Source organism: Sceloporus occidentalis, unplaced genomic scaffold (assembly GCF_023333645.1).
Source record: "Sceloporus occidentalis isolate IW3139 unplaced genomic scaffold, rSceOcc1.0.p SCAF_11, whole genome shotgun sequence".
NCBI lineage: Eukaryota > Metazoa > Chordata > Lepidosauria > Squamata > Phrynosomatidae > Sceloporus > Sceloporus occidentalis.
Window position 1 is genome coordinate 12,142,454 of NW_028316991.1, and position 112,147 is coordinate 12,254,600.

Below are 112,147 nucleotides of genomic sequence, written 5' to 3' on the forward strand. Positions count from 1 at the left end.
CTAAAGCAATTATTCGTAAGGCTTAAATCTTAATTGAGGGCACCTCTGTAGATTAATGTAGTTTTTTGGCAATATTCTGGCCAGATCCTTATCGTGGGCCAGTGTTTACCTTTTCTTAGTATTTCATGATGTATGAAAAAATCAACAACTAAAGGTACTTCTACTATATACTTAGTTTTGGTCTTCCTCCTCTTATCAGATAGGTGATTTTGATCTATACTCTTTACCCCTTTCATTGCTTGAGTCAGCACTTCAGATGGGGACCCATTTCTTGGAAATCCCCTATAACTTTCTGGGCCTGTGTTTTAAAGATTTCATTACAGTTTCATTACAGTTTTTCTTGATTCTCGAGAATGGGGGATGTTGTAAAGCCACGGACTAATATAAAACATTGATATTCACATCCACATTCTTGAAGTGTGACTTCGTTTTTATTCTTCATAACAAGTCTAAAATGGAAATAAATGCATATATTGATTTCACTTATTTCTATAAAATAACCTCTTAAAAAATAATCTATTCCACTAAAAGCTGAGGAATTCCTTTAAAACCAATATGACCGTATTCTGGGTATCAATTTGGTGTAAAATGATGCCTGTCTGGCAGAATGATTAGCCTGACTCTGCATTCCACAATCCGGCGCTCCGAATCACAGACAGAACCTCAGACTTTATGGCGGTTGTACTACAATGATAGTTAAGCTACTAACCCACAGCAAAACACGACATAATTAACATAAAAACAGTCCGTAAATGTTTATCCTCAATTTGCAATATCAATACATAGATTTTATCCTGCTTGGAGCGGCAGCCAGGGAAAAAATCACTGTTAATGTATTAACATATTTGTTATATGAGCAGGAGAAGGTTGGCGCTATTGGGCGTGTGGAAAGCAGGTAAAGTAGTGTGACCCCCCAGCCACCCCTCCAGTTAACTTATATATGTACTAGCATACATGCACACAGACACACACACACACACACACACACCTGCACACAGACACACACACTAGCACACAGACACACACACAGGAGTAAATCAACAGAAGAAAATATACCTTCTGGAGTGGCCCAGTCACAGTCCTGACCTCAAAAAGAATGAGATGCTGCGGCCAAGGGGGGCCTAGGTTTTGTGGCGCCTAGGTGCAGTATTTCTTGGGCTCACACCATACTCTTATATACATGCACACACTATCTAACTCACACTAACACTATATATATATATATATATATATATATATATATATATATATATACTGACTCCTGACTGACTCTAACAACATACATATCCACACATTAACTATATATATATATATATAGATATACATATATAAAATACACACTCACTCTAAATCTGTACATTGTACATACACACACTTACTCCAACAACTACAGGAAACATTGCTGCCAAAGGATGGTGAACAAGTCCAAGAGTTGACATACTTTTTCCGCCCTGCATGTTAATGCGGTGTGTTCAATAAAGACAGGAAAATGTGGACTTGCATTGTATTTGTTGAATCAAACTGTGTTTGTGTATTATTGTGACTTATATATATTGTGACCAATATATACAGAACTTCACGTAATTCCAAAGGGTTCCATACTTTTCTGCAAATGTAAATAGTACCCAAGTGTCCCCTGTCCTCTCCTGCACATGATCTACGGTAATAAATTTAAAGTTGACAATTAATGGCTACCAGGCGCAAAATATTTGGCAAGGGGTTTATCTGTTTTGTTATCGCATTCAGGCCAGGACTGGCTATCTGGCCCGGTGGGCCGGTGGCTGATAGGGCTGTATACTTAATGATACTTCTGCTCCAGTGCCAGATCAGGATTTTTGTTGCTGCAAAGTGCGAATATATAGAGTATATGTAATAAAGTTGTGGATGGCCTCTTGATCAGCCCTAAATAACATGGATGACGTAACATTCTCATCAGCCCACCCGGTATACAAGGTCACATGACCCTGACCCAGCAGTCACTCGCATCCTTCCTTCATTTCTGGAATGGACACTTTGTATAAGGTTCTGTTTGTCCTCTATTGCAATCGTGTAGCATAATAAAAAAAAACTTTGGAACGCCAGCTGTTGGGACTGCAACTCCCACTATGCTTAGCCATATTTAACACCGGGATTCCAAACCGGGCCAATCCCCATTACCAGTCCCGATGGATCACGAACACCGTTTACTTTCTATACAGGTTTGCGCTTTTGTTTTGTGTTCTTTATTCACAGAACGTTAAATGTCTTCAGCCCAAAACACAAAATAATGGAAGAACATGGAAACTCTCAAAGTAACGCGCAAACTCTCCCCGGTACCGGGGCTTTCCGTAATAACGGATGCGGTATAATAGTAATTACTAATACATGCTGCAGTGATGGCTGGGAGTAGTGATGTTCCAGGGGTGGGCTTAACCCTTTCAGCGGATGGGATTCTCAGGTGTGACACTCGCCCACCGGTCACAGCAGCCTCCGTATCCCACCCAGCAGCCTTGGCAGGGTCGGCGCTGTTAGTGGCCGGTTACTGGTCCTAACGGGGAGGAGGGGCGGGTCTTCCCACGCAGGGACCTTCCCGAGGGGGGCAATCTTCCTTCTTCTCTGGGTTATGCGTGCTGTGGATCTGTGGCTCTTTGGAACTCCTTCCTCGCAGTCGGCGTGATTCCTTCACCCGCAGGTAAGTGTGTGTGTCTGTGTGTATGTGTGTGGTGTGTGTGTGTCTGTGTATGTGTGGGGTGTGTGTCTGTGTGTGGTGTGAGTGTTTGCCTCTGTGTGTGTGCGGTGTGTCTCCGATGTTTCGGGTCTGGGCACAGCGTCCCATGGATCAGGATGGATAGGACTCTGCTTTACAAGTAACTGATAAACTTTGCAAACTTTCTGCGTGAATAGGAACTCTCATCATGCGCAGCCAACCCGATCAGACTCCCCTCTTGCGCGGAGTTTGATGAGAGTTGTAGCCAGAGGCATGACTTTCACCATCATAATGTTATTAACATAAGTGCAGTTACATTACGTGCATCTTAAGAAGCCCCCTGTTAATATCTACGGGGTCTTCAGCTCTGAAGGTGCCATACTCACTTGATAGAATGTTGCAGTTGTAAGGGGGATTTAAAACAAACGCGTGGATTCAGCTGCTTGTTCTTGCATTAGTTGCAGAGTCCCCATTAACCCTTTGGATAGGGGCCATCTCTGCTTAACACAGTAATTGTGGTTACAGCATCACTCCTCACTCACAGGGGTTAATAATTTCTGTTTCCAAAAGTACTCACTGGCATCGAAATAGGCTAAAAAAATAAGGAGCCCTACCCAACCAAAACCTAGTGCATTAACTAGTACAATGCCGCATAAAAACCTCATCGCACACACTGCATGTTATAAGTTGTTGTTGCTAGTGAATACTTGTGGGGTTAAGTGATTAGAACCCAACCATTAACTCTCTATCTCTGAGCTGCCCCTTTGTTTAGTAAATTTGTGCGCTAATAATTTTACTCACTGATAATAATAAATAGTTTAAAATAATATAGCCTGTTGCACAATTTAACCCTATTTTTGCTTTATCTGTAATACATTTCTCATCCTTTTTTGGGACGCTGACCTTGTACCTTGAAACACGTGTTTAGTCTGTATTTATTTCTTGGTAATTACATGCCCCATCTTTTCTTATTCTCAATATCAATATAATAATATTTAGTTGCCCGGATCAATTTAAAGTCATGGAAGCTCAACATCTGGCTTAGTGCGGCTCTTAAAATGCCACAAGCCAGACCTGACCTCCTCTGCCACTTCCATCCCTTGGTCCTCGCTTACATGCATTCCTTATGCGGTGGGCAGGTCAGCTCAGCCCATGAGAGTCCATGGTTTGGCCATAATTTAACCCGTGGCATGCCATTGGCTGGCTTGCTGACCTCTAGGACCATTGCGAAGAGGGAATGGAGAGACATCTCTTTGATCTTGGCTATGTCTTCTTGGGATCCTGCTGTATGTGTGTGTTAAATAGCTAAAACACTCCAAGGGTTAAAAGCTGGTGTATTCTAGATGGCATGATCTCTCACTTCACGAAAAGGCACTAAATGAGTTAATCTTTGTTTTCTCATAAACATTCGTTTCTATACGTTGGCTATTCAGTGAACATCATTAGACGGCAGAGTTTCCTGGTCTGGTCCCCTTGGCTTTGGATGGGATGTGTCCGGATCTGATGTGAGAAAACTTTGCCAACATCCTAGAGCTGCCTTCAGATCCAGCGTTGAGCTTCTGGCTACGGTTTAGTAAATGGGGAGTGTTGGGGAAGGAGAAGCTTTGGATGTGATCCACCCAATTCCGCCTACAGGAAGAAAGATTTCCATTACTCCTTCATACACAGAGCACTGGTGGGGCGAAACAAACAGCTTGCGTTATTAGGCTGAGCTTTCCTGCCTTCTATGTAGTGAGATCACAGAAACCGCATGAAATTTACAATTATCGTTATTATTTTTAATAAAGCCCTCATTTTCAGTTCAGGTGTTTTAGTGTATTTTATTACTTCTAGTGTTGCAGTCATTCTAGTTTAAGTTTCGAGTAACCTTTTGAGGTCTGTAAGGCCAGCTTTGTTGGACTGGACTAAGCAGAGTATTGGCCATCGGGGTCTGCAATAGCGCACCGTGTGTCAGGGCTCATGCTCAGAAATCTTCTTCCTCTCATTTTTTTTGAAGAAGGACAATAGTATGAGAAGTGTAGGGTGTCTTAAAAACATTTCCGCGCAGGTTAAGAGATTGGGCGACATTGTACATACATGTACCTCATAACATGCCATCACGTGAAATAGGGACACCTTTTGTTTTAGGGGGTATAGCTAGAGCTGTGGCTGGGGGACTCTACTGAGACTCTTTATGGAACCAAGTAAGAGACTTAGAAAAGGAATAATTTATTTATACACTATTTAATTTTATAAACACGTAACGATTTGCTGTTTCTACACACGTTTCAGGGCTGTAGACCACTGTGATACACTCGCACCCACCAAGCATTTTGAGATGACAGAAAATAGGGACATCAGGGTAGGAAAGAGGGATGGGAGATTTAAGGCCAAAATAAGGACTCTTGGTAGCTATTTAGCATTTATGTTTCATGACGGTTAAGAGTAGTCAGATCTCCTCGTAGCTGGACGCCTGACTGAGAGAATAGTACTTATATTATAGCTGTAGAGAAACATTTCCAGTAAGCCCGTGTAGTTGTTTCTTCTCCGCACATACTTCTGTCAGAATAAAATGATGCAGTCCAGAGCCAGACTCTGAGTGTCACTGCCTTTCCCCTTTATCTTCCTAACCCCTAACCCACTGAGTAAAAATCACATGTGGATAGTTATGAGGACCAGAACTTTACATCTGGAGCTGAACATAACAATGGAGGTTCTGCACTGTTTAGCGAACATCATCCATGATGGCTGATAGGTCAGAGGAAGCCAACTAATAAAAGGTCATCTTTCACTATGGATGGCTTATTGTACAGAATAATATCTACACCGACCATATGTATAAAGCACATAACTACGTGTAAGTGCTTACATACTTTATTAAACTATATTAAAAACATCTTTTTCTTGGTTCTTGAAACCAAAGATTTCAGCGTGGGTAGATATCTGAGTCTTGAGATGTTGATCTCTTTAGGTAGAAGGTAAAGTTGAGTGAGATTTTTTTCCAGAAAATATGTTGTAAAAGCTTTCAAATTGAATAGATTTACCCTTTTTTACTGTATTGATTAATTTTTATTGATTTGTATTGACTGTACTTAATAATTGTTTGGTGCTAAAATTTCGATTAGCAGGCCTGTCTTTAATTAAGAAAAAAGACAACATGGCACCCACGGAGGTATAGCATAATTGCTCAGCTGTGATAGTTGGGGATGGCGGTGGGGTTGAGATGTACAATGTGGAGGAAAAGGGTGAATGACATAAGAGACTATGAAGACTGGGGAGAGAAGAAGGAACGTTGGAATAAGGGAGCTGCGGGAGGCCCACAAAATGTTTGCCAGGTGCTCCTTAACATGAAAGGTGGTCATGGTGATTGGTGCTTATTCTCTGTATCCTTTACATTTCAGTGTACTTTAAGGTTGCTGATAAAGTACCCAAAGTGCCATAGACCTAATGAAGCTTACATTGTTAATGGTAAGCAGCAGATGCAACAAAGAGTCACTGATATAATCATATTCTAATTAAAAAAGTACTGACGCATTTTTCTGGAAGGAGATTGGTTGTGGCTGCTTTTGTAAGGGTTGAAGGGGCAATATCTTGGATAGATGTCGCACATCTCAGCTTTATCATGCAGCATAGTTCCTATTAGACTTGTGCATTCGTCTTCCGGCGAACATGAAAACGAACACGAAGAGTGCGTTTTCGTGTTCGTTCCGAAGACACGCCGAAGAGAAGACAGCGGCGGTAAAACGTAGGCGAAGACGAAGACACACACCACGAAGATCTTCGTGATTGTCTTCGTCTACCATTCCCCCGCCCCCCCTTCTAACTTACCTTGTCTTCGCGGCATCGCGGCAGTTCCCGGAAGTGGAAATCCGCAGGTTCGCCGTCACGGGTTATAGGGCAGTGCGAATGAGCCTATTGGTCGCCTACAGGGACCTCCTCTGGCATCAACCAATTGGTTGATGCCAGAGGAAGACCCTGCAGGTGACCAATAGGCTCATCCCACTGGTCTCCCTCCCTGTTTAATTAGTTAAATGTCCGTACGAGCGACTTTATTGGTCGCTCGTACGGACATTTAACTAAATGAACAGGGAGGGAGACCAGTGGCATCTGCAGGGTAAGTTGCAGCATTGGGGTTTTAAAACCTCAATGCTGCAACTTACCCGGCACATCCCACTGGTCTCCCTCCCTGTTCAATTAGTTAGTCTGTGCCGGGTTAAATGTCCGTACGAGCGACCAATAAAGTCGCTCGTACGGACATTTAACTAATTGTTGAACAGGGAGGGAGACCAGTGGGATGTGCCGGGTAAGTTACGGCACCAGGAGTTAACAGTCTGTACGAGTGACCCTATTGGTCGCCAGCAGGGGGCTCGTCTGCCATCAACCAATGGCAGACGAGCCCCCTGCTGACGACCAATAGAGTTGCTCATATGTACATTTAAACTCCTGGCGCCAGAGCTGCGTTAACCCCGTATTAACCCCTTAACCGGGGAAACGAAGAAAAACCGAACACGAAGAATGTCCACGAATATTCGCCCGAAGAGAAGACAGGAACAGGCAAATATTCCCGGAATACGAAGATTTCCCCCCCCCCCCGAAGACGAGCACGAAGACGAACACGAAGAGCCCCCTGGTGCCCAAGTCTAGTTCCTATAGGTTCAAACTAGATATCTCCAAAACAGTTACACTGATAGCAACAAGCAAAAGGCACAAACGTAAAGTAGTTATAATAAATGGAATAAGTTATGCCGGGTCTGTATATCCAGTCTTGGTTTGCCATGCAACATCTGATTCTAAACCTAGGCAATGACTAGACTCCTACATCTAGACAAATCTGGTCTCCTGGGTCTTGGTTCTATTATTATTGTCGGCACAAATTCAGCAAGTCTCCTGTGCGTATTTTAAGGTATGTGTATCTTAACTAGCTTTACATGGTTTATTTTTAAGAGTACTGCTTCTTGTGCATCACATTCATGAGCCTCTGTACTTCTCAAATCCCCTTTCTCCATGGTGCCCTAGTGTCCAATACTTTCAGTGTTAAAGACCTGCAGGCCCCGTCGGTGCAGACGGAGATTGTTAACGGAATACTTAACCTGTTTTTACTTTGCGCTCTCCAAATATCATAGGGTGATAAATAAATAGCAGAAATGATGAGTATACTTGTAGAACAAGGCCAAGTGCCAGTTCATAATGAAGAAACCAGGCCATGGAGGTCAATACCTGCCAGCTGGGATGTATAATTAGCACAGCATCATCTTTATGGTGAAAGGGTGCCATGGCGCAAGTGAACGACTTAACTCTTTACTATTAAATACATGTTCTGAGTGTGGCTTATTAAATCTTATAAATATATTTATATTGTTTTATTGTCTGGTGTTTGCTTATTCCATTAAATGTGTGCTGAGTACCATAAGTTGTTCATGCTCAATCCGCACAGACAGTGGTTTGAAATTATGCTGAGTAGGGTGCCGCTCCGTGACATTTTATTAAAGTTATTTGGAAAATAATATTGCCAAGAAATTCAAGAAAGGTTGCTGTAAATTATGCATGCTGCAGAGAAATCTGTGATGGCCAAGTAATATAATAAATATTAGCCTCTTCACATTGTAACTATACAATGTTTCCTGAAAGGTGCGGTTACACTAACACAAACCATTACCTGCTCTCTACATTTAGTAGATCTGCGATTGTAATCAGCAAAATATTTATCTTTGCCTAGGGCAATGCCCCCAGTCTCTTCTTCTTCGGAACACACTATGGAGGCTGTGGGGGCTTATCGCTGTCCTTAGGGTAAATGGGCTAATTAGGGAATCAGAGCTCTCCCTTGTAACCAGCCCAGTGGTGCAGCTGAATGTCCTAAGGTGTTAATTTTGTATATTGCCAATTTTTATTTTATTGTTCAATTTACTCTCCTCTATTGTAATAGCGCTACAGAATCTGCTTCTGTGCTATGTGTAAAATTTAGAATATAGTAATTGTTAATATGTAAATATTATTCTTCATGGAAAGTACGTGTGTTCATTTAAGTTTTTTTTTTAAATTTATTTCCAGCCATGAATTTTAGAATTTTTTCGGTCTTCCTCTCCTTTCTACTGCTTGTGGCTATAGAGGCAAGAGAAAAACGTCAGTCTGCTGAGAGGAATGAGATTGAAGCACAGGCTGTCCTGTTAAGTGAGTCCTTCAATTTTTGGTCCATTTGTTTTCATACAAAAACTTTTGTTTCCTGTCCTCTTGGTTCAGAAGACATTCAGATTGCTTTTTTTTTTCATTCCAAAACAAAATTTGTTGTCTTTCACTCTCGCTCACACTCTGTCATTCTCTCACTGTCTAACAATGTCTCCCTACCTTCTCCTCCAACCGCTGCTTCTGCAGTGATCCACGTCTCGCTGTGATCTGCTGTGTTACTCTGGCATTTCTGCTGCAGGGTCTTTGGGGGAATGGAGGAGAGGCTCTCACTATGGCGCACGCCGAGGCTCCCCTCTGTTGCAGAAGTGCTCCATGGGGCCAGAATAATGCAGACGGATCCATGGAGAAAGAGAAGTGCAGAAAACCTTCTCTTTCCCCGCGGTTGTCCCTGTGCAAATCCATCTGTATTGTTCCAGCCTCCTGGAGCACTTCCAGAGACTTGGTGTGCACCATGAGAAAACCTCCAATTGGGGGAGACATGTGTCTATGGTTTACGCCGAGGGTCCTCCCCAATCAAAAAGTGCTTTAGGAGGCCAGGACAATGCTGCGGATCACAAGAGAAGAAAGAAAAATGAAACGGAGAAAAGGAAAAAGAAATAGAAGTGGAGACCAAGAAGAAGAAGAGGGTAGAGAGACATTCAGAGAGTGTGACAGCAGGAGACAGAGAGTGAGTGAGTGAGAAAAACTAAATCCAAATAACATTTTAGAGCTTCCCTATTTGTTTTCATGCTGTAATGACCATGTTAGTTCATGTAAGTTTTGGTTTTATGATGTTTATAAAATTTTAGCGTGGTTTACAGGGGCTAATGCTGGTTTTATTTTTTATATTTTATGGTTTTCATGTTTCTGCCTCTTTAGTTTGTTGCGTTTGAAGGTGAGATAATTCTCAGTTATATTTGGATGATCATTAAGTTCTTCAGGCCCAGGGATTTTGGTCACTTATGGCCCAGAGCTTTAAAGCATAGGTGGGTTTCATTAAGGTTCTCCTTTTCCGTTTTTGATGAACCCACACAAGTTACACATCCTTTTTTCATAATAAATAAGGCTTTAATTTGAAACCATTAAAACATGATTTTTATGCCAGTTAGGTCACAATTACATCACTTAGCTCACTTTTTAGTGATTTTTTTATATCATGATTTTTTTTTTTTACATTATTTCTCACTCTCTCCCCTGCAATTCCCCTGCTCTGATCACACTGTAATCAACAAGCAGGTCTCCACAGACTTTCATTGGGGATTGCAATGTGTGTGTGATCAGCTAGTAGACAGACGCTGGAGGGGATATCCTGTCCTCTGCTGACCTTCCGGTTGACGTCAGCAGTGACATCTCATGGAATAAAATACTCGATCACGCGATTGGGTATTCATTATGTTATGGCTTACCAGCGCTTGTACCGGCAGCCGTTACAAACGTCAAATGACACCCTGATGCTGCACAATAGTCAGGACGTACATGTATGTCCTAAAGGGCTTTATTGAATGCATTTTAGGACATATATGAACATCCATAGGGGACTGAAGCCACCTAACTCAGTAACTCATAACCCAAGCTAGACGGATTCTTTACCATGCTTAAATACAGGTTTGTTTAATAATAGACATAGAAATACACTCTATGACCAAAAAATTGAGTTCAGGTGTTTGAGCCATACTCATTGCTAAAAGGTGTATAACATCAAGCATATAGGCATGACATCTCCATAGACAAACATTGGCGGTACAATAGGTCATAGGATGCCACCTATGTAAAATTTGTGCCTTACTAGATCTGTAACAACAGCACTGCCATGAAGTGGTAGACCACACACACTCACAGAGTGCTGAAGTAAGTATCACAAAAAATCTCCTGTCCTCTGTAGAATCAGTCACTACAGAGTTCCACACTGGCTCTGGAAGCAACATCAGCACAAGCACTGTGTGTCAGGAGCTTCATGAAATGAGTTTCCAGGGTCCTTTCCTGTTCCCCAGTGCACACAAAACAAGGTCCCATAAAGACATGAGGAACTCGATTGTCCACGCAGAACCATGACCTTAACCCCAGTGTACACCTTTGGGATGAATTGGAACGGTGATTTCGACCTGATCTCACAAATCTTCTTTTAGTTGATTAAACACAAATTTGTGCAGACATACTCCAAAATCTTATGGAACGTATTTCCAGAAGAATATAGGCTGTTATGGCTGCAAAGCAGAGACCAACTCCATATTAATTCCATTGGTTTTGGAATTGGGTGTCCAACCCAAGTCTAGGTGAATACTGGAATTCAATTCCAGTTTGGTTTTAGTGAGTCATGTGGAATTCAGCTTAAGAGCCAATTTAGAAACATAGAACTTGACGTTATATATAACAAACCTAGTCTGCCTGTTTTTTTCTGAGGTAAAAGCTTAAACCTTAATAGGTCCTTGGGTCTCATCTTAGATTCAGGATAGCCATGCATGTTTAAATTCCTTCGCGGTATTAGCCTCTACCACTTTTATTGGGAGTCTTTTCCACTTACCTCCCACCCCCCGTCTGTAAAATAAAACTTCCTTACATTACATTTATGTTTCTCATTTAAGGGATAGTGACTCAACTCAGGAGATCTATGAAATCTCCTGAAACTTAGACGTTTGCCTACTGCCATTAACCAAGATCTTATTTCCCTTTCGGGTGTAACAAGTTATTTTTAATATCTATATAATAAAAGCCCTATCTTGCTCAGCTTTTCTACTCAATAAGCTTCACTTGTTATGATTATGAAGGACCAACCCCAGGGAGCTTGTATAATTAATATTATCAGGGATTTCTTGAAACAGTCCTTACACATTGAATTATACCTTATGGAAAGCCAGCTCACTCCTTGCAGGAGAAGCTTGGCCTCTCATAATGTATTATTAAGTTGATGCGGAACTCGTTTTTAACCCAGTAAGTAAAACTAATCTGAACTCCAATTCTAAGAGGCAATCAGATGTAAATGCTGATTCTTGGTCAGCAGACACATCTGTTCCATGAAAGATCTGTGTTTAGATAATGTGTCTACTCAAAGCCCACCATGCAACCAAGCCAAGGGATTCCTTACATCCTATTGATTTCAAATGTGCCTTCCAGTCCTGGAAAGTTCTTATGTCAGAAGATTGTTTGCTGCGAACATTTTTCCAACATGACATCAACAGGGTTAACAAGTTTAGAAATAATTTAACATATGAATATGTGAAAGAAGGTCTGAATGAATGCACCAGTTTATTCTTGTTTTAAGACTAAAATGCAATAGAGCAGGGATGGTGGAATTTGATATTTTTAGGCGTCAGAAAGGAGTTCTTTAATAATGATCAATGTAAAACAACAAGAAAATTAGGAGCCGTGGCTACCTTATTCCTGGGATTTCTGAAACGCTGCAACAAGGTTCTCCCATGTCTAATGCTTAAAGGACCACACGGTGGATACAGTGGGCACAGGATAGACAGGTAATGGAGATTATTCAGTATTATTTCGTAACTCAGAATAGTGAGAGTTGTAATTCAACATAAGGTAAAAAGCAGCTTGCCTACTACAAGCTCTCTTTATACATAGCTACTTTTTATCCCAGGTATCAAAGAGGTAAAGGCTTCCTATTTATCTTTAACAAAAAAAAAATGTTTCCAGTGGAAGTGAAAAGTCCATCTTGTTATTATTCTCATTTCCTATTGTTCCATGTAAGTCAGAAACGAAAACTGGTTTGATGGGCCAGCATGCTCGGAAAAAATCATACAACGCTGACAACTGGCCAAGGTCTTTCTACCAACGCACTCATCATGCTAATTGAATTAGTCGTGAGCCCCTCTGCTTCAGTAACTGACCCCTCACTAAATACACGGTGGCTTTCCTTTGTACAAAGTAGACAGCATAGTGGGAAGCTTTGGTTGAACTTGTGTTTACTCTACATTAGGGGGTGCGATTAGATTCATGATTTAGTGGATGTACAAACAGACAATACTAATGTTTATTAATAATCTTGTATTTTATTAACACAGTTGAATTTATGACCCATTTTCTGTACACGTTTTTATATATATAGTATACAGTGATGCTCTCATAACATTCTGCGCTCCTAGGAAAGAGGGACATCAGGGGAGGCAAGAGGGACAGAGGGATTCGGTCCCAAATAGGGATACATAGAAGGCACACGTGTCCGTATGGACAAAAATACCAAAGAGTCTGAAACAGTTTTTGCTGAGCTGGGCTTAAATATATCAGCCTGGCAATATCTGCATAACTCAAACCTCAGCATGTCCTATATAAATGTATTGTGAATTTCCACAAGTTCCCCAACTCTTGTGGCAATCTAGGCGCTGTGAGTTTACCATAAATTGTCCTCACCAAGCACTCACACTCTGAGGACCCCAGAGTGTGGTGTAATTTACAGAATTAGTTTTTCCATCATATTGCTTGCATTGAAAAAAAAAACTTAGCTGTGTATTCACTAAATCAGGAGTTTGAAAATGAGTTTAGCCACTAACTTCGTTATGTATTATGAAGCGAGCTTTTCTTATATAAATTGTTGAACTGGTTCTGCAAAGTCCTTCCCAGTCCCAACAGAAGGTGTCCTACATTTACCCATTCTATGCATATTTTAGAAACCATTAGCCACTTACTTTATGCCTATTTATACTCATGCATTGAACTCTTATGCTTATTTTCACATCCAGTCTGTGGGGTAAGCCCAACCCATACCTACTTATGCCTCCCAGATGGGACCCAAATCCCATTGTCCCATTTCCCTCCCTTGATGTCCCTCTTTTTCTGTGAGTTCAGAATTTCTGTTCGGTAAGAGTGTATCATGTGTTCTACAACCCTGAAAAGTCACATTTACGACAACATTTTTCAAATTAACTTCCGCACACAAGACACACAATTCTTCTTCCTAATGTTTCCTCAATTACAGAAAAAGCTTTACCTTCTAGCCGCAGCTCTGGCTACACAACCTAAAGCAGATGTGTATCTCTCTGTGTCTTTAAACTACTGGACAGTATGCTGCCTTAATGGCTTCATTGTCATAAATATTACCCCAACATACCACTACTAGATTGACATACATTGAACTGTCCTTATAGCCTGTGGATAAGAGCGAAGGATGGCCAAAAATGTTAGCCAGTCTGTCCTTTCCACAATGCATGTGTGTCCAGGACTCATTTCATATGGCTTTTGGCAGATACGTAGTGTAACGCATAAAAGTAAGAGCTATTCTGATGTGCTAAATAGTTTAGCAGTATGTATTAAAATGCAATACAGAGTGTTCTTCGCACCATACCATGAATACTTGTCTTCCTGAGTTAACTCTTGTGCATATATTTGGCTTTAAATTTCTGCAAATGTCATCAAGGTGATCCTGATGATCCAGAAATAAGAAAGCTCAGACCAGGTTTAATAATCGCCTACTAAAAGTACACGTTTATATCAATGGGAGTACTCACCAACCTAGTTTTCTTAGGAATGTAAGCGGTATTTGACTCATCCATTTAACGGGAAGAAACTCTTGGAAACCAGATATTTTGGGCGTTTTCACAAAACTCTTTTTCGCAGCCATACACCTTGAAAAGTCATCTGTTACAGTTACAATATCTGCCCAAACATTAAAATGACTGTATGTACAGCCAGCATGGTCATGTGGGTCTTGGAACAGAAATTTAAGGAAAAAAAATGAGGGATGGAAAGTTGACCAAGTTGATCCTTGGATTTGTGTATGTAAAATCAAACGCTTATTTCTGTTTTTAGTACTTGTGCTGTAAAGCCAGGACTTTGCATGAAATGAGATGGTGCATACTCTGTTGTACACTAATTAATTAAATCAAAAGCATCCTTGGGGTTTAAAATTGCTGAAAGCAAAGTGATCAACACTAAAAAAGCTGTTATTCATTTTCCTTAAATGTGGAAACAAAAGTAAAGCTGAACAAATTCTGGAGTAGATTTTTTTTTTTTACAAAACAAGTCCATTTTTGTAATGCCAAAAAATCATCTGATCCATTTCCTCCAGATTATGTTTTCAGCTCCACACGGTTTCAATTTTACGTGGAATATGAGAATGCATGCTCTTCACACAAAAAAACCCCTTTGCGCAGAGAATTTTCAAGGAACAGAAAAATAGGATGTTTACCTAAAAGTACAAGCTTTTTATTTTTGTGTTATATTGGCAATGCAATATTGAAATTTCTGTACAAAGGACCTTACATTTTTGTTGGATTATTACCTAATTTTCATGTTATTTATTATGTTAATTTACAAGCATTAGCAGAGTCAACTAAATCCCATCACATCTGAGTCTGATCCGGGGCATTGCCACCAGGCCAGAGTAATATGTCACAATATATTAGTAGAAGATAAACATTTTCATAGACGGTCAAGAAAATGAATGCATTAAAATAATTCAGTATCTTATTTATGAGGACATAACTGGAGAATTATTCTATTCTATTCCTGACAAAAGGTTGTAATGAATGCATTAATCTGTTCCCTGTAGTTTTGTTTCTATTTTCTAACAATTTCAATTGTCCTATTTATAATGCTAAGTGATTTTTTTTTTCTGGCAGAGGCTGCTTGCCATAATAAGCCACTCGACCTCGTCTTCATAATCGATAGCTCACGCAGTGTACGACCACATGACTTTCAAAAAGTAAAAGAATTCCTTATCACCATTTTGAAGTTCCTTGACATTAGCCCAGAAGCCACCAGGGTTGGCCTTCTTCAGTACGGCAGCACGGTGAAAAATGAATTCTCCTTAAAGACATTTAAAAGGAAATCTGACATTGAGAGGGCAGTCAAAAGAATGATGCACCTCGCCACGGGCACAATGACTGGATTGGCTCTTCAGTATACAATGAACATTGCCTTTTCGGAAGCGGAAGGTGCTCGTCCTTCTGACCAGTATGTCCCAAGAATCGCCATGATTGTGACTGATGGAAGGCCACAGGATCCAGTTGCTGAAATTGCAGCCAAAGCCAGGAACTCTGGAATATTAATTTTTGCCATTGGGGTGGGTCGGGTGGATATGACCACCTTGATCTCTATCGGAAGTGAACCTCACGATGAACATGTCTTCTTGGTGGCAAATTTTAGCCAGATTGAGACGTTGACTTCAGTGTTTCAGAACAAATTATGCGGTAAGATTTCCTTTAATGTCTTTTTGGTTCTGGTTTCTTGATTTCATTAACTGTTCTGTACATTTTAAAGTATTAAGTCAGCAAAACAGTACTGGCTGCCGTCCAGTGTGAATATGTATATGCCACCCACCACAGAATAGTACTTGTAGTTGGAATATTTGCAACTCCAAAATAGTTTTAAAACACCAAAGAATTATAATGTTACCCATCACTAAATGGAAAAAATGCTGAAATAGAAATGCTATGGGCATTAAATAACAGCTCTACAAGTACATCTACAAAAAAAGAACGGTTACGTTGACATCCTTATACACAGGATAAATGTAGGTTTTTGGAGCAAGTTACACATGTATCGCTCTTAACGTTACAGCAAACCAGAGAAAGGATGGGCTAGAACAAGGGTTTCTAAGTTGTTGTTTTTTTTGCAATGGGCCACTTTATTTGGAATTTACGTGTGTTTCGGCCGCACTCATTTTTCATTGAGAGAAGAAGTATGACAGGCTCCACGACAATAACAGAGATCAACTGAATATCACATGCAAACCCTGCATTGCGAGTGTAGATCAACTGAGAAACACACAAAGGTACATAGTTATATAGTTATATAGGCTGAAAAAAGACATGCGTCCATCAAGTTCAGCCTTTCCTATATCTGTTCATTTGTTGCCGTTGATCCAAAAGAAGGCAAAAAACCCAAGTTTGGCTCTTTCCAATTTTGCACTAACCAGGGAAAAAATTCCTTCTTGACCCCAAAATGGCAGTCAGATTGCTCCTTGAATCCAGATCTGGATCTGAATACCTATTCATTTTTTTAAAATAAATATGCTATTAAGATCTACAAATATAATATAAAAATATTTGCATGTGTATAGTGTTTAGAGAGGGTGTTGTATATGTGTACATGTATGTATATATGTGTATGGTGCTGGACTGCCTGTGTGTGTATGTATGTGTGAGCGTATGGTGTGGTATGGTGTGGTTGTGCGTGTGTTTATGTATGTATGTGTAAGGTATGCGATTGTGTGTATGTAGTTGTGTATGTATTTGTGTATGTATACAAAAATCAAAATACTGTCTGCGCTTCTCACCCTAATAAAGTTGGCAACAAATATATAAACACAATATAAATGAGAGGTGTTGGTTATATGAATTGGCCAAAGCATAATTAAGCTCACCCGCCACGTCAAGGCACACTCTCAATAGGGTGAGAACCTACTCTCACCTCCTACATAGTGGGCACACAAAGCAGTTTATACTGCTACCAAAACCTTATTAATGTGTTGGGGGAGGTGCAATTAAACCTCTTCCCTATTAACCCCTGGACAGCAAGCTGCAACCAGACTGATGAGGAGCCAACAACCTCACATATGTGCAAACAGGGAAAAGAAAAAATAGGAGGTGCGCTAAGCTAGTCTCAGGCTCAAATAATACAAATGTATAATATAAGGCCTACCAAACAGTGTGAGCATGCTGCAAATACAGTGTGTTGGCTGTACAATGTATACAAAAAACAAAATACTGTCTGCGCTTCTCACCCTAATAAAGTTGGCAACAAATATATAAACATAATATAAATGAGAGGTTTTGGTTATATGAATTGGCCAAAGCATAATTAAGAGGTGTAGGAGGTGAGAGTAGGATCTCACCCTATTGAGAGTGTGCCTTGACGAGGCGGGTGAGCTTAATTATGCTTTGGCCAATTCATATAACCAACACCTCTCATTTATATTATGTTTATATATTTGTTGCCAACTTTATTAGGGTGAGAAGCGCAGACAGTATTTTGTTTTTTGTATACATTGTACAGCCAATACACTGTATTTGCAGCATGCCCACACTGTTTGGTAGGCCTCATATTATACATTTGTATTATTTGAGCCTGAGACTAGCTTAGCGCACCGACATTTTTTCTTTTCCCTATTTGTGTATGTATGTGTAATAGTAGAGCTGCCCCGGATCATCATCACACGCACCCACATTATAATTCATATACAGTAATTTATGTCCCCCCAATCACCATACTCATACCTCCCAACAACATCACCATATTCCTCCCTACTACCACTTCCATCCCCTATCATTATCACCCCTTATTGCACCAAAATTAAACCCCATCCATTATTTCCCCTTCATGACCTCCCTCAGCATGCCCCGACTGATATTTTTTGATGTATGCATGAATCCCCTTACCTCCCTATTCCCAGCCTCTAAGTCTGTTAGTCTGCCGTGCTCTGTATGTCTCCCCGACTGCAGACCTGTGGGCCGCATGTTGGATGCCCTGGGCTGGAGAGTTTGTATCGCCTAGGATGGTAATGACTGCGAATGTAAGAATGCTACTTCCCTGCAGTATCGGTGAAAAACTATTGATAGATTGCAAAAACACATTTTTAAAATGAAAATTGCGGTTGAAGTTGATAATACTGACCTTAAATAATGGAAGGTAAAGTAATTGGCTTTTCAGCTGATTGTGAAAAGTAATGTACAGTACTAATGGCTGAAAACAATGTCATTTTTTCTTGAAGGACACATGCGTTAGACAAACTAAAAAAAACATATGATGTAAGCCCACTCTGCACTAAATTTAATTGGTATTTTGATGCATTTTTGGCAAAGAGGTATGATTTCATGGTCTGTGGGAATTAAAATATGGGCCAATGCACATGCAGTATATTAAGCGAATAAACATTTGCAACCAACTCATTTTATTCTAGACTACAATCCACTTTTAGTAATTAATCTCTTTATGTCTGATTTCCGTTTGTATTCTCACAATGTGTAGTAATGATCTCCCATACGGAAAAAAAGAACTTAAAGGCCTCTTGGTTATTTGAAATTGACGGGGAAAGAAACTTGGCATTTAATATACTGTAATGTGCTTCTCTAGCGGAAATATTGTTCCTAGCGCTCGACATTGCTAACCCCTTACTTTAGCTTGGGAGGTCTACCAGAAATCTGTGGCCAAATCCAGACCACAGGCACAGAAGCATAACAAAAGACAACGGAAACACTTTGTGTTAAAGACAGTTACATCAATAAATGGGAATTGATCCTTGGGGACATGTGGTTGGTTTACGCATTGGGTTAAACGTTCCTCCTGGCATTTGTCCAAACATATATAAAGATATAAACCTGAAATAATGAGAAGATTTTCAAATTCTGATATGGAATAGTGAACACAATATAATGTTGTATAAATTGCTTGTGAATAACTGATAACTTTGTCATCATATGTTTAGCTGAAAAAAGAAGTGCCGCTATAGGCTGTCAAACTGGCATATCCAGACATCCTGACCTCTTAGAGGTCCTTAGCGTTGGCCTAGAGGACTTTGACCTTCTATGTCCTGTTGTTAGTACCACTGTCTGATGGAACTTCAAATTTTAGTTCTAGATTGGACACACAATGCGTCAGACAGGACTACCATGAAATGCTTCGACCACCAAGGGGAAGTTCTATATCCCACGGGTTAAATTCAGAGGGTCAAACAGAGGGTGTCTGCAACACAACTGGCTAACAGGTCAGGTTTGACTGCACAATAAATAAGGCGTACGGACATCATCGTTAACTAAGGTTAACTGAGGATAAAGGCAAATTCAGAGAAGATCACTATATAGGATATTAAGTGGAACAGGTAAACATGAACCCTAGGGGCGCAGAGGTAATGCATTCTACAAGAAGAGGAACAAGGAAGCTGCGTCTTTGACCCCTTTGCACCAGAACAGAACTTTAAACGTAACCCTCTTTGTCTTTGACCTGTATATCTAGTTCCCTCGACTCATTCAATGATTTGAGTGCAGATCACCAGCCCCATTTTCTCTCTTACAGCTCCCCATCTCTGTGCCACCACCAGTCACGGCTGCGATCACTTCTGCATCAATACTCCCGGCTCCTATTTATGTCGCTGTAAACAAGGATACATCCTGAACCCAGATGAAAAGACCTGCAAAAGTAAACAGAAATATTTTAACCTTCAAAGTGCTTGAGGAGAATGTAGCAGCCCGAACAGGGAAATGCGGATATGTGTGTCGTGCATGGGCATGTGTTACTGATGTGTACATAAAAATACAATGCATCTGTTGAGTACAAAATAAGTCATGTGTTTTAAAACTAATGAGACATTTAAATAAGAATATAAGCATTTTCAACTAACTATTGCAAGCAAAGGCGAGCTGGTTGGGTGGAGAGTCCTGTGGCAGATAACTTTCAGGATCTTCTCCTGCCGAGGCTTGAATCTTCACTATGGATAGCAATGTTCCTCAAGCAGAATACTGACAAATATTAGTATGCTGAAATACATCAGATGGTAAAACAAAATACATAGCCTTTCAGGTTAAAATGTATCAGACGCAATGGGGGACTTAGAGGTGGGTCATAGGTAGGGTTTATTATTATTATTATTATTATTATTTTATTTTGTAATGCAAAAGTGTTACTTGTGTGCTGCACACTTGCAATTTTAGTCTACTTACATGCACTTTCAGCTAAGTGAATATGTCCCCTATCTATACAGAAACATAGAATGTTCTAATTTTAATAGATCCTTTAAACAGAATATAGATTTCCTTAGCTACTTATACATATGATTGGATTTCGGCAAAACAAATTAAAGTAATAAGGTGGTGAATGTTTTATTAATGTGTTTTGACAATATACACATTTTTATACATTATTAAATTGGCAAAACCTACAATATGTCATCAGACAGCCACTGGCCTTAAAGTGCCGGGCCGCCTCATCATGGCCAATCCGACCTTGTTGACTGTAGTCTGTTTATGTTATTTATTTAATTTAGTGCAGATATTTGTTCTGTTGTGCTTAATCCTTTGTGGTCTTTCATAGCTCAGGACCTTTGCGCCACAGAAAAACATGGATGCGAACAAATTTGTGTCAATACCCCGGGATCATTTATGTGCCAATGTTACGAAGCATATGAACTAAACCGTGACGGGAAGACCTGTAAAAGTAATTAATTTCTTCTACAGCACTTTCAGTATTGCTCATGTGTTGCAGATCAGGTAAAGGTTTGTAGTGACCAAAACAAATTGTGCTTCAAAATGAGTCTTGGGATTTATCTGCTATTCATAATTAGTCATATAATTAATAATTAATAATATAACCCAACTAAATGTTATACCTTTAAGTATATTTAGAAGGGTCTACTTTTATTTGGACTATCTTTGGGACCAACATGGCTATGTCTATCTCTTCTTTGGCAAACTTTATGAATAAAATTCACACTTTTCTCACATTTTGGCTAGTATCATAAATGTAAAAATTGGCTACTGGCTTATCAGTTAATTAATTTATAAACAAATTGAAATATTTCATTCGATTATACAAAATGTATATGGCTCAGCATATTCTGATGCCCCTTCATACTTTGAATTAAGTAGAATCACTTAAAAATATAATGAATATTTCATGATTTTAGTTTATTTATTGAATAATACTGCAATTGACAGCAATTTAGATTGTAACAAGTTTTATTTTTGTTCACAGTTGTTGATTATTGCGCTTTGGGCACTCACGGTTGTCAGCATGATTGCCTTAGTGTTAACGACTCTTACATCTGTCAGTGCCGCCCTGGATTTATCCTCAGTCCAGATCAGAAAACCTGTCGAAGTAAGCACTTTACTCCCATTTTCGTCTCAACTCTAAATCTGGCATGCTGCGCTCTCAGCATGTCCCTTTTCTTTTGTGCTGAATGTCACCTTGGACGGGACACCTAACACATTTGCTGTGCTATTTTGCTGGAAGTGTTACAAACTAGAAAAGTATGCATCAAATCTTAGGGCCTGCAATATTTGTAACTCATTTGTGATTTTAAAACAAAACAATTCTGTAGAAATATTATATATTGTATATGTAAATAAAAATAATTTTTATTTTTTATTTTTATTAAAATACAGTGTTTACTGACAAATAGTCATATGATATGGATCCCTACATGTATACTAAGAGATATATTTATTCTTTGTAAGTATATGTATTGGCCCTTTAGACTGAAATGTATTTTGTGATGGTTTTGCATAGGGCCTGATTATTGTGCACTGTCCAGGCATGGCTGCCAACATGAGTGCGTTAATACAGAAGATTCTTACTACTGCAAATGTCGAAATGGATTTTCTCTCAATGCGGACAAAAAAACATGCAAAAGTAAGTTCTGCTAATTAAGTTTAGCATTTTATAAGAGTAACTTAATTATGTTTAATAAGTTTATTTTATAATTTAATATAGTATGACTTATCGGCATGTATTATACAATATACATTATGAAATAATAAGTGCTTGTGTATTTAAAAACTAAAAACCTCCATATAAGATCGCTTATCAGCTATACATTTAATAATATATGGTCTAGTTTAATGTACTATGTACAGGGTGCTGTGTCCATGCTGATGTCCGGTGCACTTTAATTTTGCGTTGTTCAGGGCAAACATGATCCTCTCTCCATTTCATTGTTATTACAGAGATTGACCACTGTGCATTGGGCAGTCATGGATGTGAACACGAATGCATGAACACCGACAGCTCGTTTGTGTGCAAGTGTCGAAAGGGCTACAGTCTGAACCGCAACGGGAAAACCTGCAGAAGTGAGTTTTTCTAGAGATTATGTGTATCCTATGTACATAGATCCTCGTGACGTCACCCGTATAATATGCGCAGATCCACAGCTCCCAAGATATTCAGTCAGCACCATAAAAGACGAATAATGCTTCCAGGATTACTTATAGGAGTTTACATTCGTTAAAGGAGTTTAAATTAAACAAAATCTGATTGATACATTTTGGCTATTACCCAAACTATAATGATATAATGATAGACTCTGTAAATACTAATTCATGCAGCATTCCCTTTTATGCATGTCAACCTGCTTAAAGGGGTGGCCTTATATCCTGGAATAATGCATATTTAAGTACTCAGGAAGTCCTTAAAAATGGATTCTCCCAGTGATGGCTATACTGTCCCTTTAATGAATACTGTTTTGCTGAGATGCATGTTATCTCAGTGTGGTCAGTCCCGGTTGGAAAACCTACTTACTCCTACCGTCTTACCTTCTTGTTTCTTACCTTGTTGTACACACTTGTTGATGGACTATTGATACTATCTTTTGTACTATTGATATATTTTACTAAGCCTTTTTTTCAGCCATGTTGATATTTTGACTTTAGACTAGTTAGACTTCTATCATTTTGGGTTTTGGAAAAGCCTTCACTTTTCTTTAATATGTATGACTAATGCCTTAAATACAGATATAGAATTATATTAATATATTTTTCTCCTACTATCACACATATACTTTCTTTCCTTTTATAAACTGATTTTTTAACATTAAATAAAAGTTATGTTTTATTTATTGATATGATACTTGTGGCTGAGGGTCTACCAATAATAGTCCCTTGAATGTTTGGCCTTGTTGTAAACACACAAGGTAATACACAGGTTAAAATGGCAATTAAAGGTTCATTTCCCACACCTGTGGCTTTTTAAATTGCAATTAGTGTCTGTGTATAAATATTCAATGAGTTTGTTTGGCTCTCACGTGGATGCACTGAGCAGGCGAGATACTGAGCCATGGGGAGCAGAAAAGAACTGTCAAAAGACCTGCGTAACGAGGTAATGGGACTTCATAAAGATGGAAAAGGATATAAAAAAGATATCCCAAGCCTTGGAAATACCAGTCAGTACTGTTCTATCGCTTATTAAGAAGTGAGGAATTCGGGGATTTCCTGATACCAAGCCAAGGTCAGGAAGAGCAAGAAAGATTTCAGCCATAACTGGCCGAAGAATTGTTCGGTATACAAAGAAAAACCTCAGGTAACCTCAGGAAAAATACAGGTGACTCCGGAAAAACGTGGTTGTTTCAAGGAGTACAATACGGCAAAAATGAGCTGCATAAGTTGCCAGAAAGAAGCCTTTACTAACACCACAAAAAAGCCCAGTTACAAAATGCCCGACAACACCTTGACACACCTCACAGCTTCTGACACACTGTAATTTGGAGAGACAAGACCAAAATAGAGATTTATGGTTACAACCATAAGTGCTATGTTTGAAGGCCTATAGATAAAAGAATACCATCCCCACTGTGAAGCATGGTGGTGGCTCACTGGTGTTTTGGGGGTTTGTGAGCTCTAAAGGCACAGGGAGTCTTGTGAAAATTGATGGCAAGATGAATGCAGCATGTTATCAGAAAATACTGGCAGGCAATTTGCATTCTTCCGCAAGAAAGCTGCGCATGGGAAGCTCTTGGACTTTCCAGAACAACGATGACCCTAAGCGCAAGGCCAAGCTGACCCTTCGGTGGTTACAGCAGAAAAAGGTGAAGGTTCTGGAGCGGCCATCACAGTCTCCTGACCTTAATATCATCGAGCCACTCTGGGGAGATCTCAAACGTGCAATTAATGCAAGACGACCAAAGACTTTGCATGACCTGGAGGCATTCTGCCATGACTAATGAGCAGCTATACCACCTGCCAGAATTTAGTCACAGACAACTATTACGAAAGACTGCATGCTGTCATTGATGCTAAAGGGCCAATACACAGTATTACAAACTAAGGGTATGCAGACTTTTGAACAGGGGTCTTTTTATTTTCTTTGTTTCCGTGTTTTGTTTTATGATTGTGCCGTTCTGTTATGATCTACAGTGGAATATGAATCCCAGAAGAAATAAAAGAATTGTATTTTGCGTACTCACTCATGTTTTCTTTAAAAATTGCACATATATCTTCATAGCGCACAGAGGCCCTTTATCACTCCCATCACTCCTGTGTTACAATGGCTAAGTATAAAAGGTTAATTGATCATTAGGAAAAACTTTGGCAATTATGTTACAGCTAGAAATGTACTTGTTTTCCATGAAAGCAGTTAAGTGACCCCAAACTTTTGAACTGCAGTTTAATAGTAATATCCAAATCTTAAGTCCATTCTGCTTGTCGTTCTGCACAGAACCTGGCTGTTGGATCATTACCAGGGTGGGTCTTTCCTTTAAAGTCTTTTACTGGAGTCACACAGACACTGACCGGTGCCAAATCTAAACAGACGGATTCTAGCACAAACAGATTCTAGTATAAAGAGATACTTCACTCTCAAGGAGAACATAAGCTTCCTACCAACAGATGTTAGTAGTGTTTACATGCGGTGGGGCATTTCCAGATAACACAGCAAGAGATTTTACCTAAAGTTGCTGGAATGGAAAGAGTTCACAGTTTATTTATGATTTTGTTTTGCTAGCATCTTCAATAACCGGAGCAAAATCCTGTTACAAATTAGATCACATGAAACCACTCCAAACTCTGCCGTAAGGATGGCTCGAAAACAAATTGCGAACAAAGTCATCACAAATAGAAACAGCTGGAAAGTCAGCTTTAAGTTTTCAATATTCCTTAAAAACATGGAATCTGAGAACAGATAAGAACCATTCGGCAAGGTTAATTTCCCACACCTGTGGCTTTTTAAATTGCAATTAGTGTCTGTGTATAAATATTCAATGAGTTTGTTTGGCTCTCACGTGGATTCACTGAGCAGGAGAGATACTGAGCCATGGGGAGCAGAAAAGAGCAGTCAAAAGACCTGCGTAACGAGGTAATGGAACTTCATAAAGATGGAAAAGGATATAAAAAAGATATCCCAAGCCTCGGAAATACTGTTTTATCGCTTATTAAGAAGTGGAGAATTCGAGGATCTCCTGATACCAAGCCAAGGTCAGGCTGACCAAGAAAGATTTCAGCCACAACTGGCCAAAGAATTGTTCGGGAGACAAAAAAAACATGAAATTTGAGAACAGATAAGAACCATTCGACCCACGTAGTCTGCCCATTTTTCCTGATATAGAGACTCGGAAGTAGAGTTAATCAGTCCTTGGAACCATTATTTGAGCTATCATATTTACTTTGCTGCATGCGCTAGCTGTGTCCCTCTTCAATTATTTTTCACCCATTCAGAATCCTCCCAATTCCTTTGTACCCCTCCCCCAGATCCATGGTTTGCAGAAGATGGACTTGGCAAACAAGCTTGGTATCAATATGTAATGGCAGACCAAGCAGCAAAGGGAGGCTTGGGGTACCACGGAAACAGTCCTGTAAAAAAATGACTAGTCCTTTAAACCTGGGACCAATGGAAATGAATATATATGAGTAGCGGCAAGCAATAAAACTAACGTGAAGTAGTGGGCAGATGACCACCAAGAAGAGGTCAGGGCACACAGCAATAATGGAGGCCTTCGGCTTGTGGAGGGACAGCGAATCCCTGCCAAACCACTTCACATCACGGCCATGTACACTGCAGGTCTGGAGTTCAGTGCTCTCTCTGGCCCCGCACGCTGAGCCATGGCTCAATAAAGACTGTAAGGTCGAAACGTTGCCTGTGTTGCTGAATTAAATATACCTCACTGAACTACTGGAGTGCTGAGCGACTTTTTTTTGTTAATTAAAAAGATGGCATATTGTTTGTTGTTACTCTAATCCACTCCTTGGATAAGTGTTTCAGTGCTTGTATGGACACATGTAGGCTGTTAGAAAAAGAAATCACTATGTTGAAAGAAATTGTATATTTTCTATCTCATTCTTTTCTCTCTTGGAAACAGAGGTTGACCATTGTGCTGAAAACAATCATGGATGTGATCACATTTGTGTTAATACTGATGATTCATATGTCTGCCAATGCTATGAAGGCTTTTTAATAAATGAGGACCTGAAGACGTGCAGTGGTGAGTATGAGGATGTTTATGCATTTCTTTCCTTTCGTGTCCATCCACCTTGCAACGTATTACAGCAGAAAGCTGGGATATGATGTCATATTGCAGAGTTCTGCTTTAATATCTTGTGAGGTGGCAATGTGGGAGCTTCCACTGATGTATACAGCCACCACTTAATTTTACATGTCAGCAGGAACTTAGGGGGGATCTTCAGTTCTCCATAACCAGCCTATGATGGTTTGGGGGAAATGCTGTCTAAATAAGGTACAGTGTAAACAGTACATGGGAAGCAATATACAGTTAGTTACACACATTGTTTTCTAATGCTTAGGCCAGTTTGGGGATTTTTAAGTGTATAGATTGGCTACAGGTCTTTGTGTATGACAAAACTGTTCCATGACATGTTAAATTGGAACCACCAGGTCACACTTAGTATAACACAGGTAAATTGTGCTGCTGCCTCCCTGGTTTCCTGATATTACGTTTCTGTTCTAGCTGTGGATCATTGTGTCCTGAATGAACATGGCTGTGAGCACTTATGTGTGAATGCTGAGGGTTCATTCACTTGCCAGTGTTTTGAAGGATATGCTCTGCGCGATGATAAGAAGACTTGTCGAAGTAAGAGTTTAGCAGATTATCAGATCCTATCATACACATATTATCACTTCTCTAGTTGTAGGTTTTTATAAGCCGATTTAATGACAAGGCTCTCACAGTATGTGACCGATTCCCATCTGTGGTCAACAAAACTACTTGCACATATAATATGGGAAAAACAAGAACAGTTTACCAAAATTGACGTTATGGGAGAATAAGAGGCTGGGGCAATTGATACCAAGAAGTCATCAGAGATTTTTTCCCCAGTGGGGAGTCCAGTTTTGTTAAAGGGACACTCCAGCCATTGTTTGCACTTTAATGCATGCTATGGCTGAGATGTCCCTTTAAATTGGGGTGGGGACAAGGCTTGTCCAGTCCTTAAAAGGGAAATCTGTGGGTGTGGCTCCCCTGACCAGAGAATAAGGAGAATGATCTGGAGGCTCCGAGTCAAACCCAGGGAGTTCCCAGGTTTAAAAATAACACGGAAACCTTTTTAACAGTTTTTTGTAGTTTCTATGGAAATTGTCTATCAAATATGGCCTATAATAAGAACACAAACGTGAAACTGCATCAGATGACTAAAAAGTTGATTCATGTTCATAGGTAAAGATCTCTGTAAATCAGTCGACCATGGCTGTGAGCATACCTGTGTGAATAACGAGGAGTCCTATATCTGCAAATGTTTTGAAGGATACCATTTAGGAGAAGACGGCAAAAGCTGTAAAAGTAAGTAATCTGGTACGTTAACGTTGTCATTGCTATTTCGTGACGGTATTAAATGGGTTGCTAAACGATTCTTAAATGTTGGAGGCCACGGGGTTGCTCATGTTTAGCATATGATATAAGAAGATATATATCTATAGAAAAAAACATGCTCTTGTAGCATTGAAATAGTTAAATCACAAAGACAAATTGCACAACAGGATTTGTCTGTGTAAGCAAAGCGCTCGCCAAGAAGGATACAAATCAGAGCGGAACAGTTGGTGGGAAAATTCAGACGTATAATCGTTTTGTCCAGTCTCTGCAGCCGTTAGTGTTCTGTTTGATTGGCTGATATAATGCGCACATTGCATATAATCACACTGGAAACGGCAGAATGCTTTGATTGCCATGGAGATTTACCAGCATCCTGTATAAACTATGAACTATGAATAGCGTCTGCAATAAAGCAGGAATTGGTCTTTCACATTATTTGGTATATATATTTTGGTCATTTATGTCACGCACCAAAACTTCAACCGTTTTTATTCAAAGATTGAGGTTTCTGCGGCCGCACATTGATTGGATGATTGTTACCCCATTTTCTTTATATACTATATCACAATAGCTTGTGTGACAATCTTTCCTTTATCTCTGAAAATACTTGTTATTGCGAACCATGACATTTATGATTGAGTTTAGTGGCTTAAAATAGTTGTAGCTGCGAATTGTTCCAAAATTCTGCAAAATATACTGTAAATAATCAAATAATTATTGTGTGTTTGTAAGACACAACCACAGGCAGGGTTAAGAGACTATTACTAACCTGAACGAGTATAAAATGTGATAAACGTAGTATTGTTACCATAGCAATCCATGACAAATTTCTTGGTTGCCAAGCTAATCAGCACATAGAAAAAAGCCTATAGAAATAAATAACTTGGTTCCAAGGGTTAACTCCACAACGGCTTCAAGGTCTGTTAATAATAGTTCAAAATTCACATGAATACTCCCAATGTGGGGACCAATGATCCGATGTTGGGATATTGTAAAAATTCTAAAATGAAAAAAAATAAAAAAAATTGGACTCACTTTTCCTATCAAACATGCTAGATGACCCGCCAACGTTTAGACCAGAATCACCGACATCTCCTTTAGTCCGTGTGGCATAATTTCTCCTTATTCCTGCACTGCAAAAAACAATAGAGCTTTATATGACAGTTTGATATATAAGGGGGCATTCAATAACCCAAGAGTATTCTGAAGTTTGTAGGAGAAAAGAACTTTTCAGTATCTATCTATAAATATATCAGTTTTCTCTCACGAATGTTGTTACATACCCTAATGTCGTCTTTGTAGGATGCGGTGAAGGCCCAGTGGACTTGGTATTTATTATTGATGGATCAAAGAGCCTTGGAGAAGATAATTTTGAACTTGTGAAGCAGTTTGTGATTGGGATTCTAGATTCACTCGAAATTTCTCAGAAAGCCGCCCGAGTTGGATTGATACAGTATTCCACACATGTGCGCACAGAATTTACGATGGCACAGTACAGCACAGCTAAAGACGTGAAGAAAGCGGTTTCTCAGATAAAGTACATGGGCAGGGGGTCCATGACCGGACTCGCCTTAAAGCTTATGTATGAAAAAAGCTTTTCAGAAGCTCAGGGCTCAAGACCACGTTCCATGGGTGTGCCACGAGTGGCAATTGTGTTTACTGATGGCCGAGCGCAAGATGAGGTTTCGGACTGGGCAAGCAGAGCAAGAGACGGGGGTATTGTATCACATGTCAAAATTCTACAAAATATAGTCAGATGTCATAGAGGAAAATAAATAGTTTCTCGTCGATGGGGAGGGAAAATCTTGTTATGAAGAAAAGGATGATGGAGATATTTTCATATCCTCTTCTCCAAAATAAAATGCTCTATCTAATCTCGGCCTATCCGTCCATATAACCCTAGTGTGGTTTTGCCATTTTACCTCAATGTTGAATTACGATTAGTAGATTTACGAGAGCTCCAATTGATGGAACTCCAGTATGTGTTTTTTTTAATATGGTTACATTTATTTGACCAGCTGAAGCAATAGTTCATAGCTGCTGACAACATAAACAGTTTATCCAGCCCATGCTGCATGTGGCCAGACATTGGCAGTGTACTGAAGGGTAGAGCTGATTTAGTACCCAGTGCTGTGCATATTTTTACCTTCCGTGCTAATTAATGAGTCAGTTGAATTCTTGAATTGAATTGCTTTTTCTCCAGCTACATTACTGGGCTAAATTAAGTCTAGCCCTTTGGGATAAATACATGCTTCTGGAATGTATTATTTATTTACATATATATTTATTTTTTCCATTAAAATAAGATCAAATGGATCAGAAAGACAGCAAATACAGATATTGTTAATGACTATTATAGCTGGAAACGGCTAATTCTTAATGGAATATAGTCATAGGTGTACAGAGGTCTTTTATTACTCCCAATGGCATGTTGTTTTAGCTAATCTAAGTTTAAAGGGCTAGTTGATCATTAGTAAAACCCTTTGCAATTGTTACAGCTTGTTTTCCATGAAAAGTGACCCCAAACTTTTGAACAGTAGTATGTATAAGCTATTCCAAACCCCCAGAGCAGGAAGAATTTACAAAATAACAAAATATGATACTGTGTAAGGGGACCATGGTGGGCAACTAGAACATCAAAACCTATATCCAGTACAGTCGTGTGAAAAAGAAAGTATATCAATGACAATCATCTGTTCCTTAGATGAACAACAACACATGACATATTACACTGTCTAATATTTTATTCCACAAATATAAAGCCAAAATGGAGAAGCTGTGTGTGAAAAACTAAGTACACCTTATGATTCAATAGCTTGTAGAACCACCTTTAGCAGCAATAACTTGGAGTAATTGTTTTCTGTATGACTTTATCAGTCTCTCACATCATTGCGGAGGAATTTTGGCCCACTCTTCTTTACAGCGTTACTTCAGTTCATTGAGGTTTGCAGGCATTTGTTTATTTCCAGCTCTCTTAAGGTCCTGCCACAGCATTTCAATCACGTTGAGGTCTGGACTTTGACTGGGTCATTGCAACACCTTGATTCTTTACTTCACTACTATAATCATGGGGTGTTGCTGAACTAAAGTTGTACCTGCTCTATAGAAAATGTAAAATTGGAAATGTTTTATTTCTATTTTACTATAGTTTTTTTTTTGGTTTTTTTTTACAGATGATTGTGTTATATGTATTTCTATGATTTCAGATGAAGGTCATTCTTGTCCTTAACAACACAATGTATAAAATAGCAAGAAAAGCTATTTAGGTTAGGAAAAACCCTTGGTCATATAGGGGTTAATTAAAATCAGTTAAGTCAGATATTAAGGAAATACCAGTTAAAATATTTTTTGGTATTTATGATTAGCTTTCCTAGATTTATTTCCTGTAACGTCTAAACTAGAAGACATCACCAGCATAACACATGCCTCCCAGGAGCCCAGAGGCTTGGCAGAGCATCCAACAAACACAAAGAAAACCCCGCTTAGCTATTTTCTATAAAACCCATTGACTGAATGATTGGTGTCACGCCAGCTTCACACTTCCTATTACCGTCAGAGTCATTCAAGAGTGAAAACCAGCACATCGGTTAGTTTTAGTGAAATATATAACATCTTACATCCTTAAGTGTACATAAAAAAGACATGGACGGGGAAAGGTCCCTCGTGGTAATGAAAAAGACCAATTAATATGATGTAGTTTATTTATGAAAAACAAAGCGCCAGGAATATCCAAATATTCCCAAATGCAGTGCAAATGAGGATGTATTCCTAGACAGGACACACTGCATAAATCACGCCGGACGGCTGGAAATAACTGTACATTCCATGAGTCAATTTACTGACTCTTTAAAGCAACACTACTTTTTAAAATGGGCGTTTTGTTCATGTAAACCTCACGTAATATAGAGTAGCTAGCAGTGCTTTTATTATTTATGTCATTATTTATGTCATGCGGCTCCCTGTTGTTTGTCTCCGGATTATTATATAACCTGCCTGGATCTCGTTGATGGTCTCTTTTCTTTGGCCGTTTTACACAGAGGTTTGTCTTAGACCAGGAAGATATTCTTGATAGACTCAACCCTATGGTAAACAGAAAACGTACATCTTAGACAAAAAACTGATAATAAGACCAGAATTCCATCAGTAATAGTTAGAACTTTAGCATCTATATTGAGATAACATTTTGAGACAATAATGTAGTTCTTGGAATATCTTAAAGGTGTTTTTCTAACCTTTTTTGGCTAATAGATGTTTCAGGTCACTAAAATGTTACAGCCTAGAGCACTAACGTCATTATAGGCTTCGGAACTTATAGCCAGTCTGCCAACACGGGCACATCAGCTTTATTTCTGAGCGTAAATATGGCACTATTTATCGCTAGCCACCTACCCATCAAAGTGTAAATGGGGGGGGGGTGTGAATTTTAGGATGCTGATATTTAGAGAAACAGGAGAATGGGTCTATCCACAAAAGAAGGAGTTTGCAGAGAGTCTCCTCACCCACTAAATCATACATTATGCAGGGCCAGCTCAGTCCACCCTGCTAAAGAAATGTGCCCTTTGTATAATTAATAGTTAAGTGGGGGGGTTGAAACCACGACTGATTTTAAAAACTGCATTCTAGTGAAATTAAGTCCATTTAGAAGTAAAAAAAAAAAAAAGGACAATGAGACAGTAAGATGTTAGGCTTGTTCAGATAAATCGAGATGCTGGATCCTGTAAAGATCATTACAGTAATGACAAAAAATGGAGTTATGGCTTGAATGCAGATAGAGAAAATACTGCTGGATATGGTATGGAGACTGAAGAGATATTAAAGGACATATGGCTGATCTATGGGAAGTGTAGAGTGTTCCCAGTTGCCCTGTCCTTTTTTCCATATCTTGGGACTGATTAACATTTATAAGGTCAGTGGAGTTTAATAGGAAAATGACGTAATACTTAAAATGCCCAGCAAATAACGCGCCACGTGTGAAGAGATCAGAAAGCTGGAAGGAAGGGGTCCCTTGGAACTAGGAGGGGTTCCATCAATCTTCCATTAACATACCAATTTCATTATAAAGAGTGTTTCATTAAAACCGTAGACGATGTTAATTAAAATAAATGGGTTGCTGTGGTTCAATTAACCTATATTGCAGCAAAGAGCATTTTCGCTTCCAGCTTTGGTCAGCGGAAAAGGTTTTGTGGGTAATAAATATATCGCAGCGGCCAAATATATTGAATATTACTTTGTGTCTCCCATTAAGGCGTCACTATTTATGCTGTTGGAGTTGGAAAAGCAATTGATGAAGAGCTGCAAGAAATCGCTTCTGCTCCACAAGAAAAGCATGTTATACACGCCGATGACTTCAGCTCCATGGGATACATCACTGAAAAATTAAAAAGCAGCATCTGTGAAGGTAAAGCTTGTGTAATATACAATCTATCTCCTGCGAGGAAACACAGAATCAGAGGTAGACAGTTCATCGGCACAGTGCTGGAAATGGGAAAATCCCACCGGAAGTGCCCTGAGATGAGAGATAAGTAATAGAGAGGGGCAGATTATCAATTAGCAGAATGGCATACGTTGAGAGGACTGGCCTTTGGGTGCAAATGTCCTCGCACTTATATTGCAATAGAGCCGCCTTGCCGTAAGTGTGTAGCCCACGGCTGCATGCCCTTGATTTATTGGCCGCAGGCCTCAAAGTGCCAGAGACAATTTTCGGCCCCCGAGGCTCCATGCATTAAAGGCGATTACCATACCTGGAAACTTTCTACGTGAGCTGTCCCTGAAGTTCTTTAAATATTAATCCTTTAATTACTTTTCATGAAGATTCTATGTAGCGACTCCTCGAATAGGTTAATCAAACAGCTCTAATATCGGGATCTCATGGATACCTTGACTTATCATTATTTGAAGACACCCTTAATTGCATCATTCAATTAGAGGTATCAACATACTGGTAGCAAGAACACTAATTAGGAGATTTAGATATCATTAGATCAATGGAGAGTACGAACAAGTCAGCTCCAGACTGTGTGACCCTGAGATTTTGACCCTCGCCTTGAGACCCTGACATTGGGGCAAAAACCCTGAGACTCAGTGCCAAACCCTGAGAGTTGCCAGGCCTAATTCTGCCTGCTCTGCCCCTCTCTGATGTAACGTCATGCCCCTACATACATCAACCAAACAGCGTAAAGGACAAGCTTTGTGTCCGCCTGCCGGAGAAGTTCCCCAGTGTACAGATGGAGCTCAAGGCAAACGCCGACAGGCTTAACGGTTGTATTTTTGACCAATGCTCAGTCCACTTTCAGGGATGTCTCACCCGATGATGCTAATGCTCCACCTATATTCTACATATCTGCCACCTACAAAGCCAGTTTTCTTTTTCAGGTTTTAGAATGTAAAAACCCTCCGCTCCTACCATTACTGTCCAGAGGTTGCAGGACTCTGTTTAAGGTGTCACTATAGAGCAGTGTATCTCATGGCAGGGCTGTAGAATTTTGAGAATTAAATATAACAATATATGCCAGCAGATTCCGCAGTGCCGTTCCAATAGGGGACAGTGAAAATATTTAACAAAGACAATTTACAATTAGCATTAAACCGATACAGATATATTGCTACAGAAGGGAGTGGGAATATACATTTTCTTAACGTATTCTTATAACATTCCTGGCTGTGCTCCAGGACCAAGTTGTTCTAATGAGTATGGCAGTAAATTACGTACGCATGTTATTGATTCAGCTTCCATTTGCAGTTCAGTGGATTAGAAAGACGACGACATATATACTGTTGTTTTGGAGCCATCTTGTGGCTGAAGAAGTTGAAATTCCAGTATTAAGACTTTAGATAAATGAGTTTGCTACAAAGTAAGCATTCTTTTTTAGTTCCTTTTGAAGTATGCTTTATGCCTCTACTTCATAAAGACCTTTTCTATAATCGAATATTATGCTGAATGCTTTTTCATCCTCTTTTTGCTATACAAAAAAAATTGAGAATGTTACAAAAAAAGTTAACTCCATATTCCCTGCCATGCAGGCATTCAATTAAATGATGAAATGAAGTGAATAACTTGCCATGGAAGACTAATAAAACTCATGAATAGTCGCATTGAAGACTTTCATCTAAATATATATATATATTTTTACTTTACTGAGATGGTGATAGATCAGCCTCCCACCAGAAATGGTAGAGGTTAGTACAGTGAAGAACTTAAACATGCGTGGACCGTTACACCAACAGTGACTTTGATGACATCACTTTCTAAATACATATATTTAGAAAGTGATGCATTACTTTTCACCAGATTTTGGAGTATTTCTGTGGGAATTTTTGCCCATTTATCCAGTAGAGCATTTGGAATTGTCCAAAATGTCTTGGTATGTCCATATGGTGTATCTTGAATCTAATAGAAGACCAGGGACTTAAAGTTTGTGTCTCTACATCAGAAAAAGGACAAGGTGGGCTGAATGGCTCTTATCTACATTAATTTCTATAATTCTGTATTGTTTAATGTTTTTTATAGAAATGTTAATTATTGATTATCTATTTCAGGATGGAACAACTGGAAAAGGACCACTGATATGTCCAACCTTGGTAAGAATATATATATATATCTAAAAATAACTTTTTCAGTTATCAAAGAAACTAAAATGATTTGGCCTGCTATGTTTAAAGTACACGTGTCCCACAGATCTACGGTGTATTGTTGGCATTGGGGCTTACTGTGTGTCTTTAAGCAGGGAGGATTGCCAGACACATATGAAATACCGTATACATGCTACAGGCCAATCTGGCAAGTGCTGTCTAGCAATATGTACATTTGTAGCAACTGAAATAATTGAATTGTACCAGTGTATGGATACTTCTTACAGCCTGGCTACAGTGTCATACTTCTGGTTTTTAATATCATGTTTTTAACAAAACTTTTCAAAAAATATTGTTTTCTGTTTTTTAAGATGGTTCTAGTTTTCAGATAGTCGTGGGTATGTGTTCTAGCTCTGTTATCTTAACCTAAGCTAGTAAACAAACACACTAGATCCTTCACATACTGCCTAGTGTTAAACAATAGAATGCCTTGGTTTAAGTCACCCAGCTAGACACTCTGACTAATTCCTAGAAAGGGAAAAATTAAGCTGGACTTAATTAGCATTGCCGTAAAGAATCTGCTCATTATTTGAGCAGGGGAAGCCACTCAAAATATCATAATGGCAGACTCCACGCCTGCAGATAAAGAAGTTTAATGGAACAAAATGAAATAATACACATTTTTTTAATGCTAAACAACAATAGTAATATAACACAATTAGCACTCAAAGAAAATAAACATTTCGTTTTCCAGGGGTCTTCTCATTTAAGGTGCATTTGCTTAACCTGCCAAATAAAATGTTTTAAGCATTTGGGTCAGAATTCAGCTTTGCTGTTCTTTGTAAATATGTGTTCTATGCACAAAACACTTTTTTCCCCCAGACACGTCCTCTGAATTCAAGGCGGAACGTGAAATCACTGTCTCTTGTTCGATGTCCGCAATAAAGTTCACAACCCAAGCAGAAGGTAAGATCTATTGCAGCTGTTACTGCCTCATCCCTGCCAACTTACCATACTATTGTCAGCTGGAGGGCTATGTGCCAGACGTACCCTTCAAGATGATCCATCCCTAGACTCTGTTTTATTATCTAATTTATTAAATTGTGTATGATATAGCTGAACGGTTTATAGCTGGGAACCTATCCAATTTGTTATGGAGGCTCCAGGTAAGGGTTCTGATAGCTGGAGTTCCGGGACAGTCATTTGACCTCTGGGTCCTCTAGTTCATTATGCTCCTACACACCATGGCTGGCCCCATCTCTTGGACATCTCTTTGCCCCACCAACCTACCCATACATATAAAGTAAAAAGTGTAAGGTAGCATTTTAAGGCTGAATGTAAATTGGGACTGACTTGTTTTTATAAAATAATTTATAGGCAAAAAAGTTCCATCTATCTTGTATTTTAGTCGTAATAAACGTGTTATGTATGAATAAGGTTTCAGCTAAAAATCCTCATATAGTGAGGATATGTTAAACATGGAAAAGGCAATCATGGTTGAACAACTATTTTTGGGGAAAAAAATAACCCTGTAGACACCATGCAACATATCCAGATGTGCATCATTTCTCTTACCTGTTATTTAATTTTATTCCTTTGGATGAAGCAGATATACAGTATCTCACAAAAGTGAGTACACCCCTCACATTTTTGTAAATATTTTATTATATCTTTTCATGTGACACTGAAGAAATGACACTCTGCTACGATGTAAAGTAGCGAGTGTACAGCTTGGGGTAAATTTGCTGTCCCCTCAAAATAACAACACACAGCCATTAATGTCTAAACCTTCAGGGCCGGCCCGACAATGGAGCCGAGTGGGGCAACCGCTCCAGGCGGCACTTTTGAAGGGGCGGCACTTTGCCGCCCCAAGCCCTTTTTTTTTTTTTAAAGCGAAAGAGAGAGAAAGGGGCGCCGAGCGGTTTTCGCTTACCAAGCTGTCAGTGCCCGCTCGGCGCCCCTCTCTCCTCTGCGGCGAGTCTCCCTGTTCGATCTCGGCGCTGGCTTGTAATGCTGAGTGCCGGAAGATTACCTCATTTGCGGCATTACAAGCCAGCACCGAGACCGAACAGGGAGACTCGCCGCAGGACTGCTGAAAGGTAAGGGAGGGAGAGGAAGGGTAGATAAGGGGGAGAGGAAGGGTAGATAATGGGGGGGGCGGCAGGGACGGAGGGAGAGGAAGGGTAGATGAGAGGGGGGAGAGGAAGGGTAGATAATGGGGGGGGCGGCAGGGACGGAGAGAGAGGAAGGGTAGATAAGGGGGGGGGCGGCATTTTAAAATTCGCCCCAGGCGGCATTTTGCCTTGGGCCGGCCCTGTAAACCTTGGCAACAAAAGTGAGTACACCCCTAAGTGGAAATGTCCAAATTGAGCCCAAAGTGTCAATATGTTGTGTGGCCATTATTATTTTCCAGAACTGCCTTAACCCTCTTGGGCATGGAGTTCACCAGAGCTTCACAGGTTGTTACTGGAGTCCTCTTCCACCCCTCCATGATGAGATCACGGAGCTGGCAGATGTTAGAGACCTTGCGCTCCCCCACCTTCCGTTTGAGGATGCCCCACAGATGCTCAGTAGGGTTTAGCATGGAGACATGCTTGGCCAGTCCATCACCTTTACCCTCAGCTTCATTAGCAAGGCAGTGGTCTTGGAGGTGTGTTTGGGGTCATGTTGGAATACTGCCCTGCGGCCCGGTCTCCGAAGGGAGGGCATCATGCTCTATCAAACCTGAGGTGACAGCTATATTCCAGATTACATTTGTTTCCACTTTAATCCCACATTATTATAGACAAATCTGCAGAAGAGCAATGCAAGTGTAAAAATATAATGGAGTTCCAGAGCAGCGCAAATGAGGAAGTCAAGAGGCTAACACATCAATATATCCTTTTTTTTTTGGGGGGGGGGGCAAGATGTATATGTTTTAAATGCTCTATGACAACTACAGGTAAGTATTGAGATTGAGTTGGTTAATGTGTGAAGATAGGATTGAGAGGTGGTTTGATGAAAGGGAATTGGAACAGCCTGCGGCTATGAGAGTTAATATTTTAATCTTACACAGGTTGGTAAATTTCACCAGAGCCATCTCGTTTTATGTGTAGTGAAATGTTACGAATGTTCTTGTTTAACCCTGTTAAACAACATGTGACATTATTCGCCTCATTTATTTCCACCCTTATTTTTTTTTACCTAATTTTTCCTTGACTTAAAATTACTGGAAGAGATAACAAGACGAATGGAACTTCTTGAGAACCGTGTCGGACAAAGATAAAGGCAAGAAAATGTAAATTTAAAAGTCTCAAGATGACGTCAGCTTTATAGGATAGTTGTTCGGATAAGACCATGGATTTTCTATTTATTTTATTTGGGAAGCATATGTTTCAGTTTGAAACAGAGAAAAAAATATATATATCTTGTGTCTGTAAAATGTTTTGTTATAAAAAGGGAAAAAACAAAGTCAAGTTTTCCAAGTGTAAGCCGATTTGCTGTCACATTGTTACAAACTATAAATATTAAAAACGAGTGTTGTACCAGTTATTTGTATAGAGATTTTGGAACTCTTGCTGAACGTTAAAATACATGAACCTTTCCTTGTGTATTTGCTGTACTTACACATGAAACATGTAACTGATTGAAACATAGATTGGAGTCTGAAATTGTATAAGATATAAAATGTTTACATTCCATGTAACAAATAATGGTTGTTTGGCCGGTGTTGATGTAGTTCACAGCACATTGGCCCAATTCATTGCAAGCTTGGTTGATCCTGGCTTTATACAGAATATCCAACTGACCTGCAAAAGCTACTTTGCTTGTCTATACTTGGATTCCTCAACCAAGCCACGGCTACTCTTCTCATAAAAAAACCCCACAGCATGTCATTAGTCCAACCCGAAGGTAAGCGGACGGACCCTGTGCACGAGCCGGCTTGGCCTCCTGAGGAACAGGTCCTCCGATTCATCCAGGACGGCAACTAACCTGTTCCTTTTCGTTAGCAGCCGAAGTGATTGCTATCGATATGATAATCTAGCAACTTTTTTTTTTTTTTATGCACAGTGACTGCCTGTACATTTTAATACCAGGGTGGGGGAAGCTTATTTTCTAAACACCATACAGAGGCCAAGAAGCTTTGTCAACAATATTAACAAACCCATGAAAACACATGAGAAACGTGCGTGTATACATTATCTTTCTTGCGGTCCATTTCCACAAGTGTTAGATAACGGCACCTCAGATTGCAGCCTACACATTATGTATCCCAGGACATATCAAGGCCTACCCACCACATATTTGAAAGAAAGCTGAGACCAGAGACTCTTCCAGCACATGTATGTCACTCACATACTTATTGTCATCATGCATCTTCCCTGTACAAACAACCTGGATATAATGGGATGCTGCTTTGACTCATCACACCTTCCATCGCAAACAATAGAAAAGCTCACCTAGTCAGACGCTCAACAAAAATCTATGGAGGAACATACTTGGCATGAAGGCTTTAATATGAGATTATCGTCTATTTAGGCAGGGCTTCTCACAAGACAGACATACAGGGTTATGGCAAAACTACAGTTGACAAAGTTAGACGCGTTCTTTTTATAATCTATACTTCCAGCATTGGCCGGGGAGAATATACTTATCCGAGCATTTAAAATTAGAATAAGTAGGAGTCTGACAGAACAGCAGAACGGGTAGAGCACATCTGAAGCTATGTATTGTGTGAGGAAGGTACAAAATTACAACTTTCACGGGTAAATGAACTATGATTCAGTGAGGAACTGGATATTAGAGGAAAAGTTGAGTCAGCGCACCAAAGCTGTGAATGATCTGCTGGGTAAGCCGATACATTTTCTACAGTGACAGAGGTATAAGGAATTGGGGATAAAAGGTAAATAACTGGAAAGTTAGAAATGTTGATCTACTGGTATTGAGATACCATTCAGGATGTGATTTTGCAGACAGGTTAGTCTTAGAAAGAGGTCAGGAGGAACGGTAAATTAGTCACTGGCACAGAGGGGGTACTTTACCAGATATTAGTTTTCCAAGAAAGGAACAGTTTTTGAGCCTCTATTCGCCATGCCACACTAAGTGTAGAAAGGGAGAGGAATAAATGCCTGAATGTCCAAGGACACTAGAGGGAGACGGTAGAAGATAGGACTATTCAAGTAGTGAGATCAAGGTCACAGGTTTCGGGGGGGGACTGCTTTAACATTTTGCCATACTTAAACTTCCCATCCCAAACTTCACTGCACAGCACCCCCTTTGAGGGTGAAGGATGTCAACACCAAACATTGTGCGTGTAACAACTTTGGCAGTCTTTACATGAACAATTTAGGACATACATCTAAGAACTCAGCATATCACTTATACTGATTCCTGGGCAAGTTTTAATAAAACTGAAACTGTAGCAGAACAAACATTAAATTTTTTTTTTATTATTTGTTTTTTTAAATATTTTGCTGGGAGAATACCATTAAAGAAAAAAAAATGTCTAAACCAGACTGGAGGTTATAGGACTGACATGTCAAGCCATGGAGTATTTAATTGTCCTTCAACCAGAGGGATTTTCTACTGACTAGACCAGAGAACAGATAAGATCACAATACATTTTAGCAGGAAGCAGCTTTAAGTCACTTATTACCTCCAACCCTGATGCTGGCACCTGTATAAAACCTGACAGCAAGACACTAAATGTATGATGTTAGCTAGACCGAGGTGACAATGTTCAATTAATGCTGCATTGGAATCATATTGATGGAAGATTAAGTCCGCAATGCCCAGACTACACATTCATTAGAGGCGGACTGATCACATAACACATTACCAAGGTTCTGCTGCACGAAGAGCTTGGCTGACACCGTGTGATTTCAAGCGCCTGCATGCGTTTAATTATACATCACTTAGAGCCCGCTTAGCCCTTTTTGCTGGAACAGGTTTTCATATTTTATAATTAAAGTAAATTGAGTTGAAACCAAAACTCCATTTAGTGAATAAAGCCACAAGACAAATAAAACATATGCTTTAAGGTGAAGATAGCAACTGTTGTGATTGTCATTTGTGGCCAGTTCAGAACTTGTTCTGTTAGTCACTAGCAAACGTTACAGACACGAAACTGATGAAACCGTCCCAATACACCATTAAACCACCAATACACCACTATCCTGGCTACCACTGGAGCGCAGAACGGTGTAGAGTTTACGATGCGTTCTGGTCTATATAACACTAAGTTTCTATCATTGCCAAAAGCTGAGCAGTCACAGCACTTTACTGGTGACCGCATTCAGTTTTGGACACACAACCCATATACATTGAAATACCACAAACACCAGTATGTGGGAAACCAGTTTTATTTAGAACAGTTTAGTGAAGCAATTTACTTCTCAATTGGCTGCTGCTGTTCAGGCATGCTTCTAATGATGTCTGAATCACCTACAAGAGAAAAAGAAAAATTAGGTTATTTTCCCCCCCAAAGACCTTATGATCCAAGCCAAGAGTTTACAAACTATGGAGGAAAAAAAAATAAAAATAAAAAAATCATTCAGAGCCTTCAATGCACAGCATACCCGACCTACGTGGGGGGAAAAAAGTCACTATAAAGATCAACTTAACTTTTAATCCCCAGAGCTAGTGCTGCTTGTGGTTTGCTATATCAAGTAAAAGACTGCTCTATTACTACCCATCATGTGGAGTTAATTACAGACCCTTGGGGCATTGACAACCGGTGTTCCATAGTAATCTCTGCAATATTTTACCTAGACTACATTAGCTTTCTGACGTGCCTAGGATCATCTGGGGTGGATACTTAAGACAATACATAGTAGTCAAGGATATGCTATATAGTCAGGTGTGAAATGGGAGCAGCAAAGTTCGTTTTTTCTTTCTCTAATCAGCTATACTTGTATTGTTAGGACTCCATGGGACCTAATAGATATATGTTGGGTGTATTTCCCAAACTACTATAATAAAGGGAAAAAAAAGCCAGTGCAAAGATAAGCTCATGACTAAAGCAGAGCTATTGCTATCAAAGTTATAAACTAACTTTCCAGAAAGGGTACGGTACAATGCAAAGGACATGTTTGTTCTAAATGTTCAGTGTGTAAAATTAGTTTGCTCGAGTAGAACATTTAAAAGACTGTAACTAGCTTTTAAGCATCAGAACCAGACAAGAAGCCAGCACTGAGGACACAGCCTAGTGATAATCTAGCGAACGTCTAGCCCGGAGCTGACCACTAAAAGGTCAATCCAGCGAGAATATATTCGCAGCTTGAAGGAAAGCACAAGACAAAAACCATACCTGGGTCGATAATGGCCAATGTGCATACTCTGTAGTATTTTCCACAAGCTGTACCCAGCTCAATGTTGTTGCCACTGTAATGGTGGACGCCGGTCTTTGCCAACATTGCATAATACTCAATTTCAGATTTTCTGTTGGATAAAAAAAGCAAAGTCAGCCACCGTCATAGAGAAATCTACATCTCGTTTGGATGGAAAGGAAAACACCAGGTGAATTCAATATTTCATGGCAATTGCAAAGTTTGCTACCCAACAGCAGACACAAAAATGGGATTCTAATACTAAAAGTTTATTTCACTGAACAGCAAACACATAGGAACTGGAAAGTGGCTGAGCCATCTGAATCGTCCCACTGATTACTATGGTAACAAAAGCACTTTACAAAGATCCAGGTGTCACTGTTATTTGCTTAGTATTTTGTAAAAAAAGATTCTTTATATTGGTTTATGATGCCATAAATATAGTAATCCTTAATACCAAGGAGACTCAGATAGCCAACTCTTACTGCTTACATTTCTTTAATCCATTAATTTCAGAATGTTGCAGTATATTCACTATTTGTTGCTCCCCAAAAAATGGTAGCATTAGATACTACAAGTTTATCTGTAAAAGTTAGATATACTCGAGACAAAAACACTAAAGGAAACAGTTTATTACTCACGACATTAATGAGAAAAATCACAACTTGTTCATGCCCAGTCCTACCCTTCACCCATCATACATCATTGTTACTAAAAAAAAAAAATACAACCCTGGTGGTATGTGAAAACTTTTTGCTAACTATTTGCGATAATTGCTTTTAATAGTAATAATTGTAACTAATTCTAGAAGTACCGCCAGCTATGCCAGTACAGGTGGGCTCGGGAGATGTCTTATTAGAACACAAGTCTGAGGGTTTATTGGGAAATGAAGAAAAGCACAAAACACTGCCTATGCCTTTAGTGGAAATAGAAGCGATGCCCTCTAATCTGAATAAAGAAGGAGTTAGGTCAAAATAAGGGACTGATGACTTTAGTGCTGAATGCCATTTTGTTGCAGAGTCAGATCCCCTATAAACACATTACGCACATATTAAGAGCCAAGAAGGCAACCGGCTGGTGACTTCTTGCTTCGTTAACAGCATCAAAAAGCTGCCATAAGCGGCATTCTGCTTTAGCAACTCACCTGAGAGCTGGGCAGTTATTGGCAAGAATGACCAGCTTGGCCTTGCCCTGGCGGATCATTTTCAATGTCTGCTTGTAGCCCAAGACATATTTACCACTTTTCATAACCAGCTGAAGTCTAGAGTTTATAGACTCCAGGGACTTTTTCTGAAGATCGGGAAGGAAAGGAAAATAAATTAACGGGATACAGATATTTCAGCATATTCAGCGATTGTACAATACGAAAATGTGATTTTCTGCCCAAAACATGCATTCCAAAAACCCTCATGTAGAAGTTAACAAATCCCAATCCAAGCCTCACATTTATCACTTTCTTGCGGTCATCTTAATACAAGTAGGAAGATATAAATTCATTTAAGCAATGTGTGTCCTAATTTTACATATCGCATTAACTCCTTTAATGTTGGGGTATAAAAACCAATAAAACCGCATGTGATAGATTGTGTGTGTGTGTATACATACACATATATATATACATACACATACATACACACACACAATAAGCTTATGGTCTCATATCGTGATAAGAACATTCCAATGCATTTCTAAGTAGCCCAGAGCGGGTTTGGTTTCAGACATCGCTGGGTATTTGGGAAGGTTAAGTGTTGGATTTGTAACAGAATTGGCAGTCAGGGAATTCTCCGCTCGGAATACCAGATTACTCAGGACTCCAAAGTTTATATGACTGGATATTTAGAAACATCTTTGCCATTTTAAAGCATCTGATTATGTTAAACCGATACTTTCTCTGCTCACTACCGATCTCTGGGAAGCATGGAAGTAACTTTTGTTCGTTACAGTTGGGGGTATTATGGCGGCAGCAGCCCCCACTCTCTGCCAAGATATTGATGCCGTCACACGGGGATCCGCAGACCCCTTAACGGCAGGTGATCATTTCCACAAAGTTACGTGGAAACGAATGGCGGATATTAGAGATTCCTGCAGCCCACTGACAGGGGCTGACCACATGCCGCTCCCGGTGACGGGGCCTTAACCATATACTGTGAGAACCCACACGTGGGACAGGCAGGAGAGGACTGGCCTGGGTGTCGGAGCGTGATGGGGACGCCGGTGGAGCGGCAGCGGGCAAGGCTTATAGTACCGAGGACCCGGCCAATGCTCCACGTGAGAGACGAGGCCTCACTCACCGTCTTCTTTGCGGCCACCATGATTGCAGCACTGGGATCCCGGACCTGCACGAGACAGGAAAGGACACAGTCAGAGACAGGACAGATAGTGCTCTTTCCCCGAGCTGCCGTCGAGCCTTTACGAGGCCACGGAACGATAAAAATAACCTCGGAAACCGGAGCCTCACTCACCAGAGGTGTAGCTCCAAGATGGCCGGGGACCGAGAAAGGAAGAAGCTCCCACAATGCAACGCTTTTAGCTTAGGCCCGCCTGCAGTAGATTGGGAAAGTGGGCGGGGTTTAGTTGGAACGCACGTCGAGCTGGAACGCAACGCTACGGGTCATATAGTTTGCAACGCGAGGGAAAGACAGCTTTATAGCAAAGAGGTCGATTCTTCAATTATGTTTATTGATATAGCGCCAACAGGTTCCGTAGCGCTGTCATACAAGGGGACCGTGGGTTCTGAGAGCAAGGGTGGGGATAATTAAACAATAATGAGTTTATATTCGAACTATATTTATGAACTTTCTCTTCCGGTGTTTTATTTTATATGTTTCATTTTGGGGTCTAATAAAGCAGCAACTTTCATCAGAGTGGCTATTTCATTCTACCGTCTTTTCTGTGCCGGACTGACACATGTAATGAGCTTCTGCAAAATAGACTGAATTTCCCTGAATAATACATAAAACGAGCATCAGAATTAGGGCTACGAGGGTGAAAGACTGAGGAGTAATGTGAGGGTTGTACTTTATAGAAAGGGTAGTGGTTATCTGGAATAGATATTCAGTGGTAACAGTGTAGTACACGCAAACACAGTAAAATATTTCACAAACACTTTGGTTTTGCGTCCATTTCCTGATTTTCTTATGTATTTGAATTTATACCCTTGCTTATTATTAGCTATTACACAGCTACGGGATGGGCTGTCATAAAAAGACGGTCGTGCGTGTTTATCAGATTCTACAGCTTTGTTGCTTTCATGTTGTTAACCTATTTTTGTGATTATCTCTCACTCCTGTAAAAACTGTACATCTTATGTTCTTGTGTTTTTACTGGGAAGCTAATAAAACGTTATGCTGGATAGGAGGCATGAATGTATCACCTAATGTAAATTCAGTAGCTACCACTAGATGGCGACAAACACTATATTCATAATGTTTTCATAGAGTCTTAGAGGTTAATTTAACAAAGGCTTTCCTGGTTCAAAACATGCTCAGATATGAACATTCCATCACTGTTCATTTGCTTTTTTTAAGTTTAAAGGGGATCCTTGCAAATCCATTTTTAACCGATTTTTAGCTTTTTACAACCTGTGTTTCTAAGATGAGTTTCTATTTAAATAAAATAAGTTGTGTCAAATGTTGGAAGAGTAGGAATTAACAGACTTGTTGTGGTGGCCGTTGCAAAATATGCATTATACCTATCGTGTACTTCTGTAAGCCTTGCCGCTGACACTTTGCTTACGCCTGCGCCCACTTTCTTGTTTTGAGGAAGCTAAATCACAATGTAGTGCATCTGGCTCCATCTGGAGTCCTAAAAAAGTTTTTTGTGCTTACCCACGTTAATTTTAAAGTGAAAGAAACTCACATATGTCCTGCATGGATTAGTCCAAGAAGGCCATTATGATATGAAGCGACAATGGTTTCAATGATATGAAGAGTTGCTGATATTGAGAACGTGCATTGCATATGCAATATATACAGTATATATATGTATATATATGTAACGACGTCAAAAAATAGAGTATTGCAGAGTATGCGGTGATACCTTTTTTATTGGACTAACAATATTAAAAAGACAAGCTTTTGAGAGTTATCCTCCCTTCATCAGGTCTGAAGCAATACTAATCAACATGATAGAGGTTACAACTTAAAACAAGTGATGGTATAAGAGGGGGGGGGATGAGTGGGGTGTCTTAAATAATAGGTCTGGAGGTGAGAAATGCAAAGAGGTAGAGAGATAACCCAGGGACAGAACAAATAAACTTAGGGAAACCAATAACCACAGTAAAACATCAAAGATAATAACAGCAATTAGACACACATTGGATGTTTAGATGAAGTTCATATGAAGTTCTGGTAGTGAATAAGGAAACCAGAATCCACATTAAGTCCCTCTTTTATGGTGTTAAAATGTGTATTTTTTGACATCGTGTCTACTGGACTAATACGGCTTCACCCTTTTACATATATATATGTATATATATATATATATATATATATAATATAAAACCGTTTTAGGTTGAAATGACATATAAGACAAGTGATACAAGCGGAACAGAGAATAATTAAAAGGACGTCGTCTTCCAAAATGTATTTTAGGTCATTATACTATTGGGTCAATTCTCTAAGCGCATTTCAAAACCCATGCATAAAAGTGATACTTTTTTGATGCAGAGACTAACTATGGGTCATAATTCTTTTATCCAGCCTTTTCAGGTAAACTGTAAGTTTAACACAAAAATAAAATAATGGAATTGACACAACAGTGCAATGTATGTCCTGTCCCTTTCAGGCTCTCATTGCACAGATAGGTCCCTTCGTGGGTTAATTGTGGACCCTGCCATAAGAAGTGGATGCATGGGCAGCGTGTGAGGACGTGCCCTCGCCTCACCTATAGGAGGCTGGCAGCAGCGGCATGTCTATGTAAAAACATTGATCTGTAAAGCGTACGGTTTGTCTCACTGATCCCCGTAAAGCTAGTGACGACATTACTTCCCCTTTAAAGGTGCACGGTGTGTTTTGATGGATCATTATTAGGACGGTATATTATGGTTATTTTACGGTGCTTGGCTGAGTTCAGTTTTTAAATTAACAATTGATACTGGATTTGACTTCTTTTAGAAATAACTTCTGAAAGCTTTTATGTATTAGATGCAGTTAATTACCAAATAGCACCAGGCAGCGATATCAGATGCCTTTGCCTTGAATGCTATTAGAAAGAAAGATGTTGCGTCACAAATGGAATTTCGGCACATAAGAGGTTCATTAAACGGAGGACCTGCATCAGTGATGTGCGTGCGCTAAGGGCATTGGGACTTATTAATACGGGCACGGGGACCTACTAATAATAGTGCTACTGGATATATGATGACAAAAAAAAATCATAACTAGTGCCCTAACTGTTTTATACACCATGACTTATTATGTGCTAATTCCCAAATAATAGATCTTTATATTTTTGCTGAACTAAGTCACTAGGTCAAGGGTGACCAACCTGCGGCCCTCCAGCTGCTGCAGGACTACATCTCCCACACTCCTCAGCCAGCCCCTTAGCTGAAAGAGCATTATGGGAGATGTAGTCCTGCAGCTGCTGGAGGGCCGGAGGTTGGACACCCCTGCACTAGGTTCTTTTACAGGAACAGTCTAGTACCCCCAATTTCTTTAGTTGCTGTTGACTTCTATCTCATTTTCTACATCCACTTGGTGCCTCTAATACAAACAGGAAGCATACTTAAGTACACACGCTGCACATGCTCCATATGTTCAGCTGGCATACATGTGATTGGCTGCTGCTACCTCCATTCCCGCTGCTCCCATAAGTTATACTTAATAAGTGTAGTTAGGTTCCACCTCGAGTCTTCTCTGGCTCACTATCGTGCAGATTAACTGTAAGGGACACAGAAATGATCCTTTCACGCTATCTGCAGTCATGGCAGGTAGCGCACCCTCTAAAGTAGGAAAAGCTTCAAGCGGTGGCAAAAAAAGAATGTGTTACATGGTATCAGAGAATGCATATTGAGGACGTCGTCTTCCAAAATGCATTTTAGGTCATTATACTCTTGGGTCTATAGACTAGGTTTGCCCCGGAGCTGGGTATCGCACTTGGCAACGACTATTTGTTTTGAACCCTTATAACCACAAAGAAACCTGCCGTGACACTTCTCAAACCGGTTTCACAAATCTAAGGTGTAGTTTATCCACATTTCATCCAGTTTGGTTCACATAGAAATGTCCGGGAATGGACTCCGGTCTCAATCACTTTCGCATTTTGATATTAAAAGTGACAGGAACTATTGTTTGATCATGAACATGATGACATTAAATACTAAGGAGCTCATCTCATTTTCATCGGCTCGTGCACAATATTATCCTCTTTTTGTCAGGCAAACAAATATATTTCATTGTGCAAAGAAGCATACTAGGGATTTGGAAGCTCTATAAAAGCAGAGATCTGCTGTAACAGCATTCACGTGTTTAGTGGCCAAAAATATCTATAACTCTCATTGCCAGGAAAGGTCTATAGATAGAGAGATGGACCTCCCACCATGTTCCTATTACTAGTATTTATAACCCATTTTCCAAAATATTATGTTTTCTTTTTTTAATATAGTTCTACTTCTATAATATTATTTTTTTAAGGCAGCTGCCTATTAGCCATTCTTAGAAAAAAACTCCCTCCATTTCGTACTGCCATTGGTAAACTTGACTGGAGACGAAAAAGCTGCCCTAGCACTTGAAGGCCAGTAGAAGCTAAATGATGCTTTGCCGGTTGAGTGAGTGTGGCTGGACGGTACGATCTTACACTCCCACCAGCAGTCGCATATTAACGCACCGGATCTGCCATACGAGTGTCGGCAAAAGTAAGTGCCCACTGGCAAAACTGATAAATGCCCAGTGGGCTGGTGGTAAACAGTGGAATGGCTCAGTCTAAATCACACCAGCTGGACTCCCTAACTAATGAAAGCCTGCGGAGTAAATTAGGGAGGATTTAAGCAGGACTTTGCTTTGACCAGGCTAAGTTACCCAAAATATCACATGGCTGACAGCAATGGCAGGTCCCCAGTTCAAGGAAGTTTATTGGACCTAAAACTAGGTAAAACTTTTTGTTACTACTAAGTTTCTGGATACAGCACTGGATTATACGCTGAATTAGACATATATTTTTCCATTGGACGTCCCCTTTAAATTCCCGTTTCTTGCAGAACCACCCAGGTTTTGATATTTTACGGTCAGATTCTTTGGTTTGCCTCTGGAGAAGAATAACACAAACATGTTTCTGAATGTCACTCTGTGTAAAAACATGTTTATAGATGTAGGTGCAGGTCCCATTGTCCTCAACAACAAAGGCAGTTGGCACAGATGTCATGTAGAGAAGAGAGCAAAACTGGCCAGCTATTTTCGAGCTGCCTTCTTTAAGGAAGGGGTTCCCGGCCCTGTCTTCTAGTCAAAGTGGAGGAGCGGGTACCAAAAGAAAAAGCATTAAAAGTTTTTGTAAGAGGATGCAGGATGACTTGGTGGATACCAATTGATAACCATGCTGGTAAAAGATTGTTCTATTGTTGGGATATTAACATTTCAGTGACAATAATGGGTTTTGATTACTGGTGAACCTTCATGTCCTCTGCAGTTGGTGCCAGGGGTCTCTAACTATCATACAGGCCCCCGAGACTCTTCATAAACATTAGGGTCATGTGATTCTGTAATTGCCGCTTATGACTGCTAATGAAGTCTTCTCGTCCTTATGCTTTATTCTTAGAGGTCTTCTCTGTGATTAAATTGTTTTTGACAAGGCAGCACAATAAGTAGTTAGTGTGTCTAGTAGACTTGTAGCGACCCGTGAACACAGAGAAGTTCTAGAAATTGAAATATTGGCAAAAATTCACACAACCTTACCATAGCTCAAAATGGCGGAGCTTTCGGTGACAGGGACAGGACATTACCAAAGGCTCTGCCATTTTGGTGGAAAGTCACACAAGGTTATCTCGGAGCAAAATTATGGAACTTCCGCTGATGTCCTCTCCCCGATCCTCCATGGAGAGCTTATGGGAAGCTCCACCATTTCGGCAGAAGTTTACACAGGCTTATCTTAAGGCCAAATGGCTAAGCTTCCAGGGATGCCCTCTGCTCTGACCCTCCAATTGGGGTTGAGGACATCACTGGAAGCTCCTGAAGTTTAGCCCGGAAGGTTGTGTCCATGTAGATGCGGAGGAAGAAAGAAGAGAGAGAAGAACAAGAAGATGCGGAGCTGCGAGACGCGGAAGTGGTGGACAGAGAAGGTAGGGAGACATTCAGCGCATGTGAGTGAAAGAGACAATTAACTTTGAACAAAAATGTGTAGCTTTTTGCTTCATTTTTATCCGTTTTGTGTGGGTCTAGCCTTGGTTTTTTTTAGAGATTTCTACAAATTGATGAAATCTGCAAATTTCGTCAAATTTGCAGTTCCTTTGAATCCGGACGCACAAATCTAACATCAACCGACACAGCAAATACAGTCAAGTTCTCGAAATAAGAAATCAAAAGAATCCTCACCTCAGCACAATTCTGAAATGGCATAGATACTGTTAACTTATATTAAAATTATATTAAAAAGGGGCCTATGCCCCAGATAATGATCTATTATCAAAAGTATTCAATAACACGATCTGTGCACCAGAGGGCCAGATCTTATGACTAGATTAAGGGGTTTCCTATACCAAAGAGGTGATCTTAACCAGGATTATGTTGGTTTTGCTCTTGACTTGATCCTAAAACGAGACTCTTGGCTCTAATCCTTCCTCAGCAATAGCCATTCGAGCAGCCAAAGCCAAATTTCGGCGGTATATTACAATCTAGTTAGGGTTGTTGACGGCCTCCAGAAAAGGAACGGCCATGGGTCACTTGGTACCAGTTGTTGCAGAACCTTCTCACTTGTTTACACTTCTAAACTTGTTTAAAGTTCTCAAGAATTTTGCTTACGCGGCACTTCTCCACGTGTTAAGGTGGAGTAAGAAAGTAGAGTTTCCATTTTTCGAATGCATATTATATGATTATTACACCGTGGCTAAGTGTTCCGAGAGACTCCATGGTTATTGCTATTGCGTGAATCATTAATGGGTATGGGTAGAGAAGAAATATCATGTTCTCTGCTGACATGGTTAGTGTTTTGCTGGAATGCTGGTCACGGAGATCCACGGAAAAAGCTGCCACGAATAGTCACTTCGTCGTGGCTTCTCTGGCATGCAGCTCATATGATGCACACGTTACGTCAGAGGCCATTCAAGCAGATAGCAATTCCTTGTTGTTGGATACCAGTACCTTCCAGCAATTTCACATTTTTGCTCGTGCTATAAATAAGAATATATAATATGGGGGCCGAGAACTTCATCTTGCACTTCTATGATTGGAATAGTGCATTGGAAACTCATAAAAGGACCTCAGAAATGATCAAGTCATTGTTTAAATGCAGTGTAACAAACATATTTTGCTCTACATCCTGGTGGCTACATTGTAAACCGTACCAAATATTCAGGCAGTGGGCAAAATCAAAGCAGCCCGGTGGCGGTCGCCCCTTTACTATCCCTACAATCGGGTGACCAACCGACAAAGACTGAACAGGACTCACACGCTATACAACATATTAAAGCGACACATGCCATTGTTCTCATGTGGTTCCCTAAAATGTGTAATGTACAGCATGTATGAGCAGGTTTATTTTCGCCTGGTGACATAATTGGTCGTTTGGTTACTAGCAGTTCTCTAATTCATTTTTGAAAGGGATGTCCTCACCATTGAACAGGTTCTACCTGCTAAAAATAAAGGGCTGCAGTGCAACAACCCCTCCGTGGTCCCATTTCTGATCTATAACAGAAACCATTAGACCGCTTTCTCTGAGCCATCGCCGGAGCCGAGTAGAGGGGAGTACAGCGCATGGACTCAGGCGGCAGGAGCCGTGTGTGTGTGGGGGGGGGGTTTGGTAAGGGCAAATGCATGGGGTTGGGGCAATTCCGCAGAATCTCTCTATGGAAGGGGGAAACTCACAAGAATGTTATGGGGCCCCTCTGTTACCGTATGCATTTAACTGCACAATGTGATTAGACCTTAAAATAAATAAATACAATAATAAAATAAAATTAAAAACGGAAGCAGACACTGGACACTTGGTTAGTTATTGGGTCAGCACACCACAAGAAGCCTCTTTGAGCGGAGCTTCTTCACTTTTTCTTTCTTTAAGTCCAAATTGTTATGTGACGCACTGTTTGCTGTGGCCCATTTCAGGGCCGGGCTGGTCCAGGCACTTAAAGTCCGGCTCCTACATAATGACATAAGCGCGGCCCTGGCTGGATTTGTGCAGCCGCACGTTTCACTTTTATGCTCATGTAGCATATCCAGCCGGGGGCCGCTGACTCCTCAGCTGAGTATGGAGCGCTGTCAGCATTTGCCCGCTGTGCCAGGTGACTTGTCCAGGCCTGGCCCATTTATTCATTGTACAGCATTACAAAAAATGTCTCTGCATTAATAAGTTAATAACAATAAAGCTAGCCCGATGTTCTGCTTATAACACGGCTTTGCTGTCCGGTTAACACTATCTAGTATGCGAAGCAAATAAACAGCAGGTGATCTCATCTAACACCCTCTCAGCAAGTGAAAGGTAGCCGAGTATAAGTCATGAAGTGTTATCATCTATCTATTTATCCATCATCCATCCATCTTTCTATGTATATATCTAGCTATAGGAGACGCCGGCTTAGTTTAAATGGGAAGGCTGTGTACCGAGCAGTGTAGAGCGGATAGGAATGCGCATGCGCGGTGCTCCCCGGCTGCATGCTGGCTGCCCGAAGTGAGCGCAGTACAGTTGGCACAGACTGCATCAGGAACCGGGTCTCCTCCGCGGCGGTTCTTATGGCAACGGGTCTGTGCCGGTAAACAGTGTTCAGCAGCACCGGAGCAGCACGGAACTTTACAAGAGCTGTGACACCCCGCGGGTGACTTTTAGCCTTGGCGGGGCGCACTCACTCCTAGCAGCCGCTGCCAGGTGCATCACTCCCATCACTGGGGGTAGAAGTCGCGTCACCCTCGCTTCGGGTTCGGAGCTGAATTCGTTGCACTTTCCTCATTCGAATAGCTGTCGGATTGGAGGAGCCTGCGGCTTGCGATGGGTTGTTCCAGCAGCACTCAGACTCACACTCAGGGGAGTAACAAACCCCCTGCCAAGTCAGTGGAAACCAACGGGCCCAAGAAAAGCGGTGAGCACTCAGCATGCAACCCATGCACCCATCCTTCACACACTGATCAGGGGCCACTGGGTCCCCTAGGCACTCGCATTAAAGCACAGCCATTGTGCGATCGGTTATTAAAGCACTTAGTATGTCAACCCCTTGAAGATATTAACAATTTATTTGAGTTAAGCTGCAGGATAGCCAGACTCCCATCACGCTCAGCTATGCAGGCAATCTAGATACTATGTGTTTCCTAATGAAGCACTTTCAGTCGAATGTCCATGGTTTCTCTGAGACTGCTGACACCGACCTGCTCTATGTATGCGCTATATTTATGGGGGTCACTACTTTCTGTACGGGGGCAGTTAATACAGCAGATCGTGAGAAACAGAGCACGGATGAGGTGTCACGATACAAAGGGCTATTGTGTGTTGGCCATCAGAGGCAGGTCCAGGAGGTCACATTCTTTGCTCTGGTGGTCAATGCTTTCTGTTTTATCTGTGATTCCACATTGCAAAGCGTTGCTCCATAAATCTGTCAAATACATTGGATGTCACATCTACCTAAACACGAAAAAAATGGACATTCACACGTTTTCAGTAAAACCAAATAAAATTATAATAAATAATAATAATACTAATTTAAAATAATAATTTATATTAATATTTCAGCTAAAGCTCCAGCATCACAATTATAAGCAGAAATCTTTTGTGTAATTAAAAAAAGAGTATGGGCTGTGGCAACATTATTATTACTATTATTAATAATAATATTGTTATTATTAATATTATTATTAATACTTTATTTATATAGCAATACAAATATCAAATCTACAATCTAGATGAAAAACTATAAACTTACATAGAAACATAGAATCTGACCGCTCACTTTTCCTGATGTAAAGACCCAAACCTTAATCAGTCCTTGGCATTGTCTTAGATCGAGGAATACTTTATGCTTATTCTATGCATGTTTAAATTCCCTTACTATATAAGCTTCTACCACTTTTCTTGGGAGACTGTTCCTTTTATCTACCACCCTCTCAGTGAAATATAACTTCCTTATTATTAGCTAATTTTGTGCATTTTCTACACTGTATATGTTAGTTCTAAACTTTGAGCATCAATTATCATAGCAATTAACCAGAAAGGAGAAGGGGATATATATATATATATATATATATATATATATATATGTAATATATATGATACATCGGAGTCGTTGAATCTTTGTATCTTTGTAGAGAGTGTTTCTGATTTTAGTATCTATGACGTATCACGGATCTCGCCCAGCACAAGCCCTTCTAGTGCATCCAGGACTGAAACTGAAGAAGCCATTCACATTGTATGCTCCTTGGTGTCAGATTTAGGCAAATATACATTTGATGGCTACTTATCATTATTTGTGATATGCATTGTGCTGTACGTACCTATATTTTATCACTTTCTCTTTCCATTGTGTGTGAACTCTTTGAAGCCGGCTAACGGGGAGGAATAGTTAAACTATTAATTGGAGCAGGTTGTTAAGTTAATATGCAGCAGTCATGTTTGTTTTGCGGAGGAAAGAGGCAGCGCCATTAACCTGGAGGAATTTACAGAGTTTAGTGAACTTTAAAGCCCCAAAATGAGAATATATGTGCGCTATAAGTGAAAGATCGTGACATATTGGTTTGTCTACGGAAGGCATTTGGCGTTTTAAAGGAATTGTAAAACTTCTTCTAGTATAGAGATGTTCCTCCCTTTACCCCTTGACCCCCCTTCCAACATACAACAAATTTCACACACTTACTCATACTCACTAGCACACACTCCATCTCACCCCACTTACACATACATGCTCACAAACACATATACATCCATGCTCACATTTCAGCCTCGGTTTCACTGTGGGGTCACGTGACCACAATACGTTCCTGTCTCCCCACGCCGGTTCAAAATAGTTTAGAACGGGCACTACAAGGACAAGCGGCATTAAAGACTTTTCCTAGCGGTCATAGTAACCTCTTTACGGTCAGTGCCATCTTCTAGCAGTTACGTCTTCATCAGCGCTTCTATAGTGTGCGTCACGGAGAGCAGGAGTTCCTGTTGGGCAGCGTTCCTGTCCCTGCATTAAGCTAGCAAATCAATAACTACAACTTCATTATCCTTTTAATGATGTCAGAAATTAACCCCTTGTGTAAGTCACCTTTCAGAAGTGTATTTAGAGACTGTTTTTTCTGTATCTTGAAACAAGAGCAAAATTTTATGATAATTCAGCCATATTAAACACAAATTAGTTCACTTAAAGGACCAGGAAAAAACCTCTTACTCAAATTAAAAGGATTTTTTTACTTTACTGAGAAGGTGGTAGATAAGTGGCATAACCTCCTAAGAGATGTGGTAGAGGTTAATACGATGAGGGACTGTAGCGATGCATTGGATGGGCATATGGCTCCTAAAGATGAGACCAGGCACTGATTATTATTTACAGCATTAAAAATAACACCAGACAGACTAGATGGGCCGTGTAATTTTGTGTTTCTATTTTTAATATTGTTTTAGTTTTCTTTTTGTCTTTTGATGACAGTTCAGCTTCCTTGTGCTTATACCAGAGGTCTCCAGGAACATTGGCAACACTCGAATTACTACAGAGACCAACAACGGTCAAAGATAATTCATGCTCTTATTTAAACACAATGAATAAGTCGCACAATTCTCAACGGTTTGTGACCCTGGAGAACTGGTTATTGCTCTTTGTTTTTCAGTGGAAAAACCTGACCTTCTAGGCCTTCCATACCACCAGGCCCGGACTGGCCATCGGGCACACCGGGCGTTTGCCCGGTAGGCCGGGCCACGGCAGGGCCGCGTTGATTTAGGGGCTGATGGAGCTGCAGCTCCAGGCCCCTACCCTACCTACGGCCGCATTAACGCAGGGCATAAGGGGCACCTGCCCCTTAAGCCCGCCGCAACTGTGACCGGGTCCGCCACTCTAAGGGGCCGGGAAGTCCCCACCAAGGCCGGCCTTACGGGTCTGCGGCCGCACAGGGTTTAAATTAAAACATCGGGGTTTTTTTAACTTTATTTAACATCCTCCATGTTAAATAAAGTTTTTTTTAACTTTATTTAACATGGAGGATGTTAAATAAAGTTGAAAAAAACCCCCGATGTTTTAATTTAAACCCTGTGCGGCCGCAAACCCCTAAGGCCGGCCCTGGTGGGGGCTTCCCGGCCCCTTAGAGCAGGACCGGCCTTTGGGGTGTGCGACCGCACAGGGCGTCACACTCTAGGGGGCGGTCCGCACCGGGTGCCGCTCATCAGGGGGTGCCAACTTGCGGCACCCGGCACCCCTCCAGAGACGGACAGTAATGTCCGCCGCTGGAGGAGCAGGCTCGCAAGGGAGCGGTATCGGAGGTCTTTAACAGACCTCCGGTTCCCTTGAGTGATTTTAAGCCGGGTTCAACCCGGCTTAAAATCACTCAAGGGAGCCGGAGGTCTGCTAAAGACCTCCGATACCGCTCCCTTGTGATCCGCGCGGCAACAGGTGCTGTGCGCCGGGGTTTGTTGTTAGATCCCGGCGCACAACACTGAAGCCGCGCCCACCGCTGTCCGTGCCCTCTGACCCGGAAGAAGACAGAGAAGACAGAAGAACTGAAGAAGAGGAGCGAAGAGGAGGAAAAGGAGCTGTAAGGAGAAAAGAGGAAAGGTAGGAAAATATTCAGTGAGAGTGGATTAGTATATATGTGTGGATTGGTATATATGTGTGGATTGGTATATATGTGTGGATTGGTATATACGTGTGGATTGGTATACGTGTGGATTGGTATATACGTGTGGATTGGTATATACATGTGGATTGGTATATACATGTGGATTGGTATATAGGTGTGGATTGGTATAGGTGTGGATTGGTATATATGTGTGGATTGGTAAGTGTGTGAGAGTGATGGGTGTTATGCTGTACCATTTCCAATGTCTTTTTCATGATCTAATTATGCTCTAAAAGTACATCATAACTCCCATCACTCTATACTGTTCCATACAGTGGCAGAGCTGGGAGGCAGAGGCCTTGCACCCTCACCGCAGGACTCCTGAAAGGTAAGTGAACTTCAAAGAGGGAGAGGGTAGATAGTTAGGAGGGGGTAGATAGGGAGAAGGGCGTGAGACGGGGGAAAGGGGGTAGATAGGGGGAAAGGGGGTAGATAGGGGAGAAGGGGTAGATGGGGCAGAAGGGAGTGAGAAGGGGTAGATAGGGCAATCATACTCCTATCATGCCAAGTCTGCGAGTACATCCTGGAATCTGGGTATGCCTGGGCATGATAGGAATGTGATTGCTGTTAACAATCATATATATATACATATAATATTGTTTTTTAATTGTTTTGTCCTATTTTGGTGTGTTACTTACTTTAAATAAAAGGGTTTTTTTTATGGTGTGGGGAGGTCATATTCGGTTTCGGACAGGTAAATGCTGCATTTTCGGTTTCAGTCCAGAATTCGTTTCGGTGCATCCCTACTACTAAGCCAGACAATGAAGTGGTAGGCCTACACCACAACAATGTTTGGCGTAGTATATAGTGATTGGGGTTATGCTGCACTATTGTCAATGTCTGGCTCAATGTATAGTGATAGGGATTACGCTGTACCACTGTCAATGTGTGCCTCAGTATATAGTGATAGGTGTTATGCTGTACCACCGTCATTGTCTGCCTCAGTATATAGTGGTAGGTGTTATGCTGTACCACCGTCAATTTCTGCCTCAGTATATAGTGATAAGTATTATGCTGTACCACCGTCAATGTCTGCCTCAGTATATAATGATAACAGTGAGAAGAGGCAGAGGTGGTAGATAGTGATACAGGGGGATAGATAGTGAGAAAGGGGAGTTTTGTTACAAGTTTTTATTCCTTTCTTTTTTTGGGATGGGGGGGCACCAGAGGAGTAGTCCGCACAGGGCGCCAGAACACCTAAGGCCGGCTCTGCCTTAGAGTGGCGGACCCGGTTGCAGTTGCGGCGGGCTTAAGGGGCTCTGCCTTAATGCGGCCATATAGGCCCAGTCAGTCCGGTCCTGACTGGGCCTATTTTAAGGTAGGAGCCTGGAGCTGCAGCTCCATCAGCCCCTAAGTCAATCCTGCCCTGCCACAGGCGCGGTCGCAGTTGCTGCTTGCTCTGGCAACAAGGTAAATAGGGTGAGGGAAGGGGCTGCAGTAAGAAGGGGCAGAGGGGGGTTAGGTAGTGAGAAAGGGGGAGAGGGGATAGATAGAGGCGGTACATATTGAGAAGTGGGGAAGGGGGTTACATAGTGAAAAGGGGGAACATAGTGAGAAGGGGCAGATAAGATGATGAGAGGGGGTAGTGTGAATGCGTATGAGAATGAATGAATAAATGTGTGGATGAATTGTGTGAATGCGTATGACAGTGAATTCATGTGTGGATGAATTGCTTGAATGATTTGTGAGACTGCATTAATGAATGTGTTAATGATTTGTGTAAATGATTAAATGCAAAGATGGTACATGAAGGGTGGGCTTTAACAATAAATAAATAAATAAATATGGGCTGCTCAGGCTTAAATGCCCGGGCCTATTTTTTGTCCCAGTCCGGGCCTGCATACCACCATTCCCAGTTTAGGTGTATGACATATGCTTATACCTGGTAACCTCTTAGCTCCGGCTACCCAGAGCCTTCCCTTGCGGGACGCGGCCAGGACTGCCCACTGATGTCAGCGGGCGGTCCTGTGATGTCAATGGGCGGTCCTGTGACGTTGGTGGGCAGCACCAATGACATTGCAGGAAACACCCCCATTTAAAGGTGAGTCAAGGATACCTGGGAACTTCCCGGATTTGACCCGGAGATCTATGGATGAAGCTCCATTTCTCTGGGTCAAGACCCGAATCCTCCGGGTCAGGGGAGCGGGGTCTTGGCACGTCCACTCCCCGGCCATTTCCCTGCCCCCGACGTCAGGGGGAACTTCCACCAATGTGCAGTCCTGGCCGCGTCCCGCAAGGGAAGGCTCCGGGTAGCCAGAGTGAAGTTCCCCGGTATGGATATGCTGCATACTTAACAATAGGGCAGGCATAACTTATTGGGGGGGGTAATCAGGCAGATCATGAAGACAGGAAGTTTTTTTTCCCGGTAGTTTGCCTATAAAGTGGTCTTTTAATAAATCTTGCTCATTTCAACCTATAAATATAAACCCCCCATTGCACAGGTTTGTTTAGTGTATGGCAGATCTGCTTTAAGGCAAAATGTCTGCTCCTAGCCAATTTTTTTATTTGCAGGCGCACAAATCAGGAGGGGCGTACAAGTTTTACATAACCACTGGATTATTAGACTATAACTACTTCCATTTTATCAAACAATCCCTTCCAGTGCTTAGATAGTTAAAACGAGGATACCAAAGCTTTAATAATTCATGTGGGGTTTTTAAATATTTAGTTTATACCACTGAACTTGGGTTTTATGCTCTGTTGATTCCACATACGTTACCGTTTGGGGTCACTTCGCTGTTTCATGGAAAACAAGGAAACTTCTAGCTGTAACATAATTGCAAAAAAGTTTTCTAATGATCAATTAGCCTTTTTAATTTAAAGTTGAATTAGCGAACACAACGTACCATTTGGAACACAGGAGTGATGGGAGTGATAAAAGGGCCTCTGTACCCCTATGAAGATATCCCATTATCAGCTGTTTTCAGCTACAATAGTCATTTACAAAATTAACAATTTCTACGCTGTATTGCTGGTCCATTTCATGTTATTTTAATGGGCACAAATAGCGTTTTGTTCAAAAGGACATTTCTAAGTGACCCCAAACTTTTGAACAGTAGTGTACATAGTTATAAAAATTAAACTGGATTCCATACAGTAACACGCAGCTTATATATTTTAGAGACTAGATCTTATATTTCCCTGTTGCTGTACTATTAAGAATAGTGGTGCGCTTCCCTTTCTGTATCTTTAATGGCGTCCAGGGAAGGCTTTAAATTGCATGAGGGTCTCTTTTGGGTTAAAATGCAGAGCACTCCCAGTGATTCAGCTCCTTGGTAAGCAATATAGCCGTGAGAAATTACATGGGACTCGCCAAACTGGGGGTGCTTTTACGTAGCCTCAGGCTGAGCAATATATAGCCATATAATGTGACAGAATCCCCAATATTTCTGCCTCGGGTGTTTAGGGGTGGCTAAAAAGTGACCTACACAATATTAGGGTCATAATGTTATGGCTGATCGGTGTATAAAACAATAATAATAAATTTGGCTCTGAACATAACGCCACTTAGAGGCTGCATTGACCAGCCACATGATTACTTGTCAGTTATTGATTTCTTTATATAGCACCATCATACTCGATAGCATTGTACGATGGGTAATCAGGGCACAACAAGAAGTGCATCAGTCTGGAAGATCAATCTGATGCGTTATCCGGTGCAAAGTAACTGGCGTCAGCGCCCATGGCAGTTCAGAAAGAATGCTAGAAGATGTCAGTAGGGATAAGGGCTTGGCTAGTAGTTTGGGTAGCCTCATAAGACAAGCAGGTAACTTTATTTGGTTTTTGATACACGCTCACCAATGTGTGCTGAATTCCAGAACATATAATAGAGGCGAGCGTGTATCCTGGTGTTGCTGTGTTTATTAACGTCACTATGTTTGTCACTATATAATCATCAAAAAAACCTTTCTATTTCCCAAGACACGCAGTGTTATTCCTCCTGACACCATGAGATCTATAACAATAAACAATGTAATAACTACAGATCTAAATACGAAATTAGAAGGGTAACAATAGCAAACACTAGCACTAACAATCCCCGCAGCATTGGTGGTAGATTTTTATGATCACTTGAATCCAGCCTTTCATTTAAATGCTATTTTTCCATTTTCTGTTCTTTATGGAACATCCTGGTTACCCAATTTTGTTCTTTATTATTACATTTTTTTAAAGGCAGGAATGGACATGACTCATATGTTCTACATAACCATTAGAATTTCTCTATGAATTCTATTTTAAATATAATTTATTATTCTAAAATCATTGCTATAATAGTACTTATTATATTATACTAACTACGCAAACTACTGTATACATAGTACACCCAAGTGCCAACATCTGCATCGGAACCAAACAACATGAACCAAAAAACTTAGCCTCTATGATTTGCTAAATAAGAATTGTTGCATCAATTTTAACGAAGGGATTCCAAATATAAATACATTGTTGTGTCTTCTTAATAAGGACCAAATCTTTGAGGGGAAGCCAATTAGTCTCATAGCTTGTAACTCGGGAATGCCTTCTGCAACACTACTTTAATTGGTTTCTTGGGGATTGTTATAATAAAGCATTCTAATGTACAGTTTTATTAATGATCATTTTATTCAATGTATTTTTCACATAGAGGGAAAAATTGTATTGTTGAATGTTTTAAAAGGGTTAAAATAACAGTTTCCACATTTTTTAAAAAATAACTCACTTGAGCAGTGCCTGCCTGGTATTTATGCTCATGTGCGACTGGTGATGAACATAAATATAGCTCCAGTGGCATATATACCAGTGTGTGTATATGTGTGTATATGTATGTGTATATATATATATATATATTTATATATATATATTATTTTTTTTATTTATTATTATTTATTTTATTTATTTTTTTGAATTAAACACTTTAATGGCAATAACATTTTCATTTTCAGCTTCTTCAGACGTAAGCGACCAAATAGTAGATGACATAGAAACCATTCCAGACCAAACAAAATTAGTACCAGAGCAAGAAGCATCAACGAATGATCCTCCAACAGAGGAAGAACAAGTTGAAGCCACAGAAGCAGTAGAGTTGGAAGCATCAGAAGGTCAGCTCCCTGCCGAGGAAGTCTGTGAGCCCAGCGGTGGACCAGCAGATGAGGAGGAACCCGAAGAACCAGAGCAGTGCGCAGAAGTGCAGGAAAACCATGACCTTGCATGTGTAGAAGGTACGATTGCAACCGAACATTGAACTGATAAACACACAATTCCAGACTTGTTTAGTCTTGCTGGTATAACAAAAATGCTAACAAACGTATAAAATGTTTAGTTACTGTGTATATAAATATGTACAGTTCTCTCTGTTTTCGGCAAAAGGACATATGCTCATCAGTAACCAGATTTTAGATTATTTCTTTTATTGTTAAAGGGGAACTCCTACCGTTATCAGGTAAAAAAATACATTTTCAAAAATATTATACTACGGTAAACAATAGAATGCCTAAAACGTAATCACCCAGCCCCGACACTCTGACTAAGGAAAGTCTTTAGAGGAACAGACTTCATTAACATAGTCATCAGAGTCACACCTCCATGCCGGCAGATAAATGAGGTTTATTGGAACAAAGTGAGATAAATCCAGGTTTTTGTCAATGCCGACCTACATTACGCAGCGCTGTGTTTTATGTTCAAGAAGAAAAAAAATATTTTCTATGGCGGTATATAGATAATAACCAAAAAGTTTCATTTAAAATAAGTTTTTATACATTTGATAGCAGAGTGGCTATTACAATCACAATGTATAAGGTTTGGTTAAGTGTCACTTAATAGAAACCATAGAAAATGATTTAGTAAGGTAAAACTAAATAAGTTATAGAAATTAGTTAGATATATAATGTCATTATTTTATTTTAATACATTTGTGTTGTATTGAGTTGTCAGGACTTTCACCTATAGTTATATGTCATTATACGGTGTTTGGATTTGTGTTACTGTTGCGCGTTTGTGAAGGATGTGTGCACGGCACAGCAGTGGATGGCAAACAGTGGTTGCTAGAAACCACCTGCCCTACAATGACACGCATAGACCTGCTGCTACTCATTATATCTCATCGGTGTCCAGGCGAGATAGAAGACGCGGCAGAAGACAAAGTGCACGAAGAGCCAGCATGCGAGGAGGGAGAGACAATGGAGGGAGAAACCGGACACTCGGCGGATGCTGCAGAACCAGAGATCAGTATGTTGACAGGGCTCTGAATGACCATTTCATTATCGCTCGGGTGACACAAATGTTGTTGGGGGTATAATTAGAAGATCTGTCACTAGCATTCTTCGGTTACTTAACCCAAGTCAACAGCGATGTAAAGAGATACGCAGTTCTACAAATATTAAACATTTTATTGATGAAATAAGTACAATTTAGGGTGAAATTAGTTAATAATTAATAAAATGAAATATCTGTGTAACACTTCAACATCATCTTTTATCTTATTAGACGCCATTGGAATAATTTGACAGTTTCATTTCTGCATACCCTTGAACTCCATTCCTTCCATAATGTGCATTTTAATCCATAAGACAGCTGAGAGGTCCCTGTAAATTCCTGTTGTGTCCCTTTTTCTCGGATTCTGTCGCTTTAAACACATTAGTATTTGTAGGGGTTGTATGAAACTTTGTAATAACTTTAAATTATGGTTTATGTTTCTTTGTTTCCTTAGGTGAAACGAATATAGAAGAGTAAAGCCTTTTTATGGCATCTGGTCATTGGCATGGACACTTTCATACTGCTGGGGGTGTATTTTTGAAGCAAAAGAGATCATATTCAATTGTACAACAATGTTCTATCTGACGTCATCTTGCCAAGCCTTCAGCAAGTAGTCGTAGCCTGCGAGCTCTAGTGCACAATAATGTTGTGCCTTATCTACAGCATCAATGGGGCATTGGGACAGTTTCCTTTAATCAAACGCAGCCGTTTTATCAGCTCCTCGGTCACCTGTATCAAGGTACGGACGAAGAATTATAGAGTCAATCAAAGGATTAAACCCCACGTGCAGTCTGTCGTCTCCAACACACGCAATATTAATTTCTGCTTCACGGAATTGTTTAGCTCAAGTCAATAAATGACCCCTTCTGGTCAAATTATTAAATTTCTGCCATTGTACACTGCAGCGGAATATGATGGCACCATATAAATCAATAAATATTAATAATACAGAATAATCACCTTGACAGGATCTATTCATATTATATATTCAATATATGGGAAAGTTCTATTGTATTACTAAGAAATATATTTGGATTGTATGGAATGTTTGATGCCCGGTGTTCTGTGAGCCATCACATAGAAGGAGTAGTAATGATTATGATCTTTTATAGTTATTAGACTATTATTAAACTCTAATTAAACACGCAGTTTCAAGCAGCATTTTAAACTTTGTGTACCAGGAGTGGAATAGAAATCTTGCAGCCTCGGTTACTAAATCTTTTATATCTATATGTAGGTTTTAAATGTATGTAATATACCGTATATATATATAACATATATATTTACAGATACATCCAATTGTGAAGATATATTTATATTTTTTAGGACAGGGACTGTTGAAAGTGTTAGGACCTTTTAATGTTCTCTTTACTTTAACCCTGTTATGAGGATTCCTTGCACTAAATTCTCATTCAGAAAACTATGATTTTGAAGTAGTTGCCAGAAAACACTTGCAAAGAAATAATACAAAGTACTAGAGGGAATTCCGTTATACGTGTAATCTTACAATGCAAGGTTATGACTGCTTTAAATTCTGGTGTTTTCGTTCTCCTTGCGTGTATTTAATGTCTGTATTATCATAAATGTTTGTATTACAGGGAAAAAGCTTTTATGCTGAGCTGTCAGTGTCAGGGATGTTAGCATGTATGCCTATACATATCAAGACATTTGCTTGGGTTTGCATTGTTGTATTGCGAGACTGACGCATTCTCATACCTGGGAACTTCCGAGGGTTGCCTGGCAGGAGATCGCCCTCTTCTGGAGGGGTGTAAAACTTATTGGTGGTGGTTCCATAAGAATTAAAGGGGAGAGCAGAAGGAAGCCCGGCAAGTTCCCAGATATGCCTATTCACAGCAACAACATTAATTCACGTTGATTTGGGATAGCTGACTGCTGAAATGTCAATACTAGTTGGACTGATCGATTATGAGTACTAGCATATTTGGCCAAGTGCTCATGAGAAAAAAAATGGGGGCAATTTTTTCTTTTCAATAAATTATTTTAGAAGGTATCAGATCATTTGCTTTGCATTCCTGGGCATTACCCTAGCCTTATGGTGACAGCTAGACATCTCCAAGCCAGAGAATGTCATGGTTAACGATATTACCGTAGATACTATTGTGTGTTCAGCTGACCATATATAATATTGTTAGATATTAAGGGGATCTGCTACTTTTATCAAATATATTTTGTAGCTTATTAAACTAAAATCATATGTAATAATGCTTACAGGTTGCTGTCTTGCTTCCACTGGTTTTTGCAACAGATATTAGATTTCCTGATGTCCCTCATTTTAAACCGAATATTTCCAACTCCATTAAACTTACTGCATGTTCTCGGTAGTTTTAATTAATGGTTATTCTGTGAGGTGTAGCAACACATCTACTTTAAACAGAACTACATTGCTAAAATGTAACACTAACCAAGCTCTACCATAGAGATAACCGGTTTATAACAAAAAATATACTGGACGTCCAAAAAGATGTGCCCCCCCCCCCCCCCCAGTTCTTCAGCTTTCCAAAGAATGATTTCTAAAGAAAAGTGAGGTTGTGTGTTCTCTTTGGTTTTAGAATATAGAGCTGCACAGATTAAAATCAAAATGTGTTAAATGCTTCTTTGACATCAGTCCATTCACTTAAGTGACAATGGATTCTAGCGGATCCGGTAAGAACTAACAAAAAAGTCAGTAGTAGTAAGTTCACCTCGACACAAACCTTAGAATGAACTTCTCAGGATCCAGCCTATTTCAGAATCCTAAAGTGTTCCATTGTTGAGCCCAGAAGAGCTGTGTGTTATCAGATTGACAGGCTTGTCCCTTTGTAGGTAAGGGTATTAGATGGCATGATGTCTTCCTTTTACCTAGGAACTTACCAGGTATACTACAAGGTGCTGGGGAGAGCCTTCATGAAGTGGTGGGGCTGTCCACACATAGGAGAGAAGGTAGTAGTAGTAGTAGATGGCCTTTAGTTATTGGGGTGCTAGAGGGAAGTAGGCAGGGAGCGGGTGTCACCAACACTGCCATGCCTTGGGGAAGAAGAAACGGACTCTGAGACTCAGGGAAGCAGAGCTGCAGCCGGAGACTCCTGGCCAACCTTAGAGAGTCCCCAGGTATGCACACAGATCATCGGTGAGCACGTGGGAAGCCTAGCCCTACACAATGTGGAACCATGACCCAAAACTGGGCAACCTGGTTTATGTTGTTTTGGGCTTAAATTTCCCGAGAATAAATGAGCTGAAAATTGTTGATTATTCATCTGTGAAGTATCTGTGTGTGAATCATCGGGCAGGGAGAGAGATGCTTTATTGTGGCTTCCCGAGGAACCACGTCCTTTGTGTGTCAGTCTTTCTGCACTATACAAGTTACTAACATATAGTCATAAATTGATCTTAACGTACACATTTTTATTAATCTTTGCACAGCTTTTAATTTATTCAGGCAAAAGAGACCAAAATACCCGTTTCCGTATTATGTTACGGTTGCAGCAGAAACGTAGCGGAATACTCCGCAAACAAAGCAATTTCTTAAGAAGAACAGAAGATGTACCTTTTATATGTTATCGGGATTGAGCTCCAACATGACTCACTGTGATTGTTGTCCATTTATGTGTCTACAGGTTCAATAATGATGTACTATTCTGTACTATTTCAACATTTTTTGTTACATGCTCAGTTTAAAGAGGTCATGAGCTATTATTGCATTAACCTTTTCACGTACTAAGGGATTTATAGTACATTTGACAGCAATACATGTTACACTCCACAGCTTATGTCCATTTGTTATGGAAATTATCTCCAGATTCAGTCCCAAACTGCCAGAAATTACTACAAAAATATTGTAACAATACCCTTTTCAAAATAATATATTCTTTACCAAAGTACATTATGCATAGGAAGTGTATTTTCTTTTTTACACAGATTAATGTTAAGGGAGACTAAACGCAAAATGTCACGAGGAATAATAAGCGAGTCAAAATGACTCGAATAATCAAACATTTTAGATGAAATAATTCTGTAATTATGTTAATTCTAAAGGGAGTAGAAATTTCAGACTATGAATAGCCGAGTAGGCCCTTTATGGTTTTCTTTCCCCCCTGCAAATTCAGAATGCAGAACGTCCAGCTCCTCACCGGGCGAGAGTCTTGCCAAACATATCTCCTGCTGCCACTGCACCCACGTGGTATACTCAATGCCGGTGTGTGCGAGAGTTGAGGTGGTCTAATAAGACCCCTGCACACGTGCAGAAATCACTCCCATCACGCTTTCCTGCCACCGACCAAACAGGGGTGTAAGCCTCCCAGGTTACTATACACAACCTTGATGGTTCTCAAGTTCTTTATCCATCGTCTAAGAGGCTATTGTCCTCCAGGGGCACCACAACCTAAAATGTTTTCAGTTCAGTGGATAACAGGAAAACTAGAAATAGAGTCATTATCTAGGAACAAAGTGCAGAAATGAAGATGTTGCTTTGTCTATGTTCCAAACGGAAGCTATTTTGGTCTATTTTGTCATTTACTGTGAATATATATAAAAGTCTACTACTGATAAGTGCTTTAATAATATAAAAAATAAAAAATGTACATATATTCCCACAATGTAGGTAAATCCTCTTTGGTCCTGATTTATTTGGAAACATGTAGGGAATGGCAGAAAAGCCACATGGACTATGCCAGTCATAATGCTACGGTGTCAACCTAAGAAGGGTTTTATTTTATGGGGGTTTAATCTTTACAGATGGGGTGTCTGGGGTAAAATAAGAGAGCCACGTGGACTGATCCACATTTACATTTGTGTTCATCTGTTAAACATACATAATCCCAGGTTATAGCAGGCCTATCTAATCTTTTTACAGCTACCTCATCAGTTCTCTCATTTTAGGACAGTTACCTTTTAATAAGAAGGAAAAATTCAAGCCATTCTACTTACAGGTTAAAATAACATTTCTCTTCGATTCACCAGTTGGAATATATAGACGCTAAACTTTCATCAACTCCTTGTAAAGAGAAATCGAGATAACTGGTCCATCGGTCCAAGTTTGAATCTCACTATTAGAACAGAACCTAGTAATGACTCTTTACTGTTACTGCGCCTTGGGGAATGGGATGGGACCCACTGTGATTATCAGGCAGAGTGTCTGTAGAATGACACAGATGTCCAGACCTTGGGAAAGGTGTTGGAGCACAGAGGACTTGTTGCCTCCATCATTATTCTTCATCAAGAAGTGCAGTCTTTAAATGTTTAACTCAATGAATGTCAGGTTCTAGCAACATCACATGAAACAGTCACAGAAGGTCCAAACTACCTACCATAAACCCTTCCTTTACAGATTGCGGCAAGAAGATGCTCTATAATATCTAATTTGACAAATTATAAAGGATCGAAATATGCGATAAGGAAAGCATTGGATAGAAACATCTTGAATTCTTAAAGTTCATTACCATTCAATACCTGGAAGTATTAACCCGTGGGCACATTTCAGCCCGAGATAATGCAAAGTCTGTGTTTGCCAACTGGGTGCTTTGCGGTTTGCACTTCTAAGCTTTTGGATCTTCCTTAAAGTTTTATACAATGTTAATAAGTTCTACACACACAGCCTTCTACATTTACACATGTTATTGGTAGAACTTCCGAACACATTATATCAAGCACTTCCAAATAGGTTATGTTGGAGCATGTAAAATAGATTTATTGATCTTTTCCTAAAAAAGCAACAAAAAAATATATAGTGTTTCTTGGGCACAGTAAGCTGTTGAACAGGCTGCCCTTATAAAGCAGAGGAAATTTCAGTTATGGGTCCAACAACAGCCACAGCCTCAATCTCCACTCTCCCTCCCTGAAAATAAATATGTAATAAGATACAGTTACAATATTCATCCAAACAATAAAATACATTATAAAAAATACATTGTTTGGGGACATGCATTTACCCTATCTTTTATGGATTAAAGAGAGAGTAGCGGGGGACAACGAAAGTATGCCTGGAATCATTAAGTACATAAAGCAAGCTGCTCATATTATATATTCTGTATTTCTTAACATAGGGGTTATATAAATGCAGGGGCGTAACTAGACGCCTCAGGGCCCGGGTGCGAGAATCTGTTAAGGGCCCCCCCACCCCCTTACCCCCCCAAAAAAACATGATTTTTACCCAACAATTTTTTTTCAACAAATTCAATTTACATATTAAACAATATCTGTAAAAAAATCAAAGAAAAAGGGGCGGATGTACAAAGGGCATAATCCAGGGGTGTCCAAGTTTTTTCTGCAGTGGGCCACTTCATCAGAATTGTATACGTGCGCGGGCCGCACTCATTTTTCACTGAGAGAAAATATGGCCTTTAATGAAATATGCAGATTAAAATAAAGTAAAATGACACAAAACCTTTACTCTTCCTCTCACTGATTTCTGGGCCTTGAAAGTTTTGCGACTACAAATTCAGGATTCCCTAGATTTATTCTAGGGATGAACTAAAATGAAAATTCTGGACCAAAACATTCAGGGTTCACTTAGCCAAAACCGAAAATGACCCCCACCTTTAAAAATAATAATAAAAACTCACATGTTTAATAAAAGTAGGTAACACACAATTGGACAAAATTAGCAATATGACTTGGCATGATAGGAGTGTGATTGCTAACAGCAATCACACTCCTATCATACCCAGGCAACCAGTAAATGCTGGTACCTAGGCATGATGGGACTGTGCTCGCTGTGATTGCTGTTAGCAATCACAATCTTATCAGGCCAAGTCAGCCAGTACATGCTGGTACAGGGTAGCTGTAAGTGATGTGCAGACCCCATACTGCTGGCAGCATCACTACACAAGGGGGGCAGCTAGCTAGGTTTCAGCATGTACTGGCTGACTTGGCATGATAGGAGTGTGATTGCTAACAGTAGTCACAGTCCCATCATGCCTAGGTTCCAGCACTTACACATCCATCCAGTAAATGCTGGAACCTAGGCATGATGGGACTGTGATTGCTGTTAGCAATTACACTCCTATCATGCCAAGTCAGCCCATACACGCTGGTACAGGGTGGCTGTAAGTGATGTGCAGACCCCATACTGCTGGCAGCATCAATACACAAGGGGGGCAGCTAGCCAGGTTTCAGCATGCACTGGCTGACTTGGCATGATAGGAGTGTGATTGCTAACAGCAATCACAGTCCCATCATGCCTAGGTTCCAGCACTTACACATCCATCCAGTAAATGCTGGAACCTAGGCATTATGGGACTGTGATTGCTGTTAGCAATCACACTCCTATCATGCCAAGTCAGCCAGTACATGCTGGTACAGGGTGGCTGTAAGTGCAGACCCCATACTGCTGGCAGCATCACTACACAAGGGGGGCATCTGGCCAGGTTTCAGCATGTACTGGCTGACTTGGCATGATAGGAGTGTGATTGGTAACAGCAATCACAGTCCCATCATGCCTAGGTTCCAGCACTTACACATCCATGCTATCACACACACACACACACTCATTTATTCATATAATCATTCATTCACAGATTCATTCCCTCAATCACACACACTCATTCAAACACCCTCCCCACCCCCTTACCTGTACTGCAGCTGCTCGATGCCGCTCACAGACTTCAGCAGGGGGCGCGGCCTCCCTCTGCCTTCTCTGCTAAAGCACAGAGGAAGTAGGATGTCACGTGAACTCCGCTTCCTCTGTGCAGTCCAGAAGACCCTCCCACAAGTAAGTAGCAGGGCTTGAGGTGCGGCTCGCGTAAGATCGGTTGCCCTGGCTGCCGATCTTACGCGGGCCGCACCTCGAGGTCTCGCGGGCCGCATTTGGCCCGCGGGCCGCATGTTGGACGCCCCTGCCTTATTTAAAAAAAAATAAACTGAAAAAAGATTTCGGGCGGCCCCTTGGCTTGGGCCCCCCTGCCGCCGGGGCCCGGTCGCAGTCGCGACCCCTGCGACCCCGGTAGTTACGCCACTGTATAAATGTAATACTGCTGTATCAAACCAACTTTAACAATCACTTGAGTAGCTGGTCAGTGTATTGGACAATAGAAGAGCACCCAATCCCTTTAATCTGCCCATTCTTTGCAGTTCTCGGAAGTTAAAAAAATAAAATAATGATAACTAGCAATATATATAGACTGATATCCAAGACTGATAACTCTTGTGTAATAATTAGCACTTACTCTTGGTAGCGCAGCAACCTGATAAGCTGCCCTTGCTGGGTAACTATTTTTGAAAACTGTAGAAAAAAAGAAAAAAAAAAACCAGAAGAAAACAGGACAAAAAGTTGCAATATTAAATTACATTTAAAAAAAATAGGAACTGTGTTTAATAATATATATATAAATTAAAACTAATCCAGACTAATCAAAATATGCCTATGCGATTTTGAATACTTTGCGCTAATCTGATGTACGTGTCTGAATGGGTGTATTTTTATTACATCTTATTTCTAGATCATAGATTCCATGGCGCCACTTCGAAGAGAGGAGAATAAAAAAAATTTACAACAACAAGAATAAACCTTTTAATACAGAAGGGGAAGGGGACTCAGCTCTTGTAATCAGATGCTGGCTACAGGGGCTACCGGTTAAACGTCACACCATAAATTGGAAAATATGAAAGGTAGTATTCCTATAAATGTCATCGGTGTCGTCCCATAATCCTTTGGGGTAGCTGCCCCATTGCGGACGATGTTGTTCCTTACACTATATTATCGACGTATTCGACAGCCGATGGCAGAAATACATTTGGAATAACACCCTTCACTATATATACTCAGTCATACAGAATTAATACATGTTCTAGGTATCAAACTTTTAGAGCATTATTTCGCTGCTCGGCATGCATATTAAATTAACGAGAGCCATTTCTAATAAGTGTCAACATTGTTCATGATCCATTTTAGGATTCACGGGTATATAAACAACCCGACCCATCGACACGCTACAAAAACACACACAACCCTGATCAACACAAACCTATTTGAAAAACGGCCTCAGCATTCTGTATTAGATACACCATTAATCCACAGCTACGACGGTGGTTTGGGCGGTTCGGGATTGTTAGTAAATTCATGTTGTTAACAGTCAAGTACTTACATTGTTTGTAAATTTCATTCACGTCATTAAAGTCGTTGATGTCGGCCAACAGAACGGTTGTTTTCACAACTGAAAAAAATTCATAGTTGTTACCGGATTAATAACGCTCACTGTTTGGAAATACTGTCCTATCCCCGACTATGCGCAGCAACCCTACGCCCTCCCCCCCCCACCCTCCGCTGTCCTCTATGCTGAACGATGAGATATGGTGTCATATTCTGCTGCTGTTTTTGTAACCACGTTTTTGGACGCTGTTTTTCTTTTTAGAGGCAGTGAAGTCTGGACTTTGCTGGAGGAGGATTGGGAGCCTTCTGGCCCCTTCCTCTCTTTAAGAAGGCCAGCAAGGAGTCTCACTCTTCAGGGTGAGACTCAAGATCCGACCCTCCCATGGGGGGGGGGGTTGGAATTTGTCCGAGTTCTCCGAGAGGGAACTCGGTATCGTAGTCTGGCTTCTGCTGCTTTGTGCACAGCTGCGGCACCCAGGAGCACGCCCCTCGGGCCCAAAAAAAAAGGACTACATCTCCCATAATGCTCTTTCAGTGAAGGGGCTGACTGAGGAGTATGGGAGAGTGTAGTCCTGCAGCAGCTGGAGGGCCGCAGGTTGGACACCCCTGCTCTATAGGGTATATAGCCTGTTACAAGAAGATCTCTGATGTCGTCTTCCGGCCCATGTCCTCTACAAAGCCCCCCTCACCCACCACTGCAGCCCTCATGTCACCGGAGACAGTAGGAAGCGGAACTATAATAAGACTTCACAGAATGAGTGCGAAGTAATGGAGAAATAAGTCATATAACCCATTTTAATGTCCACATATAGACACGTGATAAAACCAGCAGGCTCCATCCCATTCCAGCTGGTCATAGCATCCCAGCTAAGGCGGCAGAGCCGGCCCTCGTCCGATGAACAGGAACCGGAAAAGAGAGACAAGTGTAAGTAAAAGCTAAGAGCGCTTACCATTATTATAATCGCATCCTGCGGCTTTCAGGATTTCGCCCATGTTTATCAAAGCCTGGGGGACACGGAAAACACCGTTACTGCCGAATTTACCGTACATTCTTATAACGACCAATCAGAAAAAAGATGGCACATTTATATCATCGACAATGAGGGATTTAAAACGTACATGAAAGAGTTGGGGACCACTAATGAACCTTGTGGGATTAGTTTATTAGTTACCAGTAACAGAGGAAGCAAACGGTAAAAATGTCCGAAAACAGAAAAGCTCAAGGGGCCATTTGGTGGACACTTCAGCATTACCCTATCTAAAGAAAAAGTCCAGAGACACATTTGTTGAATGGTTTACACGTGTGTGTTTGTGTGTGTTTGTGTGTGTGCGTGTGTGTCGCGGTTGAATCGACGCTTGTGGAACTTGTGAGCTACTTGTATGATGCTCGTCCTTGATGATTATTCACTGGACTCTAGAATAAACAGGACTCTATTTAATACAAAGATCCTCCACCTGCTTTGCCTCGTTCTTCACTCCTCCGGGCACAAGCTGTCCCGTCACAGGGTCCATACCCAGCTGCCCGGAGACATACATAGTCTTATCGACCACCACGGCTTGGCTGAAAAACACAGAGCGCAAAAATCACATCATAGAAAGGATTAGACTCCCGACCAACAGGTCCACGTGTGGGCACCAACACCTAGTGCCTGCGCGCCCAGCGAGAACGAGAACACGGCCCACCATCAATGCCTTCATCGACAGCTACAAGCTAAACAATGTTCATATGATGGAGGCGGTGGCTGCTATGGAAGCACTGAGAATCTGCGTGAGACGAGTCCCCTTAACGTATACGCTCCATACCAATATAATAAAGAACAGCTCCTCACTGCGTATAGAAGACCTCTCTCAATGTATGTAATTCTGGGGCTATACACACACACGTATATATACACATATATATATATATATATACACACACACACACACACGTGTATAGCCCCAGAATAGTGTTAACATTAAAAAGAACATTTTAACCTCCCTGTAGCTCATGTTATGAACACATGGGACCAGGCAGGACAAGCACCTCAAGTGACAATTGCATAACATGTTAACCCCTTCATGACATGGGTATTTCACACCTTAGCAATGTTTTTCTATGTGTTTAGTGCACCCACACAATTTTTTAAGGACATGTAAGGCTTTTGTTTTAAACAATGCATGCTATACTATTTATTAGCACTAAAATGTAATAAGTGGGGCAAAAACTCAACAAATGTTTTTTTTGCATTGTTTTCTTCCATTAAAAACAGTTTAATGTTCAGAAACCTCCCCCCTCACAGGTGTACCCCAAATACCTATGCTTTATTATCTTTTTCTGTACATACTATGCTATTATTATAAATAATATAAAATATTGGGTTGGGGACGATAATGTTGGTTTTTTTTTAATTTTATATTTTTTATAAAATTGGAAGACAGTAAAAACAAACAATAATGTAAAAAAAAAAAAAAAAAAAAAAAAGATAACCAACCAAATATCTTCAAATAAATGTTTGAAAAATAACATTAAAACACCGTAAGACATACTGACACAGAAGAAACTTAGGGCCCTGCTCCTATGAGCTTGCAGGTGTTTGGCAGGTTTTTTTTTTAACATTATTATACTTTTTAAAGTTTTTTTTTAAAAAGTTGCCATAGTAATGTTTGGGGCTGCAGACGCACAACTTTGTTTATAGCTTTTTAGTCGCAGTTAGTGACATGAAGCACAATGGCGGCCTATGTAGAAGAAGCATGACAACGATCCACTACATACAGCGAAGGGCTTTAAACATGCATGGTACAGGGATCAATCTATCCTGAATCAGAGTCTTTACCTGCCGTCATGTTTCTATAGGACACAGCAGAGATAGCGGCTTAAAAATGACATGGGGGTTATGTATGAAATGTTACACGGGTGCAAAGTATAAATGAGTGGGAATGGTTGCCATGGTGATAAGTCCATTCTTGTAAACGTTAACCGGAAAGGCTTTTTATAGATAACTGGTGTTTTATTAATATGTGACGTTTATTGTAATAATTACTGACGCCACAAGAACCCAAACTGGAGAGACTGGGAGGATGTGGGGGGGGGGGGGGCGCGGATGTTTTACTGGGCAGCTGTGATTGGACGACGCACTACAACTCCCCCTAGAGTTTCTTTTACCAATATAGACAGCGACAGGTTAAAGGTCGACGAGAGACACCGCGATGCAGCGACCCGGACACAAGAGACGCACCGCAGCCTGAAAGACGAGGAACGGAAGAATACTGCATACTCTGACCATTAAAAATGACATAAAAACCATTAAAGAATGACTTTTCCCATCGGGAATGGAATAGTGAAACGTTCTCAGTAGAGCTCCTGGATGAACGTCCTGTTGGGTTATTTGACGCGAGAAAAGAATCCAGCCATTTGTCATCAGAACCGAGGGGAATTTATGGCAAAGGATAGGATGACCCGGGCCTATGGACTTTACATGTGCCAGGGCCCATAGTCTGTAGGGAGGAGGCTGGCCCTCGGGCCCCTCCAGGAGCCCAGGGCACAGAGGCTTCAGCGACAACACGGATCTATCACGTTCTCATATGCTGCATGTTATAGTTCCAGAAGAGTAAATAATGATGTTTATAAACATTAATCAGTAAATTACAATTATTTTTATATCGGGAGCCGAGCTTGTATGTATAACACCAGAAGCAGCCATTGTAACGTCCGGTTATCGCCATCTGTCGTTTTTTTCTCCCCATTTGGTTATCTCTCCCCTTCTGATTTGTTTCGCCTGCCTTTGGAAAGGGGAAGGGAACGTCCCGGCAGGTTAATCGACTAGATCTCAGCTTCCCTAGACCTATAGTCTATACGTTTGAAACCAAACATGTCCAAAACCATTAAGATGATTAAAAAAAAAAAGAGGCACAAACTATAGACGTTTTAATCAATTTATGTAAAGTAAAAGCAGTGACAGCGACGGTCGTATTCAATAGAGAAGGGAAAGAATCACAGAGAAGCAATGCTTGGGGGCAGATGTGGTAGAACGAGAAAGAAGTACAGGTGGCACAGAGGGGTTTATTCAGGGGGAGAGCTGCAGCTTCATCTCACAGACTTCACTTTATTTAATGAAGGACCAACCCCAGTGACCTTCAGATAAGATTGTGAGATAGACAAGATAGTGAGATTGTTAAGAGCCCGTAATAAACTTATAATAAATAAGGAGACCATAATAAATCACATAATGAAAGAAATCCTACATCAAAAGTATAAATTTCCCCAACTGCTAACAGAGAAGACGTTAGAGCACAATGTTTAACTCACGCCATACACCGATGACACGGTCACACAACCTACACTTCACTTACACTGAAAGAAAGTTTCGTAAAGGATATTCCTACCTATACACGTTCTTCAGGACGGGAGCCGCGGGCGTGGAAATAACGCGTCTTAATGTAAAAGACATGATCCAGTGTAATGATCCTGGCCGTCTGATACACGCAGCGGCTACACTATAACCTTTGATACCTACTGACATAAACGGAGCCACCCAGGGAGTCCTCTGCCAACGGTCACTATGATCAGTACAAATAACACCATCCGGGAACTGTTTATAGGAAAAACAGTTACAGCTGCTTTGGGCACGCTAAAGAAATAATCACATGCGGTGCGTGTAAAACCTACACATCACGGCAAACCAAACCAACAAGAAACACGGGACACGGCAGCAGATAAGAACCATTCTGCTCGTCTGATCTGACCGTAATCAGTGCCTGGTCTCGTCTTAGATTCAGGGTAGCCATATGCCGATCCCATGGATGGTGTATATTTTCTCACTGTATTAGTCTCTACCGCTTTTGCTGGGAGACGGTTCCACGTAACTACCGTCCTTTGTAATTTAAGGATAACATTTTTTATTTCTGGTGTGAAATACATGTTACATACAGTATACCCTTAATTTATCCTGGAATCACTTTGAACACTACAATCAAACACAACAGTGAATTGCGTACAAAAACACAAACATTGTTATGTGCCATTAACCCTTCACAGTTTTGTCAGCAGATTAGCCATATCTAAAGACACGTGTTATGCAGGATTTTTTACCTTTTAATTCTATAAAAAACAAAGGCTACTTCAATGCAAGGGTTAATGTGCCCTTGTTAAAGAAACACACCTGCTGTAAGGAACTGTATAGGTGAATGTGTGTTAGCAATACAGGAAACAGTGAAAAGCGATGTTTACCTATATGGCCCAATTGCAGCTGGAGCTTTGGTGGTGGTGATTATTCTTCTGATGAGCGCTGCCATGTTGCTTATCGCTGGATGCCCCACAAGAGCTCCCTGCCTGCGATCTACTAACTTACCCACTAACACCGCATGCGCTGAAACCCCATGCGCATGCGCACACGTCAGCCCAGCGCTGCAAGAGGGGGTGGGTGTGTTCTGCTGTCACGGACGTCCGATCATACGCGCACAAAAAAATCCACCAATCAGAATCTGCGTGTGAGACCAAGAACGAGGCTTGGAACGCACTGCCCTTCTCCCACGTGTGAGCGCTGTGGATTGATGCTGCAGAGAGTGTGGGATGCAGATACAGTAGTGTCGTTTCTGCTTTCAGCAAACATCATAACGCAGGTAGGACGAGCTGTCACTTTTTGATGGTTCGCGGAGTACTCGTTATAGGCCGCGAGTCAAATACATTCTGACGAGACGATTTGTTAGAAGCCAACTGCTCTGCTTCACCCGGAAGTGATTTTTTTTTTATTGTTAAATGTTTGTATTTCGGCACTTCTGTAATGCAGGATTATAGGTTTTATTCCCACCATGTGCTTGTCGGCAATGATTACCGCACCGTCTGTAACAGCATTCTGTTTCTTGGTTTAACCCTTAATAAAAGTTATGGTGGGGTAAAGGCGATGGAAAACCCCTCCACTTAACATTAAGGGGGTGGCAGAGGCATTAATCACAAATCTGCACCTGCTAGACAGGCCCAGAGACTCCCTGTTACCATAGAAATCTTGTATTGCTGCCACCACTGCAAGGGATTCTGGGTAAGGGTGTGCACATTGATCCCCCTAAAATGTTTTTCATTTGCTTTATATGAGAAACTAAACTGAGCTAAAATGTTTCATTCATTTACTTTAGAGATGTCAACTGCTAAAGAAAAAAAATATGCTAAGCGGATGCGAAACCAGCCTTCCAGCGTGAGCCTGTCTGATTTTGGTTCTGGTCAGGGCGGCCGTCCTCCGAGCAATGGGGGACGTGGAAGCTTTCACTCGCATCGAGGTAATCCGACGTCCTAAATGGCTCTGTTACGGAGCTTCACGGCAAAACTACTTATATCTAAAGTAGAAGTTTTCAGTGTTAGCTGAAGCTTAAGGTTTTTTTTTCTTTAAAATACTAAATTAACTGACTCATCACATCGGAAACAAGAATTCTTTCTTCCTTTCTCTTTCTTCCTTTCTCTTTCTTCCTTTCTCTTTCTTCCTTTCTCTTTCTTCCTTTCTCTTTCTTCCTTTCTCTTTCTTCCTTTCTCTTTCTTCCCTGATCCACAAGCAAGAAATTCTAAACCTTCATATGCTTACCAACTGAATATATTTAAATTTGTTGTTGTTTGCACTTGTGTAAGTGACATGGTTACACATTGTCAGTGGAAATTATTTAGCTATAAGTATGATGATCTAACCTTGATGATTTTTTTTTTAATTTTTATTTTTTGGTCTGCTTTTCATTTGCATACGCAACATAAGTTGTAATGGAAAACCCCTCCGCTTAAAATGAAGGGCGTAGCAGAGGCATTGAACACTAATCTGCTGCTACCAGACAGGCCCAGCGACTCGCTGTTCCCGTAGAAATCTTGTATTGCTGCCACCACTATGAGGGATTTGGGGTAGGCGAGTGCACGTTAGGTTAACAATGACCACCTTTTTGCCTCTATATCCACTTAATACATGGACCCCTTTAAAGGCTGTGTTACAGTGGACAGAGGCTGTAGTACAAAGTGCATTTGCTTCACTGGATCCATGTATAAAGTTGTATAAAATGTTTATAGATATAAGCAGGGGAGGGCTGGCAGCCTAAGGCCTGGGGGGCAAGTCTAGTCAACTGGCCCGTTGCACCATCAAAGCGGCTGCGAGCGACATTGAAAGCGGCCGTCGTGCGGCAGTCACTCCACCAGCGCCTAATGAAATTAAAGTGGCCGGCGTGCACGCACCGCATGCCTCAGCTCTTCATCCCACCACTTTTAAGACGTGGGAAGAGGAGCTGAGGCATGGCCATTGGGTCTGACAGCCGCATGATGCAGGGGGGTACCTAGAGTATTTGGCACCTGTGGCAGACCCTGTATGTGGCACCCCCCCCACACACACACACACTTTAAAACTGCATAGTTTCTATGGTTAGGCAAACATTGACAGGGGTACAGCATATTTGTTATCATTATATGCTTAGGGATTATGCGGTACCACCGTCAATGTGTGCCTATGCATTGAGCCAGACACTGACAACCCCTATCACTATATACTAAGCCAAACATTGATGTGGTGTAGGCTTACCACTTTAGTGACTGGCATAGTATATAGTAGGGATGCACCGAAATGAAAATTCTGGACTGAAACTAAAAATTCAGCATTCGCTTGGCCAAAACTGAAAAAAAAAACAAAAAAAAACTTTAAAATACTTTATTAAAAGTAACACCAAAATTAGACAAAAAAAATCAACAACAATATTAACATATATATATATATACACACAAACACACATATATATATATAACAACAATCACAATCCTATCATGCCCAGGTTCTAGCATGTGCTGGCTGACTTAGCATGATAGGAGTGTGATTGCTGTTTGCAATTTTATATATATATATATATATATATATATATATATATATATATTAATACTGTCATTGAATTATTCTGTCCAATAAAAGTGTTAACACACCGAAGTTGGACCAAAAAATAATTTATAACAGCAATCACACTCCTATCATGCCTAGGCAGCCACTACATGCTGGAATCTGGGCATGAAAGGAATGTGATTACGGACTCCCTATGCCAAGCTATCCCCCAACACTTACACATCCATGCTATCTGAAACCCTCATTCACAAACATTCAGCATAACACCCATCACTCTCACACACTTACATTCAGCATAACACCCATCACTCTCACACACTTACATTCAGCATAACACCCATCACTCTCACACTCTTACATTCAGCATAACACCCATCACTCTCACACACTTACATTCAGCATAACACCCATCACTCTCACACACTTACATTCAGCATAACACCCATCACTCTCACACACTTACTAATCCACTCTTTCCTACCTTTTCTTCGTTCACTCTCACTTTTCCTCCTCCTCCTCTTCTTCTTCTTCCTGTCCTTCCGGTGCACTGAGCGCGGAAGACGGTGGGCGTGGCTTCAATGTTGTGCCGCGCGCATCGTTTCTGGAGGCGTGCCGGCATGGTGGCACCCCTCAGATGAGCGGCAGCCGGGGCGGACCGCCCCCCTCCCCCCCACGCCAGGTACGCATGACGGCCGCATTCAATCCTGCTCGCGGCCGCTTAGTTTTTAACTTTGCGGCCGCAGCCGCATTGAATGCTCGTCAGTCCGGCCCACCGGCCCGGATTTAGGGCGGCCTGGGGGGCAATTGCCCCCCTGCCCCCCGGCCCAGTCCGCCCCTGGATATAAGGTCAAAAAATATAATTTGCATCTTGTTCTTTTGTAGATAGCCGCCCTGGAACCTCTGGAGGGCAGCAGCAAAGGTTTCAAGGTCAATCTCCTGGTACCTATTTTCAGGCTACTGAAGGCAAAGGACGAGGAGGACCCCCTGATGCACATCTAGTTCCTAAATATATAACAGGTACTTGTGTCCTGTGGAGGCCCAAGAAGTCTCTGATGGGACAAGACTTAAAGAAATCCTTGCTTATCATGCAGACTGGCCTCACCTGTCAAACTCTTCACCTTTGTCTTAGACAGTCTAGTCAACCAAAACTATTAAATTATGTGTTCGTGGGAGCAGCCGTTGTATCTTCGTATTCTCAGGATTTCTTTTATTCCCTCATTATGTCACTTCTACCGTATTATCATTCTACAGCCCTTTTGCAGAGCACTTTTAATAAACTATCTTGTTAAGTGCTCTAACCCAATATTTGTGCAATAACCGCACTCTCCTGATGGCCCTCCAGTTATTATTGGACACGGATAGATTGCATGCATATTTTTTTGTCTTCTGTATCTCATTGAATAATAACCACATGTTTATTCCTACAGCAACAATGTTTGCCCAGGCCCGTGCTGCAGAAATCAATGCGATGGCTAAAGCTGTGTCCCAGAAAACTTCCAACTGCTTAGTATTTCAGTCTTTACCCAGACACATGCGCAGAAGGGCCATGGGTTACGACATAAAACGATTACCAAGACGACTGCGAGAGATTGCTAAAAAGGAGGTAACTATTTGTGCATAATACACTTTTGTATGCAAAAAATATGTTAAGCCAATAGACCTTTTTTTAGGTTTTGTTTGTTTATCTGAAAGTTTAATCGCATAAGAAAAAAAGTTGTTTTGGTGCCTGCTTTTGTCACATGGCTAGTAATTGTTCCCAGAAAAAAACTATTCAGCCGGATTTTCACCCTATTAAATAATGTGTTTTTTGGAAGGGTATTGACGCTTGGCAATATGAAGAATGCTGTTTTTAATACTGCAATAGGTTACGAAAATGTTGCATTCGGTATATAAGGTGGAACACACTGCAGTGACACCTAGTTCTCACCTTTAGACTTGATTTGCCCATTAGGCTGATTATCGCATCCATTGTGCCAACTGGGGACCAAGAAGGTTAATTTTAGTGTATCTTCTATACAGATGGACAAATCTGTGCATCAGAAAAAGGAACAGTCAAAGAGCAAGTGCCGCAAAGCAAAAAGACGGCATGGAAACCTGCAGATGGAGTTTAACCGAAGGCAGAGGAAAAACATTTGGCTGGAAACCCACATATGGCACACAAAGCGGTTTCACATGCTTAAGAAATGGGGGTACTGTCTGCCAGACAGACCGACCATGAAGAGTTACCGGACTTGTTACAGAGCAATGACAAGTAATTGCCTTTTACAGGTATCTTTGATCACCTCTATGTATATATAAATATTATATAATGTTATATAATTCATGAAGGGGCAACGGATGGAATTCTGTCACCACCCATCTGTGACCGTCTAACATGCTGTCAAGCTAAGTAGGATGGTGCCGTTTGACTCATGGGCAAAGATTCCTACAGAAACGCTCCAAAGTCTTCCCAAAGGAGTGGAAGCTGTTATAGCTTTAAAGGGGGACCAACTACATATTACTGTCTATGTATTTAGAATGTGATGTCATAAAAGTCCCTGTGTGTGTAATGATCAAGTGTCCCAATACTTTTGTCCATATAGTGTGTGTGTTCTTTGAACTGACTGAATACAAGGTCTGGAAATGAAAGAAAATGGAAGCTTGACTGTAAATCAGAGGCACAGGGAATGCTGAGAATTGTATAATGGTGAAAAATTCTTTGGTGTTAGCATAATAAATGACACAAGAAAATAGCCTTTAGGCTACTTTAGTGTTGTTTTCTGGCTTTAGCCTCATTGATGAAGGTCGCTGGCCTCGTATAACTCTCTGTGTGTTTGTAGGATTTATCTTATCTCTGCTGTCTCGAGTTGATTGGTGAGGAAGAGGAGCTCTTGAAGTCGTTGTCCAGACTCTGCAGCACAGACACAGGTAACATTGTTAAAACACCATTACTGAGCCACCCACATCTGATTTATTTAAATGTGCTTTTATTATAATTGATGATTTATCGTGTCTTATTGGGTCCTAAAGGGTTGGGAGTAATTTACAAAACCAACTAGGACAAGATAAGAGATTTTATAGTAGTGTTCCAGAGCACGCATTAAATGGGGTCCTGCACATTTTGCTGATAATCATGATTTACATATTTTAGGGTTTCCCGTTGTTTTAAACACTAGAAGCTAGGTGCTTCCCGCAAGGGTGTTCATATAAACTACTCTAAATAGACACCAGCTGTTTCACCTTTAGTAGTTATACCTCTAGAGCTTCTGGGGACAACATGCCCTAGGAAAATAGAAAAAAAAAAAACCTAGCTCTATTGCTGATGATTGCTTTTCTTTACTTTTCCAGGTCCCTCCTTTGCTGCAGCCCAGTGTCTGTCTGGAAGACGCCAGGGTTCCCTGGTCCTTTACAAAGCGGATAAATACCCCGAGGAAGCGCTGGCCCCGGTTACTTTTATCTGGAAGCCAAACTGTGCTCCTGTGCAACCATCTAGCAAAAGGCAGTTGTGGATTTGGACCCATCCTGCCTTCAAAAAGGTACTAATAATTACGAACCAGTAATTCAGGCGACACAATGCATTCTCTTCAACATGTATATTTATTTAAATGGATGTTTTCCACCTACCTCTCTGACATTTAAAAATGTTTTTACAAAGCTAAACAATTTTAGACAGTGTTACGAGGATGTTTTGTAACATTTGCATTGTTTATGGTATTTTAATATAAATTCACACTGCCGGTTTTCCTTAATGAGACATTGTTATGTTAAATGTTATGAAGTACTCTTTGATGTATAAGTAAGGTGTGGTAGTTCCTGTATTTTGGGGTCTATTCACATATGGGATTGTTCTGCTTTGTTTCGCTATACATTATGAAAGTCCAAGCTCTGCGAGATGAAGAGCCTGGCTGGCCCGGTGAAGCTTGGAGAGGAGATGCGATAGAAACATTTACCTTCTTACTGGGATTTGACAAAGTAACAGGAGGAAGTTTATTTCAAAGGAGGAGAAATGTTAGAACAAGAGGACAGAGGTTTAGATGTAATGTAAGGAAGTATTACTTTACTAAGAGGGTGGTAGATAAATGGAACGACTTCCCATCGTGAGTGGTAGAGGTTAATACTGTGTAAGGGAAATCAAACCTGCTTGGGGAGAGGCATAAAGGTATCCTGAATCTAAGACCTCATCAATCATGATTACGACCGCACGCTAGATGGGCCGAATGGTTCTTCTATGTTTCTATATCCGTTTTCTCTTTAGCGAATAAGCCCTTTGATTGCATGTATTGTGGATACTTCTATATATGCTAATGTGAGACCTTTTTTTAATTTTTTTTATTTATAAGGATATATTGAAAGAACTCCAAAATGTTTTCTGCTGTGAGGAAATGCCAGACAATGCTGTCTGCAAACCAGAGCCGGCCCAGGTTCTTCAACAGGAAGAAAAGCAAGCGGTTGTTGAAAGCCCTGGCAAAAAAAGAAAAAGGCAAGACAAAGACGGGGAAAAGGCTGTACCTGTGAAAAAGATTGTCGGTGACGGAACAAGGGATTCTATCGATCCTTATCAATGGACATCAAAACAAGCCTCGGTTACCATTCGGTACGTGTCACGTTGCTTGCCTTTTTAAATTGCCCGCTTTGTTATTAATCCACACAAAACCACTTTGTTCTTCAAATAACACTGGTCTTCAAAAAATAAATATAAAAAGAGTATGTCAATAGGTACATGACTTAAAACAAAAGGAAATCCAGTTGTGAATGAGAGATTTAAAAAAAAAAAAAAAAAAAGGGCCGGTATTTGTCATTCATTTGCTTTTATTTAGCTGGCTGTACTGTACCAAGCACGAACTGACACTCGCATAAGCCAGTGTATATAATGCTAAGGAACTCGGTACAAATTAGATTCAAATCTATCTGCAATAGCCATATAAATTTTAGAAAGGCAAAATGTCATGCCTAAATAAAGGAATCGGCAACATGGTACGCTCTTCAAATTAGTGAAAGTTGCTTTAATGTTATAGCATATCACAGCTGTGCGTATGATATATTGAAGAACATTCAAACAACTTTGATTTGAAGATGAAGTGCCTTTTATATGGAGATATATATATATATACTGTAGATACAAATGTATCGGATACGTGCGAGTGGCAGTTTGTTTATTTTTTTGCGTTTTGTGGAACTCTGTTGAACTTTATTACTTTGCATTATTTACACTAAATAGTGCTCAATGATCTACGTTTTGATTATTGAAATATATCAAGCACCGCTGCCAAACTTTGCATCAGAATCGTTTTATATACAGAAACTCCCTTAATACCTTCTTTTCTTGGTTGATAATATAGCATTGTATTATAGTAATATTTAAATGTAGGGTTTATGCATATTGCATTAACATTTTACTCTCCGTTCTAGTGATTTGACTATGGAAATTGTTCGTTATCGGCTGGTCGGGCCTCTTTCACACTGTGTGCTCACTGAAGCTCTGCGGGCTGCTCCACTTCATAAAGTATAGTTTTCCAGCCTTTCTACGTTTCCGTTTTGTCTATCCATAGTTGTGTGGTTTTTGGGGACCCACTCGGTTCTGTTCCTGATTTTAGACCAAGATAAACTTTTAAGCTGCTTAAGTAAACTTGGTGCCATAAAAAAAAAAAAACCAATGGGGATCTTTAATTTTGTAGACCAGATAAGTATTGAAGAAACAAAAAAAAATCTGCTTGTGTGTCTGACTCCCATCCTACAGCCGTGTACAGCTGAATAGTGTTGAATATGTCTTGCCATTTTGGGGTAACATATGTAAATCCTTGTCCCTGCTGTCCTATGAAGATGAAGTTAATCAATCTGAATAATTTTGGTTTTACATTCTTCTTGAGCGTTTAGTGACTTTGTACCGGATAATGTTTAATATGCTGATTTTATTCTTAGGCTGCAGAGAATCCCGGACCGCACAGCTGGTGGGCGAGTTACTGCACGGATCCAGATAATGTAAATCTTCACAGCCGCCAGGAATCCCTCTTCCAGTTGCTGCAAGGTACGTAATGAGTTGAATGCCACATAAATTCAGCCGCCTTGTGTTCACTAAGGAAAATATGATGATACCCAGAATCCAGTAAATTCTATGCAGTGCTTTCTAATCAAAGAAAAGCTTGGTTCAGCTCTAGTGGGTGACCATCAATTTTTATGTCAATTACTATATTGGCAGTTTTTAAAACTCTCACGCAATCACTCGGTGCCAGTGATTCTTGAAGCAGGTGAGTTGATCAGTAACTTGGTAAATGATTGCTACACTTATATACTGACCCTGGCTTCTTAAGGATTTTTCTGTGACTGTTGAACCCTCTTAGAAAACCGAATGTGCAATCTGATGAATGAATACTTTTACAGTCTATTGTAGTTAAATGACACTTTACATGTTCTAGTGTAACGTGTATGTGTTCAAAAAGTTATACTGTGTGTTTAGGTCGATTACTCTCTACCGAGAGGTCTTGCCACCTGTGATAAATCTACATTCTGAAGGCTACCTGCCATTGTTTTGACGCCAGTACAAGAATTTACAGCTTGAACATTTCTGTTATCTACCGTTTTTGCTTGATTATAAGACGCAAATTCAATGGCAGTGCGGCTGTTCCCCAGCTCTGAGTGTAAAAAAAATTTTTTTTTTTTTTATATTTTTCAGATTACTTTTTTTTTTCTTCTGAAAACAAACCTTGTTCGATAATTAAATATTTGGCGTTATGTGAAATGTGTAGCTTTTAAGAGAATTGTCACACTGGTTACTGGGCTTCGTGGGCAGCCGCTGCTGAATACATTATATGCAAATATGTTAACTGATTGATTTCTTTGCAAAATATAACTTTTTAAATCTCTGCTATCCAGTTGGCCTGGCTAGGGTGTTGCATGGCTCTGGAACCAACACAGGCCTGCTTTGGAATCTGTAGATAATCTGTTTCAGACGCACAATTTCATGTTTATTTTATTAAGGACTGGAAGATCCAGCACAAGTTCCACCCGGAACCATTCTTGGCCTTACGTTGGGAGATCCACGGCTAAACTTACCGAAAAAGAAGACAAAGGCTGTGCCAAATCTAGAAAAATATGAAGGTGAACATAATGTCGTTTCTTTCTAGCTGATCTGGTGTTTGGGGATGGATTAGGTTTATCCACTGCTGGCCTTGTGCTCAATGGGAGCCTCTGTCTTGCAATACAGATGATCCAGGTTCAAATCCTGGGGAGGCCAACGAAGCGATAAAAACTGCAATATATAGATGAATGTCGTTGTTGCATGAATTTGTTTTGCTGATGAGCATTGCCTGATACTTGCTAAGTACTGTAAATGCAGATACACCTTTTTAATAAAGACGCTTTCAGCCTTTTGTAACAGTCTTGAGACTTCTGTGACTATTTTGAATGAGTAATAAGAGGGCTTTTTTAAATCTATTTATTAAACCCTTTTACTATACAAAATACTTCTGCTCTTTTTTTTTTTTTTTTTCTCTTTCTACAGACAGGGATCAAACCAAACTGTTGCGGTCCAACGGGGTTCCGGTAGAATGTGCAGATAGCCTTATCTGGTCATCTGAAATCCGTTCAAAGACAACCGAGAACAAAATCTCAGAACAGGTAAACCGAAGAGCCTCTTGGTGGGCTTGTCTCACATGGCATCTTAGGTGGCGAATCTGTAGCTAAGATATAATGTATTATTGATCTGCTATATCTAAAGAAAGTTTATATATTTTTATTTATGTGCAGGAATTTAATCGTTTACGCGGTGAGCTGCTTGTACCTGGCTCACAACTTGATCTGGGAGATGGTGAATCAAAGATCCCAGTCCTTTTGATTCAGCAGCCTGGAAAAGTCACTGGCACTGAACGACCAGGCTGGGGCAGCGGCTGGGACATCTGCCTACCTAAAGGATGGGGCATGGCCTTCTGGATCCCTTTTGTAAGTTGATATACATGTATTTTTTTATGATGGTAATTATGTAATGTACACGGACCATGAAAAGACCGTGATCATGGCATCCGGAGTGTACCTGGATAAACCTTCTCCCCTTACCAGGGGGAGGCACCAGCTGGCTGTCCATGCCAACATGTAATATCACGGTAATATCAGATGCTTATTTCATTAGCATTATATCTGTGTCCCCCCTCCCTGCATTGAATCACTTGAGTACATGCACACTCATTCGTTCTCTCTCTCTCTCTCTCCAAATCCTGGACAGATATACAGAGGGGTCCGTGTTGGCGGTTTACAGCAAAGTTTGCAGCATTCTCAGTTTATGGCAGCTCCGTATGTTCCGGGAGACTTTGTTGACTGCCCGGCTGGACATCAGTCTGCGAAAGATACAGAGATTTCTCTGCTAGATAAATACAAAAGGTAAAATCTGATCTTCAAGCTGATTTTGTTCTCGCTTGGGAGATGGAAAGAGATTAGTTTTTAACCCCTTAATGACAAAGCCCGTACATGTACGGGCTTAAAATGCATTGTTTTCGATGGGTTTTGGGACCGCCCATTTTCCTTAAGGGGTTAATTGAGCAGATTTGATAGCCTTTTATTTTTGATATAGTATATTTATTTTAAACATAAATCTATAATAGGAGAATGCTTTGCAGTGCAACCTAATGGCTATTACCCAAAGTTCTAGATAAACTTTGTTATTGTTTGCCTAAATGCTCTCCTTCTCTACAATAACAAGGAATTGTTCTGTTACAATGCTAGACGACCACCAGCTAAGAGAACAAACTTTATCAAGCATGGTATTCTTGCGCCTTTCCGATGTCCCTGGGAACAGCTAACAAGAGAGTGGGAGATTCAGACCAGGATTAGCAAGGAGGAACCTCCTGCATTTGAGGGTCAGGAACAAGTGGAAACGAAGGGAACGGATATCGAAATCTCAGAAATGATTCATGTTGCACCCACAGAAGATGTAAAACTTGAAATCTGTTCCCCCCCCGCCACCAACAACGAGTCAAAAGACACAGCAGACAAGGAGGACCGTGAGATTACCTACTCTGTATTAAGGTCTGGTTTGACATAAATATATGTATCTGTGGAATAATTTACAGTAGAAAAAGGATTTCAGAGCATGTAAAGACTGAATCTGTTTGCTTTGTGGTTTTGCTCATTGAGTTCCACACAAAAAAAGTCTATCAATATTTTGGCCAATGTTGTTGGGCAACGATACACTCCAATAATACTTTATGGGGATGACCAAAAAAGGTTTGAGTGGATGCCCTTCATTCATTCATTCATTGTGTTTGTGAACTTCACGTGCAAATGAATTATATTCTGGGTCAGATTTGTGTCATGGTGCCATAACTTTTCTAACAAATGTTTGTGGTCTGTTTTAGGAACAAGAGGACTCTAAGGCAGCTCTCTGTCTGTTGTCTTCCCTGTCGTGGGCGTCCAAGAGCTCACCAGCTTTCAAAATCCACACCCCAAGATCTACCTGATGTAATAAACCTAGTTCCCAGGGATGTTCCAAGATTGCTAGTGTGGGTCAGATTGTCCATGTTGAGCAAAGGTAGTCCAGAACTCCATGCGGTCGTCTGCATTCCATCTAGCCAGGATTTTCTGGAGCTAAACAACAAATCTTTCCCGGGCCCCCAAGAGCCTAAGCACAGTGATACTTTTAAGAAAAAAGTGCTCAAATGTCAAAAGGATAAAAAGAAAGAGAAGACCAAAAAGAAAAATGACCCTTCAACAACCAAAGATGACCTTGCAGAAAACATACCGGGCGAGCAACTCTCACAAAGAGATGAACTGACATTTGGTTTGTGGCCCCAGCCTTTGCCCGAGCTTAGCACACACTGTAACCGACATCTTATTGGGTTCGTAACACAAGGGAACTTTTCTATGGCTGCTGGCTGTGGTGAAGCATTAGGATTTGTGTGCGTTTCAGGCCTTACACATATGTTATCGAGCCAACCTGCAGACAAGAAGGGATTTGTATTGATTAGAAATCCATCCTCCCTTCAATATCGGTTTGCCAAATTATTTATCGATGTGTAACGATCACCATTTTACTGGACCACGACGGGAAATAAAGTCCTGAGTGATGCTTTGAGTCACGCAAGTGCTGTTAAAGTCTCTAAATAGGTTGGGTATACTGGTTTCTTCCCACAGTAACTGGGGTGCTAGGTAGCCCAGTCTTAAACATATTTAAGGAGACATTTTTTTTTCTCCTGATCCTTGTTAAACTAAATGTAATTTCACACAATGTTAGTCATTTATGTTCTTTAATTGTTCTCAAAAATGGATTTGGCAATAAAGCCTTTTACCATTATTTTTCTTTACATTTAACTCTGTTGGGAATAAATATATGAATTACTGCATTTGTAGACTCTTAATTTGGAATTTCTCATAATGGTTTGTTGAAGAGTGAGGGATGCATAGATTTCCACATCCCCACGCCAACATATATAAATAACACCATGAATTTGTTATATTCTTCTGTAAACAGTGAAATTACAAGCCCCTTTTTGTACCGCAATATTAGAATATAAATAACTATTTAAATTGTATTGTAAGGGTTTTTTTCAATGTTGGAGGAGCCGTGAGGGTAGAGTTTTTGAAGGCAGTCAATTTTACTTGAAGGTGTTCATTGAATCATATATATTTTTAATTGGGGCTGGTTGTCATTTGATTCAATTAACAAAATTTCCGTGATCCGTTGTTTTGGTTCACTCTAAAATTTGAGCTTTATCGGCCGGAGCTTCTACAATTGTTTTGTCTAGAAAGACATGAACGGGTCTGCTCCTTTCTAGCGAAACAAGGATAAAAATGCTAAACCAATGAAACATTTGAAGATGCCATAATGAAGCTACTTTGGAGTGGGGAAATACATTTTAACAGTCTAGTAAAAGAATAATAATGAAATAAGGAAATGGGTGATAAAGGAATCTTTAGGAGAAAAAAAAGGCATAATGCCCCAGTCTTTCAAAATGTATCCAGAAAATCATACAGGTCCTTCTCCAGAAATAGTATCCATTTTAATAGCCTGGGGGTAGATAAAAGGAAGCTATAGCGTGCACTGCAAATAATTAATTTATAAGCAAACATGCTTTAATTGTAATAACGGCGTAAAGACTAATTTCTAGAAATATGGTGTAATACAAATTATACTTACATGTAGCCTTTAATCACAGGATTCAGTATTGCAATCCCCTATTATTGGCAAATCACATCAAAATCTATTACAATCGCTAGGTCTGGTGGTTCACTGTTCCTAAGGTTATAGATTATTATGGTCAAGTATTATGCGTTATGAAAGACTTAGTATGGCGTTTCTGTGACCCGTAGACCGTATTATACGCCTCCATAACACTTGCATAATTTAGCTATATATTTGATTTAAAGCCAATGTGCTGCATGTCTTGTTTAAGGCGACAGGCCCTTTTGGTACCCATATATCATTCCTCTTTCATGCTGTCCCCTCGGAAGAGGCCTGGATTGGCCGTCCGGCACACCGGGCAAGCTTCTGTGTATCACAGTTATTGCCCTCGTGCAGAAGGTTCGGTTCTTTTGTGTGCGGCAGTCTAGATGTTCCCTTTTATAAAGCGTGTTTTAGATACTGGCTTTATGACCGGGCCACTTAGATTGACTTGGTGCCAGCCTGAATACTGACAGTTTGCCATTTAGTTAACATTAAATTAAGCTCCACAAGGCTCTTGTTTGCCACACAAAATATATGTGAAAGCTTAAAGATTTGACAGTGTTTGCTGCGTGCATTGACCATGTAATGGTTAAGAACAGCCACTAGATGGCACCAACAGAACATGTTTGACTATCCATCTTTTAATGATTATGGAAAGACTCATCAATCAGTCTAAAAGAAACTTAAAAACTTGTTTTGTTAAATAACTTTAGAAATCAGTGCATTTTCTACAGGGTAGGGTTTGGTGGAAACTGATATCTAAACACTGATCCATATGAGTTGAATCTATCTCCTGTATTGTATTTAAATAGATGCTTTTTTGGTTATATCATGTCATGTTTTAAAAAGCAAAGGCCACAATATGAGTGCAATCCCGTGTCAAAAATAATGCTTGCAGTGCAAGAATTTCATCAATCCCTTCCTGAAAGGCTGTTATGTAATTCTGTCCAGTTAACTGGCAACTACATCAAGGGATTCGGAATGATATCATAAAATTAGGGGAATTGAATTAGTGATGGATTGAAGCATGAACTCCCTCTGTGGAAAATAACACTGAAAGCTTTAGGGGAGAAAATGAGCAGCGTGTTTTTAGAAAATCCTATAATTCAATCCCATGCTTCCTGTATCTTTTAATTAGTACATTGTAGCCCTCAGGCAACCCAAAGGATACATCATCGGTTCAACAGAAAGGGGTCTAACAGTTCTTGGAGAATCCAATCGGAGAAACTCTTAACACTATGTGTGTAACTGCACGACCTTGACATTAAAAATGGTTAAAGGCTCCCACTGAGCCTCAAAAACAGTATATTAGAGTACATTGTAAGTACTTTAATATGCATTCTTTATCCTGTTTAAAAAAAATAAATAAAAGAGAGAAGCTGCAGCTCCAGAGCTGCAGAACAATGTTTCTTCATTACTGGCCGTTGAAGTATTCCCATTGAAATGAACGCACAGGACATAAAGGGTCAAGCTAGACCCCCTTGGAACTCATGCTGAGCCACTGCTGGAGCGGACTTGTGGTTGAGTACATGAGCTGAAAAACATTTCCCACGAGCTGTTGGATGAAGACATTCTGTTCCAAGAGATCTGGGGTAAATCGAGAACCATTGAATTCGATGGCAGGTAACTATTCGGCTCATTAGTCTGCCCAAGTTCTTCTTACGGCAGAAGGTCATTGGGGTTGGCCCTTCATAATGTAAAGACAGCGAGATGAAACTGAAACTCTCCTGCCAACTCCTGCTTTAGTCCACAAACCCCTAATCTTGCTGTGGTGGGAATATTTTATTGGGTTTACACAATCGATTTCCAAGTGATGCCAAGTAATTTTGTTACGTGGGACTCCCTTACATATAATATGTATACATTGAGTTAGTTATACAATGTCATTATTACTGGCAGAATTTTGCTTTCCACGCATCTTCTTCGCTTCCCCCAGTATAGTAATTAATTTGCACTTAAGTAGAAAATAATAATCAAGCATAGGTGTTTTTTTGTTAACATTTTAATTGTTTATGTGGGTGTGATATATCTGCAACACAAAGATTCTAGCAATTTGCCGTGAATATAATTCTGAATGACAGGTTTTATAATGTGTTTCGCGATTTCTCTGTGCGAAGCTTGACAGCTGTTGATGTGCTCCTTCTCACACGCGCCTCTGGGGATGTGCGTTTCTCAGCTGCGTTGCGAATGTTATTGCACTAAACCTAAACTCTAAGAAGAAACAGGTTTGCCAAAAATCAGCTGCCAAATGCTGTTGAAGTTCACCTTGGATGTTCCAAGAATGACCCAGTCAACGGCTCTCAAAAATATGCATTAATAATAATACATAATAAATATTGCTATTTTTTTCGAGCAGATTTGATGGATGATCTAGAATGCAAATCCCTCTAAACTCAAGCTTGTACAGGAATAAGAACAACGCCGGAACCTAGGCTGATATAGTAAATTACATGGCAAAATAGCAATAATTTCAAGAATAGCATGATACAAAACCTGATAAGAGATCTGAGCTACCAAGAGATATATATATATATATATATATATATATATATATATATTCAGACTGGAAATAGCCCTGAACTTGGTCTGTATTGTAGATTAGCTTTTTTATGGTGCTTGATTGCAATAATCCCGAACGGGCTGAAACTGTATATTTATTTTTAGAATTAAGTAAAATATAGACCACTCAACTTATACATTTGACTCAATATCATCATAGTAAAAAATATGTTTTATGAACATTAAGAGAACATGACATTATTAAAGAACCTTTCATCAGGTTGCCATTTTCATTTCACGCTTACTTTAAATGCTTTGGCTTTGTTGTTTGTGTCAAAGCAGATGATCCTCACTATTCCTTCTAGGAAGAGTAAGATGCCACAAAGTTCAAAGCAAATATCTGCCATGATCATTAACTTCCTCTATAATTAGTTTAATAGATTTATTTGCCAAGTGCGGACCTTTACATTTATCAATGTTGAATTTTTCCATTGAACTGAAAAATCTCAGTTTGTCCAAAACCTTCTCTCTAGCTACCTGACTCAACCTTCTGGCATTAATGTGTTAAACCAAATAATAAATATCTAACATGGGATCATGTAAAACATCTCGTCATTGCATGTCCCTGAGGAGATACGGAACCTGATACGATTTACTATAGTGTTTGAGAATCCTCAGGAGCCCCATAGTAGTAAATATTTTATTCTCCTCACTTATCCACAGACGTCTAAACACGACCTATAAAAGAGGAAAGCTCACCGGCATGTTTACAGGTTCTTTTGAAGAACTGAAGTGCTCCAAATGACTTCTCTGCATTTTTATAATAATAGGATGTTAAATCCCAAAAATATGGGGGTTTTTTTTGATACTGGCAAATAGATAACAAATGTATACAGCCAATATTTATTAAACACTCTAAGTGTAAAGGAAATAATACACTAGAAATAATCCGTTGTATTTTTCTTTACAATATTGATAGCAACTGAGCGGTCCCCAAGGTGCTGATGTGCAGAATTTATGTTGTAGTTTGTTCCCGGTGCTTGCTTCTCTAAGGTGAGCTCAATTGCTTCTTGTTGCTAAGCAACCTTTACATCATACTATCATCCCGAAGCCATTTCTTTCATTCTTCATTAATTATACAAAGTGTATAAAAAACATCCTATGTCAACATATATGAAAATGTACCAATTTTAGATGAGACTAGTAAATTATCAGAATACACTAAGGGATCTCAATGTGTATAGCTGGGAGGAAAGAAGAGAGAGAGGAGATGTTATAGAAACTAAATAGGAGAAATGCTAGAACAAGAGATCGTAGTCCAAAACTAGTGGGTCGCAGGTTTAGATGTGATGTAAGGAAGTTTTACTTTACTGGGAAGGTGGTAGATACGTGGAACAGCTACCCAGAAGTAGTGGTAGAGGCTGATAAAATGAATGAATTTAAACATGCATGGGATAGGCATAAATCTATTCTGAATCTAAGACAAGACCAAGGGCTGATTTAGTTCAGAAAAAAAGGGCAGACTAGATGGATCTGCTGTCAAATTCTATATTCCTCTATGTACAAACTTGCTATAAGCTGCCATATTTTTTACCGTCAGAAGAAAGTTACAGAAAGATAGCGTAACATGATGGCGCCATATAAAACAATAAATAATAATAATAAATTAATGCATCTTGGCGTATGTATACTTTAAAAAAAAAAAGGTGTTATGCAGTTTACGTATAATTGAGTTTTAGCAGCGTATTCCAATTTTCTCCCTCTATCGCGTCTTTTTTTAATCTTTATCCCCCGTTGAGGTTATTTTTCCAAATAGATTTAGCTCAATATACCGAGCAAGCCACATTTTGGACAGATTTGTATCGCAGTAACAGAATGGAAGAATCAAATTACAAAAGGAGCCAAGAGTTTAAAGGAGTTCTAATAGTGAAATGTTGTTTTCAATTATTCCACGAAAACTAAGCTGCCGACTTCATTTCTCTTTTAGGTTATTCTGGGAGATCTTGGCTTCATTTACTTAAAATCCCCCGGTGAGAATAAAGGCTAAAAACAGATTTCACTTTCAGCATGGACTTTTTTTTATATTTATTTATTTGCGATTGATGAGTAATGTAAACACACCATATAGTGTTAAAGATTATTTTATTTTTGCCGTATCGTTATGTCTAATGCTTATAAATATGTTCATGTAAAGGGATTTAATTTAGTACAGGATGGAAATATATTTCAATGGAGGCGAGATGTAAGAGCAATAGGTCATAATCTAAAATTGAAGGGTCGGAGGCTTAGACGTAATACAAATGTTACATCATTGAAGCAGTGGTAGAAAAGTGGAACAGCATCTCAGCAGAAGTGATGTTAGTACAGTAAGGGAATTTAAATGCATGGGAAAGTTATAAGGCTATCGTAAATCTAAGACATGACCAAGGGCGCACATGAAAATCATTTGTCTGATTTTCGTTAGCTTTTAGTGCAAATTAAGCCAAAACTCAAGGCAATTGGTTACCAACTCAGCTTAAATATATATATATATATATATATATATATATGGTACTATAAGTTATATTTCAGTATGCTGCCCTTGGCTGCCAGGTTCTCACGGGATTAATCCCCAGTGATATTGTTGGGATTTTCAGAAGAACTTTGTGGGAACTTGGTGGGAAATCCTACCATTGTGAACTACTTCAGAGAATGAAAATGGAATGGGCAGCTATCCTTAAATCTAACACTAAGCTAGATATAACAGAATAACCAGCAGGACTTTCTGCACAGTGTTAGCCGTGGAAAAACCAGGGGAAAAGTAGAAAAGTAGCTCCGACATGTTGCCCCAAGTTCAAGTAAGAGGAAAATGCCAAAGAATGAGTACATGGAAGGTCAAAGAACAAGCCAAACCCAACTACCAGAGAAACAATATCAGAAAAAGCATATAACCAACAAAGCTCTCTATACAGTTGTGGAAAGGTGCAAAATTGCAATGCATTTAGGCTGCACATAGAACAACGCATGGAAATGCCATGAAAGACTACAGAACTGAATGCCTGCATGGATATGAAGGATGAATGTGACCCAGACGATGCTACAGGCACATCAACACATAAGAAACCACCCTATGCTAACAATTGCTTATCTATAGGAGGGACGAGTGGTGAAGCAGCCCCGGGCGCCAGAGCCTGGCCTACTTGGGTACTGGGAAATTTCCCAGTAGACCGCCTCCCATGGGCCATTTTTCAGGGTTGCACCGAGGCGGTGTGTAGGACGCACTGCACCCAGACACCATGAGCACTAGTCTGGGTAACATTGAATGGCCATTGTATGGTAGAGCCCTAACGTGCAGGAACCAGTGTTGGGCAGTAATATCCTGACAGTTACACGGCGAGTAGTTTGTCAATCTCTTCTCACTTGTGTACATTATTATTATTATTTACAGTTCTGTACATGCAGATACACATCCGTTTTGGAACCACTCTCTTCTATGCAGATGTACTAAGAATCACTGCTCTGTAGGATGTGAGGTTTATGTATTTCAAAACTTTGGTTTCCATATTTCTTTTAACTAGAAGGCAAATCATGGCACTTGTAATACACAAAACTGTAAGGAAGGAACTTTCATGCTCACACACTTGGATTCCTCTTGTCTTGAATAACTATACAACTTTGGATTCATCTATGAAACACAGCAATGTCAATAAACATGTGTCAAACCCTTAGACACAAGACATATAGGGTGGGAAGATGTAATTTCCATCTGTTCCCGTGTCTAACAAATGAAAATCAAAACATTTTGAATCAGAATTATATGTGAGCTTTATGCAAAGACATAGCTAATGATTTGGTTTATCTGAGTGGGAACACCTGGGCACAGCTCTTGTATAGCTTGGCCGTTCACAGTTGACATAATCAGTTTAGGAAAACACAAAACTGCTATTTATTTAGACACGTATCTCTGTTCTTTTTAACTATTTCTACAATAATTAGCCACTTACTTTATCAACCTTTTCTATTAAGTCTTTAGTCGGTAATATTAAGAGGCTGGTATCTACTTTATGGTATCAACTAAATGTATCATGGAACCACATGTTTCTCTGACAGTAACATAATTTCGGTCAGTCATTAGTCTGGTTTAGTTTTTTTTTTTATAAGATCCCCTATATTGGTCAGTGCATTCTTTAATTCCATAAGCAGAAGTTCCCATAAATTGGTAGCCTTAATATCGACTTGTTTGCATGAAATTTGAAGGATACCAATGTTTTTTTTCAGTGAATTGTGCCTGTTCATAGTTACTGTGGGATATCATTAATGTCCTACTAATGTTCTTGTATGAGGAGGAAACAGAGTCCTTTGTAGACAGCACAGACTAGGGTAACTAGGTGTTTTTTGTTTTTTTTTAATTCAGCAGTGCCCTAAAACCACTTTCCTTCGAACTGCTTGGGAAATAACAAGGACAGGAATGTATCATACTGAATACACTGAGAAGAAGGTAATATTCCAAGGGTGTAATGGGGTGTACCCTGAAAAGGAGGTCACTGTGGTATACGGAAAACAAAGTTTAAGTGTAAAAAAACGTATAATAACTGCCTAGTTGAACCTCAGAGGAGATCTCTCTATGGTATTATGTGTTTAGATTTAAGTTTTTTTTTTTTTTTCCAGGGGCAGGAAGAATTCCAGCTCCCCACATAAAATAACAAGATCAGAGAAAATACAGCCATTCAATTTTTTATTATGGGTTGTTGTTCCAATTCTGAAACCCCGTTTGATCCACAATCCACCCCACATGTCTTTGTCTGTATTTTGCTTTAAACCTTTGTAAAGTTCGATTTTTATTCTGATACAGTTTGCCATATAGATTTCAACATTCCACCGTGTTATCTAACATGTAACGACGATGAATGTAATATCCGATCATCTAATTTACTTTAATATTTGAATCATTAATGTGAGTTTAGCATTGATTTGAAATAACTCTGTATATTGCCAGATGTAGACTTATGCAAAGGAGAAATAGGCAGAAGAGCAAACTCATCTCCAGCCATGACTTGCATACTTCTAGGATCACTGACTGTACGCATCTGGAAAGCTCATTAAGATTCAGTAAACGTATCTGAAAAGAATGCAAAGTTTGTTTTTCCCTGTTAGTGGTTTGGATGGTTTTCGTCCCTGAATAAAAACATGTTTGAGCTGGATGCTGTGTAGGAAACAGGAGGTTTACTTAAACATGGAGCGTTTATAATGTCAAGTGACAGAATAGTGCGTCCAAAAAACTGCAGATGTTTTGGGAGGGAAAACTAAAACTGCAGTGTCTTGTCTATTACAAAGTGACCTTGTTGTCCTTTCCGGCCTTCAAACTCTACATCTTTGTAACAAGAGCACCGCCATTTTTAAATAGGATCTTGCAAGCTGGTAGTTGTGGGCTTTCATATGATCCCATCCTTTCATCATAGTGTACCTTTTTATATAAATTGTCTTTGTGCCCCCCCATACCTTTGTTGGGCTTCAGGGCCTGGGTCTATGCACCCCTGCAGGGTGTTCAGGTCCTGGATGGGTGCTATGACAGAAGCTCATCAGTCATAGATTGTATGACAGAATTTGCAAATGACATAATGTACAATATTTTTCATTTTTGTTCCATGATTCAGACAGCTATAAACTATTATTCTGAAGACCCAGGTCTCACTGCTTTGACCAGATCTGCTATGCCCCTATGGATTTTCTCCCAGGTTTTGAGTCCATTTGGACTTGGAGCATACGCCAGATATAAGCCAATGGGCAGTAGTTTGTGAAAAAGGCAAATCCCGAATTTTAGCTAAAAGTAAAATTTAAGTCCAAAGTGTTTGGAAATGAAATATCTAGAATTAGTATATTTTGCCGGAACAAGGGAAGTCATTAACATTTGGGACATCTGAACAAATGAATCAGAAGTAAATCTGTAGATCTGGGTACGGGGAGCAGGAGAAGGCAAAACGACATACCTGGAGAATGAGATAATGAGATCCAGAACATTACTTTGTTATAATGTGTAAATGATAGAAGACAGGCTTCATGATTCACGGCGAACCTTTTGCTTGACAGTTGTGGGCGGAATTGTGGCCACATTAAGTGGCATTATTGTAGAAGGTATCTATCTAGTCTGTGTGAAATGACATCTCTATCCATATTATGCAGACGTAACGGGAAACATTTCTTCAAGACTCAAATCATAATAAATTAGCTAATTAACATTCTAATACAGAGAAATATGAAACCGTGTTCTTCAATATGAAAGGAATTATGTGAACTGAAAATTCATTTGTAATTGCATCTGTGGACTGAATTTTAACAAAGACCTTAGAGAGGAGATGAACATTTGATTTCTTTTATAATTATGCATTTATCGTCTTTAATCAAAGAGTTTTGTTTCATCCCGGCAATTCCTCAAACATACTTATTATTATTGTGCGGCAATATGTCTAATCCTGTATGAGTTATGATTTTATTCACCACTTGCTTTGTTATAGGGAAGTTCTCATGAAAGCTGAAATGATTTATGGTTTAGCTTTTACTCCTGATTAGAAGTTAATATTTCTATTAGGGGGTTCCTGAATTCAACGCAGAGGGCTGGTATCCAGGGTCTCCAGTGACTGAACTCTATAGCGAGAAAAACCATATACATTATAGTGATTTAATATAAAATAAATGAACAGGTATTATATAATGTACGAATGGGATAGGCATAGGGGGATCCTGAGCATACTGTAAGACAAGACAAAGGAGCAAAAATGAGTAAACTAGATGGAAAAAAATGGTTCTTCTGACAAATTAAAATGTAAAAAACGTCGGTTAGACATAAAAAGTACAACGGTATCAGAGGTTGTGTTATCACCGTAGCAACCGATGGGATGTTATTAATCACGAGGCCATTCAAAAACTTTGCACCAGAACCACTATGTTTTCCGAGCCTGTACGATATATGTGATCGCTGTTATTATAGTTATTACAGTGAACGGAGAAATTCTCAGGAGCTCTGAAAGCTAAGTCTAGACCCGCTGACATATTGTGTGAGATGAAACGCATATACATTATAGAAGTACTGTCCTAGAAAAACCTCAGAAATGATTCCGCACTTCCATAGCCCGGGATTAAAAGGTGCTTCAGCAACGATTGTGATATTTCTAGTTCTATTTTCTAATTCTAATAGACTCGTTGCAGCTTGTTACCCAACCCCCCCCCCCCCCCCAAGAAGCAGATGATGATAAAAAAAAGTGTTAGGGACATTTAATGGATGTTTAAACCAGAGTCTAGTTGGCAAGACATTTAAGGGATTTAAAGGCTTTTCAGTGATATTTGTGAAGAGCCAATTCATTATTTCACACTCTTGTATGCGAGTATATACAAACACGTGCTATGTATGGCTCACGTGACTTTTATTCTAAAAGGAAAAACACAGAAATTGTTTTAGTATATTGGACCGTGCTGGGCAATCATAAAAAATGCGTAAAACAGGTTTAGCGAGTATATAGCTTCCCAGCTGTTTTTGCGCTACTCCCTTGATAAACAACCTTCAGTTGCTAGTCCAAATACCTAGATGCTTGGAAGCCTGTGCTCGAAGTTATTTTCATGGTAAATGTCACTATGGATATACATTTATTATTTAATCCAAGGAGTGGCGGTTTCAATTTACCAGCCTCACCATACATTGCAAAGGAGATTGCCCGGAGAGCAATGGTTGGCCATGTATAACAAATATTTATATTCATACAGGTTCCACAGTTACACAAACACCACAGGTGATGGATACATTAACACTAATACTCTCCTAAATAGTAAATGCAGCACCCTTCGGAGCACTACGCCATCACTGCTAGCATCAACAAATCTTCAAAGTTGGGGCGCAAATACATGTGGAGAAAACATATAAACATTAGTGTGACAGCAAAATATGGGAGTGATATTAATGAACTCACACATTTCCAGGATCAAACGGGCTCATCAAAAAATCCTTTAATTCCATGATTCTAAAAATAAACGGTAAAAAATCCAATGACATGGTATCACACACACTCTCTCTCTCTCACTCTATATATATATATATATATATACACAATGATATCAAGAGACACACTTACAATATTTATTGCCCATCCAAATGTTTAAACTACACGAGATAGCAGCAGGACATCGATAGAACTGGAACAAATAAAACTCACCATCCAGAAATGGCAGTCCTCAATCCCTCAACGCGTTTCCCAGCGTTAACCCAGCTTCTTCAGGGGGACATTTCATATATTTCATATATTTCGCTGTCACTGTATTATACTACTGTAAGTAATATGTTTTCTCCACATCTAATTGCGCCCCAACTTTGAACTCTCATGGTCCCACGTGCCCGATACTCTACATTGATGATGCTATGATTGCTATGAGTATGTCATGTTGATAACCCTGTAACACTATTCAGTGTATCTTTATATAATGACAAGGTTTCCATGAGGACAGATCTTATAGTGATTTAGATAACTCATTTGATGAGATGCTACATAGAATCTGCATGATGGGATGTTAAAGGGTCTCACGGTCAGCTTACTTATGGGAACAAAGTTCCCATTGATAGTTCTATACTATCTCAGATTTAACTAAACATTTTGCAGGGCTAGCTCAGCTCTTGCATGAAAAGCTCCCTGAGGTTTGCTCTTCATAATCAGAGAGATGTTAGTTGAAGTGCGTTAAACCAGTAACTGTCCAGGAGACTCACCTACCTACTCTTACTCCTACCTCCTACAAACCACCAAATATTATCTCTGCTGATTTTATCATGTCATTTTATGAAATATACAATGAGTTGTATGAAGACCAACAAACAATAACATATAACAAAATGTATAAACTCATGGAAACAGTTGAAGAACGCTGCAGGAACAAAACAGGTAGGGTTTTATGAAATCACCACTAAACAATGGGAGGACCTCCTTGTCCAAAAAAACTAGAATTCCATCACATGTCCCAGTTAATTAGCATGCAAACTGAAGTCTTATTTTCTGTCATTACATTGCTAATTACTGCAACAAAATATGGTAAGTAGGAGACAAACAGTGACAAACAGTGTTTGATATTTACATGTTTTAATGAGTGGAAAATACACCAAGACAAAAAGAGACATCATAATGATAACATCAATGTTCCAACTGTGAAGCCTTTTCAACTAGCATAGAAAATTACAGAAATCCCAAACAACTCTTGGGGGTATTTTTTCCACCCCATCTGCTACATTGTGACTAAAAATGACTATATGCCTTTACTGAGCGATGGTAATGTTTGTTTTCATTCCTCTCTCAATCTATAAGATCTGATTGTTTAGTGACGTTGTGGGGCAGTGTTTTCCTGGCTTATGGATGATTGTCACTGGCTTGGTGAAGAAGGTTGTCTTAAAGGCCACTGAAGTATGTTGTCAATAAGGCTGAATTCTGAGCTAGGTCCATCAACTGTGGCGAACATCCTCTCAATATAGACCTGTACAGATTTGATGCCCAACACCTATATACAAGTATTGATTGTGTCCATACACAGAGCTTGCCCATCCTTACAGACCAGACATCCATCCAGATCTCCTTAAATAATAGAATAACACAAGCTAGTTGCAAGATACTATGAGAGCATAAGTATGAGGATCCTATGACCAAAGGTCCCAGGTCATCAGGTATCCCAGTGGTTATGTTGCTGATGCCTGTGTTCTGTGCCACGGTTTTACCTTGTATGCAATGTAAGCTCAGTTATTGAATAAAAGTGGTTTCAAGAGATCCAAGCCTCCAAAGACTTCACTGGCTCATAATACTTGGTTATATTGTAAATATGTAAAAGTAGCATTCTGTACCATGGCTGCCTCCTCAATGAATGACTGCAAGCTTATTCACTGGCGGATTCTGTCCTATGGTTGTCTACCTGCTCTATATAAAGGAATATGTCTGTTTATTTGATTAAATACTTTAAGCTGCATCATAAAACTGGCAGTTTTTTCCCCATTACAATGTGCATACTTATACTGAATAAATTCTAGGCGCAAGCTATCATTAGACAAGTCATGAATAATTGATGTATCATCCAGAGAGTGGAAGAAATCATTCTCAATCACTAGTCAAATAAAAACCCAAACGTGATTGTTTAGAAAGTTATAAATGATGATGAGATTGCTGTGTAGCTACCATGATAAATCCCTGGGTCAATTAAATTAATTGGTAAAATTATTCTCTCTAACATTTCCGCACAGAAGGACTGTGGAGATGTTATCATGTGCTCGATAAAAAATATCCGTTATTATGTACAGGACACAGCTTCAACATGGCGATTCTCCCTTACTATACCAATACATTACAATGCAAAGATAACATTTTTAAACATGGACTCATATTCTTATTTTTTTATTTACACAGAGGCAATTCTGGCAGCTACCTGGGGCATCTGGACTAGGGGGAGATGTCTGTAACCCCCAAAAATATCCCCTATGGGAAGAAGGTTTGGGGCATACACAATAGTTTTTTCCCCATATTGGTATTCTTAATGTAGCAAAGTATATGGCTTGTGTCTGGTGGGGTCATAGAGAGACTTCTTATTCGCTGTATTATTTGGTCAATCAGATTCCATAACATTGTACATTGAAATGACAGGTAAAATAACTTATTTAAATAAATGGAGAGAGTAGTTGTGGATAGACCTCCACACTAGAGTTTACAATGTAATAAATATATAACAAAGCCTCACCACATATTGTGTATATTTAGGCATATATTTCAACACATATTACAGAAAAAGCATTCATGACAGAAACATGAGGCTGGCTTTATCACCATGCAGCAAAATATGTCATCATATACTCAGATTGGTGCAACTTGTGATTTATTGAAGGAGAATGAGAATAAGAAATACCAATGGAATTGGTGAACCCCCCATCTCGGTAGCAATTCCAGCAGCAGCTGTGATATCATCAAACAGTATTTACTCATTGTTCTATTTTTCTTTATGTTTGTGGACTAAGGAACAAATGCTATTTTCAGTTTTGTAAAGGGATTATAACTGCAATGCTTACTTACATGCAACAAAGCATCACGTGATAGTTAATTCATTTGGGTAGACAAATATTTTCTATAGAATTTTCCCTAAAAGACAGAAGTATGCAACACTGGAAAAGCACATAGTGGGTTGTGTACAAAACCAACACAGTAAACAGCAGGCACTTGTGAACTACAAAAAAATGCTACCACGCATGATACGTTCTTTAAGATTTTTGCAGCTTATGGAACATCCATTGAGCATCCCTGGGAACTCTCTGGGTTTGACCAATAGTTTGACCAATAGTACCATTTGGGGAGAGGTTTGAGCGGAGCCGGGTTGTTAATGGTTTTTGGAGGCTAAAGGCCTAAAATGTCATGAAAAAACCATACCATTCCGTATAAAATTTTCCGTAAAGGATCCCTAGCCTGTGTGACCAATGTGTTAGTGTAGGCTACCCTTTTTACCAGAGTGTACCCAGTCCATGGTAAACATAAGTTTTCTTCTTAACAAACCTATTGTTGGGCTATCTGGCCACATCAACACCTGTAGAACGTTTTTTGTGCGACTGCCAACTGCTTCACCCTAGTACCGGCCTCCCAGGAGTCTTGTTAGACCCCAAAACTGCCATCTCTGGGGTAAGATGTAGATCACAAATATGTACCCATTTAAGATACAATTTAAGCCTCTTCCAGAATTGTTTAACTACTGGGCATGACCATAGGCCATGCATAACATCAGCCTCATGCTCGCCTCATTCTGGGCACTTGCGAACTAGTCGAACACTCCTTTTACGAAGACATTTAGGAAAGAGATGTACTTGGTGCAGAATTTTACATGTCATTTCTACATATGCAGCCATTTGTAACCTCTGTTTAGTCCTCAAAAAGGCTTTCTGTATAGTCTCCAGTTCTATGTCTGGAAATGTCCAAACACAATTGCTCAGCCCAATGCTTCTTAGACTCTTGGAGGATCTGATAAAGTCTGCTAAGCATGTGTGTGGTGTGTAGCCTGGATAAATGTATCTAAATCATTATTCCAATGAGATGGCATGAAATTATGTATTACAGACCTTACGTAGCTCTGCACCTACAGATAAGCCAACAATGGCATGGTTATGCGCGGGTGAAACTCCACGCTCTGAGACCTTTGTTTGATGGACTGCTTCTCATAGTCAATAAGATGTACAATTTTCCGGGGCCCTAGGTCTTCCAATCGTAAAACATTTGAGGTGCCCCTTGCTGGATTCTCAGGTTGTGTAAAAAGGTGAGGTAAGGGGTATATAGCCAATGCAGTCCTTTATCTAGCCTAGCCAATTATAATAATCGCATAGATAATAGGGTCTTCTTTTACCTGCTCCAGGAGATCCATGTATGATGTATGTAAAACATTGGGCAAAGACATCTCCCTGCAAAGTTGTTGGTCCAATTGGGTAGTCATGAATGTGTGTCATTTACCCAGTCCAGGGGATATGTCAGGGCACTCGGTGCCGGATCAGGTAGGAGTCTCAATGCAGGGGCAGGTTCAGAACATGGATGTAGGCCGGCTGATGTGTCCAGTTCAGGGCTGTGCGCTACTTTAGCTTTAGATTTTCTATTAGGCGCCATCTTTAGGTGTTCAGAGAGAGCAGGAGAAAAACAGGCAGGAAACTGGAAGCCCACGGGCAGGGCAGACGGCTAGGAAGCTCTCAGGCAGGACACAAGGCTTGGAAGCAGCTGGACAGGTAGGTACGTCTGGAACACGCCGGGGTCTGGTACACAAAACTGGATCGTTGACATAGCCAAGAGTCATACACAGGAGACAGCTCAAATGCAGCAAAGCAGTAGCTCAGTATACAGGGCCAGGAAGACAATGCTCTAGCAATGAGGCTAGGCTGATGCCTGGTTTATATTAAGCCTTAATTGACCAAACGAGGGGCAGGTGTTTCAAGAGCATTAGGGAACAGCATGGTCCAAGGAGAGGCAGAAGGACACTGCAGTCCAAGATCCACCTGGTGGAGTAGTGGATAGGTGATAAACCCAGAATCCACAGGGTTGCAGGTTTGAATCCTGGTGGTGCCTGACAGGATATCTCAGCAGGGCAGCCATATTGTATCATTTGATATGTGGCACATTCAGGCCAATATCAGTTTCCGTTAATTGCATCTTGGTTAGACTGCCTTTTGTTATTCCAAATAAAGTAATAAAAATGGGCTATTTAACCTTGTAACATCCCCGGGTTCAGAGGTAGGGCAAGCTGTTGGAGGGGGTTGAGTAGTTTTGGGAAGGTAATAATTTTAATGAGATGAGCTTTACCAGTAAAGGAGAGATCCGTAGGCTAATAGTCTCTAATATGTTCAGGTCATATTCATAGATATTTTAATACCCAAATATGTGATCACTTTCTCTGCCCATTGAACGCACAAGGCATGCACCTCACCTTATCTATTTGTACATTTTTATTGTTTTATTTTTTATTATTCTGTAATTTAATTTCACACATTTAATTTTCTTTTTAAATTTAGCTTAATATTCCAATTTTTAGACCACATATTTTGCAAACCCAAATCTTGTATTTTTATTTATTTTGGTTTACGAGCACTAAATAGCTTTTTTTACTTCCTAGTTTATTTCCACAGCCAAAACTAGAGGCAGTAAATGTCAGTGATTTATAGGACCTGAAGCTAAGGCAAGCATGGGGCCACATTTTATATCAGTATCTGTACAATAAGCCAACCATTAGCGTCTTCAGGGATAGCAGGCTTTAGCAAAAGGCTGCTTTTACTCTGCACTTTGAGATGCCGTGGCACTTTTGGGACAATATATTACAAAGCAGCGATGTAACAAGCCATTTATTTGTGAAAAATAGACACATTGACTTGAAAATAGGCCATTTAACTTCTGAGGGCATTGTGAGAGTATCCAAATGACATTGGTTCAGAGAAATAAGAACACAGGTTAATTATTATTTATACAAATAATGGCTAAATTACCTACGATGTCAGCAAGTATTTGAAGTGAAACAACACCTGCATTTAAAATTTCATTGTTACCAGTTTCGCAGGTTGTACGTTTGTTAGTAAAAACAAAATGCACATATTTGTTCATTCTATATGATTTTTAGTATTCTGAAGTAAAGCTACATAAGCTTCATTTAAAGAAGAGATGTCTGAGGTCCCAAAAGCTTGTGGGTTTTTTTTGTTTATATTGGCCAAATAAAAGATATCAGTGTTGACCTACAAGTCCATTTTATCTTGGGCTAAAAAGATTAGATTGTTTTAATTGGAATAAAAAATAGGACATGACATTTTTAACGTCACCGGCTTGCTTCTTCTTAATACCTCCCAGCTGTCCCATTCTCCATAAGACAGTCTTTATTTGTGTGCACCGACATGCTTTTGTGGGCAAGGAGTATTATGGGCCAGCCGGGGAGATCTTCTTTGGTTTCACCACAGATCTCCATCACAAGTCCCACAATTGGTCCTGCGTCCAGCTCTCCCTCTACCATCTATGGCGCTTCTCTTTCAGCCTCCAGCCCAACCACCATCAAAGATGTCCTGGTTTTGCCACCTAAATTGTTAGGGGAGTATGATGCATTTCAGCTGAAATTGCATACTGATAAACTGAGTTCCAGCGAGTAAGGAGTTTCTGCTTCCATAGTGTCTGAACATTGTGACCCAACGCAACCGGCACCACCACCCCTTCAAACCCCCCAAGAATAGCTGCAGACTGTAACTGGCAAGGCCATGCCTACAAACGAGTGATAAATTGCATCAATTAAGGTCCATATGTCTGCACTGTTTTACAATGAATGTTGGTCACTGCAGCTCACACATCAGCCATTTAATAATTTGTGTCAAGTGAAGTTTGTTACACAGACTTCTAAAGAGTGCTACAACCTGCCCTATTTAACCTGGGAAAACTTCTAAAGGAAAAGGAAACATTTAACGTCTGGTAACCTTTTGTCAGTTGAAGAAGTTACTCATCTAATGGGTTTTTCCTAAATCAATAACTGTTTGATTTCCCAAAAGAAACAAAGTAGTGTTGATGAATAAATGAACAAACCACAAAATAGTTGCTTCCTGAGGTATGATTGATTGCAAACTCATGCGCAACTGTATTAGGAAAATAAAAAGAATGATTAACACACTTTCTGCTACTGTCCCAGGTAGATCAATGATAGATTATTAATAGATAATTCCAGTTGCAGTACATGGTAGAGATATTGTACTAAATAAATATAATACATCTGAGCCATTTCAAACTGCTGGGCAAAAAGACCAAAAAAAGAACAAAAAAAGACTCTCTAGCTGAGGATGGTAACAGTGAAGTTATTATTGTGTCATCACAAAGTCAACAATAGACCTCATATTCTTTTTGTTCTTCTCCCATGAAGAGGTTATGGCACTTTTCCAAATCCTATGTTATAGTACAGAATTTTAATGAAATAATATAATGCTATGACCATTGGCCTAAAACTAAATATGTATTTTAATATAATTTCAATAATAAGTATTAGAAATAGACTTGAGGTATTTACCGCATGGTGAAGTTAACGTTGCATGGTTATCTCTTCCCTTTATTACCTATATGTGCCCAAAGCAGGCACACTTTGCTTAGAATGCATGAGATCTTCACATGAAAGACCTAGAGCCCTCTCTTCATCTCCAGCACCCTATAAAAGAGTTGGGAAGGGGTAAAGCTGGAACAGAGGTGGTAGGACTAGGCGTACCAAGGGGATGGTCCAGCCATGAATAGTAAGAGAGTGGAGAGACCTGAATGTATGGAGAGAAAGAAAAATGTGCCCTGAAGGCATATCATGAACTTTAATTTCTGGAACCTCCAAGCATCTGTAATTAGTTATGGCAGATTTTGGTACCATATACAGACGGAGTTAACTTTGAAAGGAAGTGTCTAATTTATCTCAGTAAAGTGAAGTTCAGCAGCAGATGGTAGTAAAATCTGCAATAACTTATCTAACATTGTCACATTGCCAGGTGGTTTTATTAAAAGAATAATGGAATTTGATTATTCTGGAAGCTGCACAGATGACTCTTCCTCCACCCACTTACAATTTTGTTACCGCAATGTACAGAGTGTACTTATAGTCTACATTCAGACAGTTTGGTGATCTTCTTGAGCAACTTGTAGGCACTTTCAAAAATCAGTAGGTGTGCACATCAAAAAAATTTACCATGGCATAAGTAGGTTGAAAAGTTCTAATTTCTAGTCAAAATATCTTATTCTCACCATCAATAAGAATCACCTGTTAAACACAACGACTGTTATTACCCCAAAAAGATGACCTTAAAAAAAAAAAAAATTCCTTACCTTTAAACAAACACTCAAAAATCCAATCCAGTCCTATTTTCATGCTAAATGCATTACTAGAGTCAATTTTGCTTCGACTCCAATATATTTTACTGCATGCAAATTAGAGGATACATTTTTTAGTTATTGCCGTTGGAAAATAAGACTTCAGACTCATTTAACTCCTGCCTGGCTGCCTTTATGGAAAGCAAAAAGCACTTCCATGTAGCACTCCATTTACTGATGTTCAAATTAACATCCATGGGATCGCCTTCAGCTATTCTCACTGATTTCAGGGTTATGTACGCTTCGTGGTTTCAGTAGACGCAGCCAGGTGAGGAGTTAATTGAGACAGAAGCCTTGAATGACTAATGCATTGAAGTTTATGTAAAATAGACTCCGATATGCATTAAAAAAGAGGACTATACATTTTTCTGATGTAAACTGGCAATGTTCATTAAAGTTTTTTAAAGCAACAGGGGTCCAATGGTGGATCTATAGCTACCATTGAAAACAATGTCATAGCGGATTTGCGTTACGCAGACAGCGTGCACTGCTTTCACTCCAATTACATATTCGAAATGTTCAGATGATGATTCACCCATAAAAACGTCAACACGCAAGTCTACTGTTGTGAAAGTTACTTTCAACAGTATGCCATAAAAAGGAAAGTTTGTGGGATACAGTAAAATGTTTTGGTACATAACCCTGTATTTTGACAGACTGGGAAACACTTATTTTAGAAATGTGGCTATAGCTTTGTATTGCTATACCTATAAGCGGTAGGATTCACAAAGTGGCTATTCTTTTTAGCGTCTTAAATGGAAAGCTGTCTACAGCAGAACTCCATGACCCATCTTTAGTCCCAAAAGAACACGGTTATTTAGCAAGAAAAAAGCGATTTCTAGGACAGCGTCTTCATAAAAACAACCAGACTTATTTCTAGATCAGCGCCTTTGTAAAATGATCTTCAGAACTCTTAGAAGAAAAATCATTTCCTGGGGGGATACTTTATATCTTTCCTTTTCAAAAGTTCTATAGACTTCACATTGGAAAGAACTGTTGTGTTTAATTGACATGTATATATCTTTCATACAATTTACCTATACATATTGTCAACAATCACATTCTCCATAAGAATGATGTGACAAAAATAATTTATTCAGTGTAAATAAGCACATTTAACTATTTCTCAGTGTATTGATGAGAAACAGGGGGTTGCTCAGAACACTGCACATTATTACAGACATTGTAT

The 112,147-nt window shown here is 40.0% G+C and overlaps 4 protein-coding genes and 1 non-coding gene across 5 annotated transcripts; 2 read left to right on the plus strand and 3 right to left on the minus strand.

Annotated features, from left to right (window-relative positions):
• The first annotated feature begins 8,715 nt into the window (after positions 1–8,715).
• Positions 8,716–38,847, plus strand: LOC149305580 (matrilin-2-like). Its single transcript, XM_089477579.1, is given in 15 exon segments — positions 8,716–8,833; positions 15,394–15,963; positions 19,787–19,909; positions 20,801–20,923; positions 21,461–21,583; positions 21,995–22,117; positions 22,432–22,554; positions 26,550–26,672; positions 27,156–27,278; positions 27,861–27,995; positions 29,316–29,729; positions 33,259–33,411; positions 36,465–36,548; positions 38,368–38,457; positions 38,792–38,847. Coding segments are annotated over 15 exon segments (2,481 nt in total).
• A 3,069-nt stretch (positions 38,848–41,916) lies between these two features.
• On the minus strand, positions 41,917–45,384 carry LOC149305581 (large ribosomal subunit protein eL30-like). Its single transcript, XM_089477397.1, has 5 exons — positions 45,352–45,384; positions 45,181–45,225; positions 44,034–44,179; positions 42,871–43,001; positions 41,917–42,005 (listed from the first exon to the last, which is right to left on the minus strand). The coding sequence occupies exons 2-5, from the start codon at positions 45,199–45,201 to the stop codon at positions 41,950–41,952; spliced, it is 354 nt and encodes a 117-aa protein (XP_089333523.1). The 5' UTR covers positions 45,202–45,225; positions 45,352–45,384; the 3' UTR covers positions 41,917–41,949.
• Positions 42,707–42,839, minus strand: LOC149305582 (small nucleolar RNA SNORA72). Its single transcript, XR_016271751.1, has one exon. It is a non-coding gene; the product is annotated as a small nucleolar RNA SNORA72 (small nucleolar RNA).
• Positions 45,385–69,814: 24,430 nt separating the features above from the next.
• On the minus strand, positions 69,815–78,409 carry LOC149305583 (2-iminobutanoate/2-iminopropanoate deaminase-like). Its single transcript, XM_089477582.1, has 6 exons — positions 78,345–78,409; positions 74,591–74,696; positions 74,086–74,140; positions 73,131–73,199; positions 72,213–72,268; positions 69,815–69,883 (listed from the first exon to the last, which is right to left on the minus strand). Exons 1-6 carry the CDS (start codon positions 78,407–78,409, stop codon positions 69,815–69,817), a joined length of 420 nt encoding a protein of 139 aa, XP_089333708.1.
• Positions 78,410–79,284: 875 nt separating this feature from the next.
• LOC149305584 (ribonucleases P/MRP protein subunit POP1-like) lies at positions 79,285–90,948 on the plus strand. Its single transcript, XM_089477583.1, has 15 exons — positions 79,285–79,387; positions 81,847–81,981; positions 82,392–82,567; positions 82,984–83,232; positions 83,784–83,871; positions 84,292–84,479; positions 85,284–85,537; positions 86,353–86,446; positions 86,863–86,968; positions 87,919–88,038; positions 88,442–88,557; positions 88,687–88,878; positions 89,159–89,313; positions 89,656–89,958; positions 90,288–90,948. The coding sequence occupies exons 1-15, from the start codon at positions 79,285–79,287 to the stop codon at positions 90,946–90,948; spliced, it is 2,940 nt and encodes a 979-aa protein (XP_089333709.1).
• Positions 90,949–112,147: the final 21,199 nt, after the last annotated feature.

Excerpts from the sequence above, each read along its gene's own strand:
- LOC149305584 (XM_089477583.1), top strand. The coding sequence starts at position 79,285 with ATGCGAAACCAGCCTTCCAGCGTGAGCCTGTCTGATTTTGGTTCTGGT. Across the intron at positions 88,039-88,441 it reads AAATCTAGAAAAATATGAAG|ACAGGGATCAAACCAAACTG; the intron begins GTGAACATAATG and ends CTCTTTCTACAG. Across the intron at positions 88,558-88,686 it reads AGAACAAAATCTCAGAACAG|GAATTTAATCGTTTACGCGG; the intron begins GTAAACCGAAGA and ends ATTTATGTGCAG.
- LOC149305583 (XM_089477582.1), bottom strand. The coding sequence starts at position 78,409 with ATGGCAGCGCTCATCAGAAGAATAATCACCACCACCAAAGCTCCAGCT. Across the intron at positions 74,697-78,344 it reads GCTGCAATTGGGCCATATAG|CCAAGCCGTGGTGGTCGATA; the intron begins GTAAACATCGCT and ends TGTGTTTTTCAG. Across the intron at positions 73,200-74,085 it reads AGGATGCGATTATAATAATG|TTGTGAAAACAACCGTTCTG; the intron begins GTAAGCGCTCTT and ends AATTTTTTTCAG.
- LOC149305581 (XM_089477397.1), bottom strand. The coding sequence starts at position 45,201 with ATGGTGGCCGCAAAGAAGACG. Across the intron at positions 44,180-45,180 it reads TGGTGGCCGCAAAGAAGACG|AAAAAGTCCCTGGAGTCTAT; the intron begins GTGAGTGAGGCC and ends CCCGATCTTCAG. Across the intron at positions 42,006-42,870 it reads ATTGGCCATTATCGACCCAG|GTGATTCAGACATCATTAGA; the intron begins GTATGGTTTTTG and ends TTTCTCTTGTAG.